Here is a 133453-nt window from a genome sequence, read left to right on the forward strand (position 1 = left end):
ATAGAGATCGATAATCAAAGAACAGAGAAATATATGTTAGGCAAATACTAACCCACAAAAAAGAGATAAGTGTTTATCAGTGGCAAGACTACTGGCTCTTGAAGTAAAAGCCTTTTTAAGTATAATGAAGTAAACACCAAAGTATTAAAGGTGCTAATTCCCAGGAAGGTTTAATTATGCTGAACTTCTTTACATATAAATGTAATACTGAAATGTATATATCAATGATGACAGAATTAAAGGAGAAAATTGACAAATCCCCTGCTACAGTATAATGGATGTTCTCAACATTCTTAGTAGCTGAGGAAAATACAATCAAGTTAATCTAATAAGCACTAATCAAATGACACAGTGAACTAATGAAGTTCAGACATTCACGGGCCATTTTTTTAAATGAAACCTTGTGCCATGCTATAGAGACATTTCAACTAATTTCAGAAATTTTCTACCTCATAGATCACATTCTTATGATGTAATTTAATAGATATCAGACACAAATGGACCAAAGAGGAAATCACAATGAGAATGGAAAAATGAGAAAAAAAACCAAGATTATAAAAAGCATCACATATTAAAACTTCCATGCAATTGACGTTGTGTTTGGAAGGACATTGTGTCCTCAAATATGAATGTTTTTTTAAAAAGAAGAACTGTGGAGGCTAAATGTGAATCTAATGTGGAGTTTGGTGTCTGTTAGAGGGACTGTTGCAAGCCAGAGCTGGGGAAGGAGAAGCAGAAGCAGGAGATTGGCCCTCAGCTGTCAGCCACATTCTCAACTCTATAAAACCAGGTTTGTCCTCAGTTCACCCCTCCCTGTGGAAACTCACTCTAGTCCTGTGTTTCTTGCAGGAGAAATTCCAAATACCTTGCCCTCTTGTTTGAAGCCTCAGATAGTGACCCAAATAGGACAGTTTAGGAAGTATACCGACTAAGACGAAATAAAGAGAATTTGCCTGCTTATATATGTTTCAATGGGATCCACTTCTCACCTTGATAAAAATTCAGAGCCTCAACACAAAGAGTTATTACTGCCTGTAGATTTGAGCCCCAGGCTAGCTGTGAAGATAAACTAGGAATTATATGCGTCTGTGGTGAGAATTCTCAGTCCTCAGGGTAAAAAGACTGTGGTACCTTAGTCTGTGCAGGGGACAGGTCCTGGGTTCCCACAGACCCCAAGTTCCTGGAAGCTCAAGTCACTTACGTGTTTCCACAGAATTTGCACATATCCTCAAGTGACTAACATCATTCCAGAAAATCCTATGGAAACAATGGCTATCCCACATTGTTTAGGAAGAACCAAAAAGCTTGTACATGTTCAATACATATACAGATTTTAAAAAAAATTTCAAAGTGGATGCCAGTGGCTCAAACCTGTCATCTTAGCTACTCAGGATCTGTTTGAAGCCAGTCCCAGAAGGAATGTTTGTGAGACTCTTTTCTCTGATTAACCACCAAAACTCTTCATCTCCATTCTGGAAGTGGACGTGTAGCTCAAGGAGTAGAGTGCCAGCCTTGTGCCAGCTAAGTAATAGCACCTTGGCCCTGAGTTCAAGCCCCAGTATTGGTACACACACACACACACACACACACACACACACACACACACACACACACACTGCCCCATACAAATTCAGTCCAAGGCTAGTTGACCCCTCAGATAAGGAGGCGTTGAGATATTCATTGTCCATAGTACTGAACTCTAATGTTCAACTAAGTGCTTTTTAAAGTTCTTTTTTGTACTTTAGTATCTACAAACTTCAACGAATCTTACCTGTCCTGTTCCAGTGTTCATGGCTAGACCATGCCAGCGGCTTAATCCAGAAAGTTATCTTAACTTTTCCCCCCTGGAGGCTCTTATTTTCATTGAGTGTGAGCCAAGCCTCTTGCTAAATCCATGGAATGTAAGCTCACGCTGGAGCCACACAGCAGCAACCCTGATCCATCTCCATGGCTGCACCCTTCCTTCACCCGTGGTGTTGTGAGGTACAGTGCTGAACAGAGGCTAGATAAGGAACAGTCACCTAGCATTGTGATCATCAAAGATGTCACCATTGGTCACCTGGATGTCTCTAGGACAGTTCATCTATGCCAGCATGAACTGTGGGTCAGCCAGGCAATGTCCACCCATCACAGGGTTAAAGGATCATGCTGATGTCCCATCGTCAGGTCAGCTCTGTCAAATTCCCAGGATGTGGAGATCTAGGGTGGAGCTGGTGAAGTCACTAGCCACTGGGCAGGAGCACTCTGTAGCCTTCTTACTGCTCTCATGTCTGACGCACAAACTTGCTACTGCCCTTTTCTGTACATGTCAGGGCGTGTTCACAACACATTTCATTTGTCCACACCCCAACATGACCCAGGAGGTATGTAGACAGCAGGCTGTTAGTCCTACTGAGCTGTCAGGTGCCTGACACTCCCTGCTATGGACTCCTGGCACTGCCTGGCCTCTGCACCTTCCCTCACCTCCTGAAACACCACCCACATGACAACCCCACAGCTCTCCTTTACACGTGGTCTAATTTTCAGTGTTTCCTTTCCTATTCTCAATTCCTTCTTTGTAATAATTTGAAACTTTCATTATCCTACTGATTTCACTCTGCCTCTTCATTAGGGCTAACACGTATCACAGACTTTGGTGTTTGTTTCTTTTTCTAAGGAAGCTTAAAAGTGGTTCAAGCCAGATACCTGTTATCCTAGCTACTCAGGAGGCTGAGATCTAAGGATCTTAAGTTTTGAAGCCAGCCAGCATAAGAAAAAAAGTCCATGAGACTCATCTCTTCAGTTAACCAGCAAAAGAGCCAAAAGTGGAGCTCAAGTGTTAGAGTGCTAGCCTTGATCAAAAAAGATAAAGGATTGCATTCAGGCCCTGAGTTCAAACCCCAGATCAACTCCACCCCACCCCACCCCACCAGCACAGCGTATACAAAAGAGTAGTTCTCCTTTGATAAGTCTTACCATCATCCAAGGAAATGACACCTGGGAAGGTACAAGATTTATGAGGAGTCTTGACTAGCAGTGGGGTGGGTGCTTGCGGGGGTAAGTGGGGTAGGGGGGCGGGGGAGAAGAGGGACGTTTTATAATTGAATGTTGTATGCAGTGTTGCCTCACTGATGAGGTCACTGTGTGTGCTAAGATGTGCTATAGCTATCATGCCCAAGGGAAGAGGCCAGGCCCAAAGAACACACTACAGGATCTTTGTGTGTGAGAATCCAGATGGTGACAGAGGCAGGTCACTGGCCAGGGGAGGGATAAGGAGGGGTTGGCTGAGCAGGATGGTATCTTCAGTGGAAATGGAAACAGATGTCTCTTCTGGTGCTAGGTACACAGGTATGCACATCTGCAAAACTCTCATCCATACAATTTGATTATATGTACAGGATTTCCTAGCTCATTCAGCTGAGTAAGAAATGAACATGAACATCCAAGGAAGAAAATTCTGCAACGTTCTCACATGATTCTCTGCACTCTCAGAACTCTCTTTGGCATTTATAACCTTCCAAAATGTGTTTGCAATTTCAGGGGTTTTTTCTGGTTTTGTTTTTTTCTTCAGAGAACCAAACTTTGAAAAGAGTTTTAAGTGCCTAAGCATTCCCTGTAACCCAGCTCAGAAAGCAGAGGACACAAAGGGAGTATACATGAACCTGTTTCCTCTTGTTGGAAACATGAAACAGACACACATTCTTTCTCATGACTCAGCAGTTTATCTTTACTATTTAAATTGCACATACTCCTAATTTCTTTTGTGGTTTTTAAATTTTATTAATTTTCTTGTCAGCATGCGTATGTATGTGTGTGTGTACATGCTTGTACTCATGCTCTCCCTTAGCTTTGTCATTCGAGGCTGGCATTCTACCACTTAAATCACACCTCCACTTCCAGATTTTTGCTGGTTAATTGGACATAAGAACCTTTTGGATTTATTCTACTCAGGCTGGCTTCAGACCGTGATCCCCAGATCTCAACCTCCTGAGTAACTAGGACTTCAGGCAAGAGCCACCAGCACCCGGCTTATTCTGACTTTTAGTGGGATTGTTTGAACTGTGTGCTAGCTACATTTTCTTCCACTGTTTTCATTTGGTTCTGTCTCTTTTCTGTTAATAAAGGCAGCTCATCACACTTATCAGCCCTCCTAGAGCCACACAGGGAACTAATGAAGTGCTTCTGAGCGCATTCCAATGAGGCAGGCATGGCATAAACATGTGTGTAAAGACCGTTGGGCCCTGTCTCTGACTCTTCTCTTCCTGTCCTTCCAGACTCCAGAGGCACATGCACACCTGCCAGGAGAAGGTGAGACTGAAGATAACCAGCTCTCCTCACTCCCTACAGAAGCAGAAGAGCACAAGTGGAGCCAGGAAACAGATGGTGATGATTTTGAGACATTGTCCCATCAGAGTGAAACCGGATCAGACACAAAAACTGACCCCTTTGAGAGTGCCTCTGACACAGAGTCCCTGACCAGTAACCTCACCCGGGGCTCCTGGCTCTCTCCAACTGGTCCTTCCATAGACATAGAAGCAAGCTGGGGGTGTCCAGATGTCTCCACATCTGGACCTCCTCAGGATCTGCCTTTGACTGGTGTCCTTGAGCTTGATGTCCAAGAAGAACTACATTTTTCCTCTGACTTGAAGGGGGAGTCACACTCATGCAAGAAATCATGCTTCTTGGCTGACATCACAAGCAGAGAGGAAGAATCCCTCTGGGACTGTGTGACCAGCCTGGATAAGCCGTCGTTGCTGACAGCATACTCCATTCAGGACGTCACTGGCATCCACACTCCCCAGTGGAAGCAGAAGGTGACGGATCAAGACTTCAGAGAACTTTCTGCTGCTGCTATCCAGAAATCCAGGTCTAAGAGCTGTCTGGACATCCCTGTGGTTTGGCCTTGCCTTCTCCAGTGCTGTGAGCCAGGCCGGAGCTGGCCACACATCCACAGGCAGGCCTGGGGAGCAGCACTACCTCACATAGGCCCACTGGAGAGCATAGCCCCCCTGCAAGCAAAAACAAAGAGGGGAGGCCCCCGGGTCCCTACAGGGGACACAGACTTGTGCTGGACCCATCCCTGCTTGGATGAACCCTGCCAGGGTCTGTCAGGCACATCTCTCCCCTTACAAGCCAAGTGTCACCGCAGCACCCCAGATAATCTTGTTGACAATTGCAGAGCACCCCCAGGGCCACATGGTGGGCAGATAAGCACACTGGTCAGAGCCCATTCCATCACAGAGTTTCCTTTTGTTTACCCTGAAGATCCTGTAGGGCTGAACTTAAAGCCTAAGGTCGCACTGAAAGAGAAGACAGCAATAGAAAAAGGCCCAGGAACACAAACCACCCATTTCCCTTTGCCCGCCCAACAGTCTCATGTACTTCCAGATTCTCCAAGAAGGCCTCCCAATGTGCAATATCAGTACAAGCCCCGTGATTGCAGGTTGGAAAGGGACTTTCAAGTCACACCCTCGATCGCGCTCCCGCAGGAAAACCAGTTGGGGCAGAGTTATAAGTCATGCCTGGCCACTTCAGGCCTTACTTCAGAATCGGTGAAGCTCGGCAGCTGGCAGGAAGTGCCTGGGCCTGGCGAGTGCAAGCTGGGGCAGAGCTCAGAGAGCAGATCTGAGGAACCCCAAGGCTCTGGGCTGGCACCAGGCCCTGCTGATGTGAATGATAAAGAAAAGCACCTGCAAGACATTTCTGTTCAAGCAGAAAACCAGACGAGCCATTCCACAGCCAGGTGTGTTCTCAGGGAAGATAGAAATCTCCTTGCTAGCGCCAGCTTCCCCCATCTCTGTGGCCCTGTCGGAACCCAGGTGTGGAACCAGGACATAGTGGGTGGTTGGGCAGTGAGTGAGACCTCGGGTGGCCCAGAGACCACCCTGAAATCAAGTGCGGGAGGCGCTTTAATGGAAGCAGAGGAGACCATGGTTATAGATTTCCAGTACAGGGAAAATGCCTTGCAGGACCTTTCCAGACACCCGGCAGCCACCATGTGTGCCCGCATCCCGGGGCCTGAGGAGCGGCAGGACCCGGGTCCCAGGGATGGCTCCAGGCCTGCCACGGCGAGCCCGCCGCCCGAGCCCAAGGCGAGGGCGACCTCTGCAGGCCGCCGCTCGCTCCTTCTTCAGGCTGTGGAGCCGCCGGGCCCGTGGGCCCCGGGGGCTGGCCGTCCTGAAGAGAGACCCGGGCCTCTCGGAAGCCCTGGCGGGGAGGCAGCCCCCACACTGGGGGAGGCCCAGGGCGCCCCAGGCACGGCGCCTGGGAAAGGTCCGGGCCCCAGAGCTGAGTTGGGAGAGGGGCTGGGCACCGAGGAGCCCCTGCCGGGGAAGCTCCCTGGAGAGAACACGGGGACCCCGCCTGCGGGCTTCCTCACCCTGCAGAGCCCCGAGGACCAACGAGGGCCGTGGGGCCTGGGGCACGTGGAGGCCCCGGAGACAGGAGGGACGGTGAAGGACCCTGGTGCCCTGGCCTTGGCCCTGGCGGGCGCACACGAACACCCGCTGCCAGGGCCGCCTCGCAGGCGCCCCAAGGCTGGGCTGGAGCCCAGGAAGCGCCTCACCTTCCTCAAGGTGACCTCCTTCAGGAGAGGCCGGCCTCTGGCTGCCGAGAGCCCGGGGGAAGGCCCTCCGCCGCCGCCAGGGTCGACCCCCGAGGGCCGCACGCCGGGCTCCCCGCGCCCCGAGGCGCCCCAGGCGCCCACGGACGCCCACGGAGGGGGGCTGCTGGAAGCAGCGCCGGTGAGGGCGCCAGGGGACCCCGGCAGCAAACGGCTTTCCTCCGAAGACTGCAGCGCCAAAAGACTCAAAACAACGGAGAACAGGCTTCGGGCCAGACTGGCCTTGGCTCAGAAGACTTTCTCGCATTTTTTTGAGCCGAAAGCTCTAGAAGCAGAGAAGCCGGAAGCACCTTCTCCAGGTTCCCCCAAGGCGGAGAAGGAGAAGAGCGGGCAGCGGCCCAGCGCCTGGCGCGCGCTCCTGAAAAGCAGGGACTCCGAGGGGCCCCGCCGGCTCTCCTCCGGGACCCCCTTCCCAGGGCCTGGGCCCACGTGTCCACGCAGGCCTGCCTCCCCGGGGCCCGACAGCCACCCCGAGCAGGGGACCCAGGACCCCGAGAGCTGTGATCCCACAGGCCGCTGGACCCCCCCGCGCCCCCATGTGTCTTTGTCACCCAGCCACTTGGTCTTTCCAGAACACAGGAGGAAAAGTGAGCCAGCCATCAAATGCACGTCCTGCCAGGAGGGCGGTGGGCGGCTCCCTTCCTGTGTCTTCCCCGAGCAGTCCTGGCTGGCGTCCCCTCCTAGCCCCAGGGCCCAGCCAGCTGGCATCATCAGCTGCACCCTGCCCTGCAGCTTGGCCTATGAAAGCCCAGGCATGCCCTGCAGACCCATGAGCCCCAAGCCGCGGAGTCCCAGGCTCAGTGCCCAGCGAATGGACCTGCGCTACCCAGGCAGGACTAGTGCTGTCTCCATGGTTTCTCTTGGAAGCTACATCGAAGTCGACCACTGTTCAGAGGCCTCTGAAAGGCCCAGGACACCCAAGTCCCGGACAGGCCTCCTACTTTCTCTGCAGACACTAAATCAGGAGAACCAGAAGGAAGAGGATAGGAGCAGAGGCCAGCGTCATCCCCACCTGAGCCCAGCACCCTCTCTCAGAGACCTTCCTGGGAGTGAGGTCAGTGACCTGCTAATCACACACACACACACACACACACACACACACACACACATGCACGCACACACACACACACACGCATCTTTATTTCTTAAGGCAAGGGGTGGAAAGTACAGATGAGTCAGATTTAAGGTGAGAATGAAAAATCAGAGTACTAGAAGACAACATCAAAAATATATATGCTAAGGTCATGATGGTAACAGACAGTGAGATTGTATGGCTGGAAACAATACACGCTAATATAGAGCCATGGAAGTCTTTTATTTGGACTTCAGCTTACCAACAGAAGGGCAGTTTCATCTGTTGGTGGGCTAATGTGGTTACTTTTCATTAGTCCTGGGCAAGATTTCAAAAGGTATTCTTTAGTGCATGCTGTCCTCCCGCCTAGCACTTGGTGGAGTAAAGGGCAGTCATCTTTACTCAGAAACTGCTGAGTTGTTCCTCATTGTGCTGCAGGAATGCAAAATAGTTTGGTCTGAGCCAATCTAGTAAGTTCAAGGACTGTAGGCACCGAGTTTCTGAGAATACATGGTGGAGTAGAAGAAACACATACTAGCTCAAACAAACAATAGACCAACTTCGTCCTGTGTTAGAGCCTTGGATAAAACATTTTAAAAATGATAACCATGTCTACCTGCAGAGCTGAATAGACTCTAACCCAATGGCTAAGAGAGCAGTAGAGACAGACCCAGAAGGATTCCACCTCACTCCAGTTAGAATGGCCATGATCAAGAAATCTAGTAACAACAGATGCTGGAGGGGATGTGGCCAGGAAGGATCACTACTACACTGTTGGTGAGAGTGTAAACTTGTTCAACCACTATGGAAAGCAGTATGGCAGTTCCTCAAAAGACTAAACATAGAACTCCCCTGTGACACAGCAATTCCACTACTTGGCATTTACCCAACCATCCAGAAACAAGGACATGCTAAAGCTACACGATGTTCTTTGCAGCACTATTTACCATAGCAAAGATATGGAACCAACCCAGATGCCCCTCAGTTGATGAGTGGATCAACAAGATGTGGTATTTATATGCAATGGAATTCTATGCTGCTGTCAGAAAGAACAAAATTGCTCCATTTATAAGGAAATGGAAAGACTTAGAAAAAAATCATTAAGTGAAGTAAGCTAGACTCAAAGGAACATAGGGTCAATGGTTTCCCTCATTTGTTATAATCAGTAGAAACCTTGAGCTCTCCTAGCAGAGATTTACAATAGAACAAAACCTAGATATAAGGCCATATAGGATGAGGCTAAATGAAAGGACCTCCAGGATATAGAAACAAAAGCCATATGAGTGACTGTTGCCTTTAATGCACTGTTATCTCTCATCTCTTTTGTTGTCCTTGGTTATCTCATATTGTTACAGTATTTTACCTTGTTATCTAATATATTGTATATATTTGTATTTGGTTATTTGAAATAGTATAGGGAAGGGGGGAAAACAAGATGATGGGTAGCAGTGGGAGGAGGGAATGGGGATCAAGACATGAGAAAGGGTACCAATGTATGTGAAGTAATGCACCTTCTATGTCGTGAATATAATGTAACCCTTCTATGAATTACAATAAAAATATATGAAAAAAAGAAGCTGAGTAGAAGAACAGCCAATTCGGTTTGTATCCCTTCCCTCTGATCTCTTGTGCATTCCCTCTGCTTTCCAGAGCCACATGCCCTGGGAAGGACTGCCAAGCCACAGACACAGCTGCCACCGTGGTCAGAAGGCTTGTCCCACAGAGCCAGCTCAGAGGTTCTTCTCCACCACCCCTCCTGCAATGCATATCTTCCCGGATGCCGCTGCTCATCCTGGGCGGTTTCCTCAGCACTCACATACCAGCTGGGATGATTTGTGGCTGGAGAAGATGCAGAGAAGGAAGCTGGAGAAGCAGACCCAGGCTGGAGACAAGACACACATGGAGATGGCACAGGCGGACCGAGGGCAGGTAAGCCTCTCACGGGCCAGCCGCTTTCCAACTTGACCTGTCACCCTCTGTCCTCTGCAGATGACTGCCATTTCCTCCCTGTGTCCTGGGTGGGCCCAGAATTGCAGCATACTTACTGGGCTACTAGAATTACAGGGGTCAACCTTCTACCCCCAGCCTCTACTGCTCCTTCCCTAGCTCTGACTGGCAACATTCCACTCTAACAGACACTGAATATATATATACATATATATATATATCCACATATATATATATCCACATTTAGTCTCTACAGCCTTTCTTTTCAAAAAAGCATTCATATTTGAGACACAACTTCCTTCCAAACACAACTTTAGTTGCATGACCGTTTTAATATGTGATGTTTTATAATCTTGTTGATTCTTGTTTCGTACTAATTCTGATTGTGATTTTGTCTTTGGCCCATTAGTGTCTTACTTCTACTAAATTACATCACGAAAGTGTGGTCTGCTTGCTACAGTCTAGTTTCTGCTGTTACAATAGCTGATCTATGTATCTGACCAAGGTTTTCACATACAGATTTCAGACAGGCTAGAGTAGCTTCCCAATCTTAATCCTTGCTTACATATTTGCATTTCAAACAGTAATGAAAAAATATTTTAGGCACCATTTACTTAATAGTATAAGGAACACAAAAGCACTACAGAAAGGAACAAGCATTTATTTGAACACTTAGAATATTTTTTAGTTCATTAGAAACTTATTAGATAACCAAAAAATGGAAACGTCCAGATTTAACACTGAACAGTGAGAGAGAAAAAAAGTACCCCTTCCTTTGTAAGATCCACTCAACATTTGTTCTTACTATCTAAAAGTCAGAGTTAGTCTCATGAGGATTTTTTTGCACTATATTTTCATTGAATTCTCCCCCAAATAATAACCCTTGTAGCATAATACTTCTTTTTCTTTTTTCTTTTTTTTTTTTTTTTTTTTTGTTGAACAATGTCACTCCTTCCCTTCCTCTCTCCCAGTTTTTTTTTTTTTGGTTTTTTTTTTTTTTTTTTTTGCCAGTCCTGGGCTTAAGCTCAGGGCCTGAGCACTGTCCTTGGATTTTTCTCAAGGCTAGAGCTCTACCACTTGAGCCTTAGCACCACTTCCGGCTTTTTCTAAGTATGTGGTACCAAGGAATCAAACCTGGGTCTTCGTGCATGCTAGGCAAGCACTCTACCACTAGGCCAAACTCCCGGCCCTTTTTTCTTTTTTTTTTTTGTGGGTCATGAGGCTTGAACTTGGCCTGGGCGCTGTCCCTTAGCTCTTCAGCTCAAGGCTACTGCCTCACTTCCCATTTTCTAGAGGTTAATTGGCGATAAGAGTCTCAGGTCCTTTTGTGCCCCGCCTGGCTTTGAACCTTGATCCTCAGATCTCAGCCTCCTATGTAGCTAGGATTACAGGTGTGAGCCACCCCACCCTGCTTGCATATTTCTTAGCTAAGCCTAAGTTTTGATTTGGGGGAAGTTGGCTGTCTGCTTGACCATCTGGAGAGATGTGGCACCTGAAGTTTTCTCCACCATTCTCTTTTCACATTGTTAAATCATGCATTGTGCGTGCTGCCGCTCAGAAGTACTTCCCCTTTAGGGTTTTTGTGTGAACTGTAACTCCTGGAGATGTCTGCATGTTGGCTGTGTGTTCTGCTCACCAAAACAAGAGACACTAGAAAGTGGCAATGACAGCCTGTCCTCTGTTTCATCTCCCCTCTGTCGTTTGCTTCCTCCCCCAGCACCAGAGGAAGATGAGTATCACCTCTCCAGAATCTCCATGTCTCCTTCGAGGAAGCCATCTGCTTTCCCAGAGTGCCCCAACTGGACTGAACCACATGGCCTGGTCAAACCACAGACCCAACACCGGTGAGCTGTGTGCCTCTCTTGTTTTATATCCAAGTGTCCTGACATGAAGGAAGAAAGGGGGTGTTTGGGTGGCTGTGCCCACTTGTCTGAGACACGTATCTTACAGATGAGGGAGCATGAATCATCTTATCCTTTTAGTTAGGAGGCCATGCTGGGGACCCAGACAAAAGCAGTGATCAGCTGGAGTGCATTCCATGACGGTGTTCAAGACTGCCTCCACTAATTACACTGAGGAGGGCAACTGATTCAACTTGGTCTTGTGACAGGATATAATTTGCAGAAGAAAAATAATCAACAGAATAGACTCTAGAGCTGGAACTTAAGGGCTTTTTTTTCTTCCTGGAGTTTATGGCAGCTTCTGAGTTTCCATCCCAGCCTTATAGCAAATAGTATTGTATCACCTATTTGCCTACACTAGGCCTAGCTTCATGTAGCTGAAGAAAACCGGTCCCATCTGAGACCAGGCTGCACTTCTTCACGTGTCACCTTCCTTACTTGACCTGGAAGGGCTGGGCATGCCCAGAGATGCCGTTCATGGGCTTGTAGCAGAAAGACAGATGTTGAGTCTCATCCTGAGCAGGTTCACAGTATGTTAGGTGGCACATCACAACCTAGAAACATTCATCTGGCTGGGGGAGGGGCCAACTCTGTTTAGCACAGTGATTGATTTAATGCAAAGCTCTAAACAAAGTTGAATAAAAAAAAATACAGCACTTCAGAGAGGGAAAAAAGTACTTTGCCAAGTTAGAAAGTAATAGCAATAGTCACAAGACGATATATTGGAAATGTTCTCTACAATTCGGGAGGGGGCTGAGAGAGGGAAAGTGGGAGAAAAACATGGGAAGGGGTAACTATGTTCAAGAAATACTGCCTTAGGAATGTAACTGTATGCCTTCGATATATCACTCTAATAATAAAAAAATTTTAAAGATGCAGAAATATCTACATAGAAAAAAAGGAAGAAAGTAAGGGATAAACGACTGACACTCAAGGTTATCAGTGTTTGGTGTCAGAGTTAAATAGCCTGGTCAGCCAATGAAGTCAGGCAGGTGATGTGAGCAAGAGGCCGTCGGCCTGAGCATTGGTGCTTGCCGACTCAGGATTAGCTTAGGCACTGGCACGTGGTGGGGTTTGGAACTTGGATTAGACAGTAGATTTGTTGTTTCCTGTCAGTAGATGTCTATGATGAGGTTGCACGGTAATATGGACTGTATTCTTTTCCGTATAAAGTGGTGATCTTAAACTGAACAGTAAGCAAAGTCATGAAAAGGTGCTTGACAACTGCTAATTCTGGGGAAAAGATACTTTCTCATATGAGCCCCTTATTAAGTCTTAAAATTAATCACAGAATTGTGGAAGAGACAGACATGATAGAGAGTAGCATTTTTCTGGAAATGATCCATCCACATGACTTGTGATCCATGAAGTCAGCACCTTCTTTTCTTCCTTTTTTTTTCTCCTGGTTTTGGGGCTTGGACTCTGGGCTTGGATGCTGCCACTGTGCTCTTCAGCTCAAAGCTAGTGCTCTATCACTTGAGCCACCGCGCCACTGGCACTTTCTTGAAGTTGGAATTTAAGGCAAAAATTTCTGGGCATCCTGATCAGACAAACCCTGGCCACCTGTCCCTATACACTAATTAAAGAGATGGGCATTGGTGAATAGAGAAAGGAGTTTTAATCTAACATAGTTATGTTGAGAAAACCAAAGGACTTGGTAACCAAAAGTTGTCTTATGGGTATTAGAAAAAATACTAAGTTTTACTAATCTTCAAAGAAATAATCATCCCATTAAAAGATGGGCCAGAGACTTAAAGAGAGACTTTTCTGAAGAAGAAATAAGAAAGGCCTATAAACACATGAAGAAATGCTCAACATTTCTGCCCATAAAAAAATGCAAATCAAAACAACTCTGAGATTCCACCTCATTCTAGTTAGAATGGCTATTATCAAGAAATCTAGTAACAACAGATGCTGGCAGGGATATGGCCAGGAGGGATCACTACTATATTGTTGGTGGGAGTGTAAACTTGTTCAACCACTATGGAAAGCAGTATGGCAGTTCCTCAAAACACTAAACATAGAGCTCCCCTATGACCTAGCAATTCCACTACTTGGCATTTACCCAAATGTCCAGAAACAAGGACATACTAAACCCACTAGCACAATGATGTTCATTGCAGCACTAATTACCACAGCAAAGATATGGAACCACCTCAGATGCTCCTAAGTGGATTAAGAAGATGTAGTATTTATATACAATAGAATTCTATGCTGCTGTCAGAAAGAATGACATTGCCCCGTTTGTGAGGAAATGGAAAGACTTAGAAAAAATTATATGAAGTGAAGTAAGCCAGACCCAAAGGAACATAGACTTAAAGGTTTCCTCATTTGTAATAATTAGTACAAATCTTGGATTCTCCTAGCAGAGGATTACAATAGCTCAAAACCTAGATACATAAGGCCATATAGGATGAGGCTAAATGAAAGGATCTCCAGGATATAGAAACAAGAGCTATATAATACGTGATTGTTGTTCTCAGTATACTATGTTATTTCACAAAAAAAAAGAAAAAATAATTTTAGTAGGAGAAGAGTTGGGGGTTGGAGGTGAGAGGGTATGCAATAGTTAAAACAGTCCTGATTTGTCACTATCCCCATCTTTGTCTTTGGGGAAATTCTAGAGTTATTACTTTACCACAGAAACAAAACAGGAACAAGGTAATCTCCTAAGTTTCCAGGCAGTTTGCTTTAAAATGATACGAGGAAGGAAGGCACTGTCTTCTTGAGATGTGATTTGCCTTCCATATAAGATACTTATCAATGAGTCTTCTCTTTTTTGGAGCCCAAAATGATTATGAATGACTGCCACAGAGAAAAGCTTAGGTCAAAGAGCAGAGATACCAATATACCATGTGGGCTTTTTGTTAACTAACAGGGCCCAGCAAAGGTATGTTTTAGATTGCTTCTTACAATTTCATACATTCAGAGCATCACAGTCAGATACTCTGTTGTTTCGGAGCATCAATTAAATTAGTGGGCAGATGAAATGATTGCAGAATAAGAAGTTTTAAGGCCCCAGTGACCTGTGTCCTCAACGGACAGAACTCCAGCTGTGGAGGTTCTGGCATTGGATAAGAGGCTGGACCCCTCATTCCATTTCTCCGTGTCACAGATCAACTTCATCATAGCAGGGACAGACACTACATCATGTCTCCTGTCTCGTAAGGCAGGTGAGAGACTAGGATGTGTTTTTGTGTGTAGCTCAGGTAAGTTTTCTTTTCTTTCCTTACTTACTGCTTTGATACTCTACCTGCTGTGTTCCAGACTTGTGAGATTCTATTTTATACAGTTTCCGCTTGCTATCCACAGTTTTTGGTGTTTTATCCTCTTTTTTTTTAATCCAGGTGATTTTTAGAGGGTTAAAAAAAAGGTAAAATTGATAAATTTAGTGAAGAATGAAGAAACATTAAAGGTTTAACAATTGTTTAACCACATTTTCTTCCACTAGTAATAACCTTGTTTGTAATTAGCATTTCTTTATTTTTATTTTTATTTTTATTTTTATTGTCATCAGGTAGTGGATGCATTACTTCTTGCATATTGATACCCTTCTCCAGTTTTTGTCCCTCTACCCCCACAACCTCCTTCAAATCATCTTTTTTCCCCTCTTCCCACCCCTATTTTTTTTTGTGGGTCTTGTGGCTTGAATTCGGTCTGGGTGCTGTCCCTGAGCTCTTCAGCTCAAGGCTACCACCCTACCCCTGGGCATGGGCATTGTCCCTGAGCTTTTCAGCACAAGGCTACTACCCTACCCTTGAGCCAAGCCCCACTTCCCATTTTCTAGAGGTTAATTGGAGATAAGAGTCTCAGGTCCTTTTGTGCCAGGCTGGCTTTGAATCTTGATCCTTAAATCTCAGCCTCCTGAGTAGCTAGGATTACAGGTGTGACCCACCGCTCCCTTCCCTATTTCAAATAAACAAATAAACATATATACAATGCACCAAATAACAAAGTCAGATACAGTAACCACATGATATTGACCATAAGGGGATAAAAGAGAAAAGAAATAACATAGTACATTAAGAACAATAATCACAAAGGTAAACCTCTTATTTCCATATCCTAGAGTTCCTTTCATTTAGTCTCACCCTATATGACCTTATGAACCTAGGTTTTAAACTATTGTAATCCTCTGCTAGGAGAGTCCTCGGTTTTTACTATTTATTACAAATGAGAGAAACCATTGAGCCTCTGTTCATTTGGGTCTGGCTTACTTCACTTAATATGATTTTTTTTCCAAGTCTTTCCATTTCCTTACAAATGGGCAATGTCATTCTTTCTGATGGCAGCATAGAATTCCATTGTGTATAAGTACCGCATCTTCTTGATCCAGTCATCTACTAAGGGGCATCTGGATTGATTCCGTATCTTTGCTATGGTAAATAGTGCTGCAATGAACATCATTGTGCTAGTGGGTTTAGTACGTCCTTGTTTCTGGACATTTGGGTAAATGCCAAGGAATGGGATTGCTGGGACATAGGGGAGCTCTATGTTTAGTGTTTTGAGGAATCACCATACTGCTTTCCAGAGTGGTTGAACAAGTTTACACTCCCATCAACAGTGTAGTAGTGATCCTTCCTGGCCACATCCCTGCCACATCTGTTGTTACTAGATTTCTTGATAATAGCCATTCTAACTGGAATGAGGTAGAATCACAAAGTTGTTTTGATTTGCATTTCTTTTATGCCAGAGATGTCGAGCATTTCTTCATGTGTCTTAGGCGATTCTTATTTCCTCTTCAGAAAAGTCTCTCTTTAAGTCTTTGGCCCATGTTTTATGGGGATGGTTGTTTCTTTGGAGAGATTAAATTTATTTAGCTATATATATATTTTAGATATGAGGCCTTTGTCTGTTGTGTGGTTAGTGAAGATCTTCTCCTACTCTGTGGGCTTCCTATTTAACTTGCTAGCAATCCTTTGCGATACAGAAGCTCTGCAATTTAATGCAGCCCGATTTGTCCAAGCTATCTTTAATTTGTTGTGTTTCCGGGTCGTTATTAAGAAAGTTTCAACTTGTGCCAAGGAATTCTGGTGTATCTCCTATTCCTTCTTGCAAGATTTTCAGGATCTGCTTTTATTAGGAATTAATTCTGGTGCAGGGTGACATGTAAGGATCCCACTTTAGTTTTCTATAGGTACTTAATCAATTCTGCCAGCACCATTTATTGAAGAGGCTGTCTTTCATCCATCCTATTTTTTTAATCTAGAATTTCTCAGTTCCACCTTCTGCTTTGTTTTCTTGGTCTTATCTCTTCCCTGGTCACTGTCTCTGTTGGGGAATGTGATTCCATGGGCACAATTTTAGTCTCTATACAGTCTTCCCAATGTCCTTTGGAGTGTAAAGAAAGAAAATCAAGAAATTTGCAAGGTTTTTCATAGAATTATATCATGGCTTTCTGCTCATTGCTAAATCTATCTGGCCCTCTTTATTGGTAGAGTTTGGGTTTTGGGTTTTGGGCGGGTTAGTAGATGAATTCTTCTATTTGATTACCCTTCCCTGGCACTATAGCATTGAGTATGTCATTCAGATGCCTTTTGTTTCTCTTCAAATCCTTACAACACAACTAAAGCAAGGTGTGAAAAGCCAAGCTTTCCTATAATTACACCAGAAGTCAGTCAACTAAAAACTCCCAGTGGCAGAGTGTGGCTCAGTCACATTATTTCCCCCACCTTAGTAACTCACAATGGAGGTTAAATTTCATTGGGTGAGGCCAAAGGGATATCCAAATGGTCTCAGCATTCCTGTGGGAGATAAGTTAATCATGGGACATGTATGTAGTTCTGCATGGTTGCACTCCATTTACTTCCATGTCTATCCTGTGCCAATGCACATGGTTTTGTTATTGCTCTACAGGAATTTTCAAATTACGAAATGTAAGTCCTCCTGCTTTCTCAGGATTGTCTATGCTGGTTGAGGTTTCCTGCAGTTGCCTGTGATTAACAATCTAGTTAACAATATTTACCAGTAGGGATTCTATAGATGTGTATTGCTGAGTCTTCTGATCCATGATCATGGGAATTTCCCCTCATTTATTGAGTTTCTTTAGTTACTTCTAATGTTTTGTAGTTTTCGGAATATGTCCCTACTTCTTTTGATACATGTATTGCTAAGTTAATTCTGTTTGATACTTGTCAGGTATTGAAGTGAGCCCTTCCTTGCAGGTTCCTGTTGAACTGCAGGCTTCAGTGTGAGTGTACTGAGGAAGGGGATGAGAATTAAATGAGGTTCAAGGAGAAGAAGTAATGTGATAGTACTAGTTCCTTATAAGAAGAGACATCAGGGAGCTGTGTTGCCAAATGCACACATAAAAGAGGGCATGTAAGAACCCAGTGAGAAAGTGACATGTTCTGAACAAGTGTCCACACCAGAACACACGTCTTGGCTTAAATTTCCAGAATCCAGAACTGTGAAAAGTTTTGGTTGTTTAAGCTTTCACTTCCATAGTGTTTTGTTATGACAGCTCAAGCAGACTGATACAATGCTATAGAGAATGAAATTTTCATTTTATTTTCAGATGGCTCATTACAAGTATTGGGAAAATACAACTGATTTTAGAATTGCAGCCTTATGCCCTGTGACTAATTATTGTTGAATTCAATAGTTGGTTCTGGTAGTTTTTAGTGAATTTGTTAGGTTTTTGGAAATACAATATTATGACATCTTCGGATAGTTCTGATTTCCTTTTCAATCTGGGTATTTTCTACTTCTTTTCTCTTTCCTAATTGCTTTGGCTTAGAACCTCTAGGACACTGGTAAGGAATAATGATGAGAATAGACGTGTTCTTAATCTTTAGGGATAATCATCTTCTCTTCATCATTAAGTATGATGTTGGCTATGAATTTTTATAGATGCCTTTTAGCAACTCAAGGACATCCCTTTCTAATTTGTCAAGTGTTTAAGTAATGAGAGGGCATTGGACTTTTACCAAATCCTCTTTTTGCATCTATTGAAATCATTACATATTTGTAAATTTTTATTCATATGATATACACCGATGTTCAGATGTTAAGAAACCCTTGCATTTCCCACCTGAAAAAGTTGTGGAGTTCTGTTTATATTTTTCTGAATGGTAGTCTGGTAAAAATAAAAATGTGTAATTTATTACACCTACATCTAATAGGGTTATTTACCTGTAATTTTCTGTGATATCCTTGGCTGGTTTAGGTGTCCAGGTAAAATGAGTTGAGAATTCTTTACTATTTTCTAGATGAGTTTGTAAACAATAGCCATTTGTTTTTATCCATGTTTGGTAGAATGTCAGGTTAAAACCATTTAGGACTAGGGTTTTCTTTGTAGGAATGTCTGATTCACTTTATTATAGTTCTGTCTATTCTGGTAATTTACTTTCTCCTTGAGTGAGTTTTGGCAATACCTTTGTGGGGAATTTGTCCATTTTATCCAAGTCATCTAATTTGGCATACAATACGCATTATGTTTAGTTCTGCCAATATTCTAGATTTTGCCATGCATTATTACTAATTATATATTGTTTCATTTAGTTCCTACAACAGTCCTACAGATGTAGTTGTCAGTAGTCCTATTTGATGGTTGAGAAAGATGCATGATGGTAAGACACATGCAGGATTGGAACCCAGCTCTCTGGTTTTTGAGCTTCATTCTGTCTTTCACTGTTAAAGAAATCGAAGCACAGGATTACTTAGGAGAGAAACAGAACAGAAGCACATCTCTAGGGGCAAACAAATTTCCATTCTGTTCTCTGTTTCCATATGCACCAGTTGAATTTCATCTCCTGCTTTCATAGATCGTCAAGCCTCAAGAAACACTGATCTTTGTGCATGGAAGTTTCTCTTTCACTTTGTCATTGTTATTTTTTTTTTTTTTTTGCCAGTCCTGGGCTTGGGCTCAGGGTCTAGCACTGTCCCTGGATTTTCTCAAGGCTAGGGCTCTACCACTTTAGCCACAGCACCACTTCTGGCTTTTTGCTATGTATATGGTACAGAGGAATCAAACCCGGGTCTTCGTGCATGCTAGGCAAGCACTCTACCACTAGGCCAAACTCCCGGCCTGTCATTGTTATTATACATGCTCACACATAAAGCATCTAAATAATTACAACTCAGCATATGTTGCTAAGGCCATCTTCTGCTACTCTTAATAGTGTCAAAAGTGGAGCCCCTAGGGAAGGCTGGGTTTATTTTAGCTCACAGATTCAGTCCTGAGCTCTGATGATTCTGGGCCTGTGATAAGTCAGATCGTACAGAGATAAGAGCTTATGGATGGGAGGCTGGTTTCCTCATGGCAGACGGGAAGTGACTAGGCACATCTTGTGGCCTCCTTCTTTTAACTGCCCTCCCACTAAAGTTTCCAGAGCTCTACCTACAAACAATGTCACTATTGGGGGGCCAAGAATTCAACCTATGAACCTGTAGGGTATACCTCATATTCCAACTAGGATCTTCCATAGTTCTTGCTGGACCCCTGTACCTTTCCCCCCATGACCCCTTGCAGATTGGAACAGGAAGCTCTGATTTCACTCTCCATCATCACAATAGTCATAGGAAAGATGCGTGGATCCTTCTTTTGTGCTGAAGCTAACATAGGGAATTTCCCCCTCTCTGCAACTAAAGCAAGTCCTAGGAAGACCTAAAAGGGAAATGTACTCCCCAAAGGTAGGCATGGCTCAGGAATTACACAGGCTAGACCCATGCACAACTCTGTGAGCTGGACAGATCACCCTCACACCCTCCAGTCAAAAGCACAGCTCATTCTGTTCAGTCCTGACTCCAGAGAAATAAGGATCTTTCCTCACCTGCCTAGCTGGTCTCCTGTCCAGGCCCCACTTACCCCTCCACAGCTGCCTGTGCCAGGGGCTCTGTACATTGTGGAGACATCGCAGGGGGTAAAATGTTACTGCCTTCACTGAACATCTAACAGACATACAACAGATAAAGTCAATGATTTCAAGAAATAAATTTCCCTCACTGATGACATACATGTACGGAGACCGGAAAGTTACGAAAACCAAGTGAAGAGCATGCCAGTTGAAAAGAACAGTAAGCGCAAAGGTCCTGAGTCCAGAGGGACAACAAAAGAGCCACTGTGGCTAGAGTGCAAGTAGAGAAATCAGTGAAGCCAGAACAGGAACATGTAAGGTCGTGAGGATCCGGTGGGGAGGGGTCTTTCCAGGAGCGAAGGGAAGCCTAGGGAGAGGCTTGATGTGATCCCTACTTTTGAGGGCCCTCTGCAGCTACGTGGGAAGAAGTGGGGAGCCTGACATTGATTTCGGAAGTAAAATCCACTGTCCTCATGGATGGATAGGGAGAGTGATCCATCCCAACAGCCAGGTCAACAGCCAGGAGAGTTGCCAGGAGAGAAGGAGGGGTGTCTCAGAAGCAATGGGATTCCTTACAGGGTAGCCCCCTAGGCTTGGGGAGGAGAATGGCTATAGGAAAGGACCCCCCAGTGAGGAGAGGGAGCGAGTGTGCCTGGCCAGTGCTGCCCTAACCGGCTGCTGTGTCTTCCACCACAATGAGGCCATCTCACCCTCCACACCTTCTCCAAGAACCTGGAGACTCAGCAATGTCGGGGAGGGCGGAGGAATGTCCACGCCATCTCCCCGCTGGGCTCCCTTTGGGGGTCACGTGGCGTCCAGCTCCCGTTTTCGCTGGTGCTGGCCACTCACGGGACTTTTCCACACGCAGTAGGACGCTTGGCCTGGGCCGTCCCGCCCCCACGGGCCCTGGGCTCCGTGAAGTCAGGGCGCGTGCGGGAGCCGAGGGCAGGCGGGGCCGGGCGCGTGTGCAGCCGCACCCGGCTGAGCGCACCGGCCCGCGGCCCCGGCCCAGACCGACAGCAACGCGCCACCGGCGGTCTAGTTTGTGAAACCTGACGAAGGCGCCGCGACTCCATTCGCCACCACGGCGTCCTCAGCGGACCTGAGAACGCGTGCGGGCGCGGCCAGGCGGGGGCCGAGGGCGGCCGGGGACCCCGCGCGCCGCGCCGCGCCCGCCGCCTGCGCCTCAGGTCTGCGTACGCGCGTGCGTGAGCACCAGCCGCCGGGGCCTGCGACCCGCACCGGGGTCGCCGCGGCGGCTCGGCGCCCGCGGGACCCGCCGGGAGCGGCCGGCCAACGGATGCGCCGCACCCCGCCGGGTGGGCGCCGACCACTCCCCGAGCCGCGCGCGCCCCGTGGCCGCAGAGAGTGCCCTCCACCGCGGCCGCAGAGCCCGAACGGGCGGCGGCCAGCCGGGAGCCTCCTTGGCGGAGCCCCATGATGTCAGCCGGCCCGGACCAGCGAGCCCGCGGCGGGAGGGATGGGGCTGAAGACGCCGCGCGAACACCCGCTCGCCCCTCGCCCGCCGACGGCGGCGACGACCCCCGCCCGGGCTCGCGCGCCCCTTCGCCCGGCAGCCCGGCCGCGGCGCCGCCGCCCCTGGCCCAGCCTTCCCCCAGCCTGTGGCTGGAGCTCGGGCCCGCCTGCACGCGGGCGCAGCAATGCCCCAGCGAGTCGAGCGGCCAGACGAGCGGCGACCTCGGCACCAGCAGCAGTAGCAGCGCCGGGCTGTCCCCGGGCTCCGACTCGGACAGCAGCGGCGTGGTGTGCGGCGGCCGCGGCGGCGGGGGCATGCGCGGCGCGCTGTCCCGCTCCTGGAGCCTGGAGAGCCTGCGCTCCGCCACCGCTGGTAAGGGCGCGCCGCGCCCTGCGCCCTCCGACCCAGTGCCCGTCGTCCCGCGCTCCCACCCCGCGACCGACTCTCCTGCCATGCCTTCTCTTCCTTCCTCCACATTCGCGGTTTCTCTTGTCCATCCTGGCTCCTTCCTTCTCCATCGCTTCGCCCTCTCATTCCTTTTCGTTTGCGGGATTGCCCCCACCTGCCCCTCCTTCAACCCGCTGCCAGCACTGGGCCACCTGTTATGGCCGGGACTGGCAGCTAGGAAAGTCAGCGCTGAAGGTGAGGCTAGCTTTGGTCCCTAGGTGCGTTCTTGGCTCTCTCAGAGCTCGTCTGCCAGGCATACGTTTGACCTCCGTGAGGGGGGAAGAGGAGAAATGGGGAGTAGGCCCAGGCGGGCAGGACTTGGCACTTTGGCTTGGAGTGTACCCATGCCTAGGCCTGGCCGCAGGACAGAGGCGGCACCCGGCCAGAAGGGGCTCAGCCCGGATGTTCTGGAAGAAAAGTAGGGTTTTCCGAGGTGAGATTGCTCGGTTGTCTCCTGGGATAGTGTGCTCCTGGTACTGCCGTCTGCCTGGAGGGCCAGATGGTGGGTATTTCCGGGAAGGAAGCCTCGGTTCTAGGAAGAGCAGCTCAGAGTGCTTTTATGAATGGTGATCACCTAACCTTGTTTTTGTGACTTACTGGTTTCTATTTATCCTACTTTTTGTAAGCATTTCCCAAGCATATTGAGGCAGTGCAGTGGGTGCTGTGAAGGAAGACAGATGCTACCCAGAAATCAGATGGGTCTTGAGATCTTATGGTTCTGCCTGGTTCTAGGGCTGCATCCCGATGTTGTCACTGGTCAGGGCATCAGAGCCTGTCCCCAACCCCAGGATGGAGCACAGGCAAGATTAGGGAGGAGTAAAAGCAAAATTGCTCTTGCACGGTGTTGAGGACCCCTTGAGAGGCAGATCCAGAATTTGGACTTTGTTTGGTAGTGAGTGGATATGGAGGAGGGAAGCAAAGCCATGTGGAGCCCTGCTTGCAGGCTCCATGACTCTCATTTGCCCTCTCCAGACAGACTTCTGTGGAATTCCTAAACCCAGAGCAGTGCAACTCCTCTGAAAACGTGTCTTATGGTTCTGCAGCTGTGACCCCCTCTCATCCCTGGGGAATGTCCTTAAAAACCCAGCCCTCCTGTGGGTACCTCACTTGAACTCATTTTGAAAAAGCCAAGCTAGATAATAAATACCCAAGTGTGTTCTTTTTTTTTTATTGTAATTAGTAAAAGGGTTACATGATATTTGCCAGATAGAAGGTGCATTAATTCACATACATTGATGCCCTTTCACATGTCTTGGTACACATTTCCCTCCCCCCCCCACACCCCCCTCCTGTCTTGGTTTTCTCCCCCTTCCCTATCAAATTTCACATGAACTCGTCTTTGGCCTTCCTTCCTTCCTTCCTTTTTTCTGGAGTTGGAAGATGTATACTTAGATGTATACTTGCTCCCACCTCTAGAACTGTGAATCTCACCCAGATTATCTCAAGGAAGTGACTTCTAGTCCCCTGTGCCTCTCTTCTGCTCTAGTGAGAAGGAGATGAAATCAGCTTGGGTTTATTAAACAGTCCTGAGACACAGGGACTCCTCAGACAGTACTGCGGGTACTGAGGCAGGCTAGATTAGTTTTAAAGATAAGAGACCTCTGCATGAAGGTTTGGGGAAAGAGAACAGTACTTAGGTATTCTAGGTATTTAGGTTCCAGGATAGGAGTCATAAAGAGCATTTCAAATGACCTCTTCATCCTTTTCACCCATGCCCTTCCCACAGTCTGGTTGATATGACCTGTGTACACAATGATCAATCAGTGTGAGAAAAGATAACCTCTGTGGACTCCATGTGAGTCTTTGGAACCAGCCATCTTCTTCAACTGAATTCTGTACAGAATTGACCCTGTCCCATAAGACAGGCATAAAGACACAATGAGTGATCTCTTGTTCTCTTTTATGATATTACTGGCTATTTGCTGTCTGGGGTGGGAAACTGAGAAAATAAGCATTTCAGTCAGTTTCTTTAGATTTGTGGTTTAGAAGAGGCAGTCTACTTGGAAAAGGATGCTACAAAGGAGAATCTGATTTCAAGAGGCATGAGAAAATACAGTGTTTGAGCAATTTCTGTGTGTCAGGCACAGACTCTTTGGAATTCTAGATTTAAAAATCGGGTCAGAGAGAGGTGATGACCTCTGGAGGCCTGAATGGTGGCTTGATGGGGCGTGTCGGGTGTAGTGAGGATAGGCAATGTGCTGGTCCAGGTGACACTTGATAATAGTGTTCTGCTTCTCACATACTCACCATTCCTCAGCACTCACAGATGGAAGAGTGCCACAGCACCCACTGGCAAAACAAGGGAATTAAACTCAAATGTCTGGAACCATTTCCATAAACTCTGAATCCTGTGATTCTGGTCAGAAGTATTTATTTTGGGCTGGGCACTCCCCTACTGTGCTGCCATTTGTTTGCTTTTGCTGTTTGGTCTTGGGCTCAGTTACAAAGTATGTGTGTGTTGAATTGGGCTGTGTTTATCTCTTAAGACTAAGAATTACCAGGAAGGGATCCTTAGTAGAACTTGATTACTATTGTGTGATTTTCTTTCTTTTTTTTTTTTTGCGGTGGAGCCTGTTATTAAGCATTTTTAAGAGTTCCCAACAAGGTCCAGAAGCCTTTGCTTAGGGATGTAGCTGACTCACAGGACAGAGCACTCACAGGGAAACCAGGCAGAACCTAGCTGTGGGCTATTTCCCAAAGGCTTGAAATGTCCAGAGCTGGCAATTTCCACTGAGCTGTTACTCCACTGTGGAAATTTTCCTGAGAAGCAGAATCTAAAAAGAAAATGAAATTGACAGAGTAGGACTCCCATGCTGTTCTCTCTGCTTGGGCCCCATTGCCTCTGGAGACCTCTGCTGTCAGTCGGCTGAGGCCTTTTCACTTCCCATTCTGGATGTGTCATCTGATGAGCTTAGTTCTCTGTCAGGCTTATTGGGCTGACGGTTTCATGCCCCTGGTTTTACATGGCCAGTGTTGTATGATTTCTTCTCATGAGACAACCGTTTTGTCCAACCTTCTTGTGCCAGCCTCAGTGCTGTGTATTTGGTTCTGTAGGATATCAGGACTACAGGTCTCTCTTAACAATAATTTACTTAACACTTGTCCCAGACCCAGACACTAGATGATTCAGACCATGTTCAAGTTTCCTGTCTTTAAAGAAATCCTAGCATTCCAGAAATAGAGCAAGGAAATAAAACTTCAGAGCCAGTGTTGGACACATAATGAGAACCTGCCTCTAATAAACAAAAACAACAACCCAAAGAAATCCCAGCATAGAGAAAGATAGACAACCAAGATCCCATATAAATGCTTCCACACCAAGAGCAATGGCTCACATCTATGCTCCTAGCTACTTGGAGGCTGAGATAGAGAGGATCATGGTTTCAGGCCAGACTGAGCCAAAAAGCTCACCAGTCTCCATCTTAACCAGTAGGAGGATGTGGTGGCATGTACCTGATCATTTCATATCCAAGTATGTGGATAGTGGTCCAGCATCCCTTCCAAGCAGGACTGATCAGAGCTGCAGACCTGTATGAGGGGTAATGGAGCTGCCTAGCAGGCTGAAGGCCCTGAGTAAAGTTCTAGCACCACTCAACAAATGGTGCGTTGGAGTGCTCAAGCCACACTCACTGATAATATTCCAAGTAAGACTCATAGAGCTCAACACTGCTGTGACACCCATGGTTCCCTGTTATTTCAGAGAAAGGGTGTCACTTGAAATCAGCAGAGGGGAACTACACACAGGGCAGAGTCCATGAGAGACTAAACCCAAACTCCCCCCAAATCACCTTAACATACTTGGTTTGAGAGCAATGCCTGTGATGTTGCCAGCTAGAGAAATACCCTCGCTTCCTTTGGGCATGGTTTTAGGGATTAGCTATGCTAGAAATCAAAATCCTCATCTCCAGTCCCTCCACAGGTTAGACTGATACAGAGCTGCTCAAAGTCCACTCCATAAACTGTATTGTTTGTATAGACTGTCTGGCACAGCCTAAAACCCCAAGCCTACAAAACATCGTCATCAGGCAGGATTGTGCAAAGACTCTAAAGCTTTTTCCCAAGAGTTGACCAAGAGCCAGTTCTTTGTTTGGACTACATAGCAGTTGAACATCCCCAAGATTTGGCTCCACAGATGAGGGAGCTCAAAAGAGGCTGCTGTTGTGGGAGGCACTACTGGAGAGGTATGGTCCAGTTCACCCTTTGGCAGAAGGAAGCATTGACCAAAGCTTAGCACATGCAAGTTAGTGGTGGTAAGGAGTCAAAAGTGCTTCTAGGCTGGGCGTCTGTGGTTTACACTTATAATCATAGCTACTCAGGAAACAGATTTGAGGGTCTCAGTTGAAAGTCATCATGGGCAAACAATCTGAGTGGTAGAGAGCCAGCCTTCAGTGAAAAAGCTACTCAAAATAAGTAAAAGCAAGGAAGTGCTTCCAGCAAAGAGGACCATTACTCACATGCAGAAGAATGTGTGAAGGAAGGGAGCTGGGTCATGGAGTGCCTGTGCTGAGTACCAGCCAAGCCTTCAGGGTGCAGCCACTGCACATAGCTGGGGATGAGCAGTGCAGTGATGAATGGCAGGGCTGCAGATACAATGCATAGGCTGCAACCCAGTGCTGAGAAATGAGGCTAACCTGTGGCAAGACTCAGGGCCTGGGTACTGTCCTTGAGCTTTCTCGAGGCTAGCACTCTACCACTTGAGCCACAGCACCACTTCCAGCTTTTTCTATGTATGTGGTACCGAGGAATTGAACCTGGGTCTTCGTGCATGCTAAGCAAGCACTCTACCAGTAGGCCAAACTCCCAGCCAGATTATTTTCTTATTACAACATATCTGAGAACCCTTTTATGCATACAAGTACTTTTACCAGATGCATGATTTGAAAATATTTTCTCCAGTTTACCTTAGGTTTTAGTATTCTAACCATGTCTATAAAAGAAAAAACTTTGTAATTTTGATTCCAACCCAACCTGCCATTTTACTTCTATAAGACCTACTTTTGTGTTGTATTTTGGAATTTATTACTTAACTTGAGGTTACAGAGTTTCTGCTGTGTTTTCTCCCAGAAATGTTTAGTGTCGTGTTTAACATGTGGTTATAATCTATTTTAGTTAATTTTTATAAGATTTGGTGTAAAGGTCATGATTTGGGGGTTTTTATTTTTGTTGGCACAATTCCAATTGTGCCATACCATTTGTTTAAGGACAAAACAAAACTATCCATTCTCCATTCATTGTCCTTATATCTTTCCAAAAGGAAAAGAAAAAAAAACAACAGCAATAGCTTTTTTTGGGCCAGGCTTGTTGACTGGAGCCTATAATTCCAGTGACTTGAGAGACAGATACCAGAGTACCAAGGCTGGAGGCCAGTCGGCACATAAAAGTTCACAAACTTCATTTCAACTATGGCTGGGCATAGTGGTGTAGCCCTATCATCCTCAGAGGCACAGGGATTCACATATCCGAAAATATCAGTCCAAACTAGCTGAAGCCATAATCTGGGACCATACTTCAAAAATAACCATGCAAAACAGGGCTGGAAAAGTGGCTGAAGAAATAGAATACCTACTTAGCAACTGCAAGGCCCTGCATTCAATTACCATTAATACATACATACATACATACATACATACATACATACACACACACACACACACACACACACACACACACACACACACACACACACCTTAAAATCAGGTATGTGTCCTTCAATGTTTTCCTTTTCAGTTTTGTTTGATTCCGTGTGGTTTTACCCTTCCATGTATATTTATAGACAACATTTCAATAGTGATACAGTAACCTCAAGTGGTTTTGGAATGGACTGGGTAGAATCTGTAGAGGAACATGGGAGAATTAAATGTTAACAGTATGATGTCTGACTCTTTATGAGCATTACACATCTGAGTCTGGAAGCCAGGCTCAAACTCTCCAACCCATTGCAGCAAAATGTACAGTGCCCAGAGATTTCTGTGAACTCATCTCCAAGTTTCCAAAATCCCCTGAAGCTCTGAGCCTCTCAGGAAATGACTGCCTCACCAATCTGTAAGGCTAAGGACTCTGAAAATCAGGTGCCAGGTCAGTTTTCCAAGACAGCTTACACAGCTTACACAGCTGCACAGTTAGCCATAGCTCCTTAAAAGGGGCTGGTCATACTTATTTTACTTATGTCTTTTAGGTTGTTAGTATTGGGTCTTGAATGCTCCATGCCTCATACAAACTCAGCTTACTTGCTGATGGCTGATACTCTACCACTTTAGCTATTCCCTATTTTGAGATAATGTCTCAAAGACTTTTACCTGGAATGCCTTTGAACCCAGATCTTCCAGATCTCAGCCTCCTAAATAGTTAGGCTTGTACAAAGCCACCACTGCCTGGCTGTGTAGTTGAATAATAGAATGCCATTCCTGAGTACAACATTCAGGCTTGCAGAGCCAATGTTTCAATAGATATCCTGTTAACAAGCAGAACAGATTCTTATTGAACCTATCTCAATAATTTTACTGCATGACAATTAGAATAGTTATCAATAGTTCTCTAGGAGTTGAGCTGGGAGAATGCACACCACCACATTTTTAAATGTGTCGTTTTAAGTTTACAAAAGTATGGTCACCTTCATGCCCCTTGTGAGTAAAGGATAACTTTAAAGAAAAGGGAACTCTTTAAACATCAGAAAGTAATACATTAAAGTATAAAGTTGCCATAAAAAAACACATACATCCATCCTAAGCACTTCATTTTAGTTCTCAGCTCTAATTTAGGTTCAGTCTTGTGAGTCTGTGCATATCTACCCAAAAGTATGGACTCTGTGGCTTCCATAGGCACAAAGAAGTTTATGTGTGATCTGCAGCCTGCCCCTAGAAGTACCGTTTTTTATTGTATTTTATTGCTGGAGTAATGTATAGAGGGGTTACAGTTGCATTCATCAGGTAGTGGGTGCATTACTTCTTTGAACATTGATACCCTTTCCCATGTTTTTGTTCCCCTTTCCCCTCTCCTCACCCCCTCCCAATCATCTTGTTTTCCCCTTCCCTTCCCTATTTCAAATAAACAAATAAATATATATATATATATATATATATATAATATACCAGGCAACAAAGTCAGATACAGTAACCATATAAGATTTACCATAAGGGGAAAAAAGAGAAAAGAAATAACTTCACATAATACATTAAGAAAAACAATCACAAAGGTAAAGCTCTTGTTTCCATATCCTAGAGTTCATTTCGCTTAGTCTCATCCTATATGACCTTATGTACATAGCTTTTGAGCTATTGTGATCCTCTGCTAGGAGAGTTCTAGATGTGTACTAATTATTACAGATGAGGGAAACCATGGAGCCTGTGCTCCTTTGGGTCTAGCTTATAGATGTACCTTTTTATGGAGCTTGGAGACATTTTCCTTATTGGGGATTAGGCACTCTGGCTGGCAACTGAAGCATCAGAATAAAGCAAACACACACAAAAAAATATTTTGCGGGGCCAGGAGTTTGGCCTAGTGGTAGAATGCTTGCCTAGCATGCATGAAGACCCGGGTTAGATTCCTCGGTACCACATACATAGAGAAAAGCTGGAAATGGTGCTGAGGCTCAAGTGGTAGAGCTCTAGCCTTGAGAAAGTCCAAGGACAGTGCTCAGGCCCTGAGCTCAAGCCCAGGACTGGCAAAAAAAAAAAATATTTTGCAAGCTACCTAGAAGAGAGAAATGGCTGCGACTAGCTCCTTACTGATAGTTTTCAAAAGGGAAAGATCTCATGAGAAGACATGGTAGGAACAGTGATACTTCTAGAAAGTTCATTATTTCTACAGTAAATAAACAAGACAATCATCAGAATGTAGACTCAGATAAGATAAACACAATGATTAACCTATTCTCAAGAGACTTATCTAATTTATAGCAATTGTTGAAAATAATCTTCAAATATAATTTATAACAATCATGATTCAAGATTCAAGAATCAGGTATATGGTTAGAATACAGAAAAACTGTGTTAGGTATAACTATGAAGAGAGGCTAGGTGGGACTGGGGGCAGTGGGGACTGGGGGCTAGGTGGGGACTGGGGGAAAAAACATTGGAAGGGGTAACAATATTCAAGAAGTAATGTACTCACTACCTTACAAATGTAACTGTAACCCCTCTATACATCACCCTGACAATAAAATAAAAAAATAAAAATGAAAAAGAAGGGCTAGGCAGAGTGGCTTATGCCTGTCCTCCCAGCTAATTGTAAGGCAAGGACTAGGCAAAAACAAATAAACAAAAACACAACAGCAAAAGTACAACTCTGTCCCAAAATAACTACTGCAGCAAAAAGGCTTGGAATATGGCTAAATAGTTGAATGCATGTTAGCAAGCACAAGGCCCTAAGTTCAAACCCCAGTCCTGCCAATAATAGTAACGATAAAGGGAGTTTGTCCAGAATGAGGCCTGAGCATCTATATACCAATGCAAGTCCACAGGTAAGTGATGTAAACTCCTATTAAAAACTGCTGGCCTATGATTAATAAGATGCTAGTTAATTAAACTTGCAGTCCAAAACCACTTGGAAAATAAATGAGATCATAACTGATGGTACTATTCTTTATTGTCTGACGCCGGCCAAAACAGCACCAGGATGCTAAAAACACATTATGGTCAAGCAGCACTGACATTTTGCCAGGAAATGTGCAGTAAACATGGGCAGTTTCTGAAGTACTTAACATTTACCCATCAACCCAGAGAAAGACCAGTACCTCTTCTGGTATGGGAGTACTTCCCATTCAGCTCATCACCAGTAGCCCAGCAAATAACCTCAGTGTACTCTAGCACTTGTCTTTTTATAAGACAGGAGAACTAATACTTTGTTATTTCCCAGGGGCTTTCTGGGAAGTTACAAACACAGCATTAGCTGCAAAAGTTGCCACTTAGTGTTTGATCTTGGTCAGGCAAAATGTCAAGTTCTGGAAGCCTTGAACACTCTGTCTAGGTAGGATCAAAAGCTACTATGACTACTTGACTACCTTTTCAACCAAAATGACAATAAAATGTTCTAAATAAATCTAATTGTTAAAATAAATTGACATGATTATAAAGAACCTTGGATCTTTCCTAAGCTATCTTGGGGGATGTTTATGTTTGGCTAGTTGTTGTTGCTTTTGCTTTTTACCAAATATGTGACAAGTAATTACAAAGCATATGAAATGATCTTAACAAATCAACAAATTTCTACTACCTGAGCAGATTTCCCAGAAGGGAGCAGAGAACTTTTCACAACCTCTTCTTTAGTGTAGACCAATAATACAAGAAAAGTTTTCCAACTTATAAGCAAACAAATTCTTTCATCTTGTACCAGTGTAGAATTTCATACAAAGCTTTTCTTCAAAACATTAAAGAAAAAAAACAAAAAAAACTCTCTGGGCCAGGAGTTTGGCCTAGTGGCAGAGTGCCTGCCTAGCATGCACTAAGAACTGGGTTCCATTCCTTGGCACCACATACATAGAAAAATCTGGAAAGAGGTGCTGTGACTCAAGTGGTAGAGCTCTAGCCTTAAGAAATCCCAAGGGCAGTGTTTAGACCCTGATTTTAAGCCCCCACACTGGCAAAAAAAAAAAGCGCATCAGGCTTTTAGCTTTAAGCTTGTTAAGTAAAATTCCTTATAAAAAGTTTATGTCAATCTTGCTCTGTGGTCCACATTGGTCTTTAACTCTTTGTCTTCCTGCTTGAACCTCATGTCACTAAGCCTTAAAAGTCTTTTGTAATAGCCAGGCACAGTAGTTCATGCCTGCAATCCTAGCTACTCAGGAGGCTGAGATCTGAAGATCAAGTTCAAAGCGAGCCTGAGCACAAAAGGACCTGAGACCCTTATCTCCAGTTAACCTCTAGAAAGCGGGGAAGTGGGGCGTGGCTCAAGGGTAGGTGATAGCCGTGAGCTTGAAGAGCTCAGGGATAGCACCCAGGCCCAGAGTTCAAGCCCTATGACGACCCCTCCTCCACACACAAAAATCCTTTGTAATGAGACTCATATAGCTTTCTAGTTCTTTATTTGTCTCTTGTAGTATAACATACCAAGGTGGAAATAGTAAACATTTGCAGATAACATAGCCACTTTGTAACAAATACAAATAAAATGAACACAGAATAAATGATATTTAAGCTGAACACGGTGGCTCATGCCTATAATCCTAGCTACTCAGGAGACTGAGATCTGAGGATCTCCGTTCAAAGCCAGCCTGGGAACTAAAGTCTGTGAGACTCTTATCTCCACTAGACCACCAGAAAACCAGAAGTGGCACTGTGGCTCAAGGGATAGGGTGGTAGCTTTGAGCTGAAGAGCTCAGGGACAACACTCAGGCCCAGAGTTCAAGTCCCATGACCAACAAAAATGAATAGATAAATAAATAATAGTAATCAGTGCATTTTAGTTTTGAAATAATCTGGATACCTATTCAATATATATTTATTAACTCCAAGGGTTTAAATTGCCTGAAAATCTTGAAAATTGTATTCCAAATTATCTTTTTTTACTTATTTGTAGATTTTTTTCAGACTAATGGATCAATTTCATCAAAGATACATATTTTATCAACTTAAACATTGAAGGATATTACTAGCTTATTCATTTATCACTCATAAAAAACAAAGCATTATTTATTAAACCAAATATTAAACTAATTTGGTCAAGAATTTATCTATGTGAACCTGAATGCTTGAAAACATCTGTTTTTATAAGAATACCTGTTTATTTTCAAAATGAAATAATTTGTGGTTCACTTTTACTGTTTGTTCAAGTTCTTCTCTGTAAGCCAGATTATAGCTCCTCTATATATGTCAGATTATAGCTCCTTTATGACATTTTTTTTCTATCAAATTTGATATTGCTACCCAAAAATTATTAGATACACTGAAAGGACCACATATTTGTGGATCACAGGCATGTTATCATAGTCACAGGAAGAAATCTTGTAGCTTCAGTTATAAACTTTTAGCTAATAAATGTAACTCAGACCTAACAAATATAACTCAGCAGGTCTGAATATCCAGCTCCCAATAGGTAAGAAATAATCTGTTTATTTGAGTTCAAGATAGATGAACAAATGGATTTTCTGTCATCTTTCACTTGACAGAAAAGGATTTCTGTGAGTTATTCATCTGTTCCCAAAGATCACCAAATAGAGTCAGAGATCCAAAGAAGCCAGCACCCAATTCCTGCCTCAGAATTCATGATTCAGTATCTGTTCCTTTCTGGGATGAGGTACGGGAAGTTTAGCACACAGGACCAGGCATGGGACACAGCTTTAGTCCCAGTCCCAGTCAGGAGCAGAGAAGTACTTAGCTTAGGGGAGGAACAGGAATCCAGAGCAAGGCCAACCTGAGGAGTTCTCATTGGTACTGCCACATCCAGTGTGCACTGGGCATCTGGGGGCTGTTTTATTCCCGGTGTTGCAGCAGGGAAAATGGATGTGCATCACCGAGGTGTAACTCAGAAAGGAAGATTGGAGTTTCTTTTCTTCCCTTTTTTGGCAGAGTCATTCAAGATAAGTAGAAGGGGACCTTAGCTCAGGTCACAGGAGCCTGGTGGTCCTTTGTATCCAGTCACCTAGGATCCATTGGGTAACAAGAACGTGGATTTCTGTGCTCCTGGCAGTACTCACCTCCGGTGAATTCTTCCTCTTCTGTTTTCTGAAAGACACTGCTGTGTAAATCTGGAGTGCCTTTTTTCTTTCCTTTTTGTTTTAACTTTTAAATCGTATTATTTAAGTAGGAAGTGCTCAATAAGCACTGTAAACAAGGAGCCTCAAATACTGGTTTTGTGAATTTACACCAAAACTTGGCATTGTTTATCTCTTTTATATTCTCCATTTAATTAAGTCATGTTTTACATATCTTTAGTTCTGTGGTAAGATAAATCTGGTTTTTAGATAAAAGATGAACTATTTCCATATTGCAGATATCTGGAATCTTGGAGAGAAAGGTTCTTGACTTTTTCCCTGTGAGAGAGTTCAGATTCAGGCAATTTGTTCTGTCCATGCATGTATAGGAACTTAAGGTGAAAAATGAGCTGATGTTTTGTTCCAGCAGTACACAAGGAGGGTTTGAAGTCCACTCTGAAACTCTGGCCAATAGTTATAGCTATGGTGTCATTGAAGATGGTGAAACAAAAGGCCTTATTTTAGAGAACAGCAGTCCTCTCTACTTCTATATCAAGTTCTATTTGCAATTAGGCACAACTTGTAGCTAGGCATATGAAAATACAGGATGTGGTAGAGTTTCCATAGCTTGGCACAAACCTGAGATTTATAGTAAATTTCCAAGTCCTGTTGTAAGGATTGATTTATGTTTGGATTCCTAGCAACCTTGGGAGCTGGAGAATCTGGAATTTCCCTTTGGTAGATGCACTGGTAACGGGTGCCTTTTTTCTAAAAGGTTTGATAGGGCTTGACAGTGAAGCCATCGGATCAGATTAGGCCCTGATATTGATGCTGAAAGGTTTTTGACTGTAACTTTAATATGTGCTTGTCCAGATTACAGGCCATTCATGCTTAAGTGTCTCAAGGAATTGGTCCACTTTAGCCAAGCTGTCCAATATATGGGCATGAGATAGGATATCCCCAAATTGCATTTTTAGTATCTTTGGGTGGTTTGTTTTCTTTTATTACTGATGTTGGTGATTTGTGTCTCTCTTTTACGTTTAGGCAAATATGACTAGAAGCTCATTGTTTTATTGAATACAGAGAACTGGATTTTAGTCTCATTAACTTTTCTCCATTGTGTGTTTTTAATTTCACAGGTTTCTTTTATCTGTATTATTTTCTTTATTTCTTTCTATTAGGTTTATTTTACTGTTCTTATGATCTCTTAAGGCATAACACAATTAATTTGAGACCTTTCTTTGTAAAATACACTTAAAGCTATGACTCTTCCTCTAAGTACTGATGCAGCTGAACATGTAAATCAGTATTACAAATTTCATTGTGTTGAATTTTTATTTTTATTTGATTAAAATATTTTCTAATCTTCCTTGTGATTTCTTATAGATCATTTTAAATGTTTCTTTTTAATTAAAAAATAATTATTTAAAAAATGTATTTTCTTGAGTATTTTAGTTATTACTTGACTATAGCTAGAAAGTAAATTTCCTATAACTTAATCCATTGAAGTTTGTTAAGGTCTACTTTATAGCTCAGGATATGGCCTGACTTAAATTTATGATATTGAGTATGAATTTCATTTTAAAATGGAATTTTCATAAAAGAAAAATAATTAGGAGTTCAAAACCTGAGGTGAGCTGGAAACAGTAGAGCTGCCAGGCACTGAAATAATCTGGAAAGAAAACCAACCAAAATAAAAGAGCAGTCATGTGTTGCGTCATAACAGAGCAATGTTTTGAGAAGTGCGTTGTGAAAAAATTTCATGGTTGTGAAAACATCATGTCTTTGCATGGATCTAGGCTGTACCCTTAGATCATTAATATCATCTATACACACCCACACCCACACACACACACACACACACACACACACACACAGTGTAACCTGTTGCTTCTAGGACAAGAGAAAATGATGCACTTAAGATAGATGGTACACACAACATATGGGAAGCTGTTGCCATATGACACTCCATAACAGGTATTATACACACCTGACAGTGATTGTAAGAAGGAATATAGGCTAAATTTAAGACAAAGTATAGCATAGGGGTGTGCAAGTGGGACTCCTGCCTCATAGATGAGGTCCTCCAAGTCAAACCCCCAGTATCCCTATCTATTCAGGAGGCTGACATCAGGTAGATCATAGTTCAAGGCCAGTCCAGGCAAAAAGTAAGCCACACTTTGTGTCAACCACTAAGAAGCTGGGCATGAGCCAGGCGCTGGGGGCTTATACCTAAGATCCTAGCTACTCCCTGTTCTCATGCTATATAATCCAGCTACAGGAGAGATCTCAGGGTCCTAGGTCAAAAAAAGTTTAGGCAGGAAAGTCCATGAAACTCCAACCACCACAATTTGGAAGTGGCACTGTGGCCGAAAATAGTTATGTGCCAGTCCTGAGAGAGAGAGAAAAAAAATGAGGGATAGGAACCAAGCCCTGAGTTAAAGCCCCAGTACTAGCACAAAGACAAGAAGAAGAGGGAGGTGAGTAAGAAGAAAGAGGAGGAGGGGAACAGTGGCATGTGCCTGTCACCCAGCCATCTTAAAATGTCAAAAGTTTACTACATAGGAGGATAATGGTCTATCTAAGCCAGTCTGGGCAAGAATAACACCTATTTGAAAGCTAGTGCTAGTGTGTTAGAATGCCTGTGTAGCATACTGAGTTAAAAACCCAGTACTACTACTGGACAAAATAAACCTAATACCACCAGAAAAAGTTATAATATAATGAATATGGAAAGTAGTAGCATAATTATCTTCATACTGAAGTATTATGCACTTCTATAAAACAGGTAGTGCCGTGGATTTCCATCTGCATCGTCGCAAGTTGAGTAGTGCACTGTGCTAAGGCATTCCTGCATCATGGTGGTAGCACACAGTGTGTCATTGCTACCACCTGAAATCTCACTGCAGCAATGTAGGCAAGAGGCAACAGTGCTCAGACTTACCTGTACAGATAGGGATGATATTTCTTTTTATTCTTTATTGTTACTATAAAAGTGATGTATGTGGGAGGGAGATTGTTTTGTTACTTCTGAGAGGACTCTGAACAAAAGGCTCCTCCATTTTATAGACCTTAGGGTGAGAGGTGGGAAGGGATGCAAGTGAAAAAGTCCTTGAGATGTGTGAGGTAGTGTCTCACAGCTGCCTCTTGGCACTGGCCCAGAGGAAGGACCTTGGGAAAAGGATCTGGATAAAGCACATGCAAAGAAACCCTACACTAAAAGAGCCCGTGCGTGGGAAAATATACAACCAGGATAGTCAGGTCTGAAAACTCACAGATGGATCCAGGGCTGGACTCTTCTGTCTTCCCTTGGCATCAGAGCATAAGATTATGGCTATGAACTCAAACTCAGCAAGTGGGAAGAGACATATAGATGACTTCAAAGATGTCAAGGAGAGGGTGTTGCCAGCTGGTGGTGGCGAGTTGGTATCATGGGTTGTGTTTCTTGGGAAGCAGACCCAAGACAGTTAAGAATGGAGGATGATAATAATGGAGTAGCTATGACAGAAGTGGATGAATGCATGAAGACAGGGGCAGTTATGGCCCCAACTCAGTAACAGCCCAGCCAACTTCCTACATTACCAGGAGCTGTAGGGATCCTCCAATGTTGCTTCATTTGGGACCATTATTAGCCATCTCTGCACTCTCCCAGTAGATGCTTACAGTCAGATGCTGGCCACTCTAGGACCAGGCTATCCGTGAACCCTGTCACCAGCATCATAGTACAGACATCAATCCATGATGAAAGGTGAAGCCTTTGCAGAGAGAAGAAGAAAGAGAGCTACTCTTGCTACTAAGCATAGCTCTAACCCCAGGTGCTGCAGTTTGGAGACCTTGGAGGTAGAGAGGTGTGGAGTCCATGAGGTGTGGAGTCCATGACTGAGCTTAGGAGGAAGAGATGCTGACATCCTGGAACTCCATCTGTAGTGAGAATCAAGTCTTCTCCCAAGTGCAGAAGGAGCCGTGTGTATGTTCATCCACATTTCTGACCGCTTGATGCTTTGCCATCCCTGACGGCCTGTCCATCCGCTAGCCAATCCCCTCAGGTGATGGACACTTCACGTGCAAACCTGCCACCCCAAAACCCAGTCACCCCAGCCACTGACCCTGTAGGGTTCCCATATGCTGAACCCTCCGTGTTCTGATCGCTGCAGGTCCCTGCAACCCAGAGCTGACTGTGATCGTTCAGCACATCCTGAGACTGCCTCCTCTGCCTGCCTAGCCTTTCCCAACAAAACCGCTGTCAAGGCTCTTATCATCCTCACTCTACTGTCTCCTGACCACACCGGCTGCGCCCCTATGGCCCTGGGTGCTTGGCTCTGACTCCTGTCTGTAATGCCTTCCTTCAAGATAGTCGTTTCATATCTGTCTTGTCATCCCTGATTAAAACAAACCTTAGGAACATTTAAAGACACCCAGTATACTGGGAGCTGTTACTCTGGGGACCCTGGCAACCCATCCAGGGCTCTTCCCAGCTGTGCCCTCTCAGCCCTAGCTGAGTAGATGAGTGGACAGGGATGTTGTGACTGAAGAGTTCTATTTCATTCTCGCTGAAGTTGTTTGGCTTTTTGTTTATGTAGTGCCAAGGAATTGAACCTAGGGCTTCATGCATGGTAGGCAAGCATTCCACCAATAAGCCACATTCTCTGCCCCTGCAGTTGGCTTATAGACAAGGAAAATGGAAGCTCACAGGAGCAAAGAGTTCATGGTAGTCCCATCATACAACTGGCTGGTTAAGTAGCTCAAGTGTGACCTCTAATTGACTTCCTGATTTGTGTGTCTGCACCATTCTGTCTTCCTGATTTGAAATTCTTCTCTGCCAGAGCAAGTGAGGAAATGGATTACAGAGAGGTTTCCCAAGGCAGTGAGCATAGAGCTAAAATTAGTCCAGTGAATCTCAGAGTATTTAACCCAGAACATTGCATTGCTACCCCCAGATGATGGAGGCACTTGGCTTTATAAGGAGAAAGGTTTTGTTTAATTCACAGTTTGGGTGATTTAAAGTTGAGGAGCAGGTGGATCCATTTGTTGAGCCTCTGGTGAAAGTGCTAATGGCAGCACATCATGGTGAGAATATTCTTGTGGGAGGGTGAATGTCACCAAACAGGAAATCACACAGTCTCTTCCAAGAGCACATCCCAATGCTATAAAGACCTTGCAGTAGGCTTCTTCTCCTAAAGGTTTTACTCCCTCCCCAAAGTACCCCTTTGCAGCCCAAGCATCCAACCATTGTAGGCCTGTGGGGCCATGACATTAAATTGAACCCACACCTTGGGAGGAATGTTGAAAAGGAAAGGATCCATAGATCAAACGATCATGGAGAACACAGGCAGTCCTAACCTCTGAGAACATATTCTATTCTTACATTACAAAACTCTCAAGAACCACCTGGTCAGAGAATCATTGAGCCCGTGTGTATGTGAGAAATCTTTGTGAGGAGTGACTGGTGAGGTGCTGCATGAGTTCTCTGCTTACCTTGGGTGGAGACTGTGGGCTCCAGGACTTCCATCTCAGGGAAGGAACAGTTGTGCTGGCACACTTTAAAACACTTCCGAATGATGGGCTCTGAAACCAATCAGTAGCCAGGCCAGCAAAGATCCAGTGCAAGGGGAGGAGAAATACAGAGACAGATGTGGAAAAGCTCATCCAGAAAGACAGAAGATGAACAGATACCTATGAAGACAAAATCCTGGTGAGAGCATGACATGTGTAAGACATACTGAAGAAAATAAAGGAGAGTCTCACACCCTGGAAGGGAAAAGTCATAGAGGTGTTAGCTTTACCCCCAAGGAAGACACAAGAGGCAAAGATACAAAAGACAGTGTGTTCTTCTTTCCAGGCTGCTCTATGTGTGTTTGTGCATGTGTGTTCATATATGTATGGTCTGTGGAGATACATAGAGTGTGTGTCCACATGTTCCTGTGTGTGATCTGTAGAGGTGTGGTGTGTGTGCAGTGTGTGATGTGAATGAGTGTGTGGTCTAGGGGGTGTGTGGTGTGCCAGAGTGTGCCTGTGTGTTGCCTGTGTCTACAGTGTGTATCTTTTTTACCACCTTTCTCTGCATCAGCCCCCTGTATCTGGTCTAGAAAGCAGTGTCACCCCTGGTCATCTGAGGTCATGCTTATGCAGGAGCAACTGCAACAGTCTGTCCACTTAGCAAGAATTTATCTCTCATCACCGGATCTGTTGGACCCACCACATGTGACCGTCTGAAGCCCAGTGTGATCCTGACAGATGGTGCACCAAGAGGAGTCTGCAACACAGCAACAGTCTCCATATAACATGCTATTTATGCACTGGTGGCAGAGAACACAGATTGCTAGAAAGCAAAGCCTAATGGGCTAGGAAGGCTCTGAGAGGGAGCAGCCAGTGTGGTATCCAGCTAAGAGGGAGGTGAGCTGATGGGTGTGGAAGTATAGCTGCTATGTGCCCAGTATGCCCACCATGATTGTGGGCCAGAGCTCAGGGTTCTCCCTTCGCTAGCAACCATGTTGCAAGAAGTGAGAGCTCACCTCAAAGCATCAGAACCTCCAGCTCACTTCAGTATCTAGCCAGCATCTAGCCAGAATGGAGATAGGAAGGATGGACACATACAGCCATAATATCCAATGTGCATATGTAAAAATGGAACAGGAAACTTGGGGAGACAGGTGGGGAGGAGATAAGTGAAGGGGGATTCGACACCATCAAAATGCCCTGGACACATAAACTGGAATGTTGAAGAGGAGAAGAGGAGAAGGAAGAGGAGGAGGAGGAGGAGGAAGGGAGGAAAAGGAAGAAGGGAAGAGAAGAGAGAGCAAGGAAGGAGCAGAGGGAGGGAGGGAGGAGGGAAGAGGAAGGAAAGGAAAGGAAAGGAAAGGAAAGGAAAGGAAAGGAAAAGAAAGGAAAGGAAAGGAAAGGAAAGGAAAGGAAAAGAAAGGAAAGGAAAGGAAAGGGGAAGCAGGAAGGGGAAAGGGGAAGCAGGAAGGGGAAAGGGGAAGCAGGAAGGGGAAAGAGGAAAGGGAAGGATGTAAATAATGGGGCTGAATGTGAGACTTGAATGACATCATTTGGGGAAGTGACTTAGGGTTTGCAAATCCCTGCTTGCCAAGGCCCTTCTTTCTGTGGGCTTCAAAGCATTTTTTTCCTTCCCTCCCTCCTCATCAGATACATTATATCTCATGAGCCTGAGGGGAGGGGTGTCTGTACTGGTAGAAGAGAGGCAGCTGGGAGGAATATGTTCTCAGTCCTGAAAAGCAGCAGGGCATTGAGCATCCTTACAGATATTGTCATTCCTCTGCATGCAAGCCTCTGGACTCAGTGAGCTGACTCTGGCTTCTGTGTTCCTATTATCCATCTTTTGCTATATCCACTGTGGCCCTCTAGCACCTCCTGATCCCCTGCCAGATGCACAGCTATTGCCTACGACCCATGTGGGTGCTGGCCCTGTCCTGTGCTGCTGTGTGCACCTCTCCAGGTAGTCGGGAGCCTTGCACACTTGCGAGGATCCCAGGGAGATAGGCTGCCCAGCATTCCAGTTCTGGAGAGAGCACTTCAGGGGACAGAGATGGTGATGGGTTTTGTTCCCCTCTTTGCAACACTGGTGGTCCCTGAGCTCCTGGGCGGAGTGTTGCAGCTCCAGCAGGGGACATTATGAGCCATGCTTAGGCCACCTACACTGTGGGATTCTAGTGCAAAAGCAGCTCATGATTGTAGAGAAAGCTATGGGGGCAATGTTTTGAGAACCAAATGTGACCTTTTCATTTACTTTTGAGACCATGGGAAGGAAATAATGTCAAATAGGCTGGACTGGAGAGGCAAACAGACACTGGGTTTGAATCACAGCCAGGCCTCTTACTGTGACAGACTGACAATCAACCTGATTTTCTGCGCTCAAGTATCTCTTTTGTGAAATCAGAATACCAGCATCATCTTGGAGTTGCATAAGAATTAAAGAAGTCAGGTGTGCCTGCCACAGCGACAGGAGATAACATGTTTGTGAAATAAATAGACGAATCTCTGGAAAGGAAGCAAGTAAGATACATTTACTGTGAACCAAGAGCTGTGCCTGTCCAGTGAGTGCCCACAATCCCTGCAGAGCTGCCCCTTGTGGGCAGGCCTGTCTGCCTCCCGGCCTCCCTGAGAAAGTTCCTGAGGGAACTGCCCTGTGCTTTGGCTGAACACAGTCCTGGTGGTCAGGGTTTCATTCTTGGAACATGTGAGACCCTGAATCAGCAGGGCCTTTCAAACAAAGAAAGAAGATTTGACCTGAGTTTGGGAAATGGAAAAAATTCAGTTTGGCAATTTTCATTGTTGTTGTTGTTGTTGTTGTTACTATACTACGACGACAAAGGTAGTAATATGCTCATTCTAAAACTCCAAAGAAAAACATCACTTGAATTCCCACAACTCAGGAACAATTGCTATTAGATCTGTTTTGCTCAGCACTATGTATAAATTAGTAAAATGGAGTTCCCCCCAACACACACACATTTACTGTGTTGTAGGGTCTCTGGCTGTGGGTCCACTGAATGGCCATGTCAGTATCTTTCATCGATATTCAGTTATCAAGCACTGAGAGGATTGTGTGCAACCTCTACCAACCCTCCTGTTCTTGTGCTTTTGTGATTTTGTTTTAACCTTTAGGAAATGGGTTTGCTGAGTCAAAGGGCATAGAAAATGTAAAAGTTATTGGTAGGTTTGGGTATGTATTTGTTCATTTACTTTTTGAGCTGGGGCTCAAACACTGGCATTGAGTACTGGGGCTCGAACACTGGCATTCTGCCACTTGAGCCATTACTCTATTTCTGGCTTTTCAGTGGTTATTTTGGTTGATCTGAGATCCTCAGATCTTCCCCTCCTAAGTAGCTAGTAGGCCAGGCATCAGCCACTGGCATCTGGCCTTATTTTTGTTTGGTGATAGGGGCTAAGTCTATGGCTTCCGGTGTGCTTTGCCACAGGCTCTACCATTATGCCTTAGGCCCTGTGAGATGTCTAGATTATAATTTTGTTCATATTGTACATTAATCCCTAGAAACAGATTATCATCAACTGCACTTTTATTGATATATTAAAGCTAGTATGCTGTTAGGGAAGTGTTCTATGTCATACATAGTATATTGTTATGAAATACTTAAGAGCATATATTTTTGATACAAGTATAATTTAAAAACTGGTGAGCATATGTAAGTATGAAGGAATAGGAGAACAGTTACCCTTCATCCGTCATCCTCTTCCTAGGCAACACACACACACACACACACTTCCATGCAATCTTTCTGAATAATGCATTACCCAGTCCTAACCTACCAGTTGCTCACATTATGTGTTTATCATCCATGCATACCATGTATATCATCTATGTATGCTTCACTATATATTTTAAATCAATAAGACATTATTGTTTTGTGAAGTCTGTTCTCACTTATATTTGCATTTTAATTACTCTCCTTTGCCCTTGAATCTCCACCTTCCTACCCTTGTCTTCCAGCCAGGATAAATATAGCTAGTACTTTAAGGTATATGTGCTAGTGATGATTTCATCCAATTTTTGTCTGAAAATGTTTTTCCTTTACCTAAAATGTTTTATTTTCTGAATATAAAAGTTGATTCATTTTTCTTTTCTTTTTCTAGTCTTAGAGCTTGAACTCAGGATCTATGCAATTGCTTGGCTTTTTTGCTCAAGTCTAGAGCTCTACCACTTGAACCACAGTTCACTGCTGGATTTTTGCTGGTTAATTGGAGACAAGTCTCACAGATTTTTCTACCTAGTCTTGTTTCAAATACCAATCCTTATACCTCAGCCTCCTGAATAACTACAGTTACAGGCATGAGCAACCAGCATCTGGTAGACCCTTAAAATACCTTTGTAGCCAACTACCAATTACTCTAAAAGGGAAATATACCTGAAACAAACAACTTAAAGGAAAATATGTCTATTTTGTCCTGTGGCTTTAGAGCTTTCTGTGTACTTGGTTGGTCTCTCGCACGGTGGGAGCATGTGGCATAGGAAACTGTTTGGCTGCTGGCACGGATGCATGAGGGAGAAGAAGAGGCTAGAGTCCCTTCTGTTGTCTTCTGGGTTACATCTCCAGTGACTTCACGTCCTTAAACTCTGCCCCACATCCCAACATCACCAAAGCCATGGGACCAGGCTTTCAACCCAGCACATCTAGGGGGCATTCAAAAGCCAGACTGTAACAGTATTGTCACATTGTGTTCCAGTTTCTGTAGTCTCTGTTGAAAAGTAAACTATTCTGATTTCCACAGTTTTACAATCATCCTGGCTCCTCCTCAGAATCGTAATAATACATTTTCATGTTTGGTTTTCATATGATTACTGATGTTCAGGTGTGGACTGGGGTTTTAAATTCATACAGTTGATGGCCCATAGAGCTTGAATTAATGGCTTATATTTGTTAGGAAAATGGAAGAGAAAAGAATAGGTCAGACTTGATCACAATAGGTGAGGATTGCTTATTGAAGCACAACAAGGGGCAAGCAACCTTCCTGTAGGAATGGAAGTTGTGCAAGAAGTTGGAGTTGAAGTTGGGCTTTTATGGGGTCTGAGTAAGGAGACAGAAGTTGTTTAGTTCAATAGAGGGAGCTGCCTACAGGTATGGACGGAAGATAGAATACTAGTCTATCTGGTGTTTACAATCATTAACATAAGGTATAGTTTGTATACATAATGATAATTGAGCACAGGGAAGTCATCTTATTCCCAAGGCCTCAAGCAGTGAGTGTCCAAACTGCTCTAATTTAAACACACTTAAGGTAGGAACTTATACATCTGCCCTGCCTTGACTGACTGATCCTCTCAGGGTCCAGTTCTCAGCCTTCCAGCAATCCAACCTCTTAACCCTTTCCTGATCTCATAGCTGGGCCTCAGAGTCCACTACAGGTTAGGCCTACAATGACATGTTTATAATCAGACTTAGGTCAATTGCTCTGCCTGTGTCAAGTGTGTCCGTGCATACCTGGGGTTTGGCTTGACATCTGTATGCACCTGGGATAGTAGGATGAGGGTCAGTCCTTCAGTATATGTCATTTATTTTGGAAAATGGCCATTTCCTGTGCATTCCCCTGCCCTCGCCTTTGGAAGACTATAGCTATGCATAGACTCTCTCAGAGGGTTGGCAGTGTTTCTCATCTTCTTTGTGTGGCATCTTTTCCTTTCTCTGTTTTACTCTGAATATTGATGGCTGACTTTTCTACTCAGTTGTATCCAATCTGTACTAAAGCATTTATTGAACATTTTAGTGTAAATCTGTCATTCTTCCCTTTTCACACTTTCCACGTTGCTATTGAAATAATCCATCTTGTTTTTACCTCTTGAGCCTAGTACAATGTTAAATTGTTAATGCTAAATCCTGTGTCTAGAAACGCCATTGTCCAGAGCTCCTATGGACCTGTAGATGCCATGGCTATCTATTTTGTTCATGTTGTCCATCCTCATCATCTATTTGCTTATATTTTATTTAGTGATGAGCACAGTGTTTTCAGAGTACTTATGGAAATAATTTTTTGGCTTAGAATGATATTTCTGTCTCCAGAGAGGATTTATATTTGCTCTGCCAAATAACTCTGAGTACTGGCAAGTAGAATTACTCTGTACTGTTTCAAATTACTCAGTGCTGAGCCAAGTTCTGCGAGGGCCAGTCCGTTCATAATTAACCATACTCCCTGCTCACAGAGTCCCAACACAAAGTAGACCCTCTGACCCACTCTGGAGTAAGCTCTTGCTTCCAGTTTTTCTCCTACTCTCCTTGCTCTTCAAGTTGTTAAGGGCTTTATTCAGCCTGTCAGTTGTACCTCCAGTTTACAGGGAGTTAACGTTCCCAGACTACAGGCTTGCCTGGTTGTGCTTCTGTCTTCAGCACAGTGGATCCGTAGTTCCGTGAATAGTTTTTGCTACCTGGAATGTTGTAGCTTTCTAATTTTCCTCAGGCCTAATAAATATGAAGTGAAATGCAATCATCTAATTTGTGTTCATCTGATTACAATTTTTCGGGTTGTATTTTTATCCTTATTCTTGTTAATTTTGTTTTGGCCAGTTTTCTGTCATGATGACCAATATGTGAAGTGATCAACTAATAAAAAGGTTTATTTTGGCTTACAGTTTCAGAAGTTTCCATCCATGTTTGGTTGGCCCTGTTGCTCTATTCCCTGTGCCATGGTCAGAGCACATGGAAGGGTGACAATTCATCTCATGGCCAGGAAGAGACAGACACAGGGTTTGGAGGGTCTACTTCCAAAACCTAAAACCCTCCCCTGAGCCCCTCCTCAAACAGACCACCTCCCAATGACACAAAGCTAGGGGCCAAACTTCATAGCACTGGCCCTTGGAAAGACATTCGGTGAGCCCAGGTGGAGACAATACTTACTTCCTCAGATCCCCAGAAGTGTCAAGCTGAATTGCCATAGGGCAGATGGATGAGAAATTACTCATCCAGACTTGCTGGGTCAGAAAAAAATGGCAGCTGGGTACTTGTGGCTCCTGCCTGTATTCCTGTCTACTCAGGAGGCTGAGATCTGAAGATTGCAGTTCAAAGCCAGCACAGGGAGGAAAGTCTGTGAGACTCTTATCTCTGATTAATCACAGAAAAAATTGGGAAGTGGCACTGTGGCTCAAGTGGTAGAATGCTAACCCTGAGCAAAAGAGCTCAGGGCCAGCACCCAAACCCAGAGTTCAATCACCAGAACTGGAAAAAAGAAGGAGAAGGAGAAGGAGGAGGAGGAGGAGGAGGAGGAGGAGGAGGAGGAGGAGGAGGAGGAGGAGGAGGAGGAGAATGCCCAGTTGCTTTGAGGTTAGTATGCTCAGAGTATTAAGGCTGGGATAATTTTTTCAGACTTCTGGTGGACTGGCAGTCTGCCTTGGTCTGGAGAGTAGGTGAATTTGATAAAACAGTGTGAAAACACAGAAACGTTGATGAGAAAATGTCATTTGACGGCCTGGCCTAGATATTCAAAACTGCACAAAACCACATCTGTGAGCTGAGTGCTTTCAGCTGCATATCTATCTCCTGGGACATGAGTTTTTGGCAAGTCAATGGGCTTAATTAGAAAGAACTTAACTAGGATAGTTGGCAATACTGATAGGAAGGTATTTATATTCCTCAGAGGGAATTTTTACTGAAATAGGACTTTTTAAATCTCTACTCTCTTGAAAGCCAAATAAATATCTTTGTGAGAGAGACCATAGTAGGGGAGGGGTTTTCACAAGGAAGACCTACTACACAGCCTCAGGGGCAGATCCACCTGTGCAAGAGTCAAGCACCCATTACAGTGTAAACTCTGGTATACCTTGGCAATTTAGATAGCTCTTTGTTTTTGCAAACAAAAAAAAGATTACAAAATAATTATGCAAAAATATAAAGTGCAATGTAATATTTTGATATATGTATGCATTACTATCACAATCAAATCTCACTAACATATCCATCATTTCAAACATTCACTTTGTATTGCAATATTCAGATTTTTTTTTTTTTGGTGAGTCATGGGGCTTGAACTTGGCCCGGGCACTGTCCCTGAGCTCTTCAGCCCAACGTTAGCTACCCTTGAGCCAAGCCCCACTTCCCATTTTCTAGAAGTTGATTGGAGATAAGAGTCTCAGGTCTTTTTGTGCCTGGGCTGGCTTTGAACCTTGATCCTAAGATCTCAGCCTCCTGAGTAGCTAGGATTTACAAGTGTGAGCCACCTTGCAATATTCAGAATTCTCTCAGCCATATTGTGAGAGGGACATACGTTCCTGTGAGCTATGATCACATGGTACGTAATAGAGGGTCAAAACCTATTCCTGCTTATTTCAGCACCGAGCAGCAGAGCTAACAGAGCCTTCACCCAGCAGCTGCAGAACACACTCAGTGTTGTTCACTAGACAGTATCTTTTCTTAATCCAATGGGCTAATACTATTACTCAGTAAAAACATGAATATTTAATGTTGTACAAATGCATGGGAGTTAAAACACCATGCTCTCAACCTGACAGTTGCTGAAGACATTAATAAAAAAATCAAAACATGTATTGTGACAAATGATAATAGTTACCTAACATACAAAAGCCTGTGAAGTGTGAAACAGCTGTAAAAAGAGGAGCAAATAGCAGTAAATTCCTACATAAAAGAAAAGTAGGCTGGGTGCCAGTGGCTCGTGATTCCTAACTACTCAGGAAGCTGAGATCTGAAGACAACAGTTCAAAGCCAGTCTCAGCAAGAAAGTACATGAGCCTCTTATCTCCTATTAATCACAGGAAAAAGCTGGAAGTAGTGCTGTGGTTCTAGTGGTAGAATGCTAGCCTTGAGCAAAAGGAGCCCATGGACAGCACCCAAGCCCACAGTTTAAGCTCCAGGATTGGCATAAAAAAGTCTCTGTGGGATACTGGTGGCTCATGTCTGTAATCCTTGCTATTCAGGAGGCTGAGATCTGATAAAAACAGTTCAAAGACAACCCAGACAGAAAAGTCCATGAGACTCTTATCTCCAAATAAGCACGAAAAATACTAGCCTTGAGTAAAAAAGCTCAGGGATAACATTCAGGCCCTGAATTCAAGCCCCAGGACTGGCCAAAAAAAAAAAAAAAAATATATATATATATATATATATATATATATATCAAATCAGTAGTTCCCTCTGTGAGAGAGTCATATGTCCCTGTGAGCTGTGATCACGTGTTATGCAATGGAGGGCCAGAACCTATTCCTGTTCTACAGCTGCTGGGTGAAGGCTCTATTAGGTCTGCTGCTCAGTGACTACAGAGCTGAAGTAATCTTTGTTTAACCACTTTCTTTTTTAATTTTAGTTTTTTTAATGTTATTTTATTGTTGGGGTGATGTACAGAGGGGTTGCGGTTACATTCATCAGATAGTGGGTACATTACTTCTTGAACATTGTTACCCATGTTTTTCTCCCACTTTCCCCCCCACCCACTCCCACTCATCTTGTTTTTCCCTTATCTTCCCATTCTCAAATACACAAATAAAAGTATATACAATATACCAAGTACCAAAGTCAGATACAGTAAATAACATGAGATAAATCTTAAGGGGAAAAGAAGAAAAAAATAGTTTCGCATAGTACATTAAGATAGTACATTCACATAGTACAAAAGATAAACCTCTTGTTTCCATATCCTGGAGTTCATTTTGCTTAGCCTCATCCTATATGGACATATGTACATAGGTTTTGACCTATTTTGATCCTCTGTTAGGAGAATCCTAAATGCATACTAATGGTTACAAATGAGGGAAACCATGGAGCATATGTTTCTTTGGGTCTGGCTTACTTCATTTAATATGATTTTTTCCAAGTGGATCATGAAGAGGTGGTATATTTACACCGTGGAATTCTATGCTGCCGTCAGAAAGAATGACATCGCCCGATTTATAAGGAAATGGAAAGACTTGTTTAACCACTTTCTGCAGTGCCTTTACTCTGGGTTTGTTTTTCCCTCAAATTAAAGAGACATATTCAAGGAAGTAAGTGTAATGAGCAAATCCAACAGCAACTAGTTGAGTTTCAAGCCCCAGGACTCTATACTTGTTCAAAGCCTCACCTCAAGCCCTGCCTCCCTGGCCCATGCAATTGCTCCTGCAAGCGAGCAACCTCTCCCCCCACAAAGTGTGGAACACTCCTGTCATACCCAGAGGCTTATAGATCCCAAGGCTAGGATTCCATACGCATGAGAGAAAGAGGCTCTGTGCTGAGGACAGCACACTTTAGCTGAGATCTTTTGGCAGTAAACATACCCATTTTTATTTAGTCCAGTTTTGGCAAAAAGCCTGTGTCTTGTTTGGTAGCCCCCCGTGGAAGGCACTGAGCATGTGTCCACGGTGTGAACACAGCTCAATGGCTTCGGGCCACTTCCCCATGCCAAGATGGGAGTCGTGGAAAAGTGTTGTTTGGTGGAATGTGAGATGTTGATGGTGAGGGGAAGGTTTATGATGAATTACAATCTGACCTTCTCCTTTGTAGTCCTGCATCAAGGCCACACACACATCCCACACGTGTGTGTGTTGTGCATGTATGTTGTATATGTGTGTGTGTATTTGCATGGCCTTACACATACTAGGCATGCTCTTTATATTGTTGGGCAGGGGGAGTTGGTACTGGAGTCTTTACCTCAAGCTCTCAGCTTTCTCTCTCTTAGCTGGTATTCTACCACTTGAGTCTAGCATGAGTCCAGTGGGTAAACAAAATGCTTCCAGTCTAGCATTTTGCTGGTTAACTGGACCTGAAATCTCTGACTCTTCTGCTGAGGCTGGCTTCGAACCATAATCCTCCACTTGTTAACCTCCTAAATAGTTGGGGTTATAGCATGAGTCACTGGTGCCTAGGTCTAGGCGAATCCTTCTGACACTGAGCCATGTCTCCAGCCCCTGGCCCACAAGTTCTCCGGCATGAGCAGAGCTTTGGCTGTGTCCCATGATGCAGTTCACTCCTGGAGTCTTTAAGTGTATCTGAGATCCATGAGTCAGCTTCCCATAGTGAAATGCTGAGACCCTGGAGAAGTTTCTATCTAGGCTCTTGTTTTTCCAGTCCAGGGGGCCATGATAGCCTGGCTTCCTCTGTGTAAAGATGGCTAACAGAGCTGACCTTGTGTCAGACATGTGAGAGGGAAGGAGAGGAACTGCCCAGGGCATCCTCAGAGAGCCAGAAAGCTCAGCTGCTCATGGAACTGGAAGATGTGTCAGAGAGAAGTGGACTGTAGCTCTGGACAGCTTCTTGGAGATAGGCCTGAAAGCACTTTTGTAGAAGATGGAAATCACAGGATGTTCCTGCACCCCACCCTTATCCCACCCCCCTTCCCCGCATCATTTAGTCAGACAAGAGTCGAGGGACTGCTAGAAATAGAATTTGCAGGTGAAATTGAGGGCAATACTTAGCTGCACTTAAAGGAGGAAGACTGCGCTGTATGAGCTGTCTAGACCCAACATAACCCCATGAGCCCTTCAAAGCAGAAGAAAAACACAGAAGAGATCAGAACGCTAGGGGAGAGAAGGCAATGGAAAGCCTAAAACTCAACCTGAAATTGCCATTGCCTGCTCAGAGGTGAAAGAAGGAAGCTAAGAGGACAATATGAGCCCCAGCAGCCCAGGGAAAGCTGGGCCTTCATTTGCAGCCTTAGGGAACTGGATCCTGCCTGAAATCTGAATGAGATTACAGAGAGCCATAGCCTCTCCCGAGGTGCACAGCCCCACGATGGCTTTACATGGGCTGAGCCACAGTGTGCCCGCCTGGCACATTACCTCAAGCCAGTAAGTTTGTTATAGCAGCCATGAAAAATCAACACACACACACACACACACACACACACACACACACACACACACACACACACACACACACATCCTTTCCCATAGACCTTCCCTACCTGCATGCTCAGTGGCTGGAATTGACTTTCCTGCCATTAAGGACTATTTAGGGACTATTGTTCCTAAAGGAGAAAGCCATCCAGATACCATCTGTATACTATTCATCTATTTGAAATTAGAAGCTAGTTTGTATTTTTAATGTTCAATTCTTTTCATTTTCCCGAACAGATCATCTTCCCAGAGTACAATCTTGACATTAATTTGAGGATTTTCTATACCCTAAGAGCTAGTCTTGATTTCTTTGGAGTGTGAAGTTGGTCTTCTAGTGGTTAGAAACCAAGGAAAATCTGTTCAGGTACTCAAGAATAGCACATCAAGAAAGAGAGACAATGAAACACTGGGGAAAAAAAGAAGGTAACAACCGCTGTAAAATTGCAGCATTAAATTGTGATTGAAGCGATGCAGCAAAGAGTAAAGGTGTTTGTCATGCCACTGTAACATCTTCAGTGATGTTCAGCGATATGGAACAGTGGTTCTAGACTGTGTCTCAACCCTGTGTGCAGGTCATACTGTTGGTCATTATAAAGTGATAAAATGAAACATCATTAACTCTCATTGTGCCCAGCTGAATAGTTTGTCCCCATGCTTGGTATCAGTAGATGCCAGAGAGGAAGAATTGTCCCGGTGCTCAATATACCTCCCTTGGCTTCTCTTTTCTCCTATATCTTACTCTGCGTTTTCCCATTCTCTCGTATCTCTCTTTATCTTCAAATGTTTTTATTAGCATGTACTAGTTGTACAAAGGAATTTTATTCTGACATTTCCATACCTGCATATAATATAATTCAATTATAATTACTTCCTCTATTCCCCTTACCACCCCCTCTTTGACCCCATGGGTTTTATTGTGTCATTTTCAGAGTACATATAGTATACTTCAAATTATGTTCACAAGCCTACTACCCTCACTTATCCTTCTAACCTCTCACTGTGATTCTCTATCCAATACCCAAATAGTCCCATTTTTTTTTTTGCTAGTCGTGGGGCTTGAGCTCAGGGCCTGAGCACTGTCCTTGGACTTTCTCAAGGCTAGAGCTCTACCACGTGAGCCACAGCACCACTTCCAGCATTTTTTCTATGTATGTGGTACCGAGGAATTCAAACCGGGTCTTCGTGCATGCTAGGCAAGCATTCTCCCACTAGGCCAAACTCCCGCCCTCCCCCAGTTTTACATTCATGTCCTCTCCATTTGAGGTCTAGATTCCTCATATAAGAGAAAATCTGCACTACTTGTCTCCCTGTATCTGGCTTATTTTGCTGAACAAGATGATGCCCACTCCCATCCATTTTCCTAGCAATGACATCATTCCATCTTCTTTATGGATGAAGCGTACTTCACTGTATACACAGATCATATTTTGTTTATACAGCTATCCACTGAAAGGCACCAAGGCTGATTCCACTGTACTGAATAGCACTGCGGTGTACATGGGTATGTGGGTGTGTTTGTTGTATGCCAACTCCTATTCCTTGAGTTATGTCCAAGAGTGGTAAAGCAGGATAATATAATGGTTCTTTTTTTTTTCATTTTTTGAGGAGTCTCCACACTCATTTCCTCACTGCCTGCATGAATTTATTACCATCAACAGTGTATGAAGGCTTCATTTTCCCTGTATTCTCACCACCATTTGTTGTTGTCAATTTCCTTAGTAATACTATTCTCAGGAAGTGGAAATAGAACCCTGTATAGTTTTCTTTGTTTTCTTTGTGGCTAAGGCTGTTGAATATTTCATCATACATGTATTGTCCATTTATATTTAGTCTTTTGAGAACTATTCAATTCATTTGCCTAGTAAATGGTTAGATTATTTGTTTTAGTGTTTAATAGTTTTAGTTCTTTACACATGTTAATCCTCTATCAGATGAATAGCTGGCAAAATTTTCTCCTGCTCTGTGGATTGTTTCTTCAACTCTGATGATACTTTCTTTGCTGAAAAGAAGCTTTTAAAATTAATAAATCTCATTTGTGAACTCTTGGTCTTATTTCCTAAGCATTTGGAGCCACAGAAAGTTTTGGCCAGGGGTAGGAATGAGGCTTAGTGAGTAGAGTACTTGCCTAGCACTCTGAGGCTCTGGTTTGATTCCTTGGTACCACATGAACAAAAATAAATAAAAAAATTGGGTTTTTTTGTTCATTCAATAAATATTTATTCAGCATCTTTCTGAATACCAGGCAGTATGAAAGAACAACTGTTTTTTTTGTTTTGTTTTATTTTTTTTTGCCAATCATGGGGACTGAACTCAGGGCCTGAGCACTGTCCTTGGGTTTTCTCAAGGCTAGAACTCTACCACTTGAGCCATAGCACCACTTTCAGCTTTTTTCTAGGTATATCGTACCAAGGAATTGAACCCAGGTCTTCGTACATGCACTGTTACCACTAGGCCAAATTTCTGGCCCAGAATAATTGTTGTTTTTTTTTTAAAGAGAATCTTTGCCTAGTCCTATATTTTGATGTATTTGCTCTACATTTTGAAATGTTTTCCTCTACTGGTCTCAAAGTTCCAAGTCTTAGATTAAGACTAAGGTCTTTGATCATTTTGAATTCACTTTTGTACACAGTGAGAGACCTTCTACATGTGCATATTGTTTTCCTAACATCATTTATTAAACAGACTGTCTTTTCTTCAATGTTTAGCTCCTTTGCCAAGAAGATCAGATGGGTAAAGCTATGTGGGCTTACTTCTGGGCTCTCTATTCTATTCCACTGGTTTATATGTCTTTTTCTGCAAGTTGCCACACCATTTTGTGACTAGGTTTTGTAGTATAATTTTGTCAATATCCTCTTAGATTGCATTTGTTATTCTGGTTCTCTTATTTTTCCATATGAATTTTAGGAGGCTTTTTTTTTCACTCTGTGAAAAATGTCATTAGGGTTTTAATGGGGATTGTATCGAATCTGCAGATCACTTTTAATAATACAGCCATTTTTTACAACTTTTTTTTGTCCAGTCCTGGGGCTTGAACTCGGGGCCTGAGCACTGCCCTTGGGCTTCCTCAAGGATAGCACTCTACTACTTGAGCCACAGCACCACTTTTAGCTTTTTCTGCGTATGTGGTACCAAGGAATCAAACCCAGGTCTTCGTGCAAGCTAGGCAAGCACTGTACCACTAAGCCAAACTCCCAGCCCCACAACATTAATTTTAGCAATCCCTGAACATGAGAGATCATTCCATCTTCTACTATTTTCTTCAATTTTACGGTTTTCATTGCAAATGTCTTTCACCTTTTTAGTTGTTTATTCCTATAGGATTTGGGGTTTGGTTTTTCTTTTTCTGTTGTTTTGCTTGCGTGTGTGTGTGTGTGTGTGTGTGTGTGTGTGTGTGTGTAGTTTTCTTTCTTCTTTTTTTTTTTTTTGGTCAGTCATGGGGCTTGACCTCAGAGCCTACATACTGTCCCTGAGCTCTTTTGGTCAAGGCTAGTGATCTACTACTTTGAGCCACAACACCACTTAAGTTTTCTCATGGTTGGAGTCTCATAGACTATCCTGCTGGAGCTGACTTTGAACCATAATCCTCAGATCTCAGACTCCTCAGTAGCTGGGAGTACAGGTGTGAGCCAGTAGCACCTGGCTGCAAGGTATTTTAGACTGTGGTAAACAGGATTGTTTTCCTGATTTATTTCTCAGTTTTCTCATTGGTATAAAAAAGAAGCTACTGTTTTATGTATGTTGATTTTCTTTCTTTTTTCATTTTGGGTCCTAGAGTTTGAATTTAGAGTCCTACATTTGCTTGACTTACTTACTTGGCCAATTCTCTGACACAAGCCATGACTCCAACCCAGATTTTTGCTGGCTAGTTTGGAGATAGTCTTCTTTTAATTATCTTTAAGTACTTGTGCAAAGGGAATTAAATTCAATATGTCTGTTTGTGAGTATAGTACATCTTGATCCATGTATCAATGTCACCATTTCATCATTGGACTTTCCCTCCTGGGTAGGCTTCAAGCTGGAATTTTCCTATACTCCTAGCTATTCAGGATGAATAGGTATGAATCACCAGAACGTAGCTCTGTGTTGATTTTCTATGCTGTTTCTTTGCTGACAGTCTTTATCACATCTAAGAGTATTCTGGTGGAGCCCATAGGGTCTTTTAAGAACCCCAAATAGATATAACCAAAAGAGATCCTAATATTTTAGCACCCTACCTTTCTACCGCACCCCCGAGTTATTCAGGGGAGTGTTCAGCCCATGAACACAGGAAGTTTATGGGAAATATTTTGACAAGGGGACAAAAATGACCTTGGGCAAATTTGCTTCATTTCTATAAAGAGTGCATGTATTGGAAGAGACAATGTCAGAGTTGATAAGAAAAGGAACCGAGAGGAAGAAAAGCAGCATTCAGTTTCTGGGACCGCTGCATGCTTTCATGGCTGTTTAGCACTTCTTCTCCCTGAAGTGAAGACTTTAAGCACACATCTAAATGCCAATCACTTTTGAGAGTATCACATTCAATTAGCATTCGCATTCGTGGTTTCTGTGGCTTCTATCAAAACTGGTTACTTCAGACTGATCAGGAGCAGAGAGGGAAACAAGGCCATGGAGCAGATTCATTTGCTGTGGCATATTATCCACAGGGCCACATGAAGGCCTTTGACTCTCACGTTGTGAAATGGAGCCTTTGAGCTTTAAAGTGGAGACTTACCACACAATCAGTTACATCTTACCAAGGATTGCTTGCAGAAGAGGACAGAGTTTCAACTGGGGCCACCAGCTGAAGGCTCCTATGTCACTCCAGGGAGTGACCCAAGTTTGGTTGTGACAAACCCTGACTCAAGCTGTACCATGTGATCCATGCCTTTTATAATGGCTAATTGAAAATAAGCATCTCTCAGATTTGCTTGCCCAGACTGGCTTTGCTTATTTCTTATTTAAAATGTTATTGTTGTTGCTTTGCTTAGAGTTTTAGGAGGTACACTGTGATAATTCAATGCATGCATAAAAAGGGGAATGATCAGATCAAGGTAGTTTTTTTCTTTTTTGTTTTTATCAGTTGCGGGGCTTGAACTCCGGGTCTGGGCATTGTCCCTGAGCTCTTCCGCTCAAGGATACTGCCCTACCCCTTGAGCCACAGCACCACTTCTGGTTTTCTAGTGGTTAACTGGAGATAAGAGTCTCACGTTCTTTAGTGCCCAGTCTGGCACTACTCAGGGTCCTGAGTAGCCAGGATTACAGGTGTGAACCACTAAGCCCAGCTCAGGGTAGTTTTGATCACCAATATTATTGTACTTTTGTCAATACTGTTGAATGAGTATGTGAGAGTTTATTTGTGGTTTCTGTGTTCTAGTCCCTAATTCTATATGTCGACTCTGGTTTATGCTAGTAGCATACTGTTTTGATTATTTTGGTTCTGTAGTAAAGCAGAAAATATGGACCATTCTTTTTATTCTTTTTTTCAAGATTATTTGGGCTACTAGGGTCCCTTGAGATTCCATATGAATAATACTGGAATTTTAAAACTTTTTCACAGTGTTCATTACAAGTTCACAAAGCTAAAACTGATTTTTGTAAACTACATTTGTCATACTTGCTAGTCTTCTGTTCTGTCACTTGAACTATAACTCCAGCCTGCCCTTCCACCCTTTTTATCTTTTGTTTTAGTTATTTGTTCAGGTAGTCTCATGCTTTGTCCACAGTCTTCCTACCGATACCTTTTGTATAACTTGGATACATCTTGGGCATACTACGAAACACAACTTATTTCCTGAGGCTAGCTTCAAACCGCTATCATTATTATCTCTACCTACCAAGTAGCTGGAAGGACATGCATAAGCCACTAGGCCTAAGTTTCATTATGGTGTTCAGTGGTAGTAGAGAAAGTAAGCCTATTTGTCTCATTCTCAATCTTAAACAAAAACTCTCAGTATCTCATCAAGTATAAACATTTTGTATAACTTTAACATATTGAGGAGCTTCCCCTCTTCCTAATTTACTGTGTTTATATCATGGAAAAATTTTGAATTTCATATGCACATTTCCTGCATGGATTGAAATGGCCATGGTTTTTCTTTAGTCTATTAATACGATATGTTCTTTGGATTCATTTTGGTATGGTGAACCATCCATTCATTCGAGAAATAAACCACACAAGGCACAATATACAGCCCTCCTAATATGCTATTAAACTTGATTTGTCAGCATTATGTTGAGGATTGCTGACTGTCTGCATAGGGGCTGTTTTTAGTCTAGTACTGCTGTAGTTTCTTTGTCTGGTCTTGTTATTAGAATGATATTGTATTGAGATGAGTTAGGAAGTACCTTTCCTCCTACATTTTGCAAAAGACTTTGAAAAGAATTGATATTTATTCCTTGGTTGAATTTACTACAATGAAAGAATTTCTCTGGTCCTCGGCTTTGCTTTCTTTGAAGGTGTTGATTATTTGTGCAGCCTTCTTATTAACTGTGGATCTACTTAAATTTTATATATCTTGGTAGAAATTTTGGTAGAAATTTTCAGTTTCATCTAATTTAGCTAATATGTGGTTATACAATGTACAACAAAACTTAGGCCTTAAAATACCCCCCAAAAAATGTTTTTTATGCAGGCACCAGTGGCTCACGTCTGTAATCGTAGCTACTCAGGATGCTGAGATCTGAGGATCACAGTTCAAAGCCAGCCAGGGTACAAAAAGTCCATAAAACTCTTATCTTCATATAACCACCGGAAAACCCACCGGAAGTGGTGCTATGGCTCCGTGAGATAGAGTACTAGCCTTGAGCAGAAGAGCTCAGGGAAAAGTGCCTAGGACCAGAGTTCAAGCCCCATGACCAACAAAAAGAAAAAAGAAAAAAGAAAGGAAAAAGAAAAAGAAATTGTTTTCCATTTTACTTTTATATTTCATGGTATTATAGTTTAAACTCAGATTCTTGCACTTTTTCCTTTGGTTTATCCCTTGTCACTGTTATTGATTTGAGTATGTTAGTCAGCAGTTTTTTTAAAAAAACAGAGTAAAATATAATGTACACAACAACTTGGATTACTCTCAAGAGCTGCATGGAAAAAGCCAACTCATTATTACATAATGAGAAGTGGCATGGTGGTTCAACATGATAGAGCACTAGTATTGAGCTGAAGTGCTCAGGGACAGCACCCAGGCCCAGAGTTCAAGCCCCACAACCGCCAAAAGAAAAGTGGGGGTGGGGGAATGAATAAATAACTAAATTAATTAAATTTTAAAAAGATCTCCCTACTGTCTACCTAATTGGGAAATAAATGGCATAGAACTGTATGGAGAACTGGGTGTATGGTGATACCTACAATGCCAACACTCAGGAGGCTAAGGCATGAGGCTAGGGGTTACAAGTTTGAGGTCAGCTTAAACTAAATAGCAAGATTTAAAAAAATAAACTAAGCAAACAGAAAAACTATACACACACATTGTACCAATGATAGTTCCCTGGCTAGAGTCACATACAATATACAATTGGGAGGAAATAATTTAACACCCTATAGCCCAACAATTAAGTGTGTGTATGTGTGTGTGTGTTTGGTTTGTGTGTGTGTGTGTTGTGTGTGTGTGTATGTGTTTTTTGGGATTTTTTTTTGCCAGGTCTGGGGCTTTATCTCAGGGCCTGAGCACTGTGCTTGGGCTTTTTTCTACCACTTGAGCCACAGCACCACTTCCAGCTTTTTCTATGTGTGTGGCACCAAGGAATTGAACCCAGGGCTTCATGCATGCTAAGCAAGCATACTACCAGTAGGCCATGCTCCCGGCCCTGATTGATTTTTTTATTATTGAGTTTTTAAATTACCTTTAAGCAATTGTACAGAGGGTTCAGCATGTTATTTATGAGTACAGTGCATCTTGATCATGTTGCCCCTTGCGTCATTCTCCCTCATTTCTCCTAACCCTCCCTAGGCCATAGATTTTCCTTGTATGCCTTGAATTGGCTGCATTTTCTCACCCTTCCTCTCTGCATTTGTCTACTTCTCCTTCATCTCATATCCACCCAGCACCTCAGGTAAAAGATGTTTTTAATGTCATCAAGGAGAAGGATGATACTTTGATGATCTTTGGTGGATCATTTTATTTTAGATGCTTCTTAGGGTTATATTTTGTTAGAGAGAGAAATAAAGAGAGAGCGAGAGTCAGAGTCTTTGTCTCTAATCACATATGGTGTCTTCATGTGAGACTATAACATCTCTTGCATTTGCCTTTAAAACCATCTAGTGGGCCAGGGGCCAGTGGCTCAACCCAGCTACTCAGGAAGCTGAAATCAGAGGATCAAGGCTCACAGCCAGCGAAGGCAATAAAGTCAACATTCTTAGCTCCCATTAACCAGTACCAAAAACCAAACAAAAACCCCAAAGGCAGAAGTGGAGCTGTGGCTCACGTGGTATAATGCTAGCCTTGAGCAAAGAATGCTTAAAGACAGCGCTCAGACCCTGAAATGGAGTCCCAGGCCCCGTTACCCACCCCCCCCCCAAATAAATCTAGTAGAGAGAGGAATTAGATGATAAAACAAAATTGGCAGCCACGTGCAGTGGCCCACGCTTGTAATATCCTAGCTACTCAGGAAGCTGAGATCTGAGGATCAAGGTTCAAAGCCAACCTGGGCACAAATCAACCTGAGGCTCTTATCTCCAATTAACCTCTAGAAAATGGGAAGTGGGACTTGGCTCAAGGGTAGGGCAGTGGCCTTGAGCTGAAGAGCTCAGGGACAGTGTCCAGGTCAAGTTCAAGCCCCATGACCCCCCCCCAAAAAAAGTGTCCAAATGTTGAGAATTGTTGAAGCTAGATAATGCTATATATGTTTTTAAAATATTTTTCTCCCTGTATACTCACCTGAAGCATTCTATAATAGAAACACTTTTATAACATAAATAAAATGATGAGGATTCCTGGAGAGTGTTGGCTGTGTACAGTCTTGGGACCAGGGGCTTTGGCTCCTACTGGAAAGCTGGCCTTAACCATAGCTGCTGGGCTGGAGACTGAGGATTTCCTCCCTTTGTTGTCTGGGGTGTCTGTCTAGGTGCAGTTGTACATATGAAGCTGCTGTATGGCTAAATCTCCTATCTGTTCACGGAAGTATCTGTTCTCTCCATTTTGTATGGTTATTCATGTCTAGACACTATTCTTCCATCTGTTTGTTCATTTTACTTCATTTTATTTTTATTTTTCAGCTTGTTACATTTTATTAACATCACTTAGCTGTGAAACATGACTTCATCATGACAAATCTATATATGCACACAGTGCACCTTGATTAGACTCATCCTGTCCATCTCTCTTCTCTTCCCTCCCCAGTCCCAAAGCAATAGAAAACTTTCTTTTTCTAGTCTCACACATATACATAAGGTTTTGACCATAACCACTCTATCACTTAACACTGATTGGATATGGATATCAGTGAATGGTACACAGTTACTACCTTCAAGAAGTTCACAGTCAGGGTGGAGTGCTTGCCTAGCATGCACGAAGACCCGGGTTCGATTCCTCGGTACCACATACATAGAAAAAAGCTGGAAGTGGTGCTGAGGCTCAAGTGGTAGAGCTCTAGCCTTCAGAAAGTTCAAGGACAGTGCTCAGGACCTGAGCTCAAGCCTAGGACTGGAGATAGTCAAGAAATACAATGCATTGAGGCTATAGGGAAGGTGGAGGCAGCTTCAAAGCCATGAGTGTGGCTTCGAACAAGGCTGACCCACAGGAACAGATACCTGGTATTTGTCTCCTATCCTGGACAATCTGCCTTTTTTGAAGCCAACTGATTAAAGCCTTAATTTCATCTGCAACAAGGTTCCTTGTTATCAAATAACATAAAGTCCCAGGCTCTGGGGATAAGATTACTTCACCTTTCCAGAATAGTATTCTGCATCCACAAGAAGCAGATGCAAATTCAACTATGTGCAAACTTGACTGAAGGCTAGCGCAGATATGATAGACCTATGAAAAAGGATTATGGAGTCTATAAGTAATACTGAGTGAAATCATTCTATCCATGTGAGGAAAAAAATGAAGCTGGATTCCTATCTCACACCACACACACACACACACACACACACACACACACACACACACACACACACACACACAAACACACCATTTGCAGGTGAGTTCAATAAAGTTATTAAAAGATAACATAAGGAATATATTTGTATTTTTGAGATAGGAGAGCACTTCCTAAACATATGGACAATATGTAAACAATATAGAACAAAATTATATTAAAATGAAGAACTCCTATTTATCAAATGTTACCTTAAAGATAATGACAAGATAATCCACAAACTGGCAGACGATAATGGTGATCTGTATGTGTGACAGACAAGCCAGAACAGAGGAGAATGTGTGTGTGTGTGTGTGTGTGTGTGTGTGTGTGTGTGTGAGATAGGAATCCAACTTCATCTTTTTCCACCTTCAAACTCAATTTTACATCAATAATATGTTACAGATAATAAAGCTAATAGAAAAATGGTTAAAACTCATAGACAGTTCACATTAAAGAAAACTTAAATGACCCATAAATATAGATGAGATGTTCAACTCGTTAGTAATTACCAATAAAAATTATACCCACAGTAAGATACCGTTTTATGCCTATCAGCCTCACAATATATGTTGATCGGGCTAGTTTCATAAGATGGCTAGGATGTGGAGCAGTGGGGCACACCCACTACTGCTGGGAGCCTTCATTAGCAGAATAGCCATTCAGTCCACCCCAAACCTAGGTAGGACACCCTCACATGTCTGCAGGCTGGGGGATGAAGTCATACTGGGAGATGTTTTCTCCCTAAGTGGGCAAAATTCTAAGCTTTTATGATGTTTTTTGTTTGTTTGGTTTGGGTTTTGTATTTTGTCAGTCCTGGGGTTTGAACTCAGGGCCTGGGCACTGTCCTTGGGCTTTCTCAAGGCTAGCACTCTACCGCTTGAGCCACAGCACCACTCCCAGCTTTTTCTGTGTATTTGATACCAAGGAATTGAACCCAGGGCTTTGTGCATGCTAGGCAAGCACTTTACCACTAGGCCACACTCCTAGCCCCTGATGACAGCTTTTGATGCACCCAAGAGCCACATTCCAAGAGTAACACACAGTGTCTCTATATATGCTCTTAAACTTTCACTGGTGCCAGAGAGAAATTCGGAGAACATTATATAAAAACTCCTTAGGATGTCAAGGAGAAAGTAGATAAATACTATCTGGAAGGAACTCCTGGCTGTGCACCCCAGACAATTTGACAGTCATCAACAGCAAGGAAATGGCTGCCAGGCAGCTGCGCCACCCAGAGGCTCCAAGGTGGAATAATCACAAAGACTTTCATGGCCTCACAAGCAGCTCAGGAAAAAGGGCCTTTCAGAAGGGAATAGTCATTGGATGGCTCCATTTTCATAAGATCCAAACTCAGAAGACACATGCTAAAACAAAGACAAGCGCAGGGATGAGTTGCAGCATACAGAGAGGATTGGATGGAGCTGGAGTTATGTAGACAGCAAGAACTCTAAGCTTATGTTGTTTTTCTTAAGTGTACCAGCAAGGCTCATCCCTTTAACTGTCAAGCTCTACTTGCATGTATATGTTGTATATTTTGTCTGAATATATGCAGATAAGCACATATGTAGTTGTTCCTTGGTATACATGATTGATAGCAGAAGCCTCTGTGGATACCAAAGTCCATTAAATGATCAAATTTTATAAAATGCTATCACTTTGCATTGTACTGATATAGACTGCTTGTTTTTGTTCATTTGTTTTGGGTGTAACACTCAAAACTTTAGGCTTTCAAGTGGCACAGCCTCCCTCCTCCAATATATTTTAAATCACCTCTAGAGTGCTTAATACAACGTAGGTGTGAGGTAATAGTTGTTACAGTGTATCACTTGGGAGATTTCAAGAAAGGGTCTGTACATGATTAATACCAACAGTTTGCTTTCAGCATTTCTAATCTAAAGATTGGTAGGCACAGATATAGAGCCCTTGATGCAGCATTTTCCATTGTATGGTTCTTTTTAAAATGGTCCCATTTTTAAAAGGCTTTCTCTAACTGGCATATCGGTAAGTGGTTTCTAAGAGAAATAAGTTGGAGGCTTTGGGCTTTGTGTCTGCTGTGTTGTGGCAGGAGCTGAGTGCTAGAGGACTTGTTGCTGGGATGGGTTGCTTGTATGTACTTGCAAGGATGGTTTGAGAAACCAGCTCCAGAGCTTTCTCTACCCTCCCACACAGGGAGCATTTGCCCTAAAAGCAAATGTGTTCCCTCTTCTACTGTGTCACACCCATTCCCCTTTCTACCTTTTTGTCTTTTTTCAGGGATGCCTGATGGAGCCCTGGACCCAGCCATTCGAACTGAGGAGGTGGGCAGTGAGGAAGACCTGTATGAGGACTTGCATGGCTCTGGACACCACTACAGCCATCCTGGTGGGGGTGGCGAACAGCTGGCCATCAACGAGGTACGGTCAAGACCATGCAGGTGGATGGAGGATTCAGCCTTGGGTGTAAGGGTGACCCGAGAGACTCACCGCAGCCCTGATGTGCAGAGCTGGTCCAGGCACTTGTGAGGCAGGAGGCATATGGCAGGTTTCAATGAAGAGCGAGCACTCTACAGTGAGGTGTTGAAAGCAGATTATGTCCAATAGAAGACCTGCCCTGTGCCTTCCTGGGGTCATATAGGATGCTGGGCCATCTTGCAGGGCACAGCCCACTGCAGCGGTCCTGCTGGAGAGGCAGGGCAGGCCTTTCCAGTCACTTCAACCCTGACTGCCCAACAAACCACTGGGGCAGAGGAAGGACAAGGCAAGGAAAAGCAGACAGCCCTCCTGGGGAAACCACAGGCAAAGTCCTGCTGTTGCTATGACGACTGTGTGCCCGTGATCATTTTCTGCTGTGCCCTATCAAAGTAAAAGAAATGAGAGATAAATCTCGTCTGGGCAGAACTTGTTCCTATAACAAATTCTCCTTTTGCAGGAGAGAATTTTTGGGAGAGAATTTTTAAAAGTTTTTTTATACTTTTCGATTGACGTATGATTGTGTATATTTATTTATATGGCACATTTATCGTTTGTGACTGTAAATGTGTACAGTGTGTAGAGATCAAATGGTGGGTACTGGCATGTGCCCGTCACTTCAAACATTTGCCATTTCTTTGTGTGAGAACATGCAAAGACCTCTCAGCTAGCGATGCTGAACTGTTTTGAATTGACATCATGGGGTGCCCTGTGGTGGCATAAGGCATTAGAAATGATTCCTGCTGTCCAGCCGCAGCCCTGTACCCGCTAATCATCCTCTCCTGTTTTCTCAGCTCTCTTAGTTTGGAGGGAGTGGTAGAACACAATGGCTGCTAGCCAGTGTTCAGTACAAACAGGTGCCATGGCAACCCCTCATTTCCCCTGGCCCTGGGCCTCTGGGAAGCTTCTGCTTCATTAGAAACAGGGCTGCATGCAGCATATAGACCTTGCCTCCACTGAAGAGGATGGATCCACTTCGGAAATCACAGCCTTATTGCAAATAGAATTCACAGAATTCACCTTTGTCTTGAAGACTTAGTCTGCTCACCTCCATCCTGGGTTTAGCCTCAGGAAGTGAAGTATGCGCAGAAGAGCCTGACACACATGCAGGGTGAAGGGCACTCAGCAAGTATCCCTCTAGCTTAGCTGTGATGCAGGATGGCCACGATACTGCTGGGCCCTGTCTGGAATAAGGAGCGCAGGCTGGTGTGGGGTGGGTTCTCAGGAAAGATAATGAAGTAGTCATTAAAAGCCCTCTGAGGATCCAGGGAGTTGGGCATTGCCTGATTGGCCTTCTACGATGCATTGACATGGCTTTTTACATTTGTAGTGGTATATCTCCTTTTAACAATGAAATTTTGAACTATCCTGTGTTGCTTCTGGTGCAGAGGTGATTGGAGGGGGGTAGGGGGAGAGCAGTCTTTAGGTTCTTGACCTGTGTGGTTCATTCAGAGACTCTGGATTCAAAGACTTGCTCGGGATTTGGAGGTTGCTTGGTCGGCCTTATACGTACAGCACTTATCCTACCACCAGGAGGTGCTGCATACCAGTGGAGACAGGGAGTCCTCGAGGGCATCCCTTCTGGTGATTCTGTGGGACTCAAGGACAGAGACTAGCTTCTTACAGAGGTGGCACGCCACCTTCATGCTAGCCACAAGCACATCTGGATTCTGATACAGAAAGGCCAAGAAACTGGGCTGTGAAAGAAGCAGGTAGAAGGGCGGGTGAGGTGTGAGGGCTGCCTTTCTGGATCTAGTCATCCCTAGCTCATCATGGGGTACAGGTTGACAGAGGATTCACTGGGCCCAGCTTGTCCTGGGAAATTCAAGAGTGTGTGTTATGATCTGCTAGTAGAGACAGTAAATAGACCCTCCTTCCCAGACACTCTAAATCACGTAAGAAATGAGTCAGTCTGCTGGCCTCCTCCTCCCCCTGCCCTCATTGTGAACTCAGTGTGACCAAGCTGGGAGTCAATGTGCGCTTCACACCTAGAGATCACTGAAGCAATAAATGCCAGAAAATCATCCATACTCAGTAATATTTGGCTTACCATAAAATTCCAGATTCACTTGTATTTTCTAAAACTTCTTCTATTAATTGTTATTATAAAAGTGATGTACAAGGATTACCAAGTCAGGTAATGAGTACATTTCTTTTGGGACAATGTCACTCCTTCCTTCACTCCCAGTTTTTCCCTTCCATCCCTGCCCACAAGTTGTACAATTCATTTTCAATATAGTGGGATGTCTTGTTCTATGCTCTGACACCTTCTTTTTCATGTTGGCCATAAGAGAGAGGAGAGCACTTCTTAGTTTCCTCAGAAGAAAGGATCATACAAAGATAGAACCAAGAGACAGTCAGAGACAGAAAGGCAAAGACAGAGACAGGTACAAAGACACCAAGAATGAGAACATGCCCATACATGAAGGTTGTGGCTGTGTTGTATGCATTTGTATGCAACATGCATATAAAATTCATATACTGAGCCAGTTGCTGGAGGGTCACTCTTGAAATCCTAGCTACCTAGGGGGTTGAAATCTAAATATCTCCATTCAAAGCCAGCCCAGGCAGCAAAGTTTGTGAGACTCATCCCCAGTTAATCACCAAAAAGCTGGAAGTAGAGTGTGCAGCTCAAGTGATAGAGTGGTAGCTTAGGACAAAAAAAAAGCTCTGGGACATACTCCGGTTCTGAATTGAAGCCCCAGTTCTAGCACAGACACACACAAAATTTAAAATTTAAAAATTTGAAATTCAGCACACATGTACTGAATGCTAGCTGTAGACGCAGAAGTGTGGAAGACCCAATTCTGCCTGCACAGAGTTGCCACCAGTGAGTGTGGCTAAGTGTGGAGGGGGGGTTGGGGGGAGGGGGAAGGGAGCGGGAGTTAGTAGGGGAAACCTGTTCTGTTCTTGTGGCATGAGGAGCAGAAGGCAGACAGTCTTGTCTGTATTTCTTACATATGCCTAGACTAGTGACTCTTTAGACCCTAGATTATCCTTATGTACGTACCCAAGTGCCCCTTTCCTCCACCATCATCTTGCCCAGCCCCCTCCCCAGATGCCCAGACTTGGGCCTCGGCCTGCCTGTCCCTTCACTTGCCCAGTTCACATGGAATGGGCCTAAAGCCATCCTCAGCCCAAGACCTTTTCTTTGAAAAGTTGAGGTGGAAAGGAGGAAGTATCCTGTCCATGAGCCTTGGGAAGACATTCCTTTTCCACCCAACCCACCAGTCCCACCCTTGTCCCGTGGTCACTGGCATCTGTGTATGCCATGATCAGCAGAGGCAGCCAGGCTGCAGAGGGGCAGAGGGTACTGCTATGGGTGGCAGCCTGGCTTGTATATGTCAGTCCATGGCTGGAGCCTCCTCTTGTTTCCATCTACTCCCCATGTAGCTCTGAGGGTTCTAAGTACGAGTCCTCCATCTGTGTACCTCCACATACAGGGAATGGTAAGACCCTAAAAAGGCTTCCAGATTGTTCTGCTGAGAACAAGTGAAGACAATAGACAGATAGGAATGGGAAGCCATGGATTGTGTTGTCCAAGCTGCACTTCTATACCTAAAAGGGAGTCCCATCAATTATGAGGCCGGTACAATGTTACCGCTGCTAGGCAGTGAACTCTGCAGGGGTCTCCAGGGGAGCCCAGATCACAGGTCTTTCTCATTCCTGTTCCCCAAGCTGCCCTGCTGCCGTGGGATGGAGGAAAAGCTCACAGCTAGACCTGGAATAGCAGCACACAGGGTGTGGGGTGCTCAGTGGCCCAAGGCCACATAGCATCTGCTCCCTTTTCTTGCTGCTCCCAAGCCACAGGTGTACAATGAAATACTGACTCCAGCCAGGGCTTCCTAACCACGCCCTCTTTGAGAACATACCAGTCTCAGAGGAGTGCTGAGATTTAGCGGGTAACAGTCTTGAGATGCTTCCTGAAACCAAAAAATGCCTCTTGAGAGCTTGGGGAAGCCAACCCCCAAGGGTGCCTAGGTTTTCCTGCAGAAATGAGCAGGTGGAAGAAATTCCCAAGTAGATGGGCCAGGCTGAACCTGCAGATGTGAGAGAAGCACGCATACACTCACACATACATGCACTGATCCATGTACACACAGGTGTCCACACGCCGGCACAAACATACCCATGGATAACACACAGGTAATACACACACGCACACACACACAGGCACCAATCCACACACATACAGGTGCCCACACATCTGTACAAACACACACATGGATAACACACACACACACACACAAGCTCATGCACGTTGAAACCACTCACCTATCTGCAGGCACCCATCTATACACAACTGCACATAGACCTAGCCCCTCCACACATCGGTATACACATCTCCACATGCATGCACACACACACACACAGACCTACCCCTTCCACACATCGATGCACACACCTCCATGTTTACACACGAGCATACAGATCTAGTCCCTCCACACATCAGTGCACATTAGTGCATGCCTCCATATGTCCCCCACCTCCCCGCCCCCCTCTGCTGGCGTACACTGGGCCCTCGGGTCTTCCTCATAGCGTCAGTCTGTAAGGTGGGCGTGGTTCTGGCACACCGTGGTACACTCAGTGCAGTCAGCCCAAGGTGTGCGTCGCCACCCGGTCTTCAGCCTGTCCTGCCACACTTCCGCCCCCCTCACCCGACGTGCGCTCGGCCCTCCTCCCGCCCCACCATCCCCCGCCCCGCGCTCTCCGCCGCGGTGGCCGGGATCCGGGCCCGGAGACGCCGCGCGCGCGGGCGGGCTGTGCGGGAGGAGCCGCCGGCACAACGAGCACAGACAGCTCCGCCCCTCCCCGGGCGCTGCGGGCTGCCGGCCCTGCGCCGCGGGATTCCGGGCCTCTCGGAGCCCCGGGGAGCCGGGCGTCATGGCCAAGGGCCCCCAGCCCAGACGCGGCCCTGCGACGCCCGGAAGCGCCCTGCGCGCCCTGCTGCGCTGCAACCTGCCCCCCGGCGCGCAGCGAGTGGTGGTCTCCGCCGTGCTGGTGCTCCTAGTCCTCGTCAACGTCGTGCTGATCTTCCTGCTGGCCTTCCGCTGAGCGAGCAGGGACCGCGCCGCGCCCAGCCGGGTGAGTGACACCCGCTGGGCGATCCAGAGGGTCCCGCTGGGGTGAATGGCACCCGCTGGGCCCCCCAGTCGCCAGCTCCCACGGCCTCCGCGCCGCATCCGGGACGAGCCTCTTACCATCCGCGCGCTCATTTTCTGGCTTTAGGGTGGCCCCAGGGGTACCAGGGCGTCCCTGGCTGAGGGGCGTGGTAGCCCACATGTCAGAGGTCCATCCATCTATGGTCTGTGCTGGGGAGGGAAGGGGCCAAGATGGCGCTTCTCCGTGTAACTGAGGACGCAGACACGGGGGTGCCTGGCTGGCTGCGGGTCTGGACCGCAGGATGAGCAGCGGATCGGGACATGTACTTGGGTGGTTGGTGGAGCGAAGGCTATGTGGGACGCCCGGGCACTTCTGCCCACAACCTCAGCTGCAATTGCTTTTCCCATTTTAGGCCCTAAAATAAATAGTGCCAATCAGCACTCCAAGGGCCGCTGCACCTGACAGCACCAGGAAGCGCTCTCATGCAGATGGACCAGCGCCCTGCTGTCCTAGGGAATGCCTCTCTCCTTGCTCTCTCGGAGACAGACTGTCTTGGTGGCAACATCACAGATAGGGTTAATGTCAGGTACTCCTTAGAATGCCTCCTGTGTGTGGGTCTTCCCATAAGGAGAAGACATTAGTTACTGGAGGACACTGGTGGGAGCCACAAAGAGATCAGAAGCCTTGCTCAAGGCTGTGTGTTATCCTGGTGCTCCTGTGCTGTGCACCTTTCTGGAAACCACGAAGATGGCTAATGCCTGCTAGCACAGGCTGCCAGAGACCTAGGTAGGCTAGGCAAGAGGCTTGTTTCTAATAGTGACCAGAACCCTGGTCTTTGTGAAATCTTGTCTTTTTGCCCTGTACCTTCCAGATCTTCCCCACAGCTTCCGGGCAAACCACTTCACCCTACAGGACTGAAGGACAGAAGAAAAGGGGTGGGCACCAGACCATGGGTAGGAGGTGTTTGTTCATTGCTTGTCCAGTGGCCTGGCCACTGTCTTGAGAACCTCTTCATGCTCAAGGCTAGCACTCTACTATTTGAGCCACAGCACCACTCCTAGCTTTTTTGGAGTAGTATATTGGAGATAAAAGTCTCACAGACTTTCCTACCCAGGCTGGCTTCAAACCATGAGCCTCAGACCTCAGCTCCTGGATAGCTAGGATTATAGGGATGGGCCACTGGTACCTGGGTTAGGAGTTCTTGTTTTATTGGTTGCAGCGCTTGAAACTCAGCCTGGGCATTATCCCTGAGCCTCTTTATGCTGACACTCGAGGCACATTGCAACTTCCAGTTTTTGAGTGGTTAATTGGAGATAGTGTCACAGGGACTTTTCTGCCTAGGGTGGCTTGGAACCACAGTCTTCAGGTATCAGCCTCCAGAGTAGCTAAGATTACAGATGTGAGCACAGCTGTTTTAGTTTTATTAGTAGCAGTAGTTGGGCTTTGTTGAGTGGGGTATGTTTCCCCAGACCTGTGGACTGAGATTACAGACCCCAGGTTGACACATTTTCCCACTCACCACTAAGAGCATCACTACTTCTGTTCCTTAAACCCTTCAAGCCGTCTCATGAAGCGTGTTGGTGGGAGGTGTGTCAGGCCTGCACCTGAAGCAGGCTAGTTCCTCCTGTACCCTTTGTGGATCCTCTTGTCTCATCCTGACGGTGTGTCAGCCTAACTTACCTGCAGGCTCATCACTGTAGCTGGGAATGTGTGCAGAGTCTAGAGGCCTCCTGTCCTCAGTGGCCTCAGCACTGTTGTGTGCTAGGGCTTCTGCCTGGGTACAACCACTGCACCATGAGAGGGCACCTGGGTGGTGGGTTCCCTCATTAGGTTTGAAGCAGGTATCTCAGCCCCAGGAAATAGTAAAAACCAGATGCTGGACCTTCCTTGAACAATGGTGTTTTTTTGTTTTGTTGTGTGTGTGTGTGTGTGTGTGTGTGTGTTTTGTGTTTGTTGAACTCTGGGCCTGGGCATTGTCCCTGAGCTCTTCAGCTTAAGGCTATCACTCTATCACTTGAACCACAGTACCATTTTTTAACAGTCTTGCCTAGTCATTGTCCTCCCCAGAAGGAAGGTAAGCTCCCAGCCTGAAGAGGTTTCTGTGCTCCTGTGCTGGCCCATCCATCTCTGACCATGTGGGCATCAAGGCCTCTTAGTGCCTGGAACTGAGATGGAGGCACAGGCAGGCCCGACTGGTAGCCATGCAGGTGTAAGAATCAGCATGCACACTGCCCTGGCAGTGCCCACGGGGGAGGGAGAGTGGCTCAGAGCAAGAGAAGGTGCGGAGGGACTGTTTGAAGATGTTTATTCTTCCCCGATACTTTAGCCAGGTTTGTGCTGTGCTGAGCATCTCTAGCACTCAATTCTATCAGGGTGACATATATACAGCCCCCTCCCGCCCCCCACCCCCGCTTTTCCTGCCCTAAGGCCTTGGAGCTACTCATGGTTCCTGGTGCAGAGACAGGCCCAGGCTGCAGGCTGCAGGCTGCAGGGAAGCATATGGCAGCCAATGGGAAACAGTCCATACCACTCAGGAGAAAGGAAGTGCAGTGGAGAATACAGAGAATCATCGGCTAGGCAGAACATGCTTGGTTTAGTGACAGTGCACAAGGACAATGCAGAGGTGTCCGATACCCAGCTGGCATACTTCTTCAGATAGGAAATAAAGTAGAGGCTGAAAAGAATTTAAACACATGTGGCTTGGGACCTGGAAATCCAAGGAGGAAAGGGCTCCTCAGCTCATGTCGGGGGCGGGGGGCGGGTTCTGCTCTTGGGGCCAAGGGCATCCTGAGGCCTGTTCTACAGGGGTTCAAAAATCCTAACAATCTGATCCAGCCACAGCATTGGCAGAGCATTGTTGTACCTGGGTAAAACAGCACATAGCTGTTCTCACAGGCACTATTTATCCATAGGAAAACCCACACAGGGAATAAGCCCCCTCTCCCTCCAGCAGCCTGGCAGCCCTCCCTTCAACAGCTCTTAGAAGAGCCTGCCAGGTGGCATGTGTCCATTCCTGGACCAGCGGCACATGGCTGGTATGCTGGAAAGAAAATAAGAGGCTCATTGGGGAAGATGTTGTTGGAAAGAGAGGGAACCATGGGACAGTCAGCCAGTGTGTTCTCAGATTCTCTTTTTGTCCATCCTTGATCCTGACAGTCAGGACTCAGCCCTGTGCACAGCTCTACCCCCGAAGGGCTGCTGGCCTGGAGGAAACTCGTGTCAGCCCCTCTGGAAAGCAAGTCAGGATTCCTTCTTCCCAGGGCTGCTGTGAGCGGGACCTGGGTGTGGGGAGAGCCTCCACCTGGGGCCTGGGGCGGCCTTGACCCCACTGACCAGCCTGCTGTGGTTCTCTCTACAGCTCATCAGTGATGGCAGTGTGGTCTGTGCCGAAGCACTCTGGGACCATGTCACGATGGATGACCAGGAACTGGGCTTCAAAGCTGGGGATGTCATCGAAGTGATGGATGCCACCAACAGAGAGTGGTGGTGGGGCCGTGTTGCAGAAGGCGAGGGCTGGTTCCCAGCCAGCTTTGTGCGGGTATTGTTCCAGCCTGTGCCTCTCCCAGACTCAAGAAGAGCCTCCCGATTGTGCTTAGAAGTCTAAGCCTGGTGTTGTGGCTTATGTCTGTAGCATTTGGAGAGGATAATGCAGCCCTAGTACTACTCTATGCCAGTGCAGGGCCAGTCTGGTGACACAGCAAGTTCCAGGCTTCCCTAGAATACGTAGTAACTCTCTTTAGTGTCACTACATACATACATACATATAGATAGATATATAGATATATAGATATATAGATATATAGTGACATACTATCTAGTATTCTGTATTATGTGTGTATATGATATATGTAATATATGTGTATTATAAGCAATACATATATAACCGCAAGCGCACACCCCCAGCTGTGGCTCTAGACAGCCAGCATGAGCAGATTATGGCCAGATTTTTAGTCTGTGGCAGCCTCACACACAGTGGTTAAAGGAACCCGGGCTTGCCCAAGGAGAGCAGAGTGGTGTGGGGATTTCACTGACAGCTCCTGTGGTCACCAGACAGGAAGGGCCTGTCCCCATCACATGAGTGTGATCTGCAGGAAGCTTCTAGACATGTCCTTGGCCACTGTCTGTCCTCTGAGGCTTGGGTCCCCACAGACACTGCAGTGTACAGTGACTCTCTTGAGGGTGTGGGATCATGACCGGCCTTGCTTTGGCTGCAGCTACGAGTCAACCAGGATGAGCCAGTGGATGATGAGGCCCCGCGGGCCGGGGATGGCAAGATGGAGGATGGTGCAGTGGACGCACAGAGCAGCAAGGACCAGATGCGGACCAATGTCATCAAGGAGATCCTCAGCACAGAGCGGGACTACATCAAACACCTGCGGGACATCTGTGAGGTGAGGGGAGCTGGAGTGGGAGGGGGGCGGTGTATGTCAGGACCTGGAGAGCGCTGACCAAGCCCCGTCCCCAGGGCTACATCAGGCAGTGTCGCAAGCGTGCAGACATGTTCAGTGAGGAGCAGCTGCATACCATCTTCGGGAACATCGAGGAGATCTACCGCTGCCAGAAGGCATTCGTGAAGGCCCTGGAGCAGAAGTTCAACAGGGAGCGCCCTCACCTCAGTGAGCTGGGCGCCTGCTTCCTGGAGCACGTGAGTACCGCTCCCCGCCTTCATCTCCAAGTCAGGCTGCTCTGTGCCTATCTCTGCAGGGCACTGCACTATGCCCAGTGTTATTTTGAGCCAGGCTCCCTGCTCTAGACAGGCAGCCTGTTACTCACTTCCCACAAGCTTCCAGACCCTGACCTCTCACCTAGCTCCCACACTACACGTGTGGGTAGCATCTCTGCTAAGTGGAATGGAACCAGTGAAGGCAAGCAGGGGAGCCGGGCCTCAGCAGGGGAAGGATTCCCTCTGGATAGTGGAGGGCAACACCCCTAGGACTGTTGTTCACAGCAGATCCCCAGGTTCCTAACACAGGGGGCAAGCTGGCATCGGTACAGTGACCACCTGCATCCACTGCAAATGCTGGTGGCATTCAGTAGGAGCCACTGACTGGGCTAGATGGCTTCTAGTCTAGAACTGCTTCCAGCCTCACCTGACAAGGGATTCGCCCCTCCCTCTCCCACAATAGCCTTTGGAGTTGAATAAACGTTGCCTCTCCCTTCCATTCCTAGGGCTCTCCAGCAGCCTGGATAGCTTCCTGATTAGCACAATTTTGATTACATTCAAAAGTCTGATAGAGTATCTCCTAAAGGCACTGCTGAGAAAGCTGGGTAACAACAGGAGGGGAGAACACACGTTCTCACAGGTTTTTCCGAGACGATTCCACATAGTCTACGTGCCAGTGAAGTAGGTGGACAGAGCCCACCTCCTGAAGGACATGCCTAGGCAATTGGCCTATCTGAGGTTCGGTCACTTATCCAGGGCTGTGGGACATAACACTGACCTCCAGCTCTGTTCCCAGCAAGCAGACTTCCAGATCTACTCAGAGTACTGCAACAACCATCCCAATGCCTGCGTGGAGCTTTCCCGACTCACCAAGCTCAGCAAGTATGTATACTTCTTTGAGGCCTGCCGACTGCTGCAAAAGATGATTGACATCTCCCTAGATGGCTTCTTGCTGACCCCGGTGCAGAAGATCTGCAAGTACCCCCTGCAACTGGCCGAGCTGCTCAAGTACACACATCCGCAGCACAGGTAGGAGGGTGAGTCTGGGAGGAACCAGAGGCTCTGCACACCTCCAGGTGCTAGCTGTTGGAGATCTTACAATGTGCTGGGCACTACTATCTGTGAGTCACAAAGGCAATAGCATAGGGTAGAACAAGGCCTATTTTAAGAGGCAATGAATAGTACACAGCTACAGGACGAGGTAGCTGCAGGAAATTCCTCTGCTCTCTGGCTAGCAGCACTATTCTGTCTCTCCTCTGCCACAGGGACTTCAAGGATGTCGAAGCTGCCTTGCATGCCATGAAGAATGTGGCCCAGCTCATCAACGAACGGAAAAGGAGACTTGAAAACATTGATAAGATTGCTCAATGGCAGAGCTCCATAGAGGACTGGGAGGTGAGAGGCCCAACGGCCCAGGAAATACATTAGAAGCCCTTGGTCCAACATTGTGCTTATTCCCTCAAAAGTCCAGGCCAGGGCAGAGCCTGGTAGTGCCTATGTTCCTGGGAAGTGTGTAAAAGCACCAGTGGTAGGAAAACAGGTTCTCTTGCATGGGTGGCCCTTGGAGCTGTCCTTCTACTGTGGAATTGCACTCTTCTCCCTGGAGCCACCAGCCCAGGGGAAGCCAAGACTTGAGCTGCAGTTCAGGTGTTTTGTTTTGGGTTTTTTTTTTTTTTCCCCAGTTCTGGGCTTAGGCTCAGGGCCTGAGCTTTGTCCTTGGGTTTTCTCAAGGCTCTACCACTTGAGCCACAGAACCACTTCTACCGTTTTTTTTTTTTCCTATGTATTTGGTACTGATGAATCGAACCTGGGTCTTCGTGCATGCTAGGCAAGAGCACTCTACCAGTAGGCCAAACTCCGGCCCCATGTGGGCCTTGAACTTAGGGCCTGAGCACTGTCCTTGGAATTTTTCTCAAGGCCAGAGCTCTACCACTTGAGCCACAGCACCACTTCCAGCTTTTTTCTATGTATGTGGTTCCGAGGAATTGAACCCAGGCCTTTGTGCATGCTAGCCAAGCACTCTACCACTAGGCCAAATTCCCTGCTCAGTTCAGGTGGTTTTTTTAAAGTGATTGTCTTTCCTTGCCAAGGAGGTTTTGCTCATTTCTAGGACTTCCAACAGTTGGGTTTAGGACTCATTTTCTGGCATTTACACCCCCATATATCTTTCCATCTTGCCTTCTAAAGACACACCAAGGCTTCAACTGATTATATTCTTTCTGCTTTACCAGTCTGTCTCCTTCTGAGGCTTTGAGACTCATGAGGGCTCCTCACCCAATAGTCCAAGACATACATTGTCAACTGTGTCTAAAAATTACCCAAAAACCAATCAGAATTCAGCCCTAGAAAATTAAATCTAGGCTAGCTGCCAGTAGTTCATGCTTGTAATCCCTACTTCGGAATACTTACTACTACCACTATTCAGTAGGCTGGGATCTGAGCTTCTCAGTTCAAAGCCAGCCTAGGCCGATGAAATCCAACTCTTTTGTTTTGTTGTTAGGTTTTTGTTTTTGTTGGTTGGTCCTGGGGCTTAAACTCAGGGCCTGGGTGCTGTCCATTAGCCCTTGAGCTTAAGGTGAGTACTCTACCACTTGAGCCACAATACCCTGGTTTTTTCAGGGTATTTAATGGGAGTCTCAGGGACTTTCCTGCACAAGGCTGGCTAAAACCCAAGATTCTCAGACCTCAGCCTCCTAAGTAGCTAGGATTACAGGCGTGAGCCACAGGCAAGCAGCTGGTTGTTATCTCCAATTAACCAGCAGAAAGCCAGAAGTGGGGGAAATTGCTCAAGTGGCAGAACACCAGCCTTGAGCAAAAAGGCGGAGTTCAGACCCTGTTACTGGTTTATGTATGCAGAGTTGGGGGGGTGGGTACTGTAAATTCCTAGGCTCCACCTTTGTACTGAATTGGAATCTCTGAGGCAGTGGTGTGGTGAGGAGTTCCGAGGCCCAGCTCTGGCTAAGGACCCATACAGGATTAGTCACCCCAAATTAGATGGCTGCCAACTGCTCCTGTTATGGTTTTCTTCTTCAAGCAGAAACCAGGAGGCAAAATTTGGTCCGAAAGTTTGAAGCATGGATGATAAACTTCAAGAATTAAATCCACTTGGCTGAAGAGGTGAATTCTAATCAAGCCTAATTTTTCTCTAGGGCAGCACTAGCTAATCAAAAGGTCATAGAGGGGCCAGGAGTTTGGCCTAGTGGTAGAGTGCTTGCCTAGCATGCACAAAGACCCAGGTTTGATTCCTCCGTACCACATTTAAAAAAAAAAAAAAAAAAAGCCAGAAGTGGTGCTGAGGCTCAAGTGATAGAGCTCTAACCTTGAGAAAGTCCAAGGGTAGGGCTCAGGCCCTGAGCTCAAGCCTAGGACTGGCAAAAAAAAAAAAGTCATAGAAACTACATTGGAAATTTTACTTTCTAGTAGTCATTTTATAAAAAGGAAAAAGAACAGATGAAGACGCATTATTTAATGCTTTCATTCAATATATCTAAAATATTTCAACTTGTAATCAATAATAGCAATGAGATATTTTACATTGTTTCATACTACTGTCTTCAAAACTCAATTGTGTGCAGAATTATTTCAATACAGATGAGCTCAAGTGTTGCCTAAGCTGTAGTGGGTCCTTCTCTGCAAGTGGTTAGAGCCCATGCCCAGACCTTGGAGGCTGAGTAACTTCCTGGACTTCAGAAACTTTGCTCCTTTCTTGGAATGGGCTGGCCTAGTGGGACTACAGTGGGACGGCCCCACCTACCCACAATGGAGGGAGGAAGTAGAACACAAGGTGGGCAGACTCACTCATGACTCTCTTTGGGGTCTCCTAGGGGGAAGATCTCTTGGTCAGGAGCTCAGAACTCATCTACTCGGGGGAGCTAACTCGTGTTACACAGCCTCAAGCTAAGAACCAGCAGAGAATGTTCTTTCTCTTTGACCACCAGCTCATCTACTGTAAGAAGGTACCATTTGCCCTGCCCTGCTGGACTGGCCTCATATACAGCAGTGAAGCAAAGAGCTGGGGCAGCAGCCTAGAGAAAGGAGCCTGAGCCTACACTAGCTGTTCCTTGTTCTGAACACTGAGATGGAATGAGATGCGGGTAGCTCTCTGCAGCATGAACTGAAAAACTGTTGGGGCAGTTCTCTGGCTAGTCCATTGCTGCAAACAGAGGCTCCCCCCTCTCAGTCTGACTCCTACCTGCTCAAGCCTCCATTCTCCCTTGCTAGCCATGGGCTCCTCTAATCCGCCTACCTCCCATCCTCCTATGCTTCCCTTTGTGCTTGTGGCAGTGACTTCCTCCCACTGAACCCTCTTGTTTGTTATGCTCTGCTATGTGTGTGGGCTATTTCCTTACTTTGGAAGGCTGTTTCCCCATGAAACTGTGTACCTCAAAAATAGGGGACCCTTTAGCCCATCAGTGGCTAGTCACCAGAGACAAGGCTCTTCCACATGGTTTCGCCCAGCCATCGGTTGCACTGGGACCCTCGTGCTGCCAGGTGCTCACTGTCTGGTGGGGAGGTGGCATGGGGCAATCAGGATGGAGGAGGAACAGGGATTAGCTCTGGACTTGAGCACCAGGACTCAAGGTGGTATCTGGCAGGACCTGCTTCGCCGGGACGTGCTATATTATAAGGGCCGGCTAGACATGGACAGCCTGGAGGTGGTGGATGTGGAGGATGGGAAAGATCGAGAACTCCACGTGAGTGTCAAGAATGCCTTCCGGCTGTGCTGTGGCACCTCAGGGGACAGCCACCTACTATGTGCCAGGAAGCCTGAGCAGAAGCAGCGCTGGCTCAAAGCCTTTGCCAAGGAGAGGGAGCAGGTGCAACTCGACCAGGAGACAGGTTCGAAACCCTACCAGGCTTTGCCAGGCCTCTAGGACCCATCTAGCCATCCTACCCAACTTTCCTCCCAGAATCCCCTTGAAATGGTACCTCCGTCCAAGGAGCTCAGGGCTTGTCAAAGTTCCAGGAACCTCCTGGCCCTACTTGTGAGCAAAGGCACTGCCCTCACCCCACTGGCAGGGCTGGCGTTCCTCAGTGGGCTGGCATTCAGGTCAGCTTGCCTGGGATGGGGGGACAATTCATGAACACACACAGTCAAACCTGCACAAGTGTCTGCATAAGGCCACTACCACCTGGGGGAGCCCCTTTCTAGCTGGCTCAGGTCCTAGGTGGACAGGACATCAGGCCTCCAAAAGCTGCCACTGGCCAGTACATCTCACCAATACATTTATCATGTCTTGCCAGTGAGCACATTTACCCTCAGTGCTAACCAAGTTGATGTCACTAGACACGAGGCGGGAGTAGTGCCCAGAGATCAAGGTGAGATATGGAGGAAGGGCTTGAGGATTTTCATCCCCTATCTTGGAGAGGTAGCAGGCAGGCTGAATGGGAGGGCAAAGACCATCTACTGTGACTAAGAATCAGTCCAAGGCATGATGGGAGGGAGCACTGTGTACAGACTATGCCTGAACAGTAGAGGAGTGGAGCAGAACCTCATCTGTGCCCACCCTACAGGCTTTACCATCACAGAGATGCAGAGGAAGCAAGCCATGCTGAACGCAAACAAGCAGCAGACCCCGGGGAAGCCCAAAAGTAAGTAAGCCTTGACTGTATGCCCACCCACCTCTGACCCCCAGTAAAGCTACCCAGTCCCTTTCAGATGCCTACTACAATGCTTGGTGGTAACAGGCTTGGTGGTAACAAAGCTTAGTCTTACTCCTGACCCTGTCACCCCCCAGGATTTACTTTTGAGGGGAGGTTGTACTGGAAATTAAAACTCAGGAGACCCTTTCAATTCTGTTTTTAAGACAGTCTCACATTTTGCCTGGACCAGAATGAACTGAGATTCTGTGTGTACGTGCATGCATGCTATTAACCAGGACTTGAATTTAGAGCCTGGGCACTGTCCCTGAGCTTTTGTGCGCCGCTAGGGCTCTCCCACTTGAGCAACAGCTCCAGTTCCAGCTTTGTGGTAGTTAATTGGAGGATATCTCAGACTTTCCGGCCCATGCTGGCTTTGAACTGTTATCCACAGATCTCAGGCTCCTGAGCAATTAGGATTTACAGGCGTTAGCCACCAGCCAGCATCCAGCCTGTAGTGTATTTTTTTAATGCTTCCTTCGTAACTGAGCTGACTAGCATGCACCACCATACCCAGCTTTTGGTAGGTCAAGACCAGGTTTCATGAACTACATTTTTAGCACAAGCTTTTTTTGAACCAGGTTCCTCCCACCCTCACATTCCCAAATAGGTAAGATTACAGGCAGGAGCCACATCTGGCTCCTTGGCTCCTCTCTGAAAGGTACCCTCACAGCTGCCTAGGTAAGGGCTCACCTCCCTTTTTTCACAAGTATACCCAAACCCAGGCCAGTGGCTCCAAGCAGCCTGGGCTCCAGAGTGCTGCCAGCCACTCAGGAAACAAGTCCTTTGTGGGAAGACTGCCTCACATGGGGGCCAGCACAATCCTTCACGGGCTCCTCTGGCCCTGGGTCATCTGACACCTGCATCTCTCTCCCTGCCCAGCTGTTGGTAGGCCCTGCTACCTGACACGCCAGAAGCATCCCTCACTGCCCACCAGCCGGCCCCAGCAGCAGGCCTTGGCGCTGGCAGAGCCCAGGAGGAAGCCATCTACCTTCTGGCACAGCATCAGCCGGCTGGCACCCTTCCGAAAGTGAGCCAACAGTCACTTGACAGCACTTTGTGGATCTGCCAGCCCATAGCCCTCAGCTTTCTTCCCCTGGCTCTCTCCAACTGACCCTCCTCTGCCAATTTTACAAGGTACACATAAACAGGGCTGTAACTGGGAGTTAGTACTACCAGGGCACATGTTCACACTGGTAGTGCAGTGAGCCCAGCTAGAAGAGACAGAGCCCTGTACGCGCATGTGCGCCTCCCCTGCAGCCAGCACTTGCCCCTCCTCCTGCACTCCGGACATTCATGGGGCATCCACTAACCATGAGGCTGGGAGCCACAGCACAGAACCACCAACCAGGCCGACACACAGACGGCTCTGGCTGCCCTGGGACTCTGGAAATCTAATCATCCCCACTCCTATTTTCTTTGGGCAGGAGAGACCTACTTTATGGCTATCAGCTACCTGCAAAGCCAGGCTGTGTGCCCTCTGCTGTCCATTCAGGCACTGGCCCTGGTGGTGGTACAAGGCCACTAAACCTCAGAAGACAGGAACCAAGATTCTGTGCCCAAACATCTAGCCCAGAACTGACCTTTTGCCTCCCAACCCCTTTAGACACTGTTGGCTGCTGGACATCCTTTCACCTGTGATGTGTGTGTAGTGAGGAGAAACAAAACTATTTAGTCAGCCACATACTGTGGTCCAGGTTTTATGACTAATCCACCTGTGGCTGGGGACTGGCTGCAGATCCACCTGGTTCCTGTTGTCTGGATTCTGTCATCTTTGTTTTTCTAACAATGGAGAAAAATAATAGTGACAAAGAAAGATTGCCTTACCCTATTGAGCGTGAGAAGCCATAAGGACTGAATTCTGTGGCCCAGCATCCAGGACTGACGCACCTACTCCAGGAACAGGCTGAGACCTGCATTCCACTTGGAGTGCTGGCAGCACAGCCTAGGCCTGTGTGTCAGTGCAGAGCCCACAGGATTTAGCAGCGTGGGCAGTCACTCTTGCACTCTACCTTCTCCAAGCCAGAAACCACATCTAATTTTCATAAAGAAACTTGCAAAAACTAATCTAGCAGTCAGCTACTGTTTTCTGTGTGTGTGTGTGTGTGTGTGTGTGTGTGTGTGTGCGCGTGCGCGCATTTTCTCTTCCATGTATTCACTCATCCTTCCTTTTACCTATGAGAATACACCGAGAGGCTCCAGAGGTGGTAGAGTGACAGGCTTGCTTAGTGTCAAGCCACTGTCCCTGTGAGACAGTCTCAGGGGCTGGGCTCATAATGCAGAGGTCCAAGGAAATGGGAGAACACTCAGCAAAAGAGGAAGGGCACTGTAGTTGGGTTAGGCAAGGGACAGTAACCATTCCTTTATACTCTGCCCCCAGGGCTTGGAGGACTGATTGTTTCTTTGCTGGTTGCTTCCGGAGGGCTTAGTTGAAGTAGGCAAATGTAAGTTTAAGGTACAGGTAGTCCATGGTATTTCTAGGCCACAGCACCTTCTGTAATGAAGAAGGGAATAATACACATCTCCCTAGGAGGACCCAGCCTCTAAAACCAGAAAGAAAAGCCCAATGTTATTTCTTTCCCCACCCAACTTGGGAGGACCCCCAGTCCCCCACTTCCACAACCAAAGCCCTTGCGGTTGAACCACACATGGCCTTTGTAATGCTTGCCGCAATCTTGACTGATGAAAAGCTGTAGGACCTTCCTAGTCAGGAAATGCTTGCTACATTCAGAAAGACTCCAGAATATGCAACACAAGTCAATCTTTATTGAAAACTGCAGTATTAATACATAACAATTCTTGTTACAATAAACGTGCTTTGAAGAATTTTAAATCTGAGTTCATCTGCTCATCAGATTGCATAAAAAATTAAAACTGTATGATTTACACCTAATTGAACTGGCTCAGGATGGATAGTCCATTCCTTTGTATTGACACATTGAGTTTAATGCAGAGGCAAGGGATGCCTGTAACACTGGAAGACAATGCTGACTTAAGCTTAAAAAAAGTACCCAAGAAACAGTGTGTAAAAAAGTCTTTAAAAATCACTTAAAAAGAAAGAAAAGAAAAAGGAACCATTTCCTATTCAGTCACAGCTAACTAAGGCTCCTTGGGCCTTTCCTCTGAGCGGTGTCAGCAACCCTGCTGGGAGGTAGTCTCAGAGCTGGCTTGACTATTCTATTCTACTGACAGCTGTTCTGCACCAAGGCCCTCTAGGAGCTGCTTGCCACACTAGTCTGAGATACCTACCCTCCTCTTGAAAGACACTGAGGCTCCATGGACCTAGTTGCCTGTGTATGTCTCCCTATACCAAGTACCAACTTGATTTGATCCCCTGAACTAGAATAAGGTTATCCCTAGGTTTTCTATTAATGGAGTGTGGGAAGGGACAGATTCTCTGAAACATAAAAGATCAACTTTGACATTCATTCCTACCAAGAGCAGTCCTCCTCTCATGCATGTCATCTACACTGTCAATCACCTGCCTTTTCGAGGGCGCAGGGCAGTGAGCAGCTCAGAGAAGAAACACATACAAACCTGGGATACACTGGGGCAGGAAAGACAAGCTCAGCCCTCCTAGAGCCAAACACACACACTTCAGAGACCCCCTTAAAATAAAGCACCAGAGAAGGACCAGCAGCCACCTTCCCACCACTGCATGTGCGGGAGAGAGGCTTTGTGCCATTCAGAAGTGACAGGCAGACAAAAACTGCAGTAGCCAACTTTGGATGAGAGGAGGTGGCCCAACTGGTCAGAATAACACTATTCATAAATGTTCAAAAAGGCCAGGTGAGGAAACACAGATTTCCTCTGTGAAGCAGCCCAGAATGTTTATGGCTGTTGTGCTTCCGTCTCTCACCACCTCCATGGCCACCTTCACAAAAGCCCGTGACAAAGGTCAGGGCACTCCAAACGACCCCAAGAATGTGCTCTGGTCCACTGCTGACTTCTCTTATTACTTCTTGGGTCCCATCTGTCTCAGCAGGATAGCACCACCAGACAGAATGAGGCTTGGGTGCAAAGACAGGGAACGGCAGGACATGAAGCCTTCTGAAAACACTGCCTCCTCACAATACTCAAGCTTCACAGAATGCCACAACCATAAGAACGTTTTTTGTTTTTTTTTTTTTTTAAACAAAACAAAACACACAAGAGACATAAATTTGTGGAAACCTCCTGTGCCTATCACCTGATTGGCAGGGTCCTAAAAGTGGGGGTGGGGGGGTCCTGTCTCAGTCAGGGTCACTCAATATAACCACCTCCAGCCCACATCTAAACTAATATTCTGCAAGCAGAGAGCAGCAATCGAACACAGTGAAAGAACACACTACCTAAGGCTGAGAACAAGCTTTTTATAGCTCTAATAATTCCACGTTTACAGGAATTAGGCCCTGTGCTTCTCTGTTTCAATTTCTGAACTTAAAGTTCAACTTCAGGAATGTCAAAAGCACAAAATTCTTGGAATGTTCCATATTATGTTTGAGACACCAAATTATGCAGTTTAACAATACTGACCCAAGGTCTAGTCCTTAATTTTACTAGAACTGAATGCTGTTAAAAAATAAGTCTACTTTTCATCACCAGATTTGATAGCTGATGCCCTAATAGTTTCAAATTTGAAAAATATCTCCACACAAATGAATGATACAGTGCAGTATTTGATGGTGTCTCAACTCAATATAGGGGAAAAAAGGCAAGATTTTTAAATATAGGCAAAGTGTTTACAAAGCAGATGTAACAGTGGGAGGAGATACAGCTCATTCGTCTTCCTTATAAAAACACCTTTACCTCAGCATTGTGGAACACACTGTGTGTGCCCATCTCAAACAGGCCTGGTGCCAGCCTAGGTAACTTCCCTTAAACAGGATTGTGTGTGTAACTAAAAGTATGTATGTATGTGTATGTGTGTGTGTGTGCGCAGGCACGCACACACATGCTTTTTCACATACTAAAATCATGAGTATATTCTCCTGCTGGATGGTCCTTCACCTGAGAAAGCTGCCTTCTGGGTCCGCTGAATCCCTGGAATCCTAGAAACATTGATAATTGCAAACCATCCATTGCACAGACGGAGTCGCCGCTGCCGCCGCTGCCGCTACTGCCACCACTGCCACCACCCACACCCACACTCACACACTAAGTGCTCATGACATGGTTTGAAGTACTTATCAGTAAACATTCTATGTTAATGGGTATTAGGAATAAAAAATCTGTTTACACTGATCCATGCAAAAATCTCCCTAGACTTCTTATAAAATGAAATGCTAAAAAAAAAAAAAAAAACTGAAAGTATTACTATAAAAAAATAGGGTCACCAAAGGCCCAGTGGCCAGGAATTCCACCTACTAACCAGGCTGGCCACCGAGGCAAGCTTCCCTGCAGTGCCACAGCCCTGACCTACCTGCCAGAAGTGGAAGCACAGACCAGCCTCCCAGCCAAAGCCCACAGCACTTCAAACAAGACAAGGTAGGAAAACGATGCGCTCCTATCTCACAGGCCCCTGAAGCAGAACACATCCTCATGCCCTCACCAAGAACACACACACACACACACACACACACACACACACACACACACACACACACACACATCGTCCCATTGCAAGTTGGGCACAGTTAGGCAAAGACAAAATCTTCTTGATTTCTTATGTACATACTGACTTTAAACACAAAATCTTTTCCACAATGGATATTGTACAGCCAAGAGCTTTCTGACACTGCTTTGCCCTCTCTGCTGTCCACATGTGCTTGGCATTGAATGTTCTCGGTTGTGAAAGGCAATGGAAGAGGCTCTCTCTCACACTAGCTTTAGGAGTCCTTTGTGGCCAGTCAAGAGGACAAGTCTTCACCAGTGGACCACCCCGAGACCAGCTACACGGGCTACATTTTCACACACACCCATGGCTCTGCTTCTAAGAAACATGAGGAATTTTAAATACAATTTTGTTCCCTTTTTAATATACTTCATAACATAAAGCTGTAATCTTTGCCCTTGTTGAATGAAAACAGTGATGTCTTTGTGTTTTCATTTGATGTTTTTCTTGGGGAAATAAACATAGGGAATGATTTTCTATACTAAAGGAGAGGATAATCCCTCTTCTAAGTGTGGCTCTTTCACTCTCAGAAAAAAAAAATTTGCTCTACAGTTTTCCAACAAATATACAAAGCATTGTTCTGTGTAAGAGTCACGTATAAATGCTTAGATGGTAAGAGACCACTGTGATGCTGACACACGGACCATCCCTTGCCCCAGACTGCAACGGCTACCTCAGCTCTCATCTTGTGTGATGACATTTTAGGCATGTATCTGCTCCTAACCCCACCAAGCCTCAGCAGAAGGAAAGGGACCCCTACAACACAGTGGCTCCCCAAACCACTACAGCCAACCTATTCTCTTTCCATCTCTGCAGCAACTCTCTGGTGCAGTTAGTGCCCAAAAAAATCCCCAAAACAGGTCACTAAAAACTGAAAGTTCACATCCCTAATTGGCAACCCACATTAACCCCAAGTGGCTGAAGAGTCATCTCAGGTATTCCAGATGCTCTAGGAAGAAATTCACTTTAACACATAACTTTTAAGACTGCATACATTACAACAGTGCATTAGTGATACAAGTTGTAAAATACATTTCCATACCTTTGGGTTTTGCATATGATGTTTTTGCATCAGTCACTGCAGGTAGATTGAGCAAGCTTTGTTTTGTGTATTTTTTTAAAACATGCATTCAACTAGATATGATTCAGATAGATTAATACTCCCTTTTTATCATTACAGTTAGCTAAAAAATTGCCAGGCAGTCCACAAGACAGGATTTGCTTTAAGACCAACCCACAGAGTTAGTTGGAGACTAACGGCGCTGGGACCTGCTGGGCTGGGACATAGTGTTTAGCTAAGTGTCGAGAGCATTAAGAAGAAAGTCCTGGTTGGAGGCACAAGGCCTGCAGCACCAGCTGTGGAACTCGATGTGACTGCACAGCTCCGTCCTCACACCTGGGGGAGAAGGACAGAGCTGTTACTGGAGCTCTTCCAGGCATTGCAGCCCTGAAAACACTAGAAGGAAGGCATCTATGAGGGTCAAAAGGGCAGCTGCACTTCTTCCCATTCATATTACAAAGACACCCAGTCACAACTGGAGCCTTATTCCCTGAAGCAGGCAGGAAGGGGTGCAATTTCCCTTTCTCCTCTGTTTTAAGAACACTAACATAAAACATTGCATTGCTTTAAAGATCAATGGTCAGAAATATTTTTTCTTGTTAACTCTTGAATAAGAGGTAGGTTTGTCATTTCCATACACGTTTGCCAGAGCCTTGCAATGGTCACTTACATTTATCTGCAGGGTAATCACCACTGAGGGGGCACATAGCTGTAGGTGGGTGTTCCTGGGGCCCGGTATGTGGGTACAGTGACTGGGTGAGGAGCAACAGGAGTTGGGGAATGCGCAGTCAGCAGAGTACCTGGAAGAAAGAACAGCACATCACATTCAGGGAAGGTCCTCATACTACATGGGAGACTTGAGCACAACTCACTTCCTTGACAATCAGGTAGTCCAGTCCCGGCCTCTTTATGAAGGTGAGACAGATGGGGAAAGTAAGGTTAGACCAGCTCCTCAGAATATCCTGAAGAGCTGAAACTTTACTAGAAGAATACAGAGTAGGGCTGTAAGTATGGCCTAGTGGTAGAGTGCTTGCCTTCTATGCATGAAGCCCTGAATTCGATTCCTCAGTACCACATACACAAAAAAAGCTGGAAGTAGTGCAGCAGTTCAAAGCATTAGCCTTCAAAAAGCTCAAGGACAGTGCTAACGCCCTGAGCTCAAGCCCCAGGAATGGCAAGAAAAAAACAAAAAACAAAAAACCCCCACAAGTATATAACCTGGCCACAGCACATTTGCTATTTGTGCTAATGTGCCTCCCTTTTTGAGAAAATTGTATTTTTTGTGGACAAAAAACTACAAAGTGAAAAGTGAGTATTGTTAGCCTTAAAAAGAAGGAAATTCTGACACAGGTGTAAGACCAGCAAACCTTAAGGACATTATGCTAAATGAAAGTTAAGGATGCCTGATTCCACTCATAAGTACTAAAAGTTATCAAATTCAAAGACAGAACTAGCAGGTGCCTGAGCTAAAGGGGAAGGAAAAACGAGTTTTGCAGGATGAAAATTTGTAGATCTGTTTTACAACAATGTGAATATACCTAACACTACATTAAACTACGTAGTAAAAAATTGTTAACAGGTTTGTTTTTGTTTTTTAAGGAAAATATGAAGTGACAGTTTTATACGATGTAAGTTTCAAACTACATTAAGAGAGCACATTTTTGCTCAAACTTCAGAAACACAGCAGCCCCATGTCTGAGAATAAGCACCACTTTCAACTCAAGTGTCACTCACTTCCTGCTGGCCCCTCAGGGCCCTGAGGCTACTGCTTCTGTCTATGCCAGTCTTCTTTGCTCTGTCAGGAAATTACAGGGACAAGTAGATTCTCAGCACTGTAGCATTCATTACACAATTCTCTCTAAAATCATTTCCGTATATATTTATTTTCCCTAAAATTCAGTCATGGGCAACAAAATGCACATTATGTGAGAAGGGAACAGTCAAAGGACAACCACATTTACCCAAAGAGCTAAAGGTGACCTCATTCCTAGACAGAAGCAAGCCCCAGCTTCTATGATGACCACTTACTCCCTACCTAGAGATCAGGAAAAGCAAAGCATGTAAGTGCCAAAAAATTTAACAAGTCTGGCTTTCCTAGATTAAAATTTCCCCATAATGCAAGACGGATCCTGACGATTATTCATATTAGAGGGACTTATAAAAAGAGTGAGCCCACCCAGAATAAAAGGTGTTGCCCCTCTCGTGGAGTGTTTTTGTGTTTCATGGAGCATAAAAGGATCTAGTCAATCCTCATTCTTACTCCCAAATGGCCAATCAAGTTCAGCACCAACACACCTAGTGATGCCCTTGAGGGGGTGGCCACTTGGTTCAGGTCCACAGGACCTGCCCCACCCCATAATGTTGAAAAGAAGAGAAAGGAAGGCCTAGGTAGCCCTGCTACACTGCTGAAACCAGAGCCAACAGTTATTTTCATAGGTTCTCCCAACTCACTCCAGCTCTCATGAACAAAAAGAACAAGGCCCCAAGGAAAAACACTCACCTGCAGACATGGCCATGGTGGTCCCAGCAACCATGCCCATGGTGACCCCATTGCCTCTAGGAGGAGGGATGGGAGCAGGGTACACCGTCGCCGGCATGCCGTTGGGCTGCACCACTGTGGTGTGGTGGATGACGTGAGGGGGTGCTGCATACAGTGGCTGCGTATAGTAAGTGCCTTGCTGTGGGAAGAAGAGAGACAACTGCCACGGGGTCCCAGGGCTATGTAGATCTGATGGAACCACACCCAGTGCATACCTCCCTAGTGCAGGGCATACCCAAGCATACCTGGGCATACGGGCTCTGCTGGGGGTAGGCACTTCTTACAGGGTACACGGCTGTCTGGTAGGGGTTAGGAGAGGAGGAATATGGTGGCACAGCCCCACTGGTAGGAGAACATGACACTTTGTAGGGGGTGCCAGGAGTATAGCCTGGAACAAAGAAGACAAAGGTCTGAGTTCACCCAAATGTATACCAAGCATTCTTATGATAAGAAAAAAGTTTAGCCAGGGGCATCTATCATCCTAGCTACTCAGGAGGCCGAGATCTGAGGATCAAGGTTCAAAGCCAGACCAGGCACAAAAGGACCAAAGACTCTTATCTCCAATTATCAAACCTCCAGAAAACAGAAAGTGGGCCTTGGCTCAAGTGTAGGGTTGTAGCCATGAGCTGAAGAGCTCAAGGACAGCGCCCAGGCTAAGTTCAAGCCCCATGACCCCCCACCCACCCCCCCCCAAAAAAAAAAAAGTTTAAAGTGGGCAAGAATTCTGGGAGGATTCTGGAAGGAAGGGGTCATTCAATCTTTTTACATTAAAAATAAAATACACGTGTATTATAAACACAGCATAATGGTATAATTTTTTTGCTTTGAGACAGAGCCTCACTTTGTAGCCAGACTAGCCAGGAACTCCTTGTGTAGTTCAAATCCCCAAAATATAAAACAATTTTATAATCTTAAAAATGTTTCTTCACCAAAGATAAGATTTACTTGTTACCAATATGCAAATGGATCATTTTATGTGTTTTTCTGTTTAGCTTCTTTGAAAAGCCAATATGGTTTGAAATTCACCAGGTATCTTTCTTTTGGTTGCTAAGTAGTATTAATATGGATGAACCACTGAATATCCTTTTTTTGAGCACATAAGTTATCTACTATTGAGAATAAGGAGATAGAGCACATGGTTTACAAAGACTCTGAACCGGTGCTTATTTTCACTTGTCTATGGGAAATATTGGGAAGGTAGAATTCCTGGGTGTTTGGAAAGTATCTGGTTGAGACATGGCTGCTCAGAGACCCTATCATGACTCCCCAACTAATCCCTGACACCCCTGGAACTGTCTCGCCACACCCCCACCAGCTGCTCTGATTAAGTGACCACAAAATATGGTAGCTGGGGAGCATGTGATCAAGCCAGCACCCTGAGAAGAGGTGGAGATTGGAAGAGTACATCCATGTGAGAACAGACCCCAGCAAGACATTCATTCTTTTCAATAAAGAAACAAATTTTTTTCCCATTCTGTTTGTACATCTTTTTTCCTTTCTCGTACCTATCACAAACCATTTATTCTGCCTTCCTTTCCTCAACCTTTCTACCTGTAACAATACCATCATTCTTCCCAACAACTGAACTACTACTACTAGTATTTTGTATACCTGCAGACCTCATATTCTATTACTCTTCTAATCTTCCTTTATCCTTCCTTCTTCCTACTTTCCATACTAACTCTTACACAAGTAATTTTTATTTTTCTAGCCCCTACTGTACCCTGTAAGAATACTCATGATCTGACTATATATAATTTTAGTTTTATACATAATGTTATCAATGGTGTCTTGCTTTAAGTAAGTATATAGTTTGATACTGAAGCAATGAATTTGTTATTGCTAAGTTACACTCCAAGCCAGTGACAAGAATGCACTAACTCAGTTTAATATTCAGTTCTACAAGAACATAAAGAACAATCCAATAGAAAGATTTCAGGTGACTAGAACCCCATGACACAAACTGACTCCAACTAACCAAATCTCAATGTAGAAACAAGAAATATAAAAAAGGTAATACCACATGCCACACTTTAAAAAGTCAACAATCATACAAAAAGAAATGAGGATGACAGTAAATTAAAGAAAATCCCAAATGTTGGGAAGAATAATAGTGAGATGAAGGAGGACATGTATAAATACCTCAATAAACTCAGAGAAAATAGAAGCAAATATACTCAAATAAACTAAAAAGGCTGGGTAAAACTGGGAGAAGAGAGGGAGAATGATGGAAGGGGTAACATCAAGATGAATTATACTTGTAAACTGACATGGTGAATTGAACATCCTTCATACAGCTACTTAAAGATAACTTTTTAAAAGGATGACTCAACACATATAAATCAAATGTAATACCGCACCGATACAGAACCAAAGACATGAATCACGTGGATCATCTCAATTCATGCAGTGTCAATATCTTTTTACAATGAAAGCTCTACAGCAATGAGGAATAAAAAGAATGTTATTTCAACATGGTAAAGGCTATAAATGACAAATCTATAAGCAACATCACACTAAATGGTGAAAAACTGAAATTTCCTCTACAGTCTGAAATTTTCTCTACAGTCCGCTATGAGACAAGGATGTCTTCTCCCTCCGTGCTTATTCAGTATAACTACTGAAATTGTAACCAGAACAATAAGGCAAAGGAAAGATAAGTGCCGATTGCATGATCCTAAAAGACTAAAGAACACATACACACACACACACCATCCGGTAGATCAACATACAAAATTCAATATATAAAAATTAGTACTTTTTTGGGCTGGGTGTTTGGCCTAGTAGTAGAGTGCTTGCCTAGCATGCACAAAGACCCAGGTTCGATTCCTTGGTACCACGTACTTAGAAAAAGCTGGAAGTGGTGCTGAGGCTCAAGTGGTAAAGCTCTAGCCTTGAGAAAAATCCAAGGACATTGCTCAGGCCCTGAGCTTAAGCCCAGGACTGGCAAAAAAAATAAAAAATAAAAATAGTACTTTTCACCTATTTCAGTGCCTCACACCAGTAATCCTAGCTACTCAGGGGGCTGAGATCTGAGAATCAAGGTTCAAAGCCAGCCTGGCACAAAAGTACCTGAGACTCCTATCTCCAATTAACCTCTAGAAAACAGGAAGTGGGGCTTGGCTCAAGGGTAGGGTGGTAGCCTTGAGGTAAAGAGCTAAGGGACAATGCCCAGGCTCAGGGGTAGGAGGGTAGCCTTGAGATGAAGAGCTCAGGGACAGTGCCCAGGCCTAGTTTAAACCCCATGACCCATTAAAAAAAAAAAAAAAGTTAGCACTTTTCTATATATTAATAACTACTGGGGCTGAGAAGAAAATCAAGAAAAACAACTCCATTTGTAACAGACTTAAAAAAAAAGTATCCAGGGAAGTGAAAGGTTGCTACAATGAAAACTACAAAAACTTGAATAAACTGAAAACACCAGAAAGTTTGTAAGAGCTCCTGCCTCCCATGTTCCTGGATCAGCAGAATATCATGAAAACATCCATACTAAAAAAGCAATCTGCAGAATCAATGTGCTCATTCTTGAAGGAAAAAACAACAACAACAAAAAACAGTAAACCTGAAATTCGTTACTTCTCAAACAGACCTGAGGAGGACAAAAGAGTAATGTTGGAAGCATCACAATACTGTAATTAGAAATACATGTATCAATAACAACATATGTAAGCACAGAAACAGACACAAAATCAGTGGAACAGAAAGAAGACTAAAATCCACACAGCTACAGCTAAAGAAACCTAAAACATACTGAAGGAAGTACTGAGAAAATGGTGCTGAGGAAACCAGATACCCTCTTCAACCCGCCCCCCTCCCGTAATTATTATTAGTTCAAACTAGACCAAAGATCTTCATTTGGGGCCTGAAACTACAAAACAACATATATAAGCATAGGCAATACTTTCTTGAATAGAACTCCAATTGTCCACTAAATTAGAGCAAGGACTGACAAACAGCCTAGTATCAAAATGCTTTTCTGTACTGCCAGGAACAATGGCTCATACCTGTAATCCTAGCTACTCAGGAGGCTGAGATCTGAGGATCAAGGTTCAAAGCCAGCCCAGGCACAAAAGACAATGAGACTCTTTAATTACTAGAAAACAGGAAGTGAGGCTCTAGCCCTAGGGGTATAGGGCAGTAGCCTTGAGCTGAAGAGCTCACGGATAGTGCCCAGGCCCAGAGTTCAAGGCCCAAAACTCGGGCGCATACGTGTGTACACACACACACACACACACACACACACACACACACACACACACACACAGCTTTTCTGTGCATCAAAGGAAACAATAACTACAACTGAAGAGTCAGCTCACAAACTGGAAGAGAATCTTTGCCAGCTATTTATCTTACAAGGGATTAGATACTAGAATACAGAAATCTAAACTCCCAACAAATCAACAATCCAATCAATAAATGGGCAAAAAAAGGAGTAATTTTCAAAAGCATTACAAATGGCCAACAAATATATAAAGATTCAATACCCCTAGAAGAAATACAATTAAAATATTGGAATTTCATCCAGTCAGAAAGAATATCAAGAACATAAACTAATGATGGTAAGACTAGAATAAAAGAAAACCGTATATACTACTTCTGAGAATGTAATGTAAGGAAAACTGGAGCTCAAAAACCTAAATGTAGAAATATCTGAAGGGATGTAAGTGAAGATACTACAGAAACATTTGCACACCAGCTTCACTAAAACAAGATAAGCCAAGCTCAAAAAGAAAAATCAAATACTGTTTATTTACACTCAAAACATCTTCAAAGGCATAGACCTGTGTGTGCACACATGTACACATTCACAGAGTATATGATTCCAGCTATGAGACTCTGCAGAAGACATAGGAGAGATGGAAAAAGTGATGGAAGATGAATATGAAGGAGATGAGTATATATTAAGATTACATAGGAATCATACTGAGCCACTGAATAATGGAGATATGAGGAAAGAGAAGGCAATAGAGGTTACTCTTATTTGAATACAATAAATGTGTGAAATACCATAGTAAAATCCCTCTGCACAATTTTTTAAGAATATACTAAGGGGGTAAAAAAAGACAGACGGGGGGCCGGGAGTTTGGCCTAGTGGTTAAAGTGCTTGCCTAGGATGCATGAAGACCCGGGTTCGATTCCTCGGTACCACATACATAGAAAAAAGCCGGAAGTGGTGCCGAGGCTCAAGTGGTAGAGCTCTAGCCTTGAGAAAGTCCAAGGACAGTGCTCAGGCCCTGAGCGCAAGCCCAGGACTGGCAAAAAAAAAAAAAAAAAAAAAGACGGGAAAAAAAAAAAAAAACAACAAAAAAACAAGAAATGTCAGAAATGGCTACCAGAGGGCCAGGAGAGGGCTAATGAAAGGTAAATGAGAGTATAACTGATGTTCTTCATTTGCCTCTATGAAAACAAAACAATGATACCTAAAGAGGACAGTGAATAAGGGATGATGATGGGATGACTGTGATTAAGGTACATTGTATATTGTGGGGAAGCATCACAAAAAAAATTCTCCTAAAACACTTAGAAAATTAAAATAGGTCAAGTATCTAGGAGTAACAGCAACAAGAAAGCCTATTCAGGGTTGGTAACAAACATGATCTGAGTGAAATTTTCAGTTTACAGATGACATCTTAAACATTTCTAAGCCTTGATGTATCCAACTGGAGGGTGGAGGGGGGAAAAATAACTTCAAGTAAGGTCAAGTTAGTGTGTGCAGTAATATATTTAAAGGGAAGGGAACCCAACTACTGACACATCAGCAATCAGAAGCCAATGTTGCCTGACACAAAATGCTGAGGAATTGTGTTAGGAAAAAAAGACTGTCCTATTTCTCTTTAGCTTCAAACTTATGCAACTACATTAAAGAAAATCATCCAAGGCATAAGCAAATAGGCCATAGTACCACCAAAAAGAAAAATAAAGCTATGTTATAAGGCATTTTTACTTATTAAACATTGTCTATGACACTCTGTATAACCTGTTTAACTGTTATACCTTAGTATATCATGTTCAGTACCATTTTCATCTTTGTGAAACATGCATTAGTGTAATATTTAAATATTTCTTTCTACAGCTTGCTACCAAGGACTGATGCTTCTTTCAAGATTTCAGATTATCACAGCAAATACTAGTCATAAGTACAAGTGGATGAGAACAGACTAAACATGCATGTCCTTGCTCTGTTCAGGCTCTTCTTACTCAAGAAGAGGAGCTTAAGATAAGAATTAGGAGAAAAGCCAGAAGAGAATGAGGAAGGGAGGGTGACACTGTTCAAAAGGAAATGCACTCATTACCTGAATCATGTAATTATAACCACTCTATATATCACCTTTACAACAAAATGTTTTAGAAAAAAAGACTAGAGGACTGGGAGTTTGGCCTAGTGGTAGAGTGATTGCCTAGCATGCACAAAGACCCGGAATTGATTCCTCAGTATCACATACATAGAAAAAAGCTGGAAATGGTTCTGTGGCTCAAGTGGTAGAACACTAGCACTGAGAAAGCCCAAGGACAGTGCTCAGGCCCTGAGTTCAAGCCAGGACTGACAAAGTAAAAAAGAAAGAAAAAAAGACTAGAATCTTCTAGTAATACAATGAAGGAGAATTCATTCATTAAAAACTAATGGTTAATCTAAATGTCTTCTCCAGGAGTGACACAAACCTTAAGTTATGCCACATCTACCTACCTTAGTCCCAAAACTTGGGTTATAAAAACAGAGAGCCAGGGGCAGAGTAGCCTTGAGAAAGCCCATGGACAGTGCCCAGGCCCTGAGTTCAAGCCCCACGACTGACAGAAAATAAAACAAAAAATAGCCAGCTCTTTGGCTATATGTGTATGCAATCTACTTCTGTATTGTTCAAGAGGACAAAATGAATGACACATTCTCCACTTCCAGGCCAAGTATCAGAACCACGGGCTGAAAGACACATCTCTGCTCAAGGATCTCTTAATCCTCTCAGCATCACACTTGGAAGAATTAAGAAAAGAGCAGCACCAGGACTGAAAGTGCTTGGGAGTTGCTCTGTCTACAAATCGGCAGTAAGAGAACTAGAGGGGAGATGAAGGAAGCAATAGGAATCTGGACATGATACAGAGCTGTAATTCTAGTACTAGTAAAGAAGAGCAAAAGTATTAGAGTTCAGTACATAGCAAGCCCTTATCTCAAGACAAATACATAAGAAGACTAAGAAGAAAAAAATGAAGAAAAAGAAAGCAAGCACTAGAAATTGAGAAAATCTTCTCTTCATTTTCTTATAGTGATGGCTATTGCTTACTACATCCGTTAAGGAGAAAAGATTCACTGAAAAGGGAGAATAAACATTTAAGCCAGGTGCTGGCAGCTCATGCCTATAATTCTAGCTGCTCTGGAGACTGAGATCTGATGATCATGGTTTGAAGCCAGCTTGGGCAGGAAAGTCTGTAAGACTCTTATCTCCAATGGCTCATGTGGTAGAGGGCTGGCCTTGAGCAAAAAAACTCTAGCACTTCTAGATGGTATCTCTTCCATAAGACATGGCTTCTGGACAGCTTTAACTCTTTCCGGGTTGTCCTAGCTTTGAATTAGAGAATCCATTTGTGAGCAGTCTTGGAAAGGAGGGAAGAAAGAGAGGCATTTGTGACTTACTAATTCTAGTTACACAGGAGACTAAAACCTGGAGGATTGTGATTCCAAGACAGCCCAGACAGAAAAGTCTAGATCTCTTCAATTGAACAGCAAAATATCAGACTTGAGTCTGACTCAAGAGGCAGAGTACACAAGCAAAAATGCTAAGAGCCTACGTTAAAGTCAGTACTGGCACAAAAATGGTAGTGAGGAGCAAGAAAGGATCAATCTCCATCTAAAAGAGAGAGCTGAAAAAGGCTGCACGAGAATCTTTTCAGTGGCACCAGCCTCCTCTGCAGCCAAGGCTGTATACTTTTGACAAAAACAGGAACATAAACTTTATTTTTTTTTTTATTCTTTCCTTCCTTTTTTTTTTTTCCCCCTGGTTGGTCATGGGGCTTGTACTCTGGGACTTTGAGCTTGGGTGTTGCCCCTGAGCTCTTCAGCTCAAGGCTACTACCCTACCCCTGGAGCCACTGTGTTACTTCCAATTTTCTAGTGGTTAAGTGGAGATACGAGTCTGTCAGATTTTAGTGCCCAGGCTGGCCTTGAACTGTGATCTTCAGATCTCAGCTTCCTAAGTAGCTAGGGTTATAGGTGTGAGCCACCACACCCGGTCTAAGGTTTTTTTTTAAACAGTAAAATGAGCTGGAAGTTTTTAGTGTATTTCCACAGTAATTTGTACTCCATTGCTCCAAGACCATTAGTGTAAGATAGCTAGATATATATTTTAAATTCTTGAAAAATAACTTGCTTTCCCAGGCACAGGTGTCTCAGACTGTAATCCTACCTACTTAGGAGGCTGAGAATCTGAGGATTAGGATTCAAAACCAGAGTCTTTATCTCCAACTAACAGGAGGGGGTGGGGGGGAGCTAAATGTGGAAAACCAGTCTTGAAAGAAAAGGCTAAGCAAAAGTTTGAAGTCTTTAGTTCAAGCCCCAGTACTGATACAAGAAAAACAAAACAAACAAACAAAAACAGAAAAAAATAGTTTTATGGTACTCTGCAGCACAAATGTATGGCATTTTAAAAACACATACAAACACAAACACACACACACACACACACACACACACACACACACACACACACACTTCAATTTAATAACTAACCCAAAATGGACCACAGGTCTAAACATACAAGCTAAACCTATAAAACTTCCAAAAGACAAAAAGGAGACAATCAGTATGATTTAAGGTTAGGAAGATTTCTCAGCTAGAATACCAAAATATCAAAATGATAAAATGAACCTAACCAAAATCTTAAAACTGTATTCTTTAAAAAACACCACTAAAGGGAATAAAAAAATTACACAGAATAAAGACCTAAGAAGTATGACGAACCTGTCATCCAGCTAGCAAGGAGGCAAAAGGATCATTCAGAATCCAGCCAGGACAACATAGAGGCCCTGTCAACAAAATTATGCCTTAAGAAAAAAATAACTTGAGCTGAGAGCATAGCCTAGTAGTAGAGTGCTCATCTAGCATGCATGAAGCCCTGGGTTGGATTCCACAGCAGCACATACTCAGAAAAAGCCAGAAGCGGTACTATGACCCAAGTGGCAAAGCATGCTAGCCTTGAGCAAAAAAAAAAAAGTGTCCAATGACAGTGCCTGGGCCCTGAGTTCAAGCCCAGGACTGGCAAAAATAAATGAATGAATGAGAGAGGGGGGAAGGGGGAGGGAGGGAGGGAGGGAAGGAGGGAAGGAAGGAGGGGAGGGAGAGAGGGAGGGAGGGAGGGAGGGAGGGAGGGAGGGAGGGAGGGAAAAATAATTTAGCCACTTCAGTAACTGACACAGAAAAAAAATATTCAAATTCTTTGCCAATGACATAAAAATAGCAAATAAGGACATAAAAGATGATGCACAGAATGTTGTATTCATTGATATTCTATTCAAATTACAAGTTCAAGGTACATCATTGTCCATCCACTAGAACAGGTAAATGAAAGACTGACCACATAAGCACTGCTGAGGAAACAGAAGTGCTGGAACTCTCATACATTGATGAGGGGAAAGTAATACGTTATACCTAGTTTAGAAGACAACTTGGCAGTTCTTACAAAGTTAAATAAACATCCATCATGAGATCCATTCAACCCCTTAAAGACAAATGAGAATATAAGTCACGCAGAACTGTACATGAATTTTATTCATAATATCATAAAACTGCAAATAATGCAAATGTTCATCAGCAAACAGATGTTAAAAGCAAATATTTTGCATATATTAGAATAGTAACCTAACAATGAAAAGGAATGAACAATGTCAAAATGATTATGCTGAATGAAAGAAAACAGTACAAAAATGAAAATGAAAGATACAAAATAGAAGAAACAGGTATTTTCTCAATTATGATGGTTAGAAGACTTTACAGTACATATAGTGTACATACATACAGTACATCTTTAAAGTACACTTTAAAAGATACAGGGCAAGGCTGGAAATATGACAAGTTGAAAAGGCTTGCCTAACAAGGGTGAAGTCCTGAGTTCAAACCCTAATACCACCAAAAAAAAACCCAAAAATCCAAGAACAGTTTATTATGCATGTAATATTTCAGCAGAGCTACTTTTAAAAAGTGTGAAATGTTGCACTAAAGTAGACAGGTGGCCCTGTGAGTAACAGCTTACAACTGCTGACCTCAGTAAAGAGATGTCCCATAACTTCAAAGGATGCAAAGAGGGGTAGTCTAGCCCAATTAGGAAAGAAAGTATGTGGGGGAGAAGGGAAAAGCAAAGCAATAATACCACAACAGAAAACCTATTGCAGTGGCTCATGCCTATGATCCGAGCCTCTCAGGAGGCACAGACCTGAGAATCACAGCTCAAGGTCAGAATGGACAGGAAAGTTTGGGACACTCTTCTTTCCTATTAACCACCAAAACAGGAAGCAGTAGAACTGTGGTTCAAGTGGTAGAGCACCAGCCTTAAGAAGAAAAAAAAAAACAAAGCACAGTTTCACAGTGGCAAAAGGTTAGGGAGTATAAAGTTGAAACCTGGACACACACTGCCCTGATTTAGGTGAGCAGGAGCCTGAACCACTTCTCCCAAGGCAAGACTGGGAGCAGAAAGTTTTGCTAAAGGCTGGAGAAAGCTAATCATATTGGGGATAGGAAAACAAAAGGATAGAATATTCAGAGGCAGAAATCTGAGTCAGAAAACAGGAGTTTAGAGAACACTGTTGCTCTCTCATTCGAGACTAGTGTTCACTGAAGAACACAGCAGTCTTGCAAGGTGCCACACATGAAGAACAAGCTAGGTCCTCAAGTCAAAGCATGGGCCCCCCACTGTTGCAAGGATTCACAAAGTCCCTTGGGCAAATAAAAGCTGAAAAGAGCCAACATTAGAGGGTGTTTCCTCACAAGAGAAAATCCCACTAAATCAACAACTCTGTAAGACTGACCCAAAACAATTCCACTTCCAGTTTTGTTTTGTTTTTTTAAATTTCTTTGCTATTTCCAAGGCTTGAACTCAAGAGACTTAAGCTCTCATTCAGTTTTTGTTCATGGCTGACACTCCACCACTTGAGCCAAACCTCCAGTCCAGGATTTCACTGGTTAAATGAAAACAGTCTTGAAGACTTTTCTCCCTTGGCCATCTCTGAATCATAATGCTTTATACATTATGTTTTATACATCATGCTGTATTCATGTATGAAAGGTCTGAGCCTCCTGAGATGTCTGGATTACAGATGTGAGCTGCCAGCACTCAGCTTTCTTCACTTTCAATTTTAACAGTGATTTTTCAAATCTAAAATGTTCTCTCTGTATATTTCTTTAATTACATATATATATATGTATATGAATCCACAGTGCTAAAAGTGTAGTAGAAAAATCATGTTCAAAACAATGTTCAGTTTTTAGTAGTCACCTCTGTTGTTAAAAGAGATGTTTGATAGTTACTTGTAACAACTCATTGATTAAAATGAAGACTGGGTGATGGGAGGATCTGAAATACAATATCTACACACTGATATGAAATAGAAGTTAAGATTTTATGTTACTTATTAACAAGGCTAAATCCTAATTCCATGCACCCATCTCTCAAAGTTTACCTATAGCATTCTCCCCAGCACATACCCGTTTGGAAGGTAGGATTTGCTCCAGGGTACATGTTAGGAGAATACGCAGGAGCTGCTGCTGCATAGCCCATGGGGAAACCAGCTGAAAAACAAAAAAATACATAAAGTACATGATGTCATCAAAAGTGAAGTGATCTTACAACTAAAGCTCCTACAAGTCTACAATCATCATCTCTAAAATTCCACACAGAACCCCCTACAGCAGTAAGTGTACCCAATAGTTTATCCCTGTTTGTCTTCTTTTACTCAAAATTTTGAAGAGTGGCATCTATAATCATGGTTTTTAAACCTATGAATAAATGCTTACATCTTTCTACAACTATGCCAATCAGAAAGTGAGTTAAAAAAAGTCTACCGTCAGAAGAGTACTAGGCACTATGGCACATACCTAAAATCCCAGCACTCAGGAGGATCAAGAAAGTAAGGAAGCCTGGGCTACATAGTAAGACCCTGTCTTCCCTCCCAGTAAAAGCTCCATCGAGGAGTAAGGTGTAGCTAAGCTAACTGACAGAGTGTATATTTAGCATATATGATGCTCTGAGGTTATTTCCAACCAGCAAAAGTCATAATGATACTGCAAAGAAAGGATACATGGAGGAAAAATGAGGGGAAGGGGAGAGAATGAAGAGGAGACAAATGGGACTGAAGCTGTAGTTAGAAAACCCCAACACTTGAACAGAATCATTACACACTCTAATCATATCACTTGCTACTTAAAAGAAGGAATGGGAATTCTAATAGTATGGCTTTCCTGTGCTAAATATGGAAGAACCAGGATTCAAATCTATCTTGAATCCAATATATTGCTTAAAACACTTATACCAGTGAGTTGCATTAACTCCAAAGATATAGCCATATTACATATCTTTACTGAAAAGTTAGTTTGGGTATGTTGTTAGGGATTTAACCTAGAGCCTCCTCATGCATACTGGGCAGGCAAGTGCTCTACCACTTGAGCTGTGCCTCCAGCCGCAAAAGTAGAAATTTCAGGGGGAGGAGGCTATTGCTCTCAGGCACCATCATTGTCAAGCCTCCTCATACTTTGAAGTTCTAATATCCAACTTTCCAAATTCATGGTGACTGAACCCAGGTGTCATAAATTTCCATGTTCTTACTGAAGATACACACATAATGAAGATAATCTTTATTAATATATGAGGAACCCTTATTGAAACCAAATCATAGCCATTAATAATTCCCAAATTTTGTACAAAAAGAAATATAAGATTATTATAATATTGTATTGCACTCTGAGTGTCCCCCAGCAGAGGGAGCCTGACACCTGCCCCATTCTCTGATTCAGAGCCCAGGGGACCCTCTGCTCCCCTCCAGTCTAACCCCTGGACATTAGAGACCCTTCTTTATATTTAGGACCAATGACGTAAACCAGGCTCACTAATCACGACTATCACAGTTAGATGTGAGAAGTTCTCTATCACCTTACCTGTGCAAAAAGGTGAACAAAGACTGCAGGCTTCAGACCTGCTAAGGTCAAGAAAAAGGGGTTTCTAAAGACATAAGACCACCATACTTAAGGCAGTATCATGCCCTCTTTATTTTTAGTATTTTTTATTGTAATTAATAAAAGGGTTACATGATATTTGCCAGATAGAAGGTGCATTAATTCACATACATTGATACCCTTTCACATGTCTTGGTACCCATTACCCTCCCCGCTCATGCCCTCTTTAAAAACGATTATAGGCAGGAGGGAGGGCTCTGGAGTGACTTCCAAAAGGAAAGTTTTATAGGCAAGTCTATTTTTTTTCTTTCCTCTTTTCTTTTCCTTCTTTTTTAATCATGGGGCTTAAATTCACGCCTGAGCACTGTTTCTGAGCTCTTCAGCTCAAGCTAGTGTTCTACCACCTGAGCCACGGTGCCACTTCTGGTATTCTGGTGGTTAACTGGAGGTAAAGTTTCACAAACTTGGTGCCCAGGCTGGCTCTGAACAGTAATCCTCAGATCTCAGCCTCCTGAGTAGAGGCCCAGCTGTGAGTCTTATTTTTGTTGTTTGTGGTTCTAAGTACAGAACTCAGGGTCTCTCAATGTTTAGTGAGTGTTCCACTACCCTCAATCCCTTGGTAAATTTGAAAGTTCTAAATTAAGCTATTTTCTCCAATCACGCCACCCCTGGATGCTCTGGTCAGCTACCCCACTTCCACAAGCTTCCACAAACAACCCTTATGGTTTCTGAAGAAACAGGGGTCACTGCTCCTGTGGCTCACAGTAATCCCGACAAGTGACCAGCTCTTATCTCCTTCATGAATCCACTGCTTCCAAGTTGCTTTCTTTGGCCTTGAAACTTCAAATGAGAACCTGTTATTCTGGGTTTCCCTTCTAGATTCTTCCTTTCCCCTGCCTTCTAATTAGTCAGAACAAGTAAGCAAGTACTCAAATACACCAAGCTCACTCATGTAGATTATCAGTGTTTGTACATTGACCCTGACAGAGCTTTAGAGGTCCCAATGTAAATGACCTGAGGGATTACGGATTCCTGCACTGAGACTATTTAAGAAAGATCCTATAGAAATGGTTTGCTCCAAAATCTCTTTGAGAAGGAGGCAGCAAATGACACCCCATGGGGCCAATCCAGCCCATCACACAATTCCAGTTTTATTAGATCATGTCAAACTGGGTAGCCTCAGAATGTACTCTTGAGGTAGAGGCCCAGATCAACACAACTGACTGGTGACTGTGAGAGAATGTTTATAATAAATGTACTATGCAATGCTAATACCAAAGGGTTTAGCTACTTTAACTCCAGATGCACTCAGAATCCTCTTCTACTATTCCATTTAAAGTGTTTGCACTTTATTTAAAAGCAGCTAGTTTCATCACTTAACTGTTTTCCACCAATTCTTGAAAACTCTTGCCTTTTTTTTAAACAGGAAAAAGTGTTAGCAAAAGACCTCAGAGTACCTAAACATACAAGCAAACAGCACTCACACAGTAGTAGATGAGCATGAAGCACTACGAAGTTCGGAAGCACACACCCCCTTATACTCCTCAAATAAAAACAGCACTAGCATGTAACACACCACTGAAAGAGGAGGCTGAGACACAAGGCTGCCTCAGTCCCCTACTTGGTCTTTCTAGAATGATCTTCTACCTCTTTAATCTAATTAGTCACCTATTTCTCGTTCTATTGAATTCTGGTTCACTCTTAGCAATGTTTTGTCTTGCATATCCATCTTTAGATTCCAGTTGCTTTACACACACACACACACAAATCTGTTCCAACTATCCTAAACTTGCCTGGTTACATTCTATGTGTCATGACAAGTGACTATTTCCCAATGTTTTCTAAACATTTTGCATGTAAGCAGGCAGGAGGTTGAGAATCCTCCATAGCAATTCTATACCAGCTGATGCCAGTTGCTCCATGAGATAGTCTGGTGACTTTTTGTTAAGTTTTTCAACTTCTGAACTCCTAGGAAGTACAAGTTACACTAACTAGAGCCCACAATGTCCTGAATGGCTAGAAAAGCTTAAGAAAACTTCCCTTCTCAGAACCAATACAGATGCAAGCTTTCTTTGAAGGCCAGTAAGTACACTAGTTAGCCCATCTCTTTGCAGAAATACTCCAGCACTCAGATTACCTGACAAGAGGGACCACTCCCTTACTCCCTTGTTCCTCAAGATCCTAACCTAACTGTTCTGTGACTGTGTATTACTAAACTCAAACAGCAAATGCCTTCAGGACAGATATCTCAATGACCAAGAAAGCTGATATTTTTCTTTCATTTCAGGCCCCCAAAGTTCTCTTCCATCCAGCAAGTTGTTACCCCATTTGCAAAATGCTGTAATCCATTTTCTTAGGGTTTTGTAGCACTATGGTTTTCTGTTATTCATCATTATTATCAAAACTGATAATGAACTTGTAATATTACATATTAACTACTTCTTGTAAATAAACTTACCAACTTGAACAACCATTTACTAATTTTGACCAAAAACTATATATTTTTATTTATGGCTTCCCTAAAGGCTGATAGCTGTCTCCACTGAGAAAAAAATGTAGTAGGATCCCTCCTTGGCCTAAGAAGGCAGAAGTTGTGTTGAATCAGGTGATACCCCAAACTAATGTCAATACAGCACATGAAATTCCAGAATTTTCTGCAAGGCAGAATGCTTTACGCAGCTGAATCTCATAGGCTTACAACACTAAGCCAATATTGAAGAAGTAAGCTAGGCTAACAGGTACAGAAACTAAGTTCTGGTCCCAACTGCTGGAGTACCACATTAAGTTTTGATCAAAATCATACTTGTGTCATGATTTTTTTTTTTCTTGCCAGTCTTGGGCTTAAGCTCAGGGCCAGAGGACTGTCCTTGGATTTTTTTTCTCAAGGCTAAATTACTCTACCACTTAAGCTCCAGCACCACTTCTGGCTTTTTCTAAGTATGTGGTACCAAGGAATCGAACCCGAATCTTTGTGCATGCTAGGCAAGCACTCTACCAATTTCACTTCTGTCTTCTTCCTTAAGCCACTCCGAGCTGGGTTCATCCACTCAAAGTGTATTAAATAGTATGGAAATATATGTTAAACAATAAAAAAAAATCACTACTTGCTTACCTGGATAACCAATTCCTTTGGCATTTGCATAGGGAACCCCAGAAGATCCAGGGCTATAAACAGGATTCATGTTTCAAGAACTAAAAGGGGAAAAATGAGTGACTTAGTCAAGTACTTTTGTTCTCAGGTATTTCTACAACATTAGTACCAAAAAGGCAGGTAGTAAATATCTGTCTCTAGGCTATAATAGAGCAATCTATTTCCTATGATTCCCAATCAGCAAAGAACAGAAAATACCAATTGTCCTAATGAGTATACATCCAGATTTTACAGTCTTTTTCTTTACAACCCTATCAGAAACTAAGGCAAAAAAAAAAAAAAAAATGCCCTTACATCCCTAATTATTAACATGGCAAAGTCCTAAAAACAGCATACATGTCTTTGCAATAAACAGTTAAAATAAGGCACAGTTAAAATAGTTAAATAAGACATACCACTAGTGGTATGTCTTTAACCCTAGCCAATCAGGGGGCTGAAATCTGAGGGTACTACCTGGTAGAAGAAAAGTCTGTGACACTCATATCTGCAATAAAAATCAACTACTTATGGTTCAAGTTGTACAATACCAGCCTTGAGCAAAAAGAAATGTAGTTAAAACCAAACAACAGCTTGTACATTATCATGTAACTGTATTACGCAGTTGATTTCCAAAGTAAAAAGATTTCTAAAGTAGTTTAAAAGGTGCTAGCTTAGAGACAGAGCCCTTGACCAGCATGCTCAAGGCCCTGGGTTCAATTTTCACAACTGGAGGGAAACAAAATGATGTGTAAAAAGACTAAGAAGGCATAATGTTCAGTGAAAAAAGTAGGATATAATGCTGCTTTAAGTAGAACAATCCCAAGTTTACATCTACTTATGGACACATGCAACTCCAGGAAAATAAAACTACATCTTAATGGAGACACATAAAATATGAATAGTGATTACCTCTGGATGAGGTGAATTTAGTGTTCCTTTTGAACTGTTCTGTATTTCTTAAACAACTTCTGTTAAATATACTTTTCCTAAAAAAAAAAAAGAAGACAAAATTAGCTATAGCTCAGTCACTCTATAAATAATACTCCATATTCTATCATATGCAAACCATCATATTTTCTCTATGATATGATAACAACAACAACAATAATGATGACATTGACTTGATAGGACTGTTTCTGTTCGACAGAACCAACAGGAGGAAAAACGAAAGAAAGGAGAGGCTGACAAGGTGAATAGGATATCAAAGTACATATGCATGAAAACAGCGCAAAGAAACCCTCTAAAAAAGAGGGAGGTGTTTGATGGCATAAGAATGATAGAGTGAATGTAATGTATGTATATGGGATATGGGAAATACCACAAGGAAACCTCTTTGCACAATTAATACACACTAATAAAAAAAGTTAAAAAAAAAACTCTCAAAGGAGGTTAAAAAAAAATCCAATCTTCCTCTGCTAAGTATCAGAATTTATAGAGCTCTGGATTCTACCCCACCCCAGAAGATTCTCAGCCAGCTCCTAATTTTACTACTCCTGCCCTTCTAAAGTTTTTGTTATTCCTCATCCATTAAAGCACTCACTGATTTAGGTCATTGAAAGAAGGTGATCTTTAATTTAAAATAAAACCAGTGGGGTTCTGCTCATTTTATTCTGTTGGATTTTGCTGCAAACCTCAAACTGTTCTTTAAAATGGGTATAGTTTTAAAATTAAAAACAAAAGTACATAAACATATTGGTTTACAAAGTTCCTGCCTCCTCCATATCCTCAACAGAATACAGCTTGGACAAGCAGAGTATGCATACTTGCTTATGTTTTCTGCACCATCTGCAACACCAAAAACATCTGTTGTTCAACAGACATGCCTACCTAAAAGCCACATACACCTCAGAGCAATGAATATACCAAACTTCATTAAAAGACAAAATACAAAATAAATCATGTCAACGTTTAAGCTCATTTGACTGACTTAGAAAATCAACAGCTAAGAAGACTAGTACACAGAGTATATCCTTTGCCTGTGTAATGAACCCTGGTCTGTAAACTGGTCTCTTGGAAGGCATAGACAAGAGAATCAAGAGCTCAAGACCCATCTGGACTACATAATAAGACCATCCTGAGCAACATCAGTAATGAAGATATCAAGTATCTCAATGATTACTTTGTGGGTGCTTGTGTGCCCGTCCTTCAGGGCCTTGGCACTATCCCTGAGCAAAAGCTCCTGGTGAGCACTATTATTTGTGCCACAACTTCACTTCTGGCTTTACTGGTGCTTAATCGGAGATAATATTTTCTGCCCAGACTGTTTTGGGGTTTTTTTGGCCAGTCCTGGGCTTGAGCTCAGGGCCTGAGCACTGTCCTTGGACTTTCTCAAGGCTAGAGCTCTACCACTTGAGCCTCAGCACCATTTCCAGCTTTTTTCTATATATGTGGTACCAAGGAATCAAACCCAGGTCTTCGTGCATGCTAGGCAAGCACTTTAACCACTAGGCCAAACTCCCGGCCCCTGCCCAGACTGGTTTTGAACTGTGATCCTTACATCTCAGCCTCCTGAGTAGCTAGGACTGACTGCAGGAATGAGCTACTGGCATCCAAACTTAAACCAAAGCTACACAATCTTCAATTACAGTCAAATGGTTAAGTCAGAGCCATCCAATGATGTCCAATATTGGACATCTGGGATGTCCAATATGGAAGCCATTTGCCATAAGTGACTAATGAACATCTGAAAAATGTGGCCAGAGCAGGATCAAATGAGTGTGACTGAATTCTGAAGGAACAACAGAGAAAGTGTAGAAGCCCTTAAGACTACAACTCTGGTTCAATTACCATCTCTGAAAAAGTAAACTTTCCAAAGTCTAGTTTTTCTATTCTGCACCAGGATTTTAATTGAATTCAAGATAATAAGCAAAGTACCATCCAAATTCTACAAAGAAAACAGAGAAAAGTTTTCTGAGTTTACAACCCAGAAAAATCACTATCCAACAGGCTCTTTTGCAAAAATGAAATCTTATACCTGTGTTGTTTAAAGACAGATATACATTTTTGATCCAATTTAAATCAATCCCATGGATTTATCACTGCTTTTCTGGATCACTCTTATAATGGCTTATAATGAACTTTTTTTTAAAAGGAAAAACATGAATAATAGTGACTTGAGACAGTGTTAAAGGTCACATAATGTTCAGAGGCTGAGCGTCAAAATTGAGAAGCCCATAAAGTTCTCCATGCTGAGTAAAGAGCAGAAATTCAGTAAGAGGAATGATCAGGAGAAAATTAAGGAGGAAGGCAGCTTAACTTTCACAGAAATGAGATAATGCAAAATGCATTTTAAGAACAGTTTATTTCGAGTTCAGGCTATAATCAAGACAGATGATTATAACTTATAACCTCACAGATATCTTTACATGTGAGTTGAACATGAGTTTTCATATAGCAGGCAACAAAGCTCATTAAGAGCCCAGCAGCTAAATTGTTACAGAATCTCAAACTTGTACTCTTTGGTATGAACCCAAGAAAAAATAGAAACGTGATCAAACCAAGAATTGTGCATACTACCATACTGCTAGGGCTAATGCCTGTAATCTCAACAATGTGGAAGTAGATAGAAAGGTTTGGTGAGGCCAGCCACCAGCAAAGCCTTAAGTCCCTAGCTGAAAAACAGGAAGCTCAAGTAGTTAACACTTAGGTTGATACATGAATATTCCTGCACTTTTCATAACCCAAAACTGCAAACCCAAGGAAGCACTGAACCCCTCATTCCATGACCCTATAATAGCTAGATTACTAATAATACAACATCTACATCTGCCACAAAATGGTTTTAAGAACCATATTTGAATTCCAAAACGCTGAATTTCAAATTAGATAGAAACTACATTACTGAAAACATATTCACATTTCCTGAACTGATTAAAAGTTTCAATAGATTAAAAATTAGAAGTTGGGCTGGGGATGAGCTCAAGGGTGGAACACTTGTCTAGCATGTATGAGGACCTAGTAGATTCAATCCCCACCTCCAAAATGATAACTTCCCTGAAATTATCTCTCTCCAATTTGATTTTTTTAAAAAAGGCATGTACTATTCTTGACACATTTGTTAAAGCATCTAAATTACTTATTCAAACGATGATTTTCCCCTAAATACCTTTTAAATGTGCATGAATAACCAAAGAGCTATCCAATAAAACATGGGGCTTTTTTCCCCATAAGTCAATATTAATCTGGTGCATTTATTTCTAATTCAGAATTATCAAAGCACACCTGTTTATTAAACCTGAATCTACTGACTCACCAGGAGTTTAAAAAACTTACACGTACCCTTATGTAACAGAAATATCAAATGTTCAGTAGCAACTGAAAAAGCCAAATGCAGCTAAAATTGTAACTTTCAGTTTACAGACAAAAGCAAGGAATATACTGCTTGGCAAACTCAAAAGGCAGGATACTAACTAGGACAAATGCTCCAGTTTCCTTGTGAAGTTGATGAGCTCAGCTGGGCGCTGTGGCTCACGCTTGTAATCCTAGCTACTCAGAAGGCTGAGATCCGAGGATCAAGGTTCAAAGCCAGCCCAGGCACAAAAAGGACCAGAGACTATTTCCAATTAACTCGAGAAAACCGGAAGTGGGGCTTGGCTCAAGGGATAGTATGGTAGCCTTGAGCTGAAGAGCTCAGGGGACAGTGTCCAGGCCTAGATCAAATCAAGACCCATTAGCCCACCCAAAAAAAAAAAAGTTGATGAGCTCAAAAAGGTGTGCCTGGGGATAGGATTTGTGGGATTCTAGATTAAAACAAATTTAGACCTAAGGTCAACAGGTGAATAACCTTTGGATTCTGATTTAGATTAAAAAAAAAAAAGCAACAAAAAAACCCCACAACGTGCTAGTAAACTTTGCATACATAAGTATGTAAGGAACAGGACAGTACATAGTAGTGTTGTACTTTCTAAATGTGCATAATGATAAAGAAAACTCTCACCATCACCAATCCAATTGGTCATTTGCTATCACCAATTTTCTAATCAGATCTAGTATGCACTAAGGACACAAGTCCAGAGATGATGGTACCAGAGGGACCACTCTTTAAGATTGTTTGAAATGCTTTAACTGTGAGAATTTTTACAGATTGCTGACATCTGTATCTAAAGACAAATCTCAGCTTTTATATGGCATGGCCACTGTGGTACAGTACAATCCTCTCTGCTGAAGAGGCAGAGATCAGGAGGATTGAGGTTCTAGACCAGCCCGGATACAATTAGCAAGACCCTCATCTCAATTAGCTGGGGATAATGGATCCCTCCTATGATCCGAAATATGTGACAAGCAGTAGGAGAAGCTGACCGTAGTCCCAGGCAAAGACTAGACCTTTTACCTGAAAAATAACTGAGGTAAAACAGACGAGGGGGGGGGGTGTTATGGCCCAAGTGGCAGAGTGCCTGACTAACAATAAGGCCCGAATTCAAATCCCAGTACCAAAAGGCAAAAAATTCCTCAACTTAAATCTAACACTACTCATAAGTACACCTATACTATCTATAGTTTTATTATGCCATGATCTAAACAAAGCCTCCCCTAAAATAGTAATTACAGAATTTTAAATTTTAAAATATAAGCCTGATATTTTAGCATTCCATATGAACAACCCTAATCTCCAGAATATGAAACCTCAGCTATAGCAATCCTCAGGACCGTATAAAGTGGAAGCACAAAACAGAAAGCTCTTCACTCCCCAAATTTTTACAAAGTTTGCACTCTACTGGCAAAATGTCATGCATGTGCAAAGTACAGAGTGACAAAGAGACTTGAGAAAAGTTTAACTCTATTATACCAGCGTACTATGTTTTAAAATTGCTTTCATCCGGACCAGGAAACTAAACTACATAAAATAAGAAGATAAAAATTTCTTTTAGGGCCGGGAGTTTGGCCTAGCGGTAGAGTGCTTGCCTAGCATGCACAAAGACCCAGGTTCAATTCCTCGGTACCACATACATAGAAAAAAGCCGGAAATGGTGCTGAGGCACAAGTGGTAGAGCTTTCTAGCCTTGAGAAAGTCCAAGGATAGTGCTCAGGCCCTGAGCTCAAGCCCAGGACTGACCAAAAAAAAAAAAAAAATCTTTTAAACAGAACCTATTGAAAATATTTTTAAAATATACTTCAGATTTTATTTTCCAATTTGAATTGTAAACTTCTATGTTACTATGTTCTTATTCTCCCGCTAATGAGAATTTACCGAATTTTGTCATTACAATGGTTAATCTAACCTTAAAAATGTAAACGGGATAGGAGTGGAAAAGAGGGCCTGACAGACTAGCACATGCTGCTTCCTCCTCTGTCCTGGGTTCTAGGAATTTGCCTCATGCACAAACTCTAATCCACTCTTCTCAAGGGCAGATGAAGAAAGGGTACCTGTTAAGGTATTTTTTTACTGACTTCTGCGCAGCAAATATACGGAAAATTCAGAGGAAGTCGGCAACTTTGAAAGTCCATAGTGCCCTTCTATCAGATCTTAACTTACATTTGGTAACAGACACAACTAATTTTGACTCATCTTAAGGCTTTCTTTGCATATCAAAATGTTGCAAGGGAAGCATGCAAAATTCTCTACCCAAAACACGGTTCTTTAAGCAAAATCTCCACAACTTCCAGCACAGTGGCTTCAAAATAGGAAAACTAATTCAGTTCGCTTAAGTCTTGGCTGTCAAGGCAAAAACACATTAATACTTTTCCATCTACTACACTAAGGCTTAAAACTGTGTTCTCTTAACTACCAAAACAAAGCATGATTTATTTAATCTAAAGTCTTTCATTTCTGAAAGCAAATCTCGAATTACAAAAAGGATGACTTAAAAGAGTTTCAGGAATACAAACAATATATAAAGCTTTCGTTTTTAAAAGCATTGCTGCTCGCTGGTGCACTCCAGAACATGTGTATGCGTGGCTTCAGTGATTCGACGTTAATTCCCACATTGCAGGAGATGAACATTCCCACACACTACGAAAGAGAAATGCCCAGTTTCTTAAGTTAACCACGACTCTACCCGAAACGTCCTTTCGGAAGAAAGCCTTAAAAGCTGATTAACCACGTTCATGGATGCTAGGTCTGCGCCAAGCAACTGGAATTTCACTTTGTAGCTAAGTTACAGGCGAGAAGATTAAACCCGGCGTCTTCAGAGAAAAGCCGTCCCGCCGCTCCGGGTCTGCACTGTCCCGATTCTCCCGCTCCCGGCGACCTCTACGAGGCCGAGCACGCCGGCGCAGGGGGCATCGGCCCCGGACCGCATCCCGGGCGCGGCGCGGGGGGCCTCGGTCCCGCCGCCCTACCGCACCTGCCCCGCGCCCCGCCCCCTCGGCCCCGCGCCCGCCGGCCGGGGACAAAGCGCGGCGCAGCCCCGCCAGGCGTCCTCGACCCCGGGCCGCGAGCCCGACCTTGGCGCCGCCCTGGGTCGGCCGCACAAAGCGCCGCACTTCCGGCCGCCGGGCCGCGCCGCCGCCCGCGCAGCCCAGGCCCGGCCCGCAGCCCGGGCACGAAGGGAACGCGTGCCGCCCCCATCAGCCCGCCGCCCCCACTCACCGCACCGCGCGCGGCGGCCTGGGCCTTCTCAGTGACCGGCGCACGCCGGCCCCAGCGGGCTCGGCGCGGGGCGAGGCGAGGAGAAGCGCTGCGAAGACTCCTCGGGCGCACTCTGAGCCGCTCCTCCCGCGCTCGGCCGCCTGCCGGAGCCGCTCTCCCGCTCGGCCGTCCCGACTCACCGCAGCCCGCGCTCCCCGACGCTGCGCAGCCACCGGAGCCGCCGACCTCACTTCCGCTCCGGGCGCGCCACGGCGGGGACGCGCCGAGCACGTGACACTGCCGCGTGCGCGCTCCCGCGGCGGCGGCGGCGGCGGCGGCCGGGCGCCTGCCGGGGCGCGCGCGGTGGCGCGGAGCCCGCGAGGGCCGTTCGCAGGCTTTCGTGTGGACGAGCTTGGCGCGGTGCGTACTTGTCGGCAGGGCAGCTGGCGGAGGCACTTTCTGGAAGGCGGCCACGGCTTTTGTTCACGCCTAGTGAAGGCTAGTGGGTGTGCCTTCCGCGTTCTGGGTCGCTTTGTTTCCCGCGGGGAGCGGACCCGCAGCCTTCGCTCATTGGCCGCCGCTCTACCCGCCGAGCCACGCCTCCCACCCCGAGGTCCACTTCTTTTTTCTTTCCCTTTCTTTTCTCTTTCTTACGCCTCCGTAGCTCCGGGAGGTAGCGGTCGGGGTCACCGGCTTCCCGGCCCTTCGCGGTCCCGGTCTCCCCGCGCGAGCGCTTGCAGTCCTGGTGGGCGGCCGAGTGGACAGGCCCGCCTCCCTGAGCGGGCGGGCCGCTCCCGCGGGTGCCGACCCGGAGCCGAGAGCCCGCCGGCCACACACGTGCGCTTCTAACCAGGGCTTGCGAGAGTTGCCCTTCTATCAGATGTGAGTTACTACTCCCTAGCACCCCCCCTTAGACACTGGAGGGCCCGCTGGGTGGGACCAGAGCTCCACCTGAGCCTGTACTTAGCAAAAGCAGCCCTGTTAGTCTATTCTGCCATCTCCAGCAGCAAGGGCGACAAGGAAGGATTCTTCAGTTGCCATTGAAATCGATGTTGAAAATTCAGATTGGGTAGCCCTTGTCTCAAATGATTGAGACCAAATGTGTTTTGTAATTTGCATTTTTCCAATTTTGGAGTATCTACATGTACGTGGTATATCTTGAGAAATGGACCCAGTTTTAAACACTGGTCTATGTTTCTTGGAAGCATGAATTTTTTTTTTTTTGCCAGACCTGGGCTTGAGCTCAGGGTCCGAGCACTGTCCTTGGACTTTCTCAAGGCTAGAGCTGTACCACTTGAGCCTCAGCACCACTTCTGGCTTTTTTCTATGTATGTGGTACTGAAGAATCAAACCTGGGTCTTCATGTATGCTAGGCAAGCACTCTACCATTAGGCCAAACTCCCAGCCCATGAATGTAATTTTATACAATATTCTAGTAACTGTGTTCATGAAACAAAAGGTTGTCTGGTGTGAAATTTTGTCTCAAAAATAACAAATTTGGGGCTGGGAGTTTGGCCTAGTGGTTGAGTGCTTGCATAGCATACACGAAGACCCGGGTTCAATTCCTCAGTACCACATACATAGAAAAGCTTGAAGTGGTTCTGTGCTAGTGGTAGAGCACTAGCTTTGAGAAAGTCCAAGGACAGTGCTCAGGCACTGAATTCAGTCCCCAGGACTGGCAAAAAATAAAATAAATTGGGCCGGGAGTTTGGCGTAGCAGTAGAGTGCTTGTCTAGCATGCACGAAGACCTGGGTTCGATATCTTGGTACCACATACACAGAAAAAAGGCCGAAAGTGGTGCTGGGGCTCAAGTGGTAGAATATTAGCCTGGAGAAAGCCCAAGGACAGTGTTCAGGCCCAGAGCTCAAACCGCAGACTGGCAAAAAAAAAAAAAAAATTACAGGATGGATGCAGTGGCTCATGCCACTAATCCTAGCTACTCAGAAGGCTAGATCTGAGGATTGCAGTTTGAAGCCGATCACTGGCAGAAGTCACATGAGCCTCTCATCTCCAATTAGCCACTCAAAACCCAGAAGTGCTGCTGTGGCTCAAGTGGTAGAATGCTAGCTTGGAGCACAAAGAAAGGCTTAGGGACAGCATTCACACCCTGAGTTCAAGCCCCACAACCAACAACGACGACAAAATACACATGAATACCATGGTTAGTTCTCACAATTTTCTGTTATTAAAATACATCAGTAAAGGGGCCAGGAGCATAGCCTAGTGGTAGAGTGCTTGCCTAGCATGCATGAAGCCCTGGGTTCATTTCCTTGGACCACAGACACAGAAAAGTGGTGCTGTGGCTCAAGGGGCTAAGCGCTAGCCTTGAGCAGAAAGTGTCCAAGGACAATGCCCAATCCCTGAGTTCAAGCCCCAGGACTGGCAAAATAAATAAATAAAATACACAAGTTCTTCTAATTCAGTACAAGATGTACTGTAATTTTTCTCATTGAATGGGAATTCAATTTCTCCACAGATTTTTATCCTTGTTTACTAACATATTGTGAGTTTTTTTTTTAAACCAGAGCCGATTTTAACGTGTTTAAAGACGTTTCCAGTGAAAAAATATTATTTTGCAATGAAAAAGCTATGTGACAACCCGGCCCAGAGTTCAGACCCCCCCCACCCTCCCCTACTTAAACAAAAAAAGGCCTCTGAAGTACTACACTGTCCATCTATCTGACCACTTGAGCCATGCCTCCAACCTCCAGCTGTTTATGAAAGAGGATCTCACTAACTTTTAGCCTGGGCTAGATTTGACTCTTGATTTTCCCATCTCTGCCTCTCTGCAAGGAGTTGTAATACTTTCATGCCTCCTCAATGTGTCTGAAGTGAAGGGAATATCTATACTACCGGGAATGACAGGATTTAGTGCTGCTCATGATGCAGTATTTTCTTTATTAGTATGAGACAAATGATGCAGTGTTTTGGTTAGGAGAGATAGGGAAGCTTGTTTCTAAGAACGTAGTTGATAACAGCAAATCCAAAAGAGGCTCTGATCCATAAAGACTGCCTAAAGCCTCATTTGCCTAATATGGAAGATAAAATTATTGGACACAACAGAAAAAGGAACTATTGAAATGAGCAATTGTTAACTGTCACCAGCAAATATGCAGTTGAGCTATGGCAGACTGTGCAAGGTTATGGGCTCTGGTCAACAAGTGAGGCTGTCAGTAAGATAATAGATGTCTTTTCAGTTTCCATAAGCATGGGCAGCAATTATGACCTTCTACCCTCTTTTACTTAGGCACTTAGAGAGCTAGTAAATGTGGCTTTCCATGCCTTCTATAACTGGTAGAAAAAGTCAAACATGGTTATCATTTTTTTAAATTACTTGTATCTGCCAGAATATCCAGGAAATGCTGCAATAATACCAAGCCCCAAATCTCAATGCTCTGACACAATCCAAGGGTATTTTCACTTAAACAACAGATTCAGAGAATGGGATCCTTTAATATTTTGTGTAAACAAGACAATCAAGGATGAAAAGAAATAAAAATCAATAGATATGTTATATCAGATTATTATTCAGATATATCTGAATCTTGGAAGATATGGAAGAGAAGATCCACTTCTGGCTTTTTTCTATGTATATGGTACCAAGGAATTGAACCTGGGTCTTTGTGCATGCTAGGCAAACACTCTACCACTAGGCCAAACTCCCAGCCCTAAAAAACTCTTATCTCTGATTACAGAGGCTTAATGAATAGAACTCCAGCCTTCACCAAGAGCAAGAGGCCTAGTTTCAGACTTCAGTGCCAGCACAAAATAAAAATACTGTGATATTGTGCAAAAGGTAACATTTTTAAATAGGGCATTTATTTTTCCTTAAAGAGTGTTATGATATATACAGAAATACTGAAAAGTATCCCCAAACTAGCAGCAATGTTTCCTGATGTGGAGGCTGGAATTGAATAGAGCATGAGCAATTCTAAGAAAGGGGTGAGAAAGATGATGTTTGTATGTGTTTACATTTTTAAAGCTTATGAAGTATTGCCTATTGTAAAATTAAATTCAAAGTAAATTTGTAAATTGCTGGGCAGGACCCGAAAGCATTGGGGAATAGCATTCTGTTGTGGTTTATTTAGTTTTAAGACTGAGGGCCTAAGTTCAGATACTCATGAAATTTCTACAGCCTCCTACTTCATAAAAGAAGGTGAATGCTGGCTGGACAAGGTTTGCAAACAGTGAGAACTTCATGCAGAGAAGTTATCTTTTAGTTCTCCCCACAGCTAGTACATAACTCAAATCTCTGTCTTCCTCTCCCCCTCCCCCCAACACACACACTGCTTCCTTTTTTTTTTTTTACTTTTTTGGTTAATGTTTAAATTTATTTTTTATATATATGTTTATTTTTTATTAAAGAATTTATTAGCGTTAATTTTTTACATCATAGTTTAATTGACAAGTTTAACAAACAAGTGTTCAAGAAGGGAATCTCTATTTACAATCACTGGGACTTAGTATTTAGAACTTAATCAAAATTAGGCTAAGGGTTTGTATGTCATAGAATGCTTCCTGTTTTTAAGATTATCTGACAGAAAAAAAATGCTTGTTGTTCCTGGGACTCAGTGAGGGATCTAGGTGGAGCAAGTGAGATCATACCAAGCTACCAGAATAGAAAGTTAAGTGAGCAGCAGGCCGCAGTACACATAAGAGACACCTCTATAGTCAGAGTAGCCCAGAGTGGACAAGAGACTTCACCTTGATCTGAGCAGTGCTAAGGGATCAAACTGAGTACCCTGAGTACAGGGAGTATGCTTGGCTCCTGAGCCATACTTTGGCAATCCAGTGATGAGAAATAGTATCAAACAGGACCCTACATTGTCTCACCTGAGCACTAAGACTATTTCACCTAGAAGAGTATAAGTGATTGAAATACCCAACATGTGATTTGGCCTCACATGTATGAATTTTAATGTAGAAACAAAAGTAATATGGAAAAATGTCTCTCCAAAAGGCAACAATTCCAAAATAAAAGACTTTAGTAATCATAAATTAGATAAAATTTGAACAATGAACATAAAGAACAATAAAAATGACCAATACATTGAAGACATGCATAAATACCTTAATAAATTCAAAGAGGACATAAATAAACAGCTAAATTAACTAAAAAACAATTCAAATATCAGCTGAATAAAATCAAGGAGAATGTATATCAACAGGTGAATAAATAAGAAAGACTGCAGTATATAAAAGAGGCACTCAAAATAAAAACCCTGAAAAAAAATCAAATAGAAATCTGGAAAGTGAAAAAAGCTTAGTACCCAAATAAAAAATTTAGACTGAAAGCCTTATTAAGAGAATAGAGCAAGTTGAAACTAGAATATCAAGAATGGAAGGTAAAACAGAAGAATTAGATGTAATATTCAGAACCTGTGGAATATCACCAAAAGGCCAAATCTATGACTCATAGGAGAAGAAAGGTGTAATCTAAAGAACCAGAAAATATTTTCAACAAACTAGTAGCAGAAAATTCCCCAGTCTTGAGAAAGAAAGGATCATTCAGGAACAGGAAACTTTCAGAACATGTAGCAGGCAAGATTAGAAAAGAAATGTTCCTAGAAGAACGATACTGAAAACACTAAATGTATGGAAAGAAGAAAACACTGAAAGCTTCAAAAGAGAAAAGAAAAAGTTATCTGAAAAGTTATATAAAAGGTTATACAAGGGCCGGGAGTTTGGCCTACTGGTAGAGTGCTTGCCTAGCATGCACGAAGACCCGAGTTTGATTCCTTGGTACCAAATACTTAGAAAAAGCCAGAAGTGGTGCTGAGGCTCAAGTGGTAGAGTTCTAGCCTTGAGAAAAATCCAAGGACAGTCCTCAGGCCCTGAGCTGAAGCCCAGGACTGGCAAAAAAAAAATATATATATATATATATATATACAAAAAAAATTGCTGGGTCAATATTTGCATATCCAATGCTATGGACATGGTATTGGAAATATAAACATAACTACATAGACATAAAAATCCATGACTAGGGGCTGGGAGTTTGGCCTAGTGGTTAAAGTGCTTGCCTAGCATGCATGAAGACCCAGGTTCAATTCCTCAGTACCACATGTAGAAAAAAGCCTGAAGTGGTGCTGAAGCTCAAGTGGTAAAGCTCTAGCCTTGAGAAAGTCCAAGGACAGTGCTCAGGCCCTGAGCTCAAGCCCAGGACTGGCAAAAGAAAAACAAAAAAATCCATGACTATAGATATAATGTTTTATTTCATAAATTAATATGTATCTATGATATACAAACCCTTAGCCTAATTTTGATTATGTTCTAAAAACTGTCAGTGATTGTATATAGAGATTTCCTTCTTGAACACTTGTTAAACATGTCATTTGAAATATGATGTAAAAGTCAATGTTAATAAATTCCTTAATAAAAAAAAATGCTGGGCACCAGTGGCTACATCTGTAATCCTAGCTGCTCAGGAAACTGAGATCTGAGGATTGAACTTCAAAGCCAGCCATAAGAAAGTCTGTGAGACCCTTATCTCCAATTATTCACCAGAAAAATGGAAGTGGCATTGTGCTCAAGGGGTAGAGTGATAACCTTGAGCTGACCAGCTCAGGGACAGCATCCAGGCTGAGTTCAAGTCCCACAACTGACCAAAATAAAATAAGAAAAGTTTTGTAAACCATTAAGATAACAGCAGACTTTGCTATATGAATTCTAAAAGCAAAGTGAACATGGAATGCTATAAGCCAGGAGTAAAAAAATAACTGTCTATCTAGATTAATGTATCCAGTAAAGCTATCCTTTATAATTGAAAGAGAAATGAAAACCTTCCACAGTCAACACAATTCATGAACATTGAAACAGGCATTGCAGAAGATGTTCAAAAGTATCCTAAGACAGAGGAGAAAGATCAGCATCATGAAAATTGAGAGAAAGGGATGAATCACACCAGACGAGTACATGTGCAAATGGCAAGTCTTTTGAAAATCCAACACCAACATCCCTTTCTGCTAAAAGCTCTGGAGAAACTAGGAATCCATGGAACATTCCTCACTATTACAAAGACTGTGTAGGACAAACCCACAGCTAGCATTATACTTAATGGCGAAAGGCTAAAGGCATTTCTTCTAAAATCAGTAATGAGACAAGGATACCCACTCTCTCCACTCCTCTTTAACATAGTATTAGAATTCCTAACCAGGGCAATAAGGCAAGAAGCAAGCATAAAGGGGATCCAAATAGGGAAAGAGGACGTGAAACTTTCCCTCTTTGAAGATGACATGATTCTGTATTTAAAGAACCCTATAGACTCCATTCCCCAGTTGCTTGAGCTGATCTGAAAGTTGGAAAGTTAGTAGGGTATAAAATTAACCCTCAAAAATCAACCGCCTTCCTGTATGCCAACAATGAGAGTATTGAGGCACCAATCAGGAAAGCAACTCCTTTGCAACAGCCTCAAAGAAAATAAAGTACCTAGGAATTAACTAAGAATGTAAAGGACCTTTATGATGAAAACTTTAAAATTCTGAACAATGGAAATTAAAACAGAACTGAGGAAATGGAAAAACCTCCTGTGCTCCTGGATTGGAAGAATTAACATCATGAAAATGGCAATCTTGCCAGGGGTTATCTACAAATTCAATGCAATACCCATCAATATCCCAATGTCATTCTTTAAAGAAGTAGAAGAGGCAATAAAAAATTTCACATGGAGGGCCGGATCGAGCGGGGCCAGGAGCGTGCGGGAGCGAGCGGGGCCGGAGCGAGCGGGGCCGGAGCGAGCGAGGCCGGAGCGAGCGGGGCCAGAAAGAGAAGGGGGCCAAAAAAAAAAAAAATTTCACATGAAATAATAAAAGACCCCGAATAGCAAAAACAATTCTTAGCAGAAAGAACAGCGCAGGAGGAGTTTCAATTCCAAACTCTATTACAGAGCTATAGTAACCAAAACAGGTTGATACTGGCACTAGAACAGGCTTGAGGACCAGTGGAATAGAACTGAAAACCCAGAAATCAACCCACAGACCTATGGCCACTTAATCTTTGATAAGGGAGCCAAAAAAATAGAATGGAAGAAAGAGAGCCTCTTCAACAAGTGGTGCTGGAAGAATTGGTTAAACACCTACAGAGAACTAAAGCCTGCACCAGGATTAATTCCAAATAGATCAAAGACCTAGGTAAAAGCAAATACACTGAAAACTTTACAAGAAGGAATAGGAAGGAGATACTCAGCATAGGTAGAAATTTTCTCAATAAAGATCCAGAAACACAACAAATCAAAGACAACATAAGTGGGACTGCATTAAACTGCAGAGCTTCTGTATGACAAAGAGCACAACTAGCAAACTAAATAGAAAGCCCACAGAGTTGGAGAAGATCTTCACTAACCATACAAGGGACAAAGGCCTCATATCTAAAATATATCAACAGCTAAAAAAAATTGAATCACTCCAAACTAATCTCCAAAGGAACAACCATCCCATTAAAAGATGGGCCAAAGACTTACACAACAGATGCTGGCAGGGATGTGGCCAGGAGGGATCACTACTACACTCTTGATGGGAGTGTAACCACTATGGAAAGCAGTATGGCGGTTCCTCAAAAGACTAAACATAGAACTCCGCTATGACCCAGCAATTCCACTACTTGGCATTTACCCAATTGTCCAGAATCAAGGACATTCTAAAGCCACTAGCACAATGATGTTCTTTGCAGTACTATTTACCATAGCAATGATATGGAACCAACCCAGATGCTCCTCAGTAGATGATTGGATCAACAAGATGTGGTATTTATACACAATGGAATTCTATGCTGCCATCAGAAAGAATGACATCGTCCCATTTGTAAGGAAATGGAAAGACTTGGAAAAAATCGTGTTAAGTGAAGTAAGCTAGACTCAAAGGAACTTAGGCTCAATGGTTTCCCTCATTTGTCATCTGGTATATTGTATATATTTGTGTTTATTTGAAATAGGATAGGAAAGGGGGAAAACAAGATGAGAGGAGGGGGTGGGGGGAAGGATATGGGGACAAAAACAATGTATGTGAAGTAATGCGCCTTCTATCTGGAGAATGTAATGTAACCCTTATATTAATTACAATAAAAATACAAAAAAAGGAAAATCCAACAACATGGCAGTTATTACTACATATGTTTCATTAGTAGCACTCATTGTTAATAGCCTCATTGGGAAGGAGAGTTAGATTAAAAGAATTGTGTCATGAAAGTTGATGAGCTCAGCTGGGCACTATGGCTCACACCTGTAACCCTAGCTACTCAGGAGGCTGAAATCTGAGGATCAAGGTTCAAAGCCAGCTTGGGCACAAAAGGACCTGAGACTCTTATCTCCAAATTAACCTCTAGAAAACAGGAAAGTAGGGCTTGGCCCAAGGTTAGGGCAGTAGCCTTGAGCTGAAGAGCTCAAAGACAGCGCCCAAGCCAAGCTCAAGCCCCATGACCCACGGGAAAAAAAAATAAATCTTACTCTCAAAACAAACACTGCCTTAGTGTAAAAGGGTAGAATAAGATCCTCCAAGTAATTGGATCCCCAACGCAGGCAGAATTGCTGTCCTTATATCTGATAAAGTGCATTTCAAAACAAAATCAATCAGAAGAGGCAAAGAAGGACATTTCTATTATAAAATGGGAACAAATCTATCAAAAGGAAATCACAATCATTAACGTATATGTGCCAAAATTTAGCACATGCAACTACATTAAACAAACACTACTGGATTCAAAAGTTAAGAAAGAATATAATTGATACAACAAAATGATAATGTTGGAGAATTCAACCACTCTTCCTGATACATTATCCAAACAAAAAATCAATACACAATCCTTAGAATTAATTGACACCATAAATCAACTGGACTTAACAAGAAAATAGAATATTTTACCCAGAAGTTGTAAAATGCACAGTCTTCTTGGCAGCTTGAAGAACTTTCTGTAAAACTGATCATATTTAAGGCTAGAAAGCAAGTCTTAGCAAATAAAAGAAAACTGAAATAATATCCATGTTCCATCAAATCATCATGAAATAAAATTAAAACTCAACAGAAAAAGAAAACACAGAATATATTCAAATATGTGGAATTCTTTATTGAATGATGAGTGAGTCACTGAAGGAATAAGGAAGGAAATTACAAAGTTTCTAAAATATAATAGAAATTAAAATATAAAAATAAGGAGTTTATGGCCGGGAATTTGGCCTAGTGGTAGAGTGTTTGCCTAGCATGCACAGAGACCTGGGTTTGATTCCTTGGTACCACATACATAAAAAAAAAGCCAGAAGTGGTGCCGAGGCTCAAGAGGTAGAGTTCTAGCCTTGAGAAAGCCTAAGGACAGTGCTCAGTCCCTGAGCTCAAGCCCAGGAGCAGCAAATAAATAAATAAGGAGTTTAAGTAGCCTTGAGTTGTAGAGCTCAGGGACAATGCCCAGGCCTAAGGATACGGTGGTAGCCCTGAGCTGAAGAGCTTAGGGACAGCACCTAGGCCAATTTCAAGCCCCATGCCCTCCTCCCCACACACACAAAGGAGTTTACAGGATATAGAATAGGAATAGGAAACATTACAATGAAAGTTTAGAACCACAAGTGCCTAAATTTTTTTTTAAATCATAAAGATCTTAACACTTTGATGATGCACTTTAAGCTCTTAGAAAAGTAGAAACAAGTTTAGTTCTAAATTAGCAGTTCAAAGAAAGAATACAGAAATCAATGAACTTGAAACCAAAACAACTATACAAAAAATTAGTTAAAGTGGATTTTTTTTGTTGTTAATTGGTTGTTTTGTCTTATTTTTGTGCTGATTCTTGTTTTCTCTCTCTCCCTCTCCTTTCTCTCTCTCTCTCCTTTCCCCCCTCCCTTCCTCTGCACGCGCGCAGAGTGTGTGTGTGTGTGTGTGTGTGTGTGTGTGTGTGTGTGTGTGTGTGTGTGTGTGTTGATCCTGGAACTTGAACTCAGGGTCTGGACACTATCCTTAGCTTCTTCTATTAACCATCAAAAAGCTATGCGTCAAGTTGTAGAATGCTAGTCTTGAGGGGGAAAAAAAAAGAAGAAAAAGAAGGAGCAGAAGGAAGAGAACAAAAAGGAGGAGAAGGAGAAGAAGCAGCTACTCATGGACTGTGCTGCCTGGACTGGCTTTGAACTACAATCCTCAGATCTCACCTTCTGAGTAGCTAGGATTATAGGCATGAACCACTGGTGCCCAGATGGTTGTTGTTGGGAAGATAAGTATTATTGATAACTCTTTAGTCATTCTTACTAATATAAGGAGAGAAAATACCGAGATTGATAAAAGTAGGCACAAAAGAAGATGCTAGCATAACAAATATCAGTAGAATCTAGAGGAACATGAGGGAATACTTTAAAAACCCCATAATCAAATAAACAGGAGAATCTACAAGAATAGATTCTAGGTGCTATTAGCTTACTAAATTTAAACCAAGAAGATATATTCCATTTAAATAGATCTGTAACAAGTGATCAGATCTAAGTAGTAATAATTTCTTAACAAGGGAAAGCTCAGGACCTCCTGAAGTTTTTGTGGAATTCCCCTCAACTTGTAAAGAACACTAACACATCTCAGACTAACACTAATACATCTCATTTCTTTTCCATGAAATAGAAAGGGGAGGAACATGACTAATGTTATTCTGTGAAGCCAGCATAACATTCACTCTAAAACCAAAAACAGATACAACTATAAAAAAGAATTCTAGATCATTTTCATGAATAAACTTTGATGCATAAATCATTGAATGTAAACATGTTCAGTCACTCTGGAAATAACTTTGGAGATTCCTCAAAAAAGTAACTCTAAAACTAACTTTATCACAGCAAATAATGATACAATAAAGTATCAATAAATAAAACTGTACACAACCATGTTTATCATTGCACTATTCACAGCCAAGAAATGTAAGCAGCCCAGATGGCCCTCAATGGATGAATGGATCAAAAAATTACATATATATATAATATATAATTTTATTTATTCATTAGAAAAATGATATACCATTTGCAAAGCAATTATGGTACTGGAAAAATTGTGATAAGTGAAGTAAAGAAGGTTCAGAGAGATGAACAACATATATTTTTTTCTCCCATGTATAAGTTAGATCAATTTTATAAATGTAAACACACTGGGGTTGTATGCAAATGTATCAACTGAAATATGGTACTTGCAGGGGAGAATTCAAATGGATTCCTTAGAAAAATGAACTCACAATCAAACAAAATGAATACCAAGAAACTAGTATTTGAAAGGTGGGAAGAGGTTAGAGGAAGGGCGTAGCTAAATGAAGAGAGGAAGTGGGAAAGAATGCAATCATATTCTAAATATATCCTATGAAATTAAGAAAATAGGACAGGTTGGTTTGGGAGGGATGGGAGAATGATGAAAGGGGTAGCATTGATCAATATGTATTTTATTCATAAATGATTTGTTTAATGGTAACTACTTTATAGAATTATTTAAAGATAATAAAATATACACATATAATTCTTTAAAATAAGTAAAATAAGACATTACAAAGATTATACACCATCATCAAGTTGATGCATTCCAGGGGTGCAAGGATGGTTTAAAGTGCATAATACATAAATATATGTAGTGCAGCAAATAAATAGGATCAACTGTAAAATCAAATGATCATTTCAGTTGCTGTAACAAAAAGGCTTTAACAAAATGCAACATCCTTTTTTGATAAAAAAGCTTTGAAGAAATTAGGAATAGAAAAAACATACTCCAACTTAATAAAGGCTACATATTTGAAATGTACAGCCAAATCATACTGGATGGAGAAAAACTGAAATCATTTCCTCTATAGTCAAGATGTAGATAAGCACATCTACTTTTCCCACTCCAATTCAAGATTGTATTGTTAGACCTAAGCAGAGCACTAAGAGAAAAGGAAGTATAAAGTAATTCAAATAAGGAAGGAAGAAGTAAAATTAGCTCTATTCACTGATGATATAACTCTATACTTAAACCAACAATAAATTAAATTAGGAAAAAACCTAACAATCTAACAGGTACAAATTCAAAGTATAACTAGATTCTGGTAACTGAGCAAACTGAACAAAGCTAAAGGTATCACAATAGCAGATTTCTAATTAAAGTTACAAAACAAGCATAGTACAGACACATGAAACTACATTAAGATCAATGAAATAGAACAGAAGAGCTGAGATGAAGCCATGTAACTATGGCCATCTGGCCACCTTTGTAAAGTGGAGAAAAGATGGCTTCCTTTGAAAATGGTGCTGGTAAAACTACTTATCTACATACAAGAGACTGAATCTAGGCGTTTGCCTAGCTCTCCATATACATATATCACATACAAAAGTATGTGATTCAAAATGTATCACACATCTTCATGGAAGACCTGAAACCATGAAGCTACTATAAGAAAAATCAGGAAAACACTTAAACAGATTGACATAAGCAATTGTTTTCTGTATAGGACTTTATTTGTTCAGGTGATAAGAGCAAGGATTGACAAATGAATTTAAATTTAAAGGTTTCTGCACCTCAAAAGGGAACAATCATCACAATCAAGAGATATCTAAAAGAATGAAAGAAAATCTTTGCCAACTATTCACTGAATAATGGGTTAATACCCAGAGTATACAAAACTCAAAAAAAATAACATCCAAATAAATCAAATGAACTGAAGTTCTGAGAAGAATAAAATCAAATAGTTACAGGTACATGAAGAAATGTTGAACATTGTTAGTCATAAAATTAATACAAATAAAAAATAATGCTGAGATCTCATTTCACTGGCAGATTGGCAATTATTAAAAAATTAACAATAAATGTTGGTGGAGATGCAAGAGGAACAGCAGTCCTTATACACTTTTAGTGGGAAAGTAAATTAGTAGAAAGCAAATTAGTAGACAGAAGTGGAGCTGTGGTCTAAGTGGTAGAGTCCTAGCTTTGAGCAAAAAGAACTCAAGAATAAGCTCCTGGACTGGCACCAAAAAAAATCACTTTCAGAAAAGTCTGTTTGTAATAAACAAATACCTCCCTCCCTCTCTCTCCTCTCTCCTCTCTCTACATACATATATATATATATATATATATCCTTCCACCTTGTAAATTGTACCAAAGAGATAAGAAATAATACAGCCATGCAAATATTTGTACAGATGCTGTTTTATTTTACTTCATGAAAAATAGCCCCAAACAGGAAGGCATCTATGCATCCATTTATCATCAAGACACAGATAAAGGATATACTTAGTCTGTTTGTGAAAGCCCAAGGACAAATTTCCTGTAACCTGGAAAACCATTTGTCAAGCACAGTCAATATTTTTTTTGATATTTTTATTGTAATTAACAAAAGGGTTGCATGATATTTGCCAGATAGAAGGTGCATTAATTCACATACATTGATACCCTTTCACATGTCTTGGTCCCCATTACCCTCCCCCCACCCCTCATCTTGTTTCCCCCCCCTTCCCTATCCAATTTCAAATAACCAAATACAAATATATTCAATATATCAGATAACAAAGTGAGATACTGTAACAATATGAGATAACCAAGAGACAGCAAAAGGGATGAGAGATAACATAGTACCTTAAGGACAACAAGCATTCATTATATGGCTTTTGTTTCTATATTCTAGAGGTCCTTTCAATTAGCATCATACTATATGGCCTTATGTATCTAGGTTTTGCTCTATAGCAAATCTCTGCTAGGAGAGCCCAAGGTTTCTACTGATTATGACAAATGAGGGAAATCACTGAGCCTAAGTTCCTTTGAGTCTGGCTTACTTCACTTAATATGAGTTTTTCTAAGTCTTTCCATTTCCTAACAAATAAGCACAGTCATTATTGTAAATTATAATGTATAAACTTAATATTAGAAACAAAGAAAGCTATGCTGAAAATTTATCCTTCCTTAATCATTTTAATGTCACCGGTACACACACACACACACACACACACACACACACACACACACACACACACACACACACACACATTTGCAACTACCTATGGCCACATTGTATGGTGTAGATATACCATTGTCTTCTTCAGTGAGGTCATCTTGAAAATGTAACATGAGCTTTAGCAGAAGTTCTACCTGCCACAGAACTACTTACATGATATTAATCAAGGCTTCATTGACTGTTGATTTTCCAGACTTAACAATTGGATGAATAAAATATCAATAATGCAGATTAAGCTTCACAGTGGGTAGTGTCTCTAGGGCTTGCAGAAGACAACCTGACTATGAATGGAGCCACATGGATTATGGGAATGGGGAAACTGGTAATTGGTGGAGGAGTTCTTTGTATATCAGTGTCATGTGATTCTTCCCATAGTCTACAAAGGACAGATAAGGTGCTTCTCAGCTAAGACCTTTTGGAAGAAAGCAGCTATTCTTACTGAGCTAGTCTTAAGACAACCCATGTGTACTTCACTCTGAAGAATTTAAAGAGCGTTACTAGTTTTTGTAAAAATTCAAGTACTCCATTTCCCTCCTGCCTCAGAGAGAAAATGAAGCCACTAGTTCATGCTCTGTCTATTTTGCTATTAGAGATAAAAATGGAATCATGCTGACAACAACAAAAAAGTGAATGGAATGAGTACCTATAACTTTGTGAATAACGCAAAATATGTCTCCTTTTCTCTTTATATATGTGTGGATATTTTTCTCTTATTTTTATTTTTTGCTGGTCCTGGGGCTAGAACTCAGGCTTTGGACAATGCCCCTGAGCTTCTTGTGTTCAAGGCTAATGCTTTACCTCTAGAGCCACAGTACCACTTTCAGTTTTTTTTTGAATTGTTTATAGAGAAAGAGTCTCAAAGACTTTTCTGCCAGTGCTGGCTTCAAATCACAGGCCTCAGGTTTCAGCCTCCTGAGTAGCTAGCTAGTATTACAGGCCTGAGCTACTGGGGTTGGGTTTCTTTTATATATGTTGAAATAATTTTAGTATGATATTTTCACATATGCAGTAAGGTAGTTTGGCCTCCCACTTGTTCCCATTCCTGCTCCTTCAAATAATCCCTCTTCGTATCTTTTCTTAAAAATCTAGATTAAACATATGAGAACATTTTGTAGTATTTGTCTTTCAAGATCTGGTTTGCTTTGCTTAACATGATGATATTGAGCTTCATCCATTTTTCTGCAAATGACATAATTTCATTCTTTTCTAAAAGTGGTTGCATATCATCGCTGCACTATTCACAATAGCCAATTTATGGAAACAACCCAGATGCCCCACTACAGATGAATGGATACAAAAAATGTGGTACATATACACAATGGAATTCTACATAGCCACCAGACAAGATAAAATAATGGCATTTGCTGGGAAGTGGATGAAACTAGAGCAAATCATGTTGAGTGAGATAAGCCAATCCCAAAAGAACAAAAGGTGCATGGTCTCCTTGATATGTGGCTATTAGATCCAAACAGTACTAGAGTGAGGACTCAATATTCGGGTACTCAAGGTCATTGACATGAACTTGGAGATACAAATATAACTATATACACATGAACTTGGAGATATAAATATAACTACATGAGGGGATATATACTCTATAGACGTAATGATATATAGCTCGATATGTATCTATGACATACAAACTCTCAGTTTAATTTTGTTCTTAAATTAATGTGCCAGTGATTCCACATAGATATTCCATTCTTGAATATTTGTTTGTTAAACTTGACATGATATGATGTAAAAAAAATCAGTGTTAATAAAATCTCTTAATAAAAAATGGCCGAATAAAACTCCAGTATGGGGCCTGGGAGTATAACCTAGTGGTGGAGTGCTCTCCTAGCATGCACGAAGCCCTGGATTCAATTGTTTGGTACCACATACACAGAAAAAACCAGAAGTGGTACTGTGGTTCAAGTGGCAGAGTGCTGGCCTTGAGCAAAAAGGGCAGTGCCTAGGCACTGAGTTCAAGCCCCAGGATAGGCAAAAAACACACAAAAAACAATCCAAAAAATTCCAGTATGTGCCTGCACCACATTTTCTTTATCCATTCGTCTACTGTCAGGCTGATTAGTTTTGTTGTGAAGAATTCAGATGCAATTATGTATTTAGTTTTCAATTAAATTTATTACTGTAGGTGACTGTCAAAAATATTTGAGGCTGGGAGTTTGGTCCAGCAGTAGAATGTCTGCCTAGCATGCATGAAGACCTGGGGTTCGATTCCTCGGTACCACATAACATAGAAAAAACTAGAAGTAGTTTTGTGGCTCAAGCAGCAGAGTGCCATTTGAGGAAAAGCCCAAGGACAGTGCTCAGGCCCTGAGTTCAAGCCCCAGGACTGGCAAAAATTTTTTTGGAAATACTACTTAATATATTTCCAGAAAGGAACTTCACAGTCATGGGGCTTATGTATCTTAAACATCTTAGATTATGGTAGGAATCTGAGTGTAAAGTACTTGCCTAGCATGCTTGAGGCCTGGTTTGAGTGCCAGCACTGAAAAAAAAATTCATATTAGATAGCACAAAATGACTCTCAAGTGTTTGTGCCAAGCTATCTCATCCCCAGTAAGACATGACCCCACATATATTTGTTATATTCAGTATGATTTTTTTCAATTTTTTTATTGTAATGTATAGAGGGGTTACAGTTATATTTGCCAAGTAGTAGGTCCATTACTTTTCACACATTGATACCCCTTTTTATGTTTTTGTCTCCATTTCCCTCCCCTCACCCTTTCCCAATCATCTTGTTTTCCCCCTTCCCTTTCCTATTTCAAATAAACAAATAAACATATATACAATATGCCAGGTAACAAAGTCAGATACAGTAACAATATGAGATTGACCAAAGGGTAACAAAAGAGAACATAGTACATTAAGAACAACAATCACATATTGAGCTTTTGTTTCCATATCCTGGAGATCTTTTCATTTAGCCTCATCATATGTGGCCTTATGTATCTAGGTTTTGCTGCATATTATTATTATTATTATTTTGCCAGTCCTGGGCTTGAGCTCAGGGCCTGAGCACTGTGCTTGGACTTTCTCAAGGCTAGAGCTCTACCACTTGAGCCTCAGCACCACTTCTGGCTTTTTTCTATGTATGTGGTACCGAGGAATCTAACTCGGGTGTTCATGCATGCTAGGCAAGCACTCTTACCACTAGGCCAAACTCCCCACCCTATTATTTTTTATTAAATAATTTATTAACATTGATTTTCACATCATATTTCAGATGACATGTTTAAAAAAACTATTCAGGAAGGGAATCTCTATATACAATCACTGGCACTTAGATTTTAGAACATAATTAAAATTAGGCTGAGGGTTTGTATGTCATAGATACATATTAATCTATGCAATAAAACATTATGTCTATAGAGTCGTAAATTTTTATGTCTATGTAGTTGTGTTTATATTTCCAATACCATGTCCATAGAATTGGGTATGAAAATACTGAATCCTCACTCTTGTACTGCTTGTATCTAATAGCCACATAGTAAGGATACCATGCACCTTTTGTTCCTTAGGTCTTGTCTCACTCAACATGATTCACTCTAGATTCATCCACATCCCTGCGAATGCCATTATTTTATCTTGTCTGTTGGCTATGTAGAATTCCATTGTGTATATATACCACATTTTCTGTATCCATTCATCTGCAGTAGGGCATCTGGATTGTTTCCATCGCCTGGCCATTGTGAGTAGTGCAGAGATGAACATAGCTGAGCAGGTGTCCTTATATCTTGGGTTATGATGTTCAGGCTAGATGCCCAGGAGTGGTATGGGGGGAATCGTAGGGAAGGTCAATTTTCAGTTCTTTAAGAAACCTCCTCGCTGCTTTCCAGAGTGGCTGAACTAGCTTACAATCCCACCAGCAATGCAGTAGGGTTCCTTTTTCTCCACAACCCCGCCAGCATCTGTCATTGAGTTCAAAATCTTGGCCATTCTTGTTGGGGTAAGGTGGTATCTTAGGGTTGTTTTTATTTGCATTTCCTTTATTACCACAGATGATGAACATTTTCTCATCTGCTTTTCTGCCATTTTAACCTCTTCTTTTGATAAGTCTCTCTTTAGTTCCCTTGCCCATTTAGTAATTGGTTGTTGGGTTTGGGGGGGGGATTAGTTTCTTGAGTTCCCTGTAGACAATGGATATTAGGTATTTCTCTGATGTGTTATTGGTAACTATCTTTTCTCAGTTGGCTGGCTGCCTTTCTACTTTAGTAGCTATTCTTTTCTCTGTGTAGAAACTTTTTATTTTTAGGTAGTCCCATCAGTATGAATTTTTAAGTTTGTCAATCAACTGAGTTTCAAATGATATCTCCTAGTTGTTTTTATTTCCATTTTTGTCTACAGTCTTGTCAATATTTTCTCTGAGAGGATTGTACCCATTTATAAAAGGTATAAGCAGTGACTGCTAGTGAACATTTCAATAACAATCCTTAGTAACTTGACAAATTCACAACCTGTATTTCAAATGGAGGGACAAAGGTGAATAAATGCAGCAATGTACTTACTAAAAATGACGTTGAAGATGAGCTATACAATTTATGGGTGGAGGCCGGCAGTTTGGCCTAGTGGTAAAGTGCTTGCCTAGCATGCATGAAGACCCGGGTTCGATTCACATATATAGGAAAAAGCTGAAATTGGTGCTGAGGCTCAAGTGGTAGAGCTCTAGCCTTGAGAAAGTCCAAGGACAATGCTTAGGCCCTGAGCTCAAGCCCAGGACTGCCAAAAAAAAAAAAAAAGAAAAAAAGAAAAACGATTTGTAGGTGGAAATAGAGGGGAAAAACTGGGAGTGAGGGAGCAAGGGGTGATATTATCCAAAAAGAAATGTACTCTGCTTGACTTATGTAACTGTATACCCTCGGCATATCTCCTTTATAATAACAATGAAGTCTTTACCAAGAAACTATACCATCATAACAGGTTTTGGTATTGTCAATTAAAAAATGTACAGCCAAGTTTAGAGTGACAAACCAAAATTCACATATGTTCTATCATATGTGGAAGCTAGATCTGAATTATAACTGAATGTGATAACTTATACAAGACTCCAGGCATTCATACACAAATACTCCGACCTTTATGTTGATTTTAAATATGCAAGGCAAGTACTCTGATACTGAGCAACATTTCAAGGCTCAACTTCATGTTTACAGAGAGTAAGAACCCATCTGCTTTCTTGAAAAGAAACAGATTGAACTTTCTGAAGAAAGCCAGGGCTCTACGAGTCCATTTTCTGTTAATATAAAAAGAGCCCTTAAGACTGGGCAACTTATGCAGGAAATAAGTTTACTTTGGCACACGATTCTGGAGACTGAGAACTCCCAACGCTTGGTATCTGGAGGGCTTGTGCTGTTTCAATTCATGGTGGAGTGTGGGAAGAGTGGGAAGACAGAACACAGAACACCAGGCACTCTAGCTTTCCAACAACCCCCCCTTGTGGTGATCAGACCCGTGTTAGGCAAGTGAGAACGTACTAGCCACCTTCAAACATCCCCACTACTTTTCATTGGGAATCATAAAATTTCAACACATGTTTGGATGGGGAAAAACTACATCCAAACCATGGCAACTTCTCAGTAAATTTGATGGCAAGATTAAGTTAAATTCAGATCTCACAGTGGTAGTTCCAGAAGTTCCTCAAAGGATCAGCAAAGGGGCACCTACAGCTTGCCAGTCCTAGGCTGGACTCTGGGCCTAACCCAAGCTGTCTCTCAAGGACTATGTGTCTATTTGGGATGGACTTGGGGTGCTATTGAGGACTAGGGTAGCTGGAGTACTAGGTAAAAATTCTTCCTTGGAAGAATTGGGTAAAGCAGAGAATGTGGGCAGCTGTGAGTCATTTAGGAAAGCTAAAGAAAGCTAGAAACATGAGTGCCCAGAATTTCCTGTTATTGGTAGGAAACTCATTGCAAAATATATGCACTGGAGCTGTGGCATTTTCCTTCATGCTCTATTTGGAGTTCTGTAACCACAAGAATCTATCACTTTTTCCTCCTTCTCTCCCTCCCTTCTTTCCTTCCTTCCACACAAACAAGGGAATGGAGCAAATTAGTAGGTAATTTGGTTTGACTGAACCAGGGTCCAGTGAGTCAGGGTAGCTGTGGGTGTGATATTCCAATAAAGCCTTTCAATAGCTCTGTCTTATGTTCAGACCCAAAGTCATAATTTGGTACAGACAGGTGTGGAGTTGGAAAGATGTCCTTACCTGCAGTCAGCCTAGATTCTTATAAGTCAATTTACACAGAAATTCAACTTGATTACCACAGCTTCCACAATACCTACATTTAAACAAACTAGATGCATCATGTTTCCTTATTATTTAAGCAATACATATTTATTAAAGAAAATTGGCAAATGCAGAGGAGTAGGAAGAAGAAATAAGACAATCATAGTCTAATCACTCAAAAACGATCCACCTTTGGGGGTCAGGAATTTGGTCTAGTGGTAGCAAGTTTGAGTCCTCAGTACCACATACATAGAAAAAGC

At 43.3% G+C, this 133453-nt stretch overlaps 3 protein-coding genes across 6 annotated transcripts; 2 read left to right on the plus strand and 1 right to left on the minus strand.

The window, feature by feature from the left end:
• Window positions 1-21994: 21994 nt before the first annotated feature.
• Window positions 21995-83191, plus strand: Arhgef4 (Rho guanine nucleotide exchange factor 4). The gene is made up of 11 exons (XM_090342994.1): window positions 21995-22168; window positions 63463-63602; window positions 72118-72297; window positions 72974-73150; window positions 73225-73404; window positions 74219-74451; window positions 74688-74817; window positions 77247-77378; window positions 78018-78261; window positions 78937-79014; window positions 79945-83191. Exons 1-11 carry the CDS (start codon window positions 22111-22113, stop codon window positions 80094-80096), a joined length of 1704 nt encoding a protein of 567 aa, XP_090199120.1. The 5' UTR covers window positions 21995-22110; the 3' UTR covers window positions 80097-83191.
• Smim39 (small integral membrane protein 39) lies at window positions 68506-68711 on the plus strand. The gene has a single exon (XM_090343001.1). The coding sequence runs from the start codon at window positions 68541-68543 to the stop codon at window positions 68709-68711; it is 171 nt and encodes a 56-aa protein (XP_090199127.1). The 5' UTR covers window positions 68506-68540.
• A 1244-nt stretch (window positions 83192-84435) lies between the features above and the next one.
• On the minus strand, window positions 84436-112288 carry Fam168b (family with sequence similarity 168 member B). Of its 4 annotated transcripts, none has more exons than XM_090343000.1 (8): window positions 112060-112288; window positions 105441-105517; window positions 104514-104593; window positions 99938-100021; window positions 88500-88642; window positions 88216-88393; window positions 86386-86515; window positions 84436-86051 (listed from the first exon to the last, which is right to left on the minus strand). In XM_090343000.1, exons 3-7 carry the CDS (start codon window positions 104581-104583, stop codon window positions 86403-86405), a joined length of 588 nt encoding a protein of 195 aa, XP_090199126.1. In that variant the 5' UTR covers window positions 104584-104593; window positions 105441-105517; window positions 112060-112288; the 3' UTR covers window positions 84436-86051; window positions 86386-86402. The 4 variants fall into 4 exon arrangements, with proteins under 4 accessions (XP_090199126.1, XP_090199121.1, XP_090199125.1 ...); XM_090342995.1 differs by having other exon boundaries at window positions 88216-88414; XM_090342999.1 differs by having other exon boundaries at window positions 88216-88414; window positions 112239-112287.
• Between the last annotated feature and the right edge of the window lie 21165 nt (window positions 112289-133453).

This window comes from Megascapheus bottae, chromosome 12, assembly GCF_031878675.1.
Source record: "Megascapheus bottae isolate mThoBot1 chromosome 12, mThoBot2.hap1, whole genome shotgun sequence".
In the NCBI taxonomy this organism is placed as follows: domain Eukaryota; kingdom Metazoa; phylum Chordata; class Mammalia; order Rodentia; family Geomyidae; genus Megascapheus; species Megascapheus bottae.

What these genes read in the sequence shown, in the direction of transcription:
- Arhgef4 (XM_090342994.1), top strand. Translation starts at nt 22,111, where the DNA reads ATGCGCGGCGCGCTGTCCCGCTCCTGGAGCCTGGAGAGCCTGCGCTCC. An exon ending in AACAGCTGGCCATCAACGAG is followed by an intron (nt 63,603 to 72,117) that starts GTACGGTCAAGA and finishes TTCTCTCTACAG; the next exon opens with CTCATCAGTGATGGCAGTGT. An exon ending in GCGCCTGCTTCCTGGAGCAC is followed by an intron (nt 73,405 to 74,218) that starts GTGAGTACCGCT and finishes CTCTGTTCCCAG; the next exon opens with CAAGCAGACTTCCAGATCTA.
- Smim39 (XM_090343001.1), top strand. Translation starts at nt 68,541, where the DNA reads ATGGCCAAGGGCCCCCAGCCCAGACGCGGCCCTGCGACGCCCGGAAGC.
- Fam168b (XM_090342995.1), bottom strand. Translation starts at nt 104,583, where the DNA reads ATGAATCCTGTTTATAGCCCTGGATCTTCTGGGGTTCCCTATGCAAAT. An exon ending in CAAAGGAATTGGTTATCCAG is followed by an intron (nt 100,022 to 104,513) that starts GTAAGCAAGTAG and finishes TTTGTTTTTCAG; the next exon opens with CTGGTTTCCCCATGGGCTAT. An exon ending in AAATCCTACCTTCCAAACGG is followed by an intron (nt 88,643 to 99,937) that starts GTATGTGCTGGG and finishes TCTTTGTTCCAG; the next exon opens with GCTATACTCCTGGCACCCCC.